This window comes from Martes martes, assembly GCF_963455335.1.
Source record: "Martes martes genome assembly, chromosome: 3".
NCBI classification, from domain to species: domain Eukaryota; kingdom Metazoa; phylum Chordata; class Mammalia; order Carnivora; family Mustelidae; genus Martes; species Martes martes.
In genome coordinates this window covers 98845888-98990066 of record NC_137890.1, presented here as the reverse complement: position 1 = coordinate 98990066, position 144179 = coordinate 98845888, and the positions used below count along the sequence as shown (strand labels likewise).

Sequence of the window (144179 nt, the reverse complement as noted above, 5' to 3'; positions counted from 1 at the left end):
ATGCTAGATGTATTATTTTATTTTAATATATGTTTAAGGAAAATATGTTTTTTTTCTAGTTTAATTATGACCTGATTTCCCTAAACTGGTTTTCCTCACAAAGCCTTAAGCTCCTTAACAATGAATTCTCTACAAAGAGGTTTTTTTTTTTTTTTTTTTAAGATTTTATTTATTTATTTGACAGACAGAGATCACAAGTAGGCAGAGAGGCAGGCAGAGAGAGAGGAGGAAGCAGGCTCCCTGCTGAGCAGAGAGCCCGATGCGGGGCTCGATCCCAGGACCCTGGGATCATGACCCGAGCCGAAGGCAGAGGCTTTAACCCACTGAGCCACCCAGGCGCCCCCAAAGAGGTTTTTAGAAACGAAATTAGGATATAGAAGAGATACTACTTTGCATTAAAAAAAAAAGGAAATGAAACTGTAGAATTTGAAAATTTTATATGCAAGAAAAAGAGGCTGTGAAATATAAAGTGCAAGACTGACTTCTTTAATAATGCTGAAATAATAACTAAGATATATTTCACAAAAATTGGGAAACTTAGCAGAGGTATAAGGAGGCTATATCTATTTAGGAACAAATAATAATATTGAATATGCATTAATCACATGAGGGCATAGGATTTTTTGTTTGTTTGTTTGTTTCCTTCCCTAAGGGCTTCTCAGACGCTACCACAACTTGTAGCCTATGTTTAGTGCTCAGGAAATATGTGTTAAATAAATGGATAAACAATTCAAACTCCAGACACAGAGTGCTCTATGAACTCTCTCTCTAAATGATACATGCATTTGAGCAAGTCATTTAGCATCTTTGGGTGCAATACTTATTTGTTTACTTACTTATTTACTTACTTATTCATGTGATTTTGGGGGGCTTCTTTATTATTTTAAAAGATATTGTAAGAGGATAAGATTTTTTTTCTACTGAATTTCAAAATTAACAGCATGCTACTGGTTTAAGAAAAGGCAGGAAATCAATGGAATGGGCTAGAAAATTTAGAGACAGACCTGTTGTGTGTGTGTATCTCAATTTGGTCTCTGTAAGCCTTTAGAATTCCACAAAGGGGGCATACAAATTCAGTATATAAAGTGAAATGAATTGGTTTGGGATACCTGATTATTGTTCAGGACAGAGATTATGTTCATTTCTTCTCATATCATATGCTTAAGTCCAGATAGCTTAAGGGCTTGCACTTTTTTAATTAAAAAATTATAAAACTACTAAAAACAAAATTCACGGAAATGTTTTTATAACCTTAAGGTAGTAAAATCATTTTTTGGAGTAACATTAAACATGTAACTACGAAGAAAACCAGGTAAAATGAGAACAATGATATATTTTATAATTTGTATTTAAAAGCACTATAAACAAAATTGGGAAGCAAATGGCAATCTAGGAAATCACAGTTATAACACAAAAATAAAGAATCCTTATCCATGATAGATATCAAATGCTATAAATCAATAGGAATTATAAATAATGTATAACACGGTAGAAGAACAGGAAAAGGGAATAAGGAGGACATTCAGAGAAGAAATTATATAAATGGCTAACATACATCAGAAAATCTACTGACAGTAAATATATACATGGCCAATAAACATGAAAATTCACTAATCATTAGCATAAGTTGGTATAACCTTTGGAGGCTGTCTTGACAATATGTCTCAAAATTGACCTAGCTAAACATGAAGGTGTAGCGCAAGAGAGTGTTGGTTTTGAAGTGAGACAGAACCGGGTCTGACACTTACCTCTGCAATTTACCAGCTGTATGACCTTGAGCAAGTTGCTTAAGTGATCTGAGTCACAGAGTCTGCATTGAAAACGAGAGGGTAGGGGCACCTGTGTGGCCTAGTCAGTTAAGCATCCGCCTTTGGCTCAGGTCATGATCCCAGGGCCCAGGGATTGAGTCCCACATTGGGCTCTTTGCTCAGCAGGAAGCCTGCTGCTCTGCTTGCTTGTTCTCTCTCTCTCTCTCTCTCTCTCTCTCTGACAAATAAATAAATAAAATCTTTAAAAAATAATAAAGAAAGAGAAAAGGAGAGGGTAACAGTGCTTCTCCAGCTTGAGGGAGTATTGAGAAAATGCAGGTACAGAACCTGGCAGTTGGAAGGGGCTCAGTAAATACATTTCTCCTCCTCTTATTGTCCTTCCCCCCTTCTCCAGATTGCCTGCCAGCTTTGATTGGACTGAGGAATGATTCAAGGCAGGAAAGTCTAGGTCCTCCTACCCAAAGTCACCATTTGGTTAAAGCATCTGTATGTATTTCAGGGAGGGCGCTCAAGGAAAGCAGCAAAGCAAAGTGGTATAGTGAGTGAAGAAAACAGAGCAGAAAAAGCAAATTACAAGTAAAGATTTGGCAGCATCGAGGTGACAGAAAGAAAAAGAAATAGTCAAACAAGAATAAGAGTAACACCAAATCCCAAGCTATAAAGAAAATAGGTTAAAATTCAAATATATTTGAATACATAAGAAGGCATTGGAAAATAAAAAGTGTCATGGAGTTGGGAGGAAAAGTTAGATACATGGAGATGATACTACACACTGATGTTAGTGATGTTACTTTAAAATTTATCCAGAATTATAAAGGTGATATCACATTACTAAAGCTTAAGGGAAGTGAAAGAAAAAATTCTCCCTGAATATTACATGACTATCATTTTAGTTTATTCCCTGGTAGTATTTTTTCATAGGCATATTTTTTGAGATATATTTCACATACCAAAAAATTAACTCCTATAACATGTGCAGTTCAGTCCTTTAAGTATATTTGCAAAGATGTGCAGCCATCATCACTCTCTAAGTCTGAAATATTTTCATCACCGCACTCTCCTCCAAAGCTCATTAGCAGTTACTCTCTTATCCCCATGCCTCCAGCTCAGAGCTCCACTTTCTACCTCTCCCTGTTTGTCATAGGCATGTTTTAAGCAATTTGAATTAGAGGAGACTTCCTTGTTTCACTTAATAGTCCATCAGAAACAAGCTTTCCTTAAGTGGATAAATAGTTTTAAAATTTTTATATAAAGAGACCATTGCTAAAATGTTTGCAGAGGGTACAAATTAAAAGAAAGAAAAGAAACAGAGAAAAACGATCATCCTAGGATACCAATTAACTGGTGAAGATGTAAATAATTTATCAACAAGCGGGCAACATAGCTTAAGAAGTAAATACTAACTTGATCAGATGATTGAAGGGAGGGACATTTTCTTGGGTTCCATTATCTTACCATTGTGCTATCTTTTAAATCAAAGCAGTGTATACGCACATTTGCAAAAAAATTAATGGTGTTGTAGCACTTACTGCAAAAGGTCAGAATGCTTTGTTGCTACATCTCACCCCTACCCCACCCCTTAGCTTTCTACTCAAACCCTAGACCCACACTTGAGAAGCAACCAAGTTTAACTTTGTAACAACGTTCTTAATTTCTCTGCACGATTACTTCCCTATCTCTCAGTAATACAGTCAAATAGCCACTTCTTCATTTATCAGACAGACTTTATCTGTGGGCTTCCTTCCCATTCTGATACATGAGTACTTAGTTCACTTACACCCTCCCCCACAGTATGACTGCCTCACTATTCTTAATTCCTCTGGTGTAATTATAGGTATTGCACTTACTTTACTTCCTCTTTATGCCTTTCTCAACATCTGTACCTTTGTTTCCTGTTCCATTATCTATAACCTACATCGCTCAATTCTCTGTTTTGTATAGGTCCCCTTGTCTTCCAAAATTCTCTTACTGATGTTTTCTGTAACATATCAATAAAGAAGTTTAAATGGCCAGCACCATGGAATAAAAAGTCTTAACAATGACGTCTTTTAAATTGTGAAATATTTCATGCACATAGGCCATAATAGAGACTAATGTGGGAACACACCCATAGATACAGAGAATATAAATCCACTTTCAACTTGATCAGATCTTAACACTGTGAGAGAATTTCTTTAGGCTCAGGTTGTGATCCCGGGTCCTAGGATTGAGCCCCGCATTTGGGCCCCCTGCTGGGCAGGAAGCCTATTTTTCCCTCTCCTACTCCCCCTGCTTGTGTTCCCTCTCTCACTGTGTCTCTCTCTGTCAAATCAAAAATTAATCTTCGGGTGCCTGGATGGCTCAGTGGGTTAAAGCCTCTGCCTTGGGCTCGGGTCACGATCCCAGGGTCCTGGGATCGAGCCCCTCATTGGGCTCTCTGCTCCACAGGGAGCCTGCTTCCTCCTCTCTCTCTCCGCCAGTCTCTCTGCCTACTTGTGATCTCTGTCAAATAAATAAAATAAAAAATCTTAAAAAAAATTAATCTTAAAAGAAAGAAAGAAAGAAAGAAAGAAAACATTACCAGTCTATTGAGGGCCTCTATGCTAATGACCTCCCCAATTTCTCCTCCATATCAGTGTTTATCATTATATCAAAGTGTCTATCATTAACTCAGTGTGTATCATTCTAACACATGACTTTATATTTTTGACACGCACTTTGACATCCTTATATATTATACACACATATAGATTGTATATTAACAGTGACATTTGCAAAAGTGATATGGAAGCTACTGGGAATTGAGAATCACTAGTAATTCCAAATTCTCAGATATGGGGTCAAATCTTATTGCTAAGCAAGCAGAAAGTTCCCAGAGCATGACTCACAAGGGACAAAGTATATCATAAAAGAGTAAAAAGTAGGGGTGCCTGGGTGGCTCAGTGGGTTGAGGCCTCTGCCTTTGGCTTGGGTCGTGGTCCCAGGGTCCTGGGATCAAGCCCCACATCGGGCTCTCTCTCTGCTCAGCAGGGAGCCTGCTTCGCCTTCTCTCTCTGCCTGTCTCTCTGCCTACTTGTGACCTTTGTCTGTCAAATAAATAAATAAAATCTTTTAAAAAAAAGGAGTAAAAAGTAATAGCTTGATGACTCAAGAGGGATTATGGGATATGCCAAAGGAAAGAATTAGGAAAGTTATTTTTAATCTTGCACCAATACAGATTTAAGATTGGGCCACCCATGAAAGAAACAAAGGGCTGGAATTAAAGAGGACATTCCTTAGCAGGGTCTTCTCACTGCGCACACAGGGTGGATAGCAAGAGAGTGTCAGTGAACATGAGGCAAGGCTGATCTTTGTGGTGCTTAACAGTACATGCCACACATCAGAGAAATGAAATTTAAGAAAGGGCCGGAGATCTGTGAACTGACCCCATTTTCAGCTTAGGCAGAAGAAGTCATCCATGAGAGCTAGAATGTGTAACAGAGGAAGCATACCATCTAGCATTTGAACACTTGAGCACATGTCAGAGAAGCAGAAGGAATTGTCACAAAAGAAAGTTCAAACTTAAAAGAAGGGGAGGCAAAGGAAAACTCGGTGCAACAAAGATACAAATGTAAGGGCATTCATTTTTCTTTATTACTAAACAGACTTAAAATTTTTTAAAAAAAGATTTATGTATTTATGTTAAGGGGGAGGGACAGAGGGAGAGGGAGAGAGAAACTTAAGCAGGCTCTGGCTGGCTGGCTGGCTGGCTGTGTGAAAGGGTGGCTGTGTGGCCGGGTGGCTGGCTGGGGAGGAGCCCAACAAGAGGCTCAATGCAGGGCTCCACAGGGGCCTCCCTGGGGGGCGTTATTCCACATGGGGCTCCATCTCAGGACTCTGAGATCATGACCTGAGCCAAAATCAAGAGTCAGATGCTTAACTGACTGAGCCATCCAGGTGTCCTTACAAGGGATTTTTTTTAAAGCCACCCATAATTCCCATATTACTATACAATACTCTTTTGTTCTTTCAGATTCCCTCATAATTTTATCCATCCCCTCTAAACACACACACACACACACACACACACACACACACAGTATGTATATAATATTTACCCGGTTTTAATCATAGTATAATATACAATTTGGCATGCCACTATTAAAATTTCATGTTTACATTAACATAGTTTTTTAGACTTACTCTTGTTTTTTTTTAACATATATTTGATACTTTATTTTATTTTATGTTTTAATTTGTTTTGTAAGTGGGCTGTAGGCCAGTATGGGGCAGGAGCTCACAACCTCAAGATCAAGGGTATGCTCCGGGGACTGAGCCAGCCAAGCACCCCAGTTTAGTCTTCTTAATGTCTGTATCTAGCACCCATCATTTCCAGTTTCCTATTATAAACATGCTCCTATAAGCATATTTTTCCTCACCATAAATAGGGGAGGAGACACTAAGGAAAATTAAGAAAAGAGCAATTTTTAGAAGGAAGAAGATAAATGTGGAAAAGTTAGAAGCCAGTGAATTCAGCAGAATTGGGTTCTTGCTTCTTGAACATTAATTGTGTTATGTTTTCGCACATATGCAGTTCTGCTTGGGGTATTTTTAATTTTTTTTTTTTTTTTTAATTTGAAGGTATTTATAAGTGCAGGGAAAAAACCTCACAGATAATAGGAAAACAATATTAATGTTCATCATTTTTTAAAAATAAAGAAACACTCCTGAAAAGTTGTGGTCTTCTTTGGGCCCTCTGCGGTCACAGGGGCAGCCTCGCAATGAACCCAGGGAACAAGGCCACTTAGTTCCAAAGCACTTCACGTAAACGGTGATAAAGGAATGCGGGGCGGATGTGAGCTCCGAAGAAAGCCTTCAGTCTTGAATGGGCTGCTGTTTCTAACAGAACGGCACTCATACTCTATGTCTGTGCAATGCATTAGCGTTTGCAAAGTGCTTTTGCGGCCTAAAGAATCGGGAGATGGAGGTAAGCTTCAGCCCAGGCTGCCCCACTCTCGGGGTGGGTGTGGAGGGAGGTAGTGGCGGCTGCGGAGGCCGCTTGCGGAACTGCACACAAAGCCGTCTCCGCGCCAGTTAAGGACTATTTATCAGGTTACGCCCCTTCAAGCTCCCTTCCTATTGAAAGGTGAACGGGACAAATGCCTTCTCCTGGGATCAGCGGGACTCAGAGAGAGCTCAAGGAGGAACGGCTTTCCACAGGTCAAAGCTGAGAGCTCCAGCAACTCTTCCGTTGACAGGAAACGCTCCTGAGAGCGATCAAGAGAGCAATGTGGGCCACAGGGCGTCTCCGCGCAACAAAGACAGCCGCAGCGCTCTCCAAAGTGCACACCTACTTGGAAATGGCAGCGTCTGTGGGAGGCGTGAAAGCCCGGACGGAGAATGCGTGCGAAGACCACAATCCTGAGCCTCTCCAAATGTTTCTGTTGAGGAATCCTGAGGCATGTTGCTGAGTTACAGGCTGTATGATGCTGACAAGAAACACGGGGAAGAAAACACAGAGCAGGGGTACCTGGGTGGCTCAGTGGGCTAAACCTCTGCCTTTAGCTCAGGTCATGATCCCAGGGTCCTGGGATCGAGCCCCGCATTGGGACTCTCCTCAGTGGGGAGCCTGCTTTCCCCTCTCTCTCTGCCTGCCTCTCTGCCTACTTGTGATCTGTCTGTCAAATAAATAAAAATTAAAAAAAAAAGAAAAGAAAGAAAACACAAGAACAGACAACAAAGATGCCAAGTTTTAGAAAGAAAGAGGATTTTTTTGAGGGGGGATTAGTGTTAATAGGGGTACATGTATGTATATGCATACCAACTCCAATTTCAACTTATTTGGAAGAAATTACTATTAATATCTACCATGGAGAAACATAGCTTCAAGCATATTTAAACCCTTTTAACACAGGCTGGAGAAACAGAAGCGAGTCATAAAAGAAAGCACAGTATTTCTAACATATATCTATGTACAAACACATATATACATATTCATACAACCACACACATGTATGCAATGCACACACATACACATACATGTATTTGTAAAATATAAAACTATGTATTTGTAAAATATCCACTTTATGGAAAAAGTGAAAAGATCATTAAGAAAAGGTATAAGAATTAGGACAGACCAGAAATGTCAATAAACTGTAATTCTTTTTCATTTTCACAAAAATAACAGTTGGCTAGAACCAATATGGTGATCCTAATTAATATCAGTATTACCCTTTGTATGAGGTGTCCTGCTCTCCCCTCTCCCCATCACAGTTGACTGCTCCCCTCTATGACCCAGAATACTTTCACTTTGAGTCTTTCCTAGCATCAGTTGCAATCATGATGTCTGGTACTCTGTGCTTCAGTTGTCCCACTAGGCTTTGAAGTCCTTAGGACAAAGACCATGTTCTATTTATCTTCACACCTCTGGCAGCTAGTGCAGTATTTGGCCAATATACGTACACTGTGTCCTCATGGAAACCAAGGCACTGTCTGCCCCAGAGATCAGTTGTGATGTTGAAACAACTTCTTCCTACCTTCCAGTCCAGTTCTGCCAGCTTTGTTCTCTTCTCTATGCAGAGAATCAACATCTGTCCTATTATGTTCACAGGGGCTTTCTTTTACTTTCTCATCCAGGGGAAGAAAGGCCAAGTCTTCTCCACAAAGGCTGACACTAATTTTTCTTATGTGCTGTTTGAAAAAAAAACATAAATAATAAGACTATTAGAGATCTAAGATTAAGTGCTGAAGTGGAGAAGCAGGGAACATGTACCAGACAGAGACAGAAATCTAGGAGTTCTCACAGATGAGATTTAGGGAAAGAGAAAGCAGGTAGGTCTTTTTTTTTTTTTTTTTTAAAGATATTATTTATTCGAGAGAGACAGAATGGGAGAGAGAGCATGAGCGGGGTCCGGGGCAGAGGGAGAAGCAGACTCCTCGCTGAGCAGGGAGCCTGATGCAGGACTTGATCCCCGGACTCCTGACTGAGCCACCCAGGTGCCCCAGGCGGTAGTCTTTTAAAGCCCAAACACTTAAACCTTGTCTGCCCCACATTAACAAATTAAAAGTTCTGAGTGACATTGTTTGGCTGGGGATATCTGCATTTGTTGTTGTGTAATTATGGGGCTAATTAGGGTGGTCTTCTTTGAAATTACAGTATGCATTTGGGCTATTTGGGGATTATGGGCTGCAGGGGCCTCATGACCTGCCCCAGGGAGATTATGTCATCCACTTGGGTGTCAGCTGATGCCCTGGTTTTCAGCAGGCTTGGTGGGCTGGTCAGAGTTCAGCAGCGCGCACAATTACCCTGGGGTTTGAGGGTAGAGTTTCCACCTCTATTTCTGTCAGGAAGATCTAACCCCAGCCCTTGTCACGTAACCTGTGAGTGACTCAGCACTTCAACAGTCTGCTATGGGTAAGGGAGAGGAATGAATATTCATTCAGTGCCTATTACATGGCAGGAACTGTAGTGCCCTTAGAAACTTTATAAATGGTATCAAGTGGATATCCCTGCTTCACGTAGGATGCCACATAGCTGAGTGACAAATCCAGTCAGGTCTAGCCTGGCTTTAAATCTTTGGTTGATAGCCCCTGATGCCCTTTGACTACCTCAAAAGGCCACAGTGGCTCCCACAGTACCAATGTAGGGCCTGGCAGCAGTTGACTACAGTATTAGGGGGCCAAATATTTACCCCATTGTGAACTTTTTCTCGGTCTTCCAGGTTTTGTGTTACTTTGCCAAGTGAAAGACTAGAGATTTAGAACGTCAACAGAACTGACCAGGGGCATAAAAAGCTCTCTAGTCAGAAGGAAAGAAAAAGGCAAAACTGAGGGAAAACAGAGAAAGGTTGAGAGTAATTATGGTATAAGAAACTAATGAATTAACCACGTCTAATATTTTATTGGTTTTGATAGTGGAAAAGCAGTATGTGAAAACACATGATGTAGAAAATGCCCTTTATGATAGAATTTACCAAAATGCCAATGAAGTAAGTCATCTGAAACTGCTCTGAGAGTGTAAAGTGCCCCACAACTGTGAGAGATCCTTTGTGCAAGGAGAAACCTTTATTTATTTATTTATTTTTAAAAGATTTTATTTATTTATTTGAGAGAGAGAGTGAGCATGAGTGGGGTAAGAGGCAGAGAGAGAAGCTGAGTCCCTGCTGACCAGGGAGCCTGATGTGGGACTCGATCCCAGGACTCCAGGATCATGACCCAAACAAACCAAAGGCCACTTCACCAAGCCACCCAGGTGTCCTTTATAAGAGAAACCTTTATAAGAGAAACTTGAAACATCCTTACGTTTGCCTCTCCTTCAAGAACTAGAGCAGGTTTAACGATTGCTCCTTGGTGAAGAAATAACTCGTGCTTCTTTCCTGTTTGGCAGGTAGAGAACAAAATTAGCCTTCAGGAGAAGAAACTATCTGGGATTGTATGAGGCTCCATAACTGTATTCTGAACTGTGGCCAAGAAGGTTGGGGAGCACTTTTCAAACTATTTTTAGAAAAATACATAGTAAGCACGATAAAGTTGTATAATCTAAATTAAACATTAATGGCTGGCCTAGGGACTTTGTACCTTGAAAATATTTTTACTTCAAAAAAATCAATTTTTATTTTTTTCTTATAAACATTCACTCTTCTTCCATTAAATTTGTTAGTGTCAAAACCCTCCCCCACCACCTCTCATTCTTTTCCTCTCCAACCTTGTATCTCTTACTGTACTTAGGAGAAATTTTTTTTTTGCTGTTCCTTCTCTGATTCTTAGAGGTGTCTAATCAAATACTTTTCTGAGTCTGAGCACACATTGTGCCTTTTCCCTTTTATTCTACCCTTCTCCTTGTTCCTTTATTCTTATTCCCATCTCCTTAGAACTTTAAGTTCCCACTATAATTTCAAATATAGTATATTTTGCTGTTCCTTCTACAAGAGCATTCAAATGCCTCTAATTACACTGTTTTCCCCATCCTTCCTCACTTTTACAATTTAGATGCAGCATAGCAGAACCATTTGCTTGACTCTCCTCTCTGATTTGTCAAGTCATGTTGATAGATTTCTTTTCATGTGAGTCTTGCCTAAATAGTGGCCCAGCACCCCATCTGTGTCTAAAAGAACTGCTTCACAAGCAAAGCAAAAGGGCCACAGAGCTGCAGACACAATGGGCTTTCCTATTCAATCAGTGCCAGGTTGCTATTCAACTCTTGGTTGGAAATCAAGTTTCAGTTTCATTTTGCTAAAAAGATCCCTTCTATTTAGTAAGATTGGCAACTTCTTGTTTTAATCTAGACATGGTCACAAATGAAAATCACTGTAACCATATTTCCATGGGTCTAGACCTGTATTCTTCAAATAAAGCAGGGTCTGTGCAACTTCTTGTTCATCTTTATTTATTTATTTATATATTTAGAGAGCGAGCTGGGGAGAGGGGCCGAGGGTGAGGGAGAGAGAGAATCTTAAGCAGGCTCTATGGCCAGCACAGAGCCCAATGCAGGGCTCTGTCTCAGGACCCTGAGATCAGGACCTGAGCCGGAATCAAGAGTTGAATGCTTAACTGACTGAGCCACCCAGGCACCCCTTCTCCTTCTACATGACGACTACCTGAGAAGTCATGTTGAGAGAAGAATAGCACACACATGTGGCAGGGCAGTATTTTGAACATTAACTTATGTTTTCCTCTTTTCCCATCCATTCTTTCCTTCTTTCCTGTTACCCCTATACCTTCCCGGACACTCATCTTTCAGGCTACTAATTCTTTTGCCTTTATTGCCTTAAGAAAAGAATGAAAGCAAACATAGATTCTTGTGTTTTGTTTTTTGTTTTTTTGTTAGAAAAATAGGCTTTGAAACTCTAAGCAGGAAAGAGTTTAAGAGAAGAGTCTATGAAGGTAGAAGATTCAGCTTTGGAAATTTCAAAACCAATGCCTTAAAGGACTCAAGCCTTGGATTGTGGACAATATGTCAAAGCCCAACTTTTCTGCCTTTTGAAACTAGTTTAAGGGTCTGCATCCAGGAGACCCAGTGAGGAAGCCAGTGGTGGTTTCAGAGAAAGTAGTCTGTGATGTATACTTCCTCCCTGAGAGTGGAGGGGACATGTGGCACTCCCCCAAAGGCTAAGGAAAAGGGAGTGGGATCCCAGAGTTCCCTTCCCCTGCCAAAAAGGAGCAGAAAGCAGAAGGAATGACTGGGAGACCCCAGGGCCCCTGAGCCTGAGGCACCTCTGTAGCACTTCTAGGGGTGAGTGTGAAGTGGTAAGAGGAGACAATCCTGACTTAACGGATGTCACATCTCTACCACTTGGTGGCATTTAAGGTCACATACAGGAAAAGAAAAAAAGTTCTTGTACATTTATTTTCATGGCCTGAAATTCACACACACGACTCTGGGAACAGATCTCAGTTCAGGTCAGGGGTCTTTTGAAGCTGTGTGTGCTGCTGGGCAGTTACTCAGCTTTTGGGAACCTTGGGTTCCTCATCATTGAAATGAGGATGTTAACATTAGGTTAAATATAAGCAGCAGACATTTTTGTAGGTCAAAATCGTTAAAAATCAGCAATTTCGTGTGATTCAACCTAATAAGTACTTCACAGGCCTAAGAAAAAATTAAATAGAATAAATAATGTCTAGTACTGTCCCTGGTGTTCAGTAAGTCCTTAATAAATATGTGACTTATAAAAAGATATGTAAAAAAAGAAAACCCTGTGACCTGATGGTCATAATGTAATCTGAGCTCAAAATATCTGCTCCCGGCTACACAGAATACGAAATGCCCACTAGGAATTCTCTCTCTTCCCCTTTGCTCCTCCCGCCCTTCTTCTGTCCCCTTTCCCCTCCCCCTCCTCCCTCTGCTTCTCCTCCTCTTCTTCCCCCTCCTCTTTCTTCTTCTCCTTTTCCTCCTCTTCCTGCTCTTCTTCTTCCTTTCCCCTTCCTTCTTCTTAAAGTCTAATTCTTATTCTCTTCCTTCTTTATACGGTTTAATTTTTTAAATAGTTAATATGTTTTCATTGTTCAAACACCAAAAGAAATACAGTGAAACATCTCCCATCGCATCACTGTCCTCCATCTATCTAGGGTATTATTTCTTATATGTTTTCCTGATGGTAAACACATTTAAAAGTGAGCATTGTTGTGTGTGTTAGAATTCTAAGATAGGGACGCCTGGGTGGCTCAGTGGGTTAAAGCCTCTGCCTTCAGCTCGGGTCATGATCTCAGGGTCCTGGGATCGAGCCCCGCATGGGGCTCTCTGCTCAGTGAGGGGCCTGCTTCCTCCTCTCTCTCTCTCTGCCTGCCTCTCTGCCTACTTGTGGTCTCTGTCTGTCAAATAAATAAATAAAATCTTTAAGAATAATAATAATAAATAATATATAATAATAATAAATAATAAATAATAAATAAAATCTTTTAAAAAAGAATTCTAAGATAGATTGAAAAGTATCTGTATATATGTATCTGAATGTTTTATATATATATACACATGTTTTACCTGTAGTCCAAGCCTTATAATGAATAAGAAGCTGAGGCCCACAGAGATCTCGCCTTTTTGCCCAAGGTCACTCAGATAATCAGTAGAAGGACTTGAACATTGTACTTATCCACCACTCTACAAGGTCTCAGGTTACAAATATGAACTTTAAATGTAAATAACTGATTTTGTGAGACAAATAGAGTCTTTTTTTTTCTTTCAACTTATGGGTCATGGAAGCCAGATTAAAGTATCTCACTATTCATGGCTTCCATGTTTGAGAATTCTCCTACTCAATAAAAATTTTATTTGTAACCCCAAAATCAATACCCATGACATTTCATGGTCATTCCCAGATATGCACAGAATGGCAATATTTGAGTTGCTGACTGTGCATGTTCCCAGCTAAGGTCCAACAAGGGGATTCTTTGCCTTCTTGATTTGGCTCTGATACTGTAAACAAATATTCCTCTTGTGGTCTATCTAGTGCTAATTTTTCACATTTTTGTGTTTTTCGCGGTTGATTTTGCTATTTAAAATGGCCCCCAAGCAGAGTCCTGACACGCTGTTTAATGTTCCTAAGTGCAAGAAGACGGTAATGTGCCTGAAGGGGAAAACAGTTAGACAAGCTTCATTCAGGCATGAGTTACGATGTTGCTGGCCACGGGTTCACTATTCATGAATCAGCAACGTGTATTAAGGAATGTGCCTTTAAAATGAAGCACATACAAAATAAGATTATGCATTTGGTTGACAAAAAAGTTGTGACCAGAGCCTCACACCCTGTCCTTCCCATAGGAATGATGGCCTAGTATTTGCTAATTCTATGTTGGCAGAGACTCTAGAATATCGATCCTGTGAATATTAAGATCAGTTGTATTTTAGAGCATGAAGTTGTTCTATCTTACCTTTGAGTTCTTAGTGTCACTTTCTTTTAAGTTTTTCTCAAATGTGATATTGGTGCCATCATATCCCACATTTTTTAGCTTAAAAAAGATAAATCTTTCATTGGGTGCAAACATGGCTTTTAAATGCTATGGGTAGGGGCGCCTGGATGGCTCGGTGGGTTAAATGCTATGGGTAGAGGCATTATAGGAGGGCATGGACTTAAAAAAAAGCCATTGCTCCTTTGAGTGGTTCAAATATCTTGTCAAATTTTTTGCACCACTTATGAAATAAATAATGTTTCAGTAGCTACTACCAAGTTTACAGTTCCTTCAGCAGTGTTTATGTTTTTAGCTAGTGTTAAAGAAGTTTACAGTAATCTTCAGTACGAAATTATGAGTGCAAACCATTGTATCAACAACATGGAATCTAAACTTATTCTGCCATTAATAGAAAATGCAGTTTTTATGTTAATTATAATGAAAACCAAGGGCTTCTTAGCAACTTTTTGTAAGTAAAAAGTGTTGCTACCATTCACATTACAGTGAGGAATGGGTATATTCTTGTGATTTGATAAAAGGTACATATTTCCAGAAGGGACAGTATATTAAACTTTATTGTTTTCTTATTGCTGCTTCATATCCTTTTGGACTGTTATACTTTATAAATAGACAAAGACAATTCTAGGGAATTACGCTTCATTGTGAATGAGTTTACCAAATGGGCTCCTGACCTAGGTTCTGCCAGAAGGCTGTGGTGGAAAGAAATGGGTAGGTGGGTGTGGGAAGAAAAGTTCAGCAAGAAACAATGAGCTAATCTGTATAAATGGCCAGTTGGAGGTTGAATGGTGTTCCTCTCAATAAGATTTGCTGAAGTCTTAACACTTAGGACCTCAGAATGTGACTTTATTTATAGATAGGGTCTGTGCAGAGGTGATCAAGTTAAACTGAGGTCATCAGGGTAAGCACTAATCCAAAATGATTGCTGTCCCGACGAGAGGGAAACAGGGGTAGACAATGCACACGCGTGAGACAGACATGCACACACAAGGAGAATGCTAGGACGAGATCAGAATGATGCTTCTGGAAGCCAAGGAACACAGAAGATTGCCAGCAAACCACCAGAAGTGAGGAGAGAGGCCTGGAACACATTTTCCCCTACAACCCTCACAAGGGAGCCCCCTGCCCACAGCTTGGTCTTGGACTTTCAGCCCCCAGAGCTGTGAGACAGTACATTTCTGTTGCTTAAGTGCCCCCCACCTAGTTTGTGTACTTTGCTACAGCAGTCCCAGGAAACCAACACATGGCCCATCACTCCTTGGAGAATAAAACTGGTCCCTTATGGGGCTTCCAGTGTGGCTTCAACAAAATCAGAAATGGATTTGCTTGGGAGCTAGACATGATGAACCAAACCCTGCCCAAGATCACGAAACCACAGCGTCCACTTTGCGTAGAGCACCAAATCTGATTCCAAAACCTATCTCAAAGGATGGCTCATCCCCAGGCCCTTTAGGTTACTGACAACTGTCTTAGACTCTCCCATCCAATGAAGCTTGACTGCTTTTGTATATTGGGAAGGTCAGATTAATGCAGAGAAAGAAATAGTGTCTGGGGAGTGAGCTACGGGGGACTTCAGGGAGGTCTTCATTGTTATTTAACAGTAACCATGTAAATGCATCTTGTTTCCTACCCTGAGTGCTGATTACATCCCTCTTTCTTTTGTACAGGCAATTCTACTTGGAACTATTTCGGGCTCAGCGTGGGCATGATTCTTTGTTCGCTTTGCTCCATTCCCCACAGTTTCCCTATTGATGGGAGATTACTAATGAATGAAGATAAGAACTAAGTGAAAGTGGCTTTAAAAAATTAAATAACTGTTTCCATTGTATTATATATTTTCAACAACACGTTCATTAGTTATTTTATATCTCACATTTTTGGATGTGAGCCTTGCAGTACCTACATAAATTCTTCTGTGATGATAATCATTTTGTTCTTTGCCTAACCACTTTCCGGGTATTGTGACTTCAGTGTATGAGATGAGAGTCCAACCAGAAATCAGAGCCCAAGTGAGGTAGTTCAGTTGAGGGAATTTAACACCAGGAACTAGGTACAAATGTGTTGGAAGGACCGAAAAGCCAAACTGGGGAAGGATGGGCACCCCAGCCAGTAGCCATAGCAGGAAGCCTCTCCTCTCCATCCCTACGGTCAACAGAGTCCTAGAACCATTGATCCTGGCTGGGCCTGGAATAGGAATCACAGAGAAGCAGCCATTGTGGGGGAGGCTACCTGAGTCAGAGAGGAGGAGAAATACCTTGGTTTCTCCTCTTCTTCTGCCAGTGTTCCTACTTTGTCTTTTTATCTTTCATTGTGCTAATTTCTTTGTGGCATAGGCAAAGGAGCCTAGAAAATGGAGTTGGCAAGACCCAACTTCCTTCAATATAGACAGAGCAAGAGAAGGGCAATGAACTAGCACATACATATTGTAAATTATAAGTTGAGAAGCATAAAACAACCTCCTGGAGATCAGGGGAAACAGGAAGTTACAAATTTTCACAGTAATTAGGCTATATCAAATACATTTACACACACTGGAAAATAACAAAGAGTTAAAGAGGGATAGAGAGGTATAATTTGGTATCCATATGTAAAAATTAAGTACAAATAATCAGTTTGAAATGCAGGCATCAGAATCCAAAAATTACTTTTTTTTTTTTTTTAAGATTTTATTTATTCATTCGAGAGAGAAGGAGAGAACATGAGCAGGGGGGAGATACAGAGGGAGAGGGAGAAATAGACTCCCCGCTGAGCTGGGTGTCCAACCTGGGGCTTGATCTCAGGACCTGGACATCATAAACTGAGCAGAAGGCAGATGCTTAACCATGTGAGCCACTCAGGTACCCCCCAAAATACTTCTCTTAATTTTTGCTGATATCTTTGCTATTTTACATTTTTTTGGTTCTCTGGTGTTAATTCCCACATCTGTTTGGAAATTGTACTTTGTAATTGCTGATATTAACTTGCTTACTTGTCATTGCTTTTTCTCATGAGGGTAGATTATAAAGGGAAGTTGTAAGTATTTGAGTTTTCTGTTGATTTGAAACCCTGTAAATAAGATGTTCCGGTTCAGTACTCAGTGGGCACTCATCTGCAATAAGGAAGGCAAAAATAATAGGGAATTAAAAAAAAAAAAAAAAAGGAATGATCTAATCAATGAAGAAAGTGAAAACATATCCTTTCAGTTAGCCTTACATTTTCTGTCCTATTATTTATTTTGCATGGTAGTGACTCCTTGGGGGCTTTAGCCTCTCTTATTTATTCCATGTACTACCAATGAGAAAAAGATTGATACCCTGAAGTGATCAGACCACTCTACTCAAAAATAATCTCTGTAGATCCATATGCACTTATTTGGATAATTTAATTGAAAATTACTCCTTGTCTTTAATTAATTAGCTTAAAAGTTTTAGAAAGTAATTTTTTATTAATCAAGCTCTTTTTGGTAGAATTTAAATATCTGTGGCAGATGCCTGGTTCATTAATTACACATGCATCTTGCAATAATTAGTGTTTGGAAGAAAGCCCTGTATCTTATTCTTCATAAAAATGTGCATTTTGGAAAGTAATAAAGGAAGCATGTACAATTATAGAAATATAAGTTTATATAACCCCCCCCACACACACACATGCACACACGAGGCCCTAGCCTGTACAGATATAATGAGGCTGTAGCTGTATCTAGGTAATTAATAAAATTCATTTACCTAGAAACATAAGCATCAAGTATGTGCAGGCACTAGGGTAGGCTCTGAGAACACAGAGTCACATAATTCCTGGCTTCAGTTTATAAGCGAGAGAAAAAGCCTAAGTAGCTACTATAGGGACTGTGAGAGGGGACTACTGGCAGGGACCCCACGTGGCACAAAGAAGGGAGGTATCCCCAGGTGAAGATCGTCAGCAAGTTTTCAAGCTCAGAACCGAGCCTCTGGATCTTGCATAGCCCAGTCCCAAGCCTTGGCTTCCTGCCCCTGGCAAGCGCCAGCTTGGTCTCCCACCTTGAGCTAACATCCCTATGCGGTACACACAGCCACACCTCCTGCTTGCCTCTTACTTCCGGTTCTCAAGGGCACCCTTCGCTAAGTAGATTCCCCCCTCCACCCCCGCCCCCTCCACCTCCGCCCCCCCCCCCCCCCCCCGCCCACACACACCACTTCCCACATCAAACAGATCATTTAGTCCCGTGGGTTACATTTCTCAGAAATGTATCTGAGCGTTCACCTCCTCTGCACCCGCACTGCCTCGGCTGCCATGTGGGTGCTAGCCATTTCTCAATTCGTTCTATCACAACGGTCTCCTATCAGGTCTCTCCATCTCCTGTTTTGACCTGCTCCACTGCAACTTTCCACTGGCAAGGAGCTATCTTTCCAAAACACGTTATTCGCTTTCCCAGTACCCTCTGAAGGATCCCCGTTGTCTCTACACAGTGGTTCTCTAAACTTGCATATGTTCCCGAATCACACGGGGAAATTTCTTAAAACACAGAGTCTTCCTTAACCCAAATTTCCGGAAGTGATGCCTGAGCAATCTGTCTTTTTAACAAGCTCTCCAGATGGCTCTTTGCTGTCAGCTGGGTCCCCGTTTGGGAACCAGGGTTTGGGAACTGCAAGATCAAGTCCAAACTTAGCACCAGGAGTCATTCACATTGACTCTGACCCTGTACACAGCTTATGCCACAGCCACAATTATATCCCATTTCTGAAACTCCCACGGTTCCTTTTAAACTTTTGTGTTGCTGCACATGTCATTCTCTCCAGAATTGCCTGTCACCTGCTTTGCCCTGGAAAGAATGCCCTACACCTTCTTTTTTGAAGCCTTGCCTGGTCTCTCTGCTGTGTAAGGTATGGGTCCTCCTCTGCTTCTAAAGACCTGTGCAAATCCCTTGCCATAGTGTTCTTTAACTTTTATTTGTGTGTTTCCATCATTGCACTTTGACTTCTTCAAGGGGTGAGGCTGCAGATTACTCATCTCTCTAATCTTATGTCCAGCCTTGTTCCTGGTTGGTAACTGGCCCATGAGTAAATGAACAAATGGATAAATGAATGAGCAGAGCTCTAGTTACACTGTGATAAAAATTAGCTATGTATGAGGCCATTACTCTTTATGAACTGAATAATTATATGCTTTCCAATGGAATACGATTAAGTGAAGTTAGCACAAGCTCATCAGCATTAGAGATGAAATGGAAACCAAAATAAACAAATGCTACTGCAACAACATAATGATTGCTTTCCCAGTACAGGATTGAGGGAATAATTAAGCATTTAAATTAATGAAATGTTTGGCAGATGTCCAACATCTTAATTTTTCTTTTGCCTTTGTGTTCATTTATGGACTGTTGATATACACATACACATACCATGCATCTTTTTTTTCCCCCAAACTCAACAATATTTTTCAGCGTGTTTCAGTTTTTCCTGGTATTACAGTATCCTCTTCTAGAGGGTTGGTAGTATTTTTTTTTTTTTAATGAAAATACCAGGAGCCCCCAACAACTAAGCAAGAAATTAGCACTTAATTGTATATCAGTTTATGATTCAATGTAAATTTAATAGACTTTGTTTTTGCTTGCCTTATATTCATTACTTCTATTTGGGTAATAAGCACTTTTTCCCCTGTGTGACTATGCCTCCTCTACTTCCTATACAGGTACTTCTTTTTGATGGAATTTGTAGGGAAGAGGTAGAGTATATGACTCAGGCTTAGCCAACTAGCTCCACTGAAGTGGCCAGGAAGGACACCCAATCCATACCAGCCAATGAGAGCTGCTCCCAGTTCCTTTGTTCGGGCCATTGAGAAAGATGTGCTCTCTGCCCCGCTGTTGGGGAACTGTTAGAACATAGACCGTTTTTGCCACTGTGTGAGTAAAGCTGCCTGAGAATGACCACAGTGGCAGGCAAAGCCAAAAAGAGAGAGGCAGATTCTGGTATCTTTGAGCTTTGCATCCAGTGACGCTTGAACCCAGTTGCCTCTCGGAATTTACACTTATTTGAAATCACTCATTCTAAAGAAAACATTTTTTTATTTTTGAGCTGATTTGAGCTTGGCTTCTCTTATTTACCACCGTAAGTGTCTCAACCTACTAGAAATTATGCCAAGATTTTATAACATCATTGAATTTGTTATCGTTCACAAAAATTTTTTTGGATTTTCTTTCTTTTAAAAAAATATTTTATGTATTTATTTGAGAGAAAGAGAACAAGCAGGGGAGAGGCAGGCAAAGGAAGAGGGAGAATCAGGCTCACCACTGAGCTGGATCTCAGAACCCTGGCCGAAGGCAGATGCTTAACCTACTGAGCCACCCAGGCACCCCAATGGTTTGGATTTTCAGTATAGCTTGTATCATCTACAAATCTCTAGAGACATATTTAAGTAGAGATACACTGTACTAGTTTGTTTTGAGATCTTAAATAAGTCACTTAGTTCTGTGCTCCAGTTTACTCATTTGTTAAACTGGGGAGGTATACCAAGACTCTCATGTACAATCATTATTCTATGAGAAAAATACTGACTCAATGTTAGAGCAGTTGACTACTATTTAAGGATCACAATTCCCTAGGCATATATGCTGTTGTGGTACATGGTGCATGTCGGGGTGGGTTGGGGTTGGGGGGAACAAGCACATGGAGAAAGTTCAATGACTTCATTTTGGATAATTCCAAACAGTTAAGTAATTTCTTATTTATCATATTGTTATTATTAGTTTCTTCTATAATTAGTGGACTTGTTCCAGAAATGTGAGAACTGTTACAGGTTGTCAAATCTACCAAAGGATGAAAATAAATGTGTCTGAACAAATGTATTCACAATTTAGTTTCTTCTCCTCAAACTGGAACCAAATGCAGTTTTAAAATGGAATGAGAAGCCAGGACATTTTGAAATATGTGTTTTCAAGAGCATTGCGATGCCTTAGAGGCAAGCAGGAAAAAAAAAAAAAAGCAATAAATATTTAAAAATCTGAGTTACTCCAAAACTAGAACCGGTTTTAATAAAATAGCATAATGTGTTAAACTAAATGCAACACACACATTGAGCCACAATGTAATTTTGGAGAACTAAAAACGTACTTCTTTTTATCTTTCATTGAAAAAATAATGAGGGTACCATTTCCTGGAGCATTTTTTTCTGTAATTGACAGACATATATATGTGACCTCCAGTTCATTTACACCTAACAAAAGTCACTGTAACCTATAATATGTGTATGCTTTCCCACTCAAATCTGTATTTTCTAGTTTTAGGTATTAATAATTAAATTAATGACTTGCTCCTAAACAAATTGAACTTCCTCTGACTGGGTTATCCTAAAAGCTTTCTATGGTTATGTTGTGGCATTTGCGTTGGAGTTTCAGTCTGGCTAACTTCAGCAATTTTCCTCTTATCTTACTAGACTTTTTAAATTACAAAATTAATGTGTATTCATTGTAACAAGACAGGAAATTCAGAGTTAAAGGAAAAAGTCAATAACCTCCCCCTTCAATCTCATCTCCTTTTAGATTTCCATTGTTTTCTGTGCAATCAATCTTCCATAATGTCTCTATGTTTATACCACATATAAGTAGGTACCGTGGTCCCCCTTGATCCTTGGATAATATATTCCAAGACTCCCAGTGGATTCCTGAAACCGTGGGCAATACTGATCCCTATATATGTTTGTCCTGTATGTACATGCCTATAATCAAGTTTAATTTATAAATTAGGCACAGTCAGAGGTTAACAATAACTACCAGTAAAACAGAACAATTATAACAACATACTGTAATGAAGGTTATATGATTGTGGTCTCTTTCACTCTCTCTCAAGATGTCTTATTGCCATTGTTGTGATGATGTGAGATGATAAAATGTCTATGTGATGTGATGAAGTAGGCGAATGACACAAGTGTTGTGACATAGTGTTAGGCTACCATTGACCTTTGAAGCTACTTCAGGAGTGTCATCTGCTTGCAGACCGTGGCTGTCCCTAGGTGACTGAAACCACAGAAAGCAAGACTGTGGAAAGGGGAGGGTAAGGTAATATATAGTGATGAGAAAAAACCTCTTTAAAGGCCTGATATACAAAGGAAGCCATTGTAGCTTTCATTCTAAATCAACATGACTGTACATAAACTTTGTTCAAACCCAGAGCCTGATTTATGGCCCGCCATGCACGCATTGTACATCTGCTTTGTGAATGAGTAGCCTAATGGGAAACTGTCTTATCCTTGAGATATCCATCAGTGCTCCCACTGCCTGCAATCCTTTACAATAAAATTTATGATTCCTCTCTATATGTGAATCTATAAGTTGTTGAGCTTTGATAAGATATAGAAAGTACTTAACTCTGTTAAAGACTGTTCATTCTCTGGAGCGCTTTCTTCCCTGTAAAGAACATGTTCCCCAGGCAGCGGTCTTCACTTGGGCTCGAATTAAACTCTCCTTCTTACTTTTAGAGATTCTAAAAGGTTTGTTCATTTTGTGTCAACCAGAGGGCCTTCCTTCCTTTCTCCCTTTCTTACTCCCCACTTTTGTGCATCTTTCCAAATATTAGATCACACTACAAATCCAAGGTCACAAATGGGTGGCCTCTGGTCTAGATACAGCAAAGAAAACGTTTTGTTCGCAAAATATTGGGGAAAACTTAATATGAAAAACTGGAAGATCTGGCTCCACATGCCTATATGGTCATAATATTACTGATGCTGCAAGGGCTTTCCAATTTAACATGGTGTCTCCAGTCCCTATCGATCACCCACTTATCACCTGAAAGCATTTGAGTTTGTATCCTTCTGATACAAAGCAATACTGGTTGCTCAGTAGCAACTTGCTTTTTGTATTTAGCGTAGTATCACGGCATTATCAATCAGGATGAGACCCAGCTGCATATAACTAAAAACACCCAATTATGGTGGCATAACCACTAAGGGTTTATTTTTCTCTTATGTAAAATAAGCCTGAAGGTGGGCGGTCAAGGGCTAATATGGCACTTAAGGGCCATATGGAACCCGAGTTTCTTCCATTTTTCTGCCCCATCTTCCTTAGGACATGGCTCCTAGTCTCAAGGTCAGTTAACCATTCATAGCGGCTAAAGAGCTCCAGGTACTTTATCCATGGTGTAGGCAGAAGAAAAGTGAAGGGGAAAAAATTGGTATTCTGAGTAAACCTTTTTTAAAGTTATTTTCTAGAAACTCCACTTAACTACTTCTACTTGTATCTCACTGGCCATAACTTAATTGCACTGCCACAATCAGCTGCAAATGCAATTGAGAAATGTTTCCTTTTGGTGGGGCACATAGGCTCATAATATATATATATATATATATATATATATATAAAAGGAGATATATATATATATAGGAGATATATATATATATAGAAGATATATATATATATATATATATATATATGGAGAAGACATAAATATCAGTCTCTGCTACATTGCCCTGCAGGTTATTACTGACAAATGGAAGAGATTGTGAATGCCTCTTAAGACCCAAGCTCCCCTTCTTCTATGTTAGAAGAAACCTGAGATTTACCTGGTCAGAGAGGCACTTGAAGAATGTATTTCTAGGGCACCTGGGTGGTTCAGTCCTTTAAGTGTCTGCCTTCGGCTCAGGTCATGATCCCAGGGTCCTGGGATCAAGTCCCACATTGGGCTCCTTGTTCAGCAGGGAGTCTGCTTCTCCCTCTGCCTACTGCTCTGCTTGCTTGTGCTCTCTCTCTGTGTCAAATAGATAAATAAAATCTTAAAAAAAAAAGAATGTATTTCTAAAACTCCAAATTTTAAAAATAATTCTTCATGATCATAATCTTCTCTCCCTCCTATTATAGTACTTTTATTTTTTTAGGATTCACCAAAATGGGATTCCTAAGACTAATATGTACTAATACACATAAATAAAAAAATTGAGATCAATGGCTAACTTCGTAGGAAGTGGGGCAATTCACGTTCTCAGAACAGTGTACAGTGCAAGTGCATGTACACTTATCGGCTTTGCATATTTTTCTCATTTTATCATTTTTTTTAAAGATTGTATTTATTTATTTGAGAGAGGATGAGTGAGAGGGAGCTTGCATAAGCAGGGGGAGGGACAAAGAGAGAGGGAGAAACAGACCCCCTGCTGAAAAGGGAGCCCAGCTTCATCATCCCAGGACCCTGGGATCATGACCTGAGCCCAAGGCACCCACTTAACCAACTGAACCACCCAGGTGCCCCTTTTTTCTCATTTTAAATGTTGTGAAGTGTGGGTTAAAAATGTTATCATTGTTTAATTTGTATTTCCCTTACTATCAGCAATGAAAAGCCTCTTTTTCTATGACAGTTGTCTATTTTAATTGTCTTACTCCTCTGTAGGGAGTTTATGTTAATAGCCTTTGCCAATGTTTCTGTTGGATTATTTGCACTTTAATTATTGTTTTTAACTCTCAGAATATTAACCTTTGTTATATGTAATATAAATATTTTTTAATCTATAATTTCTAGAAAAAGCTTTAGCCAATGAAAATCCAATTGTTTATATAACTAAGTCTTTCCGTTAATAGCTATGGGTCTCTACTTAAGAAAGTCTCTCCCACTTTGAGATTATACAAATATTTTCCTAAATTTTATTCTAATATATTTAGAGTTTTATTTTTGCTATTCAACTCATTCATTCAATTGATATTTGTTGTGCACTTGTTATCAGCTGATTCCTTTTCAGATTTTAGAGGGCATGTTTTTCTGGTTGAGAGAGATAGATAATAAGCGAATAAACCAGTATATAAAAAAGGCATTTCATTAGAAAATTAAAACATGGTGACATGGGGGAGTGAGAAAGTCTCCTTGAGAATAGGTGGTCAGGAAAGTCTGTCCTGAGCAAATGAGATTTAAGTGGATTCTGGAATAACTAATGATAGGACAGAAGTCCAGGGAAAAGACACAAGTAGAAACAGCCTCAGTGTGTGTGAGGAAGAGCAAGAAAGCTTATGTGGCTAACTCATGAGGGACAGGAGAAGTTGGAAAGGGAGGCAGGCACCCAAATACAATGGGCTTAGCAGACCACAATGAGGAATATGGATTTTACTATATATTGAAGATTTACGTAGTCTATCTGCAACTTGTGTTTATATGTAATATGATGTGTGTGGGAGGGGGCGAGGGAGTCTAACCTGTATTTTCTTTCCAACTGATTTATATATTAAATAAATTATTCATTTTTTGCAGTGGTGAGGGAAACCAGATAGTGATAGATCCCACAGATTCTCACCTCCTTTCAAACACTGTACAGATATTATTACTATATGAAATATATTTTCAATTGAAATGAAGCATATAATGAGTATAAGATTTTTTTATCCCAGGGATGTGGCCATGGAGTAAAATCATTCCAGAACTTCATTTTAGAAGTTTGTGGGCAGCAGCAGTTGAGAAAGTCACTTATGAAAACCAGTTTTATTACTTTATAGTCACACAAAGATGTTCATCAAAAAACATAGCTCTAGTTGATCAGCCATTTTATTCACTGAACTTGAGCTCTGACACAAATGACTTTTTACCAATTCCAAAATCAAATCTAACCACAAAAGGCCAAGACCAGCCACTAAGGGAGACATTTAAGAGAATGTGCCATGGGCTCTGAAGGCAAGTCTGTAGGAGATCTTCTAAAAATATTCTGCACAATGGTAGCATGAAAAGAGTAAGCACGTGGGTCACAAGATAACCTCTGTGATGAGGAGGACACATTTTTGGATGTTTAAGTCTATATGTCTAGGTAATAAGTAAAAGAGTCATTACTTTATAGTTACACCACAGTCCTCTTGATTTGTCCATATAAGATCATTCTATAATTTATAATATCCTTTCTTAAAATTCAAGCTTTACAACAACCCCATAGGTTATTTCTGCAAATTTATAGATGAAAATAGATTAAAGAATTCATTCTCGTCTCTTTCTCTTTTTTTAAGATTTTATTTATTTATTTATTTGAGAGACAGAGCTTGAGTGCATGAGCCAGAAGGGCAGAAAGAAGGGAAGAGAGAATCTTAAGCTGACTCTGTGTTGCACTCTGAGATTGACACAGGGCTCCATTTCACGACCCTGAGATCACGACCTGAGCTGAAACCAACAGTCAGATGCTTAACCAACTGAGCCACCCAGGAACCCCCACCCTCAAGTCTCTTGATTCTAAGTTCGGTGCTGTCTCTACACATTAAGTTAGTTGACTAAGATCACACAACGGAACTAGGGAGAAGCCACTTCCTCTCACCATTAGGCTGTATGGACAGCTTGACCATTTATCTATCTGCCCTTAATCAATATTCTTTGTGGATTTGATTGGTCTGCTAATTTGCAAATAGTCATCCTTGCAGCAAGTACTTATGTTGATTTAAAAATATAACAATAACATTTAGAGCCTGGGTGGCTCAGTGGGTTAAAGCCTCTGTCTTTGGCTCAGGTCATGATCCCAGAGTCCTGGGATCGAGTCCCGCATCAGACTCTCTGCTCAGCAGGGAGCCTGCTTCCTCCCCTCTCTCTGTCTGCCTCTGCCTACTTTTGATCTGTCAAATAAATAAATAAAATCTTTAAAAAAATAATAATAACATTTCTCATTTTAAAATAATGGAGATTGCGTGATACATGAGTTTCTTGGACATTTAAGATCTGGAGACATTTGCTAAGCTGGCCTTAAAACGCAAATAACCTAGGAAATCTCACAGTAACTGGTAACTAGTTTACAGTCAAAATTAAACAATGCTGTGGCATTACAACTAAAGAGCCCTGAAAAAAGCTGGGCTTTGGTCTGGGTCCTGTTCCCCAGTTTCTCTGAGATACTGGGAAAGTCACTTATATTCTGTTGTCCTCTGCATCACTTAGTATTCTTAAATTTGATGTAAGCAATGAAAGCTGATTACTACCAACTTAAGCAAAAGGGGCTTTCTTGGAAGGATATTACAAGACTCACAAATGCTTGAAATGTTGGGTACCGGGCTTAGAAAGTGACAAGTTGATCTGAACTAAAAGGAAATTGGGTTGCTATTAGGGATGAATGGATATGGGGCAAACAAACCCCACCCATCCACCACTGCTTTCCTTTTCTTGTCTAAAGATGATCTCTGTGAGCCCTTCTAGCTCCGACATCCTCTGCTTCTCTGTATTTGGAGGAGGAAGGGTGCATATGCAAACAGGGTGGTCAGATGCACTCTTGATAGATGTGCATCTGAAGGCTGTGTGCTGCTGAGGAAGGCTGAACCACAGCAGCACTCCAGAGGCTCACCAATTCTGGCACTAGGAAGTAGGAAGAAGGAGGGGTCTTAAGCAAGCAAAGTGTTTGGGTAGACAAATTATGAGGAACAAGCATAAATAATGCCACCAGTGAGTGTTAGAAGCTTCCAAAGGTTTCTAACAGTTGCATCTTTTACAAATGGCAGACTTGACTCCATGAAAGAGACTATCCTAGAAGGTTCCCTCATGCTGATGAGATACAGTATCTAGCACTGACCTGAGCTGCATATCTGAATGCAATCTCTATGTAAATGTTGAAGAGCTTCCCAAATCAAAAGTTGAAAACTTTTCAAACAGTTGAAAACTGGTAGCCTGCAGGTCAGATATAGCCTGCAGAGAATTAGTTACCAACAGATAAAAAATATAGATTCCCCCCCCCCCAAAGGGAAGTTTGGGCAACACTGGGTCTACATCTCTGTGGAGCAACAGTTTTCTATTGCCTATGGTGGGGATGTGGACTCTCCATATCGCCAAACCTCTTCAGGGTCCTCTTTACACATAATGCACCTGCTTCGACCCTGGGAGCATTCCAGTTCCTGACCCTTGATGTAACTATTTCTGTGACAACCCACACAAGGCCTGTATGTGAGCAGCCATCTTGAGGATCCACCAGCGTGGGTTTCCCTGATGGACCTGTTCGAGTTCCTAACCTCTGTTCTCAGGACCCATTTGGTAAGATCCTTTCGCTCCTGACTTACTACTGGTATTGCTGGAAACAAGTGTTTACCCCAACCAACCCACATGTCCCTTTTCTGTCACAGCTGATCTTCAGGCATCTTTTCTCAAAGATGAAATGACCTTAAATGACCTTAAATATCTGATGTTGTAAAAGGCAGCAAAGAATCCTTACTTCTAAAATGTAGGGAGAAAAGCAACTATGCATCTGAACAGAGAACCACTTCTGCATGACTTTTTGGAAGACAATCACTGAGGAAAGCCTCCCTGGAGGATTATTTATCTGTTTTCTGTGAGTAGCTGTGGATGTGCTGGGCACTAGTTGGTGATGACGATTCCTCTAAGTTGTCTCTCTTCATGTTTGGTCCCATCTGGATGTTACTGCTCACATAATTTCTATCCCTGGTTTATAGCACACAATGTATTATAAGACCATTCACTTCAATCTTTAATTTGTGGGGTCCATTCCTACCAAGCAGCCACATTTCCTTGCTTAAATCTCTTTGATGGCTTCCAGGCTGCTTTTAGGCTAAACTTTAAGATTCGTGGAGAAGTCTACAAATCCTTGCATTTTGATTCTTCTTATCTCCCTGGCTCCATCTCCCATTGCAACTTCCCTAACACACTTCACTTTGACCATTTGGGTCTTCTTTGAATTTGTGAAAGGAGCCAAGCTCTTTCCCACCTCAGGTCCTTGACTTTTGCCATATCCTGTTCTGAAGGGCTCCTCCTCCTTCTCACCCTTTTCCCTATCTCCTGCCTCATCTTTAAAATGTCACTTTGTCAGAGAAGCCTTCCCTATATTCCACTTCCCTCCCATTCTCCCACCATTATTTTTCATTTCTCATAGCCCCCTGCTCTCTGGTATTGCTTTTAACACAATTTATGTTTTCCCACTAAACTGTGAACTCTTGAGAGCAAGGACCTTATCTATTTTGTGTCCAATGACTACTCAGGGGCGGTAGGGTCCCTGCCATAATTGAGTAGGTGAGCAATACTTAACTGTCAGATGAGTGAAAAGCCCACTTTCCATCCCGCAACCCAGTCTAACAACTTACTCTTATCTTTTGTTGTGAATAAGACATCCTTTCTTAGGGAAAATATTTTTTATTTCCGCCACGTAAGCAAATTGATGATTTATCGGAAGATAAGCCGGGTGGAAAGCTGTTAAACTTCTAGGTTCCCCAGGTGGGGTCCCACGCCATCACTCGAGAACTTGTTGGAAATGCACATTACCAGGCCCTTCTCCGGACCGCCTAAACAGAAAACTCCGGGGATGTGGCCCAGCAATCCGTCTCAGCAAGCCTTCCAGGTAACTCTGATGCACATTTAAGTTTGAAAACCATTGTTCTAGGCTCTCCAGTTTTTAACCTTTTTTTCCTAAATTTTTTTTGGGTCCTTTACCTTTGGTATAATCCTGCTGGTAAAACAGTGAAATCCTAAACTACCGCAGGGGGAATCTTTGCAGTCATCCAAAAGTCTTGAATAACGGACCGTTCGTTCATAGAGTACATTATGTAGAACGCACTCCCAGGTTTGTCTTCCTCGTGGGTACAGGCCTGCCCCTGGGGTGGCCTACAATCTAGACAATGTTGTAACACTTGTCATGTGCAATGTAACATTGCACAGGTGTAAATGACTAAACCCCGCACGAAGGCAGAAGGGCTACGGAGCAAGCCTTTGTTTACCCATCCCTCCCGAGTGCTCACCCTCGGTTTGATATTGCTCATTTCCACCCAGAAAAGCGGACTCTCCAAGTTACAAGAAGGTTGTGTGTAGAACGTTTTCTATTAAGCCAGTTTTCCCCGGGGAAATGGAGAAGATATTCGCGGCTGCGGGATGCAGTTCCTCCATCCTAGCACAGAAGTAATTGAAACTAAAGAACCCTTCCAGCTTCAGGAGAATCAGAGGCTCCGGCCGACTTCCCCGCCCCTACCCTCTGGGAAAACCCGAAGTGGACTTCATTAACGTCGGGACGCGAGCGGCAGCTGGCGGCAGCACGTCATTGCGCATGCTCTCTCGCCCCTCCCGCTCGGAGCCGGAAGGGGGAGCGCTCGCGGCCTGGGCCTGGCCTGGCCGGGGCGGCGGCACCGGCGGCCATCTTGGCTTCCCGGGGCAAGGCGGCGTGGGGGGAAGAAGTTGTAGGGTGGGGGCAGGAGGGAGGAGGAGGGGAGAGAGGGGGAGGAGGCCGCGGCGGGGCAGGGCGGGGACTGTCTGCCCGCCTGGGTTGCGGAAGTGGTAGCTGCTGACCGAGCCTGCTGCTTTCTCGCTACTGCTTCGGCTTCCCGGCTCCCCCCCGACGGAGAGGGCGGCCCGGCTGTGGATGGTCAGATAGCTCCGATCTCCTGCCGCCAATCCCTGGCCCCAATCAGCACGGAGCAGACGGCGGCAGCGGCAGTAGCAGGCGAGGAGGAAGATGGCGGGACGGCTGCCGGCCTGTGTGGTGGACTGTGGCACGGGGTAAGGAGGCTGACGGGCGGGGGAGGGGGGTGGGGAAACTGAGGCGGAGGTGGGGAAAATGGCGGGGGAGGGTGGAGGTCGGTAGATGTGTGCTGCGGCAAGGTGCTGCCGCCGGCCGTGTCAGTCTTAGCCGCGCCGTGTTGCCAGGGGTGGGGCCCGGAGCCAGGGCCTCCCTTGTTGCCTGGCTTCACCCACTGGGACCGGGGTGGGGGCGCCGGGCCGAGAAACCCCCTGGGAGCGGCTTGCTCCGCGCGACCCCTCCCAGCCCTTCCCCCATCGCGGTGGGCAGCGCCGCCCAAGGAGACGTGGGGCTCGTCGCCCCTCCGGGGCCCGCGGTGCGGTCGGGGTGGTCGGAGACCCAGTGTACCCGGCTCTCCTTTGCCTGCACGTCCCTTCCTGCCCGTGGATTTCGGGGACCGAGTGGATCGAGCGCGGGGACAGCCTGGCAGAGGAGCGAGAAAAGAGAAGCACTCCGTGTAGGTTTTGCAAGATTGCTGTGACAACACTCTGCCCAGGGGTGTGGGTGGGGAAAGGGAAGAATCAGACTCTGAAAATGGGAACCTAGGTAGGGGCTTTTATTTGACCACCCACCTCCTCTCCTATTCCGACTCCGGTCTTTTCCATCTCCTACTGAGCTTATACCGGTGAACCAAGTCACATTTTAATTTGAGAGAGAAAGATGTCATGTGTTACTTCTCTTGCCTCAAAAAAGTCCCCCAGTGAGCAAGCGCGCAGCAACTTCCTTAGTTTTGTCAAAGCCGCTTCCTGCTTTCAGTCTTTTATACCCTTATAAGGTAGTTTTTCGCTTCCAACCTGAACACATCTTATTAGAACTTTCAAAATTAAGCGTATTCCAAACATTGAATTACTGGTGCCAGTTACCACTTTATGTGAATTTAAAAATATGTATGTATTGATGTTTCGTGGGGCGGGAGGAAGGGAAGCACCAAAGAAAATAATTTAAGTTGTGTGCGTTCGTTTTGTGAAGGTATCTCAAAATCGAGAAGGAAGGTGTAGAGCTATAAAGGGACGTGGTTCCTTTTCATGGAGTTACCAGATCTGTAGGATAGCCTTTTTAACTGTAGACTGGCGTTAAAGTGTATCAACAGGCATTTAGAGTTTTGGTACACTTTGTATTTTCATTAGAAATACTGTCTATATTTTAATGTGGAATGACTTCTTAATGTTGCAGTGTTGGGAGTGTGTGTCCTGTGCCGATATATGGTTATATTTCTAATTCCCAAAATAATCCAATGGGCGGAGGGTTATGAGAGGTAGAGTAAGTATTAGCCTAGTTTCCCTCCTTTCATTATTCAGCAAACTTTTGTTGTTTAAGGGATTGTATACACAAACTCCTCATTCCGTTTGTTCTCTGTAAAACAGCTCTAGCTCTAATCTTCATGCTCTGAACTTTGGTAGTGTGACTTTCTAAAATCCCAGCCGTGCATCTGGAAACACCGATTTATTAACATTTTCCTTTGGGAAACACCAGCCTACTTTAGCCTTGGAACTTCTAAATGTATTGTTTTGATGGACAGCTTATTAAAGTTATTATTTTTTTAATCCCATCTAATGTTCTTGAGCCAGTATATATATATATATATATATATATATATATTTTTTTTTTTTTTTTTTTCCTCCTCTCAGTCAGATTGGTGAGTAGTTTCATGCTTAGGGTCAGTTTTAAAATTAGATTTGGCCCGAGTGAGAAGGAATTTTCAGGTGTGTTTTGTTAAAGTGAAAAATACTGCTACATAATTAATAATTTATGCTTTAGAAATTATTGGGTTGTTAATAAAATTAGTGTAGATAATTGTAGTCCTAACAACTAACATGGTAACAAGTAAGATGTTACTTTTTCTCACTCTCTTTTTTCCCCTTTCGAAATCAGTTCTGGTTATTTTTGAGTTAGTATACTCGGTATTTCATTGAGGTTAACTGTCCTTAAGTGACCTCCTTCTGATAGGGCAACCCTGAATTTGAAACACATGCTGAGTGACCAGGAGATATGGGAGGGGTTTGATTCATACTTAGGGTTATTTTTGTTTTAGTATTTCAGTTATTACTACATTATTACATTTTACTTTATTGCATTAATTTTACCTCACAAGGTGAGGTAGTTAACTGGACACTCATGATTTAAATGGAACTAATTAGGGTTCCCCATTGCCTCTCACCTTTTTTTTTTTTAAACCATCTGTCAGAGCTCCATTTATTTTTGTCTTCAAAAGGTTTTTGGTCTTTTGTGTTGCCTATTAATGCAACTCCTGGAAAGTCACACCTGCAGCTTTATTAGCATGAAGAGGATGTCTCTTTGAGATTGGGACTGCGATAAGCATATTTAAGTAAGGCCTTCATAGGGAGTTTTATGTTCCAGAGCACTGTGGTCCCCAGATGCAAATTGTGTGCCTGTAATTTGTGTTTTAGAGAATGCATTCATCTATTTGGTCTATAATTACAATTACCCACTTAATATAAGTGAAAAGTTAAAAAAAATATAAGTTAAAAGTTATAACCTGAATCTGGTTGCTTGTTTCATTTCATCATATAAGTTAGGAAAAAGATGACTGAAAAAAGTGGCCGTCTATGAAACTTGGTGTTCTCCAATAAGAAAAGCTATTTAAGAGTTAGGAAACATGAAGTTTAAACCGCAGATCAAAGTTAGAGATCCTCCAGCAAAGATCCTTTATCTCAACATAAGATAAAGAATCACCTAAGCTGAGATCATAAAAGAAAATAACTCCTTTGGAAAATTATTTAGAAATAACTGTTTCTTTCATATTGATGTCATATCTGCACACTTTCTTGGCCTGTGTTGGAATAGTGCTGTAGGAAAAATATTTGTGTAGAGATTTTCATTGATAGAACTGGTTGCTTAAGGACTAAATTACAGAACTATCAGTTATGAGGGAAACTTTTTTTTCCAAAAGCATTTTTATGACATTGTAACAATTGCAAAGTTTAAGAGGATCTTAAGTTATTTTTTGTATGTTTTCACTCACTTCTTGAACATTCAAGCCAAATAAAGGAACTCCTTATATACTTTTTTTATGCTATAGCTCAATTATAGAGCTCTGCATTGTCAAATTTCCTTTTCCCCTTTATGTCTCTCTCTTTTTTTTAAGTTTTTATGTATTTATTTATTTATTGTACAGAGAGAGACGCAGTGAGAGAGGGAACACAAGCAGGGGGAGTGAGAGAGGGATATGCTGGCTTCTGGCCAAGCAGGGAGCCTCATGTGGGGCTCAAACCCAGGACCCTGGGATCATGACCTGAGCTGAAGGCAGACACTTAACCAACTGAGCCACCCAGGTGCCCCTATGTCTCTTTTTTTTATCTGATCAGTACTGCTGTGGTAAATTATTTCCATTATGATAGCAGAGGTTAATATGGCCCTGCTGGAGAGCTATATGTTGGTATCTAGATATATTCAGATTTAGAATGAATTCAGAAATTTCCGTAATTGACATAAGCTTCCTAGCATAATTTTAAAATGTAAGCATAAAATATTTTGTTTGGAGTCAGTGGATGAGGAGCTTATATAATTCATACTGTGGCCACATTCTAGCAATTAGTACAGATCTAGTATCTTCTTTGAGAACCGGTGGGGAAGAGCTGAGTGGGTGGGGGAAAAACAAGTGGGAAGTTCATGTTTCCAATGTGAATTCTGTACATAATATTTAATAACAACACTATTTCTCCAGCCATCTCCAAGGGCAGAAACATGTACAGTATCTGTTACAGTGTAACAGGCTCCTGTTGAGAAGTCACTTTTTTTTTTTTTGGAGCATTTTTAAAAAAATTTAAATTTAATTAGCCAAGATATAGTACATCATTAGTTTTTAATATTATTTTCAATTATTCATTAGTTTAATATGATACCCAGTGAGGGTTGCAGAAAGGGAGGTGGGTGGAGGGATGGGAATGAAAGAGAAGTCACTTTCTTACTTAGACTTACCTAAAATCTTTCTCCTTTCCTTCCCCACCAGTCTCTTTCCCTGCATGCACATTCTGTGTTAAAATACAGACTTTGGGTTGTGTATATATATTGTATCTAATGAACTTTCCAGTCTAATTGTAAGACATAGTTCAGAAATTTATTTATTTATTAAAAAAATTTTTTTTTAGGTTTTTTTATGAGAGAGAGAGCGTGCGAGAGAGCGAGCTCACAAGTGGGGGGGGTGGGAAAGCAGCCTCCCTGCTGAGCAGAGAGCCCCATGCGGGGCTCGATCCCAGAATCCCAAACTCATGACCTGAGCGGAAGGCAGAGGCTTAACCCACTGAGCCACCCAGGCGCCCCCAGAAATTTATTTTTAAGCACAGAATGGGAAGCTCCACTAGCGGAGGACATGCTGGCCAGGATTTATATTTATCTTATTATTTTTGTGACGGTCATTTTTACCTCATTGTACAAGTGAGCAAACAGGATTGGAGAAGTGTAAATTACTTTTTTAGTGGTATGTAGTTAGCAGGTGGTAAGAGTTGCTATTTGGACTTAAGCTTTTCTGTATTGAAGCCCTATGTTCTTTCTATTACACTGTGGGGATTCCTGAGCCCTTATCAGAATTATGTACGTTTCTTTGTTTTTATTAGTAAGGCTAATTTTCTTCTTGTTTAAAATATTATTATAAATCTTAGCCTTATGCATTTGATTTAATGAATTAGAGAATTCTTGTGGAAATCTTTCAGATTTATATATATATAAGTATATATGTATTTATATATATCATATATATATAATTATATGTATGTAAAAATATATATAGTATATGTTAATTCCTAGCTTATTTCCATGTCACTCTGCTTACATTGAAATTCTGGAAAAAATTTACTCTGCGTTTCATCAGGAAATACTAACAGCTGATATTTATTAAGAATTACATGTCAGACCCAGTGCTTTATATCATCTCATTTACTTTTCACATCAACCTAAGAATTATCGCTGTTTTAAAGACAGAAAAAATTAGGGTTTAAAGAGGTTAAACTATTTGCCCAAGGTATTGTAGCAAATAAATGTGGTATAGTCATTACTCTATATAATAGTCTCCTTACATAGAGGATGAGCCTTGAACAGTATTGAATCATTTAGATTTTTTTTTGAGGAAATTCATTTATGATGTTGTAAAGGCAGAAAGCAGTGTTAGTAACTTAAGGATTAGTTGCACAGGTAGAAGAAGTGGTATTGCCAAATCAAGGCTAACTATAGACTTGGCAGCAGGCCAGACACTCTTGGAATTGTAATGAAAATGTATAATACAGTCTGATTTCAAGAATCTGAATGAGATAAGAGCTAAAAATTATTTTTAAAAATTAGGATGATAAAAGGTCACACTTTATCAAATGTTAAGATACTTACTTTTGTGATAGTAATAGCTGCTCTATAGGTTGTATGAGAGATTATTGTGGTCAGGAAGAGTCCAGGAAGTTGCAGTGAAGGTAGGATATATGCTCTCTTTTTAAGGATTTGGACAGATACAGGAGAAGGAAGTGCATATGCAGCAGAGTAGCTGCTTTTTGTATTTAGCCCTGTTAGCATACATCGTACCACCCCCTTCCGTTGGAATTGAGGACCACGTAATAATGCAAATCTAGATTACGTAATGTGAAGGGTAACTAACATTTATTGAGCACTTACTGTGCCAGGTATTCATTGTGTCAGCAGAACTTTGATTCAATATATTTTTACTTGATGGGAAATAAAAATCCTTTACAAGAGGAGTTAAATGTTGTAAATAGATTGTAAATAAATGATTTTAGACTATTTGCAGAATGGAATGCAGTTGAATCGGATGTAGAGGAGGTATTTGGGATGAAGTTATGGGACTTGACACATAATATGAACTCACATCTTTATTGAATGAACAAGCAAATGAATGAAGGAACAAGAATTAGGGTATGATTTAGAAAAACTGCCTGGGAAACACCCCATACCCAGTGACTCAGAATCTCAAGGGTTGGACCTAGGAATATAAATTTAGATGATCTTCCTAGATAATTTTTAAGCAGTCCTCTCAGAACCAGCTTTGCAGAAATTCTGAAATAGGATATTGGCAGTAGGAATAGAGCAGAAGAGATAAATTTGGGAAACATTGCTTTTTTTGTTTGTTTGTACTTCTGCAGTTATATTGTTTTGTATTATGGTTAGCAAGGGCTTTGTAGTCATAGCTGTTTTTGAGTTCAAGCTTTTCTAGCTATATGACTTTGTACACTTCAAACTCTGCATGTTGCATGTTTCCCATGTGTAATTTGGAGATCATAGTATCTACCTTATGAGTGGGGTTTTTTCATTTGTTTCTTTTTTTTCTTTTAAGATTTTACTTATTTATTTGACAGAGACAGACAACATGGAGAGAAAGCACAAGCAGGGGGAGAGGCTGAGGGAGGAAAGAAGTAGGCTTCTTGCTGAGCTGGGAGCCCGCTGGGGGCTCCATCCCAGGACCCTGGGATCATGACCTGAGGAGAAGCCGGATGCTTAAGGACTGAGCCACCCAGGCACCTCTGTTTCTTGTTTTTTGAGATAATGCGTGAAAATGGTTAGTCACAGTGCTTGACACACAGTAAAAACTTGGTACGTCATAATTATTATAGTTATCAATTAGCTCTCTTTTTTATTGAGTTGTTACTTTTTAAGGAAAGCAACACAGTGTCTTGTGGATATTTATTTTTCTTCTGCAGTGCTTGGCTTAACAGTTCTTTGCACAGTCAAAATGTTTTTGCTGATTTGAGAGATGAAAGTATAGCTAGGGCTTGGCAGTTGATTTTGGTGGATTGTAGTCATCAATGAAGATGTCAGGATTTTGAGTTTGAGTGGGTCAGTTAAGGGAGTTGGTTTTAAGAAGCTGAGTGAAATTGTTATTTGTTACTGAATTTGGATGATGATCATAATTGGAAATACTCTAAAGGAAGTTAAAAATATAGGAACTTCAGGAATGAAGATAGAGATGTGGCAGTCATCATTGAGATTTATAGACTGAAGCTAATAAAATAATAGATAACAAGAAGATTGAATATTAATGTTCCTTCTTTTGAAAATCTTCGATATGTAATCTGGCTTCTTGAGCATCACAATGAGAAGAATGAGTGAGCACACATGGCTTGAAATGATGAGTGATCAGCTGTGCTGACAGCTGGTCTTTTGCTTCATTCTTGTGCTTTACATCTTTAAAGCAGAATCTTTTTAGGAGATTTTAGCTCAGTATAGGGCTAAATTTCCCTCCACAGTGTTCCTCCTTATCCAGTGTGCTTTTCCACCTCCAGCAGGTGAAAACAGCTGAATGATTGGAGTAGGGGCAGGAGTTTGGAATGGTTAAAATGTAGCTTCAAGCAGCATGTTTTCTGAAACAAAATTCCTGTATAATAAAGGCATTTGAATGCTTGTCTGTAATTCTCTTGGAACTTGCAGGCTCTTTTATGACATTACTGATCTGTAATAGCCACTGGCATAGAGGCAAGAGCAAAGCAGTTAAGTAATAATAACACTACATTAACATGCTTTATAGTTTACCAAGCACTTATAAATTCATGTATTATTAAGTAACAGCACAAGATAAGGTGGTATTATTGGATTAATGTTTAAATTTGGTTCTCCAGAATACGATAGTGACTAATATTACTTTGAGTGCTGGTGGTTTTATTATCTTTATATGGACCTTTATATTATACAATAAATAATGAAAGATACATCCATAATGGATTAATACCAGAACAAAAAAGACAAATAGTATTTTAATTTTTCCAAAGGACCATTCGTGTAATTTTATTTTCTTTCAAGATTTTTTTCAAAACTTTTCAAAACTGTTGCCTTAAACTCATGTCATTCTTACATACTCCTTATAACCAGTAAAGGGACAGCCTTGAATTTGTGTGGTCTGATATATTTTCCTTTCTAACTCCTCTCTACCTCTAACACATCCTCACAAAAATATTTTATCTGGTCTGATGCTGAACATTAACATCTTTAAATATTCTCTCCTTAAGTCATCTTGCCCATTGTGAAAATGCAATTCCCTTGATAAGGGTGTCTTTAAGACTTTTTCAGTTACAGTACTTAGTGTGAATGAGGGATTACTATAAGGAAATTGAAAGTCTTAAGATGGGGAATTAGGGTGCAAAATGCCTTACAGTTTAGGGTTGGTTTTGGAACTATGTAAAATTACTATGTTTTTAGTATTGGTCTGTGATAAAACTCTATTTTTTGCTTACTTAAAGTCTTAGAGCTTAGTGTAAGTTTGATGCGTTTTTCTTGAAGCATTTTTTTTTAAAGATTTTATTTATTTATTTGACAGAGAGAGAGAGATCATAAGTAGGCAGAGAGGCAGGCAGAGAGAGTGAGAGAGGGAAGCAGGCTCCCCGCCAAGCAGAGAGCCCGATGCGAGACTCGATCCCAGGACCCTGAGATCATGACCCGAGCCGAAGGCAGCGGCTTAAACCACTGAGCCACCCAGGCGCCCCATTCTTGAAGCATTTTTAACTTCAGTTATTTCGGGGCTACAAAAGTAGCATTTAATGTGTATTTGTGAAACTTACTTTAGTGAATTAAGGGAAGTGCCTAAATGACTTACATAGAATTATGGAGATGGAAAAGACTTTGAGAAATAATTTAACTTGCTCTTTATTTATAAATGAGACAAAGGTCCAGAGTTGAGAAATGTTTTTCAGGATTACTCCTAGTTATCATTTGATAGCGTTGTTGAATTCTCTTCAGTTTTCTTAGGAGTTCATATTTTTGAGTTACAGTAGTTGAAGTTTCTTCTTGCTAGTTGAAATAACAATATATGTTTTTTTAATGGTTAAAGTAGTTTGGTTGAGGCCTGGTTCAGTACATTCTTCAGAAATCTTTAAGTGTTTTTATTGTAATACAAATGTATAGTAGATGGCACAGATGCAAAACTAATTTTGTTTCCCATCATAACATTTTAACACAAATTCAGAAATTATTCAGAAAATGAATGCCTTTTTTTAAGGAAATATGCTTTTTTATTGTTTCAGGCATTTAAATTTTAGAAGTACTTAATTTAGTTTTTGGTTATCAGTTATTTTAAAGACATTACGTGGGATGTGTACAGATCAGCCTTTCAAAGTCTTTTAGGAATTACGTTTTTGAGATAATTCTGCATAACCTTTTCAGAAACTCTATGATGTGTAGGTGATATAATAACTATTTTTTTTTAAGATTTTATTTATTTATTTGACAGAGAGAGAGATCACAAGTAGGCAGAGAGGCAGGCAGAGAGAGAGGGAGAAGCAGGCTCCCTGCTGAGCAGAGAGCCCGATGTGGGGCTCGATCCCAGGACCCTGAGACCATGACCCGAGCCGAAGGCAGAGGCTTTAAGCCACTGAGCCACCCAGGCGCCCCTATAATAACTATTTTAAAGATGAGGAAACTGAGGTATAGAGAATTTAAGTAACTTGCTCAATTAAATAGTAGCTACAGTTAAGTATTAGATCTAGCATTGAGGCTTCAGGTAGTCTGGTTCCAGAACCCACATTAATACTGCGTTCAGTTGGGACATAGTCAGTATCAGTGGTTAAATTGTTAACCAAGTCTTTGAAGAGTATTAAAATTTAAACATACTTTTTTTAAACAAAATATATTTTTAGAACTGTTAATTTTTAGTACAAATTTGAGATATATAGGAAAGTCTTAATGACTAATTCATTGATTTGATTAATCCAAAACACAAGCAAGTTAATTGACATAGAATTGTTTATTAACTGTTTGAATATTGTAAGGACAGTCATTGTATGAAACATGATAAAGCTGACGGTTGCTGGTTAATTCAAGATAGCTCACTTAAGAAAATGATGTTTAATTACATATAACTTCAGAATAAATGTATACATATTTCTGAAGCTGCAGTTTGAATAATTGATCCATTACAAAGTTATTTCTCTCATTAATGCCTGTGTTAAAAAAACCCAAAAAATGAAATAGTTAAATTTAAGAATAAGGACTTAAGACTGTAGGATTACAAAAAAGAAACTTCTCTTATTAGACTCAGGATACTTAATATTAGGTATTTGATCTGAAAGTAGTGAATGTATAGATTAAGAGAAACACATGGGTTACCAGAAAGTAGCTCCCCCCCACCCCCAGATAGAATTAAAGAGATTGTTACCTCTGGAGTTTAGGATGAATTTTGATACATTTCATTTAAAAAGTACACAGTTGTAGTAGAAGTTTATGTTTCCTTTTTGAAAGTATTTATTTTAAAATTTTGCTTTGTATTAATCAAAAGGGTAGAGGTAACAAAGCAAAGGAAAGAGACCTATTTGGGCTTGGCTTTTTTTCTTTTCTTGATTAATTTGTTATTCAGATAATAGATTAGTTGAGAATTTTATTGCTTCCAAAATACATTTTGAAGGGACCTGCTTTACTTGTTTCAAGTTGCCTTGTCAGGATTTGAAAGTAAAAGAAAACTTTTTAATTTATTTTTTATTTTTTATTTTATTTTTTAACTTTTTTTTAAACTTTTTTATTTTTAACTTTTTTTTAAACTATTTTTAGTAGTGAAGCAGGATTTAAATTGATAGGAAGATTCTGCGAAGTAGAAACGAAGGAAATGTAATGTGATTATATGAGTGAGAAATCATGGTTGCAAACAACAAAATAACTAGCTAATATAAGCCAAAAAAGTAATTATTGAAAGGATATGGTTTAGATCACAAAATTGATGGGAAGGCTGGAGAACCAGGCTCAGAAAAGCAGAGAAAACAGAGACCAGGAAGCGAGAGTCCGCTATTGAAGTCATGTTGCAGGAAGTTGGCAGGATGCTGCAACTAGATACTAGCAATATAAATTCTAAAACATTGCTTCATCTTGTACTTATTCAGTCAAGATTCAAAGTTCTGACCTGAGCTAGATGGGTTTGATATCGATCATGTTATGTGAAGTAGGTGGCAGAAATGAATGTATCAGTATCAGGTCCCTCCTTCTATAAAGGGATGTGAGGTTTCGTGTCCTGCAAAGACTTAATCTTTGGTGGATTGATCAAAATAGTAGTGGGACTTTGATGCTGGCAGAAAAAGTGAGTGTCCACTGCCATTAGAAAGATGAGGATGGGCAAGTTTTTTGTCCATTTGTCTTTATGTTGCCTTAAGTTCCTTCATTTTGATAACTGCTTGATCCTTTTTAATAACTAGCAGTTTGAATTAACACTTTTTTTCCAAAAGTGCAAAAACCCTGTGTTTCACACAGCGTTCGTTCTAAATGTGTGAATCAAGGACAGTTTTTTAAAGGAATAATTAATGATGTTGTGAATAATATGGGATTTTTCATTAGAACAGTGGTATAACAGTAATTTTGTAATTTTGGTATTATGGAATATTTTGGAAAGTAGGACCAACTTGATAAATTCAGTGATATGATAGACCATTTCTTTAAACTTTTTTTAAAAATAGTAAACCTGAATTATAACTACGAGAATTTGAGCTGTGCCATTCAGAGATAATGGGCCGTATTATATATTTATTCATATACGACAAAATCCTAGAAAGTAGGCAATAGCTTTTGCATCTTTTTTGTTGATAGTTGGAAAAACTGCTTTTCAGTAACTCTAGTGAGCATCTGAGCAAATGCATACTTTTGCAGTACTTCTGTTGTAGGGAATATAATGATGATTAGGAAATGGTGCCTGCCCCATAGGAAGCTCACATCACATTATAATACCAGTGCGGGAAATGCTCTGGCAGGTGTAAATGAAACTTCTTGGAATCATAGGTGAAGGAAAATGTACTTTTTCCAGGGAGGATGAAAAAAGACTTCCTGGTAGAGATAATAACTGAAGTAGGCCTTTAAGTTTGAATAAAGTATTGATAGGCAGAAACAAGACTAGCGTACGAGGTGAGAGAACAGTGGTAGGAAACAAAGCGAGGTGGAAGAGTATAGGTTGAAATTTGGGTATGTTAGGTTTGGTATGGTACAAGGAAATAGTGATATACAATATGGTACAGAAAAGTAGTGAAATACTTGAGATAGTACAGGAAAGTAGTGAAAGAGTCTGATGTATGATAGTAAGTGCTTCTTGAGTTGAATTCAAAAGATATGTTGGGACTGGATTATGGAGATCTGCAGTCAAATACTGTACCACTGAGCTATACCCCCAGGATTATGGAGATCTGAAAGGCCTTGAATTCTGCACTGCTTTGGTATTTACGCCATAGGTAGTATGAAGCCATAATCTATCATAAACCAAGTTTATGAGAATAGGAAATATACTTGGTGACTTCATTATGGTGATTTATGGTGATGAAAATAAAAATAATAACCAGCAGTTATACAGTGCATACTCTGTGCCAGGCACTGTTATCTGTTAATTCATTTGATACCTAATCCTGTAACATAGATAGTGTTACTCCCTTAAAGATGAAACTGATGCAGAAAGTATAAGTGGGGAAGATCCCCTTAGCTAACATGACAAACTATACTGTTAGTCCTTTCTCTGGTTTTATTTTGGAAGTAACCCCCTCATATTTAAAGGAGAGAGTATAAAAGTCATTGATTTTGATAGATATCTTGAGTTCATATCTAGCTTTAATATTTCTTTGCAGTGGTTTCTTCTTCTGTGAGGTGCAGTTTCCCCAATATGGAAATAGATCCATTTTGCATGGTTTTGGTAACAGGGATAATATAAAGCATATAGCAAAATAATTGATATACAGTAACAACGGCAATTATTGTTAAAATTGCTATAAAAAGGTATTGCAGATCAGTGAGATCGTATGATAATTATCTTTCTCTGATTGATTTATTTCACTTAGCATAATACCCTCTAGTTCCATCCACGTTGTTGCAAATAGCAAGATTTCATTTTTTTTTTTTTTGATGGCTGGGCAATATTCCATTGTATGTATATACACCACACTGATATGTGGAATTTAAGAAACAAGGCAGAGGATCATAGGGGAAGAGAGGAAAACATGAAACGAGGAAACTAGAGAGGGAGACAAACTGTAAGAGACTCTTAATCTTAGGAAACAAACTGTGGGTTGCTGGAGGGGAGGAGGTTGGGGAGATGGAGTGGCTGGGTGATGGACATTGGGAGGGTATGTGTTGTGGTGAGTGCTGGGTGTTGTGTAAGACTGATGAATCACAGACCTTACCCCTGAAACAAATAACAACATTATATGTTAATTAAAAAAAAAAATCCCCAAGTAAAGCCATTAAAAGGTTAAAACAACAACAACAACAACAACAAAAACAACCAAAAAACCAAAAAAAAACACAACCCAAACTAGAAAAACTAGAAACAACCCACATGTCCTTTAATTTGGGATGGTTAAACAAACTGGTACGTACCGTGGAATAATACTCGGCAATAAAAAGGAATGAACTATTGATATATGTTAAAAAAAAAAAAGGTATTGCAGGTAATCAACTTCTTATTTCATCACTGGAATTCTCAGTTCTATGCTGAATATTTTGGTACATACACAAAGTTATGACATGATTTTATTCTTTAAGCTTACGTTTAGTTCCAGAGATGAAACTAATGTATGTGAAATAACTGAAGATGGTATATAATTATTTAATTGGAGATTAATAAAGGCTGTAGTATTTGGGAGGATGGTTTATGAAGGAGCTGGACTTGCTCAAATTCTTGGAAAAGCATAAATAGGTTATGATAGATGGAAGGGAGGGAAAGCTTTGTTAATGGAAGCTAAATTGGAAGCTTATGATGGTAGGATATCTTTTTTGTTCACTCTCTCCAAGTTATGGCCTTGTGCATAGTATTTAATAATGCTCAGTAAATATTTTATTGATGAGGTTAAGTCAGGCAGGAATTTCAAAATATTTGAAGGAGGGATCAGTTAGGAGATTGGCCTGCTTGGAATTGACCCTGTTTGGAGCTGTGGGACAGTAGGTAGTTAATTTTACTTACCTTGCCTTGTTTGGGAAGGATTTTAAATGGGAAACAATGGTTTAGAATTGATTTGATTGGCAGTAGATTGTGTTGATCATTAAGCAGAAGATTGATAAAAGTTAAACTTAGGCAGTATCAGTCTGAATCTTGTACTTTATTCTATTTTAAGCAGCTCTATTGAGATACGATTAACATACCTAAAATTTACCCTTTTAAAGTGTATAGTTGAGTTATTCACAAGTTTGTGCAACCATCTCCACAGTCAACTTTAGAATATTTCATCGCCCCCAAAAGAACATCATACACATTTAACAGTCAAACTCTATTCTCCCTGCCTTCAACCCTCGGGAGTTACTAATTTATTTCCTGTCTTTATGGATTTGCCTATTGTGGTCATTTCATATAAGTGGAATAATACCTCTTTAAGTGGTGGATAGTTGGACTGGTGTACTAGCAAAGAGGTTGGGAAAACATTGCTAAGTCTTTGAAAGAAAAATTATAGGGATAGGTAGAGAAATAAAAGAAGGCTCGTGGGTAAAGGAAAATGATCTGGGGGTGGGTCGAGTTTACTGAATATTTAGTGCCATCTACTGTTATCTTTTTTAATCCTCATGACAGTGAATTCAGTTTTATTCCTTATGAATTAGGAATAGTCTATGATCATGGGGTAGTTAGTAAATGGTGGAACAGACATTTCACTCATGACTTTTTGATTCTAAGGTCCATATTCTTTCTTCCTCACTAGTGAAAAGGAGTTAGATTTTATGTTTTAGACCTAAAAGGACTGGGAGAATATAATTTCTTTTTACACAGAGGTGTCCACTCCTTTCTTACACTTAAGAGTTCTATCAGTTTTTTTGTGTGTGTCACGTTAAATATTTACTTTAATATTGTGAGAAAAACATTGGAGGGCATTGGAAATTCTTTTCAAATAATTGCTAATTATATTTATAGCCAATATTCCCTGTGAATTGGCCACTCTTTTCTTTTTCTAAAAGTTCCTAACACTAGTAGTACAAAGAAAACTATAGCTAAGCGGAGAATTGAGGTATTACAGAAGTTTAGCAGTGGGATTCATTTGTAGACCTCCATTTTCATTTAAAATTTGATATTTATATATAATACATACTTTGTGTTTTTATGATAAGGTAAAGGTGGAAGCTGGTCATGTTGAGATAGAATTCTTTCAGCTTTAAATTAGTGGTTGTTCATACCCAGAAGTTTCGGAAAACTGGGTTGCACTAGATCATTAAGGTTCTTTCTATCCTAAAGTTTGAGTCTCACATTCATTTTGTTATATGGTTTAAGACTGTGGAAACATGGAAGGTTAAAATTCTAGTGCTGTTTCTCCCTTACATAGACTGTAGGTTATTAACTGAATTTACTTTGATAACCTTAATACATGTTTGTTCTTTTCTGTAATGATTTTTATTCTAGTTCATTTCGAACTATTTTTTTTTTAAGATTTTGTTCCCATTTAGTGGTTCAATATTAGTAACATACTAGAATCTTCAAATAGCTTTTTGCTTTGAGATAGTTTTCAAAGCAAAAACAAATGTGAACCATTGTATTAAGTAAAAGTACTCTTTGTCAACTACATGCTTTTAATAAGGAAGATTTGAATTTGTAGAATCAAAACTAATATCCAACATAAGGGATGCTAATGTTTTTAACAAGCATAACTGGTTTTACTACTTGAAAATATTCTTTCCTTAAATGAATTATTTTCTTTTAGAGAAGTACGATGAATAATAGGACAGATACTCCTATTTATCGGAATTATTGCCTGCTAGCATTTTATCATATTTGTTTCATTTTTTTTAAGAGCGAGAGTGAGTTATTGATAACTATTCTCATTCCCAGATCTACTTTTCCCTACCTCAGAGGCAGTTAGGACCATGATAGACCAACCATTTCTTACATAAAACTTGTTTGTGTTTTGCCATTCATTACTCCCAGTGCAGGTCATCCCTCTTATAATTTCATTATATTTCCACTACCATTCTTCTAGTCACCAAGTCTTTGATAACTTCAGAAGTGTTTTTTGAATTCTCTGTTCCCTTCTCTAAGCCATTTCCAATTCCTTTTCCCTCCTTGCTGGCCCAGATCAACATCGGAGATTTTTTTCATTGCTGTATATAGTTCAGGGAGTTTTTGTAAATTTAGCTTGCTGCCTTGGGTCACAAAGGGAAATTTTGGTTTAGTTTTCCAAAATACTGTATTGTGCTTATGCATTTCATAAACCTTAGGTAGGATAGCTTTGCCTTTTTCATTTTATGGTCTCTTTTTAAAAACCATTTGGGAAATTACACTTTCTTTTTAAATACAGGAGAGTGTAAAGAAAGTGTACTCAGACTTTGCCCAGTAACATGTTTTAAATCAAAGTAATACATATGCAAGTTCATGTATGAATGATCTTTGGGATATGTAAGAGATTTACTCTTGGGATGGCGCCTGGGTGGCTAGGGGATATAGGCATGGTTGGAAAACTTAACATTTTTTTCAGTATTATTAAAATTTTAATGATGGGCAAATGTAGTCAGTTCAGAGTGCTTTTACTTAAAAAAAAAGTAACGTGTATTGTTAGATCATTTAAGACAGAAGAGTGTAAATTTAGAAAACAATATTCTCCCTTCTCTCCATCGTGCTGCCTGGAGACAATGACAATTTACTGTTTCTTTTATAGAGTTCCTGAAGAAAAAATGTATGCATATTCTAGCATTCTGTAATAGAATTGTTGATGTGTAATTTTATTTCTACTCTGTATGTAAATGTAAATCTCTGTTTACAGTTGACATCAAAAAAAGATACCACTTTTGAAAGTATCTTTGAGATTTCAGGGTATTCAAAAAATGTAATTTTCCTGTTTAGAATTGACATTAAAAAAGGACTAGGTTTGAAAGTATTCTTAAGGTAGTGCAGAGTAACAAGTGCAAGGTAATAAACAATAATAAAAGTACACACACGAACACACAAAAGTACACACCATTTATTTAAAAATGGTAAGTTGGAAGGCATTAGGACTCTACTAATTTTGCTTAGAATCATGCTATGAAAATTCAATGTGTCCAAAAGGAATGATGAATATGAGAGATTTGAAAAGGGCCTGTGAGGATACGAAGGATTGGGGTGAAATAAAACAAAAACAAAAAGAAGAATGAGCATTTATGTCATGTAAGTGCTAGGATTTATGTGTGCTATTCCTAACCAGTTATCAAGACTTTTTAATAAGAGTATAACTGTGTGTTTCAGATATAACAGGGGTTGAGGGTTATGAAAGTGAAGTGGGTATTTAGAAGAGCCTGGGGAGGTAAGTAGGCATCAGACCATAGCATGTTGAGGAGTGGTCTTCAAACTAGTGAAATTAATTGAGATGTTCTAAAAAAGCAGAGGCTTGATTTTTCAACTATTAAATCAAGTTTGGATTCTTGGGCTAAATAAGTCTTCCATAGTTATAGTATATGTATATCTTTTTTGCATATTGTTGTATTTGTTTTGTTAAGAAGTTTTGCGGCTGTATTCATGATGGATATTGTCCTGTCATTTTCTCTATTTGAAACGTCTGTCTCTGATTTTGGTATTAGAATTAGGCTGTCCTCATGAAAGGGTTTGGGATGAGCTTTTTCCTTTTTCCTGAAAGAACTTATGTAAAATGATTGTTATTTCTTCCTTAAATGAGTGATATAGTTTACCAGTGAAACCTGGGCCTGCAGTTTGCTTTTTGGAAAGGTTACTGATAATTTCTTTAATAACTGTGGGCTAATTCAAATAGGTTTTTTGTTTCATCTTGTGTTGATTTCGGTAAATCGTATCTTTGAAGTAATTTTGTCCATTACATCTTGAGTTTAATATGATGGCATGGTTCTATATATATATATATATATATGTGTGTGTGTGTGTGTGTGTGTATATATATATATATTTTTACCATTTTCATGTGTATTATTTGTAGTGTTAACCAGCTTTCCACTCTTTTTGCTGGCAATTTCCATACTGTTTTTTCTTGGTCACCCTTTTTCCTGGTACCATGTTTTTCTTGTTAATTTTCTCTATTTCTTTCCTATGAACTTGATTTTCCCTTCTTATTTATTGTTTATTTCTATTTTTTTTGGGTTTACTTTGCTTTCTTTCCTTTCTCTAACTTTTTAAGGTGGAATTTTAGGTCTCTGATTTTAGACCTTTCAGTTTTTTCCAGCTTAAGCACTGAAAATTGGAATTTTCCTTTTAAGCACTGTTTTAGCTGCATCCCACACATTTTGATGTTAAAATTTTTATTTTCATTGCTAATCAACTTAAAATAATTTCCCTTGTGATTTTTTCCTTGAATCATGGATTATAGTCAGAAGTGTTTAATTTCCAAATGTTTGGGGTTTATTTAGGTACCTTATTGCTATTGGTTTCTGACTTAATTCCTTTTTAGTCAGAGAACGTTGTATTTATGATTTTAATCTTTTACATTTATTGAGATTTGTTTTATGGCTTAGCATATGGCCGAGGTCAGAGATTGGCAGACTTCTCTGTAAAAGACCAAATAGTAAACATTTTCGGCTTTGTGGGCCACATATCATCTTTGTTTTAAGCCAGTGGACCAGGCATGGTTTATGCTGCTGCTTTCCTCTCCTACTTTTTCACTTCTCTTCCTTCTCCCAAAATGCAAAAAAAAAAAAAAAACCAAAACAAACCCCCCCCCCCCAAAACCCAAAAAAACTATTTTAAATTCACTAGTGATACTAAGACAGAGCACACTTAGAATTTTATTTTTGGGCCGTAGTTTACTCATCCATGGTCCAGATGAATACCATATGTACTTAGTAAGAATTCATAATCTGTATTTCTTGAGTATATTCTGTAAAGATTAGTTAGATCAAAATGGTTATTAATGTTGATCCTCTATGCTTGTACTGATTCTGGGGGTGTGTGTGTATCATTTTATCCATTAACTAAGAGATAGGTGACAAAAGTTCCTACTGTGAGGGTTGAATTATCTCAGCATTCAATTATGATAACATTTGAAGTATGTTGAAACATGTTAATAGGCACATAGACATTTAAGACTGTTATGTCTTGATGAATTTATCCTTTTATTATTATAAAATTACTCTATCTCTGGTATTTACTCTTTTTCTTAAAGAGCAGTTTTATTTGATATCCATATAGCCACTCCAGCTTTTCGTAGGCTTGCTTTTTGCTTTCCATCCATTTTCATTCTCCATCTTTGTATTTAAAGTGCGTATCATGCAGACAGCATAGTTGGGGCTTACTTTATTATTTTTAAATCAACTCTTTTTGGAGAGTTTTGTCTCTTTTAATGTAATAATGGTTATGGTTGGACTTAGGTGTACTGTTTTGTGTATTTATTTTAAAGAATTTATTGTCCCTGTTTGATGTTCTTTTCCTCTTTCCTTCCTTTTTTTGAATTATTTGAATATTTTTCGGAATGCCTTTTTAATTTACCTATGGTTTTTTAATTATACCTCTTGGCATTTTTTAGTGATTGCTCGAGGGACTACAATATACATCTTTTTTTTTTTTAAATTTTATTTATTCATTTGTCAGAGAGAGTGAGCGCAGGCAGACAGAGAGGCAGGCAGAGGCAGAGGGAGAAGCAGGCTCCCCGCTGAGCAAGGAGTCTGATGTGGGACTCGATCCCAAGACCCTGGGATCATGACCTGAGCCGAAGGCAGCTGCTTAACCAACTGAGCCACCCAGGCGTCCCTACAATATACATCTTTAAGAAAAGTTGCTACTCACTGTTTCTTTAGAGTTAATTTAAAACTTCATGCAAAGATTAGAGACCCGGCATCTCAGGAAGTCTGTTAATTCCCCTGCCTGCTGCTTCCCATGCCAGAGCTTCCCTCTGTTCTTTTATGCTGTGTTTGTCATAGATATTACTTCTACATACAGTATAATTCTCTGTAAGGTAATATAGTTTTTGCTTTAGTTATACGTATGTTTAAAAAACTAAATGTAAAAAATATCTTTTACATTTACCTGTTTACTGTTTCTGATGTTCTTTATTAATGCCTCAGTGTCCCACTGGTATCATTTTCCCTCAGTGTGGAAAAACTTTTAGTCCAGGTTTCAGGGTAGTGAGTTTCTTTTGTTTGAAAGTGTCTTTATTTCACTTTCATTTTTGAAGGATATTTTGTTCCTGTAGATTTTGGAAAACTGTTTCCTATCTTCTTCAGACTTCAAAAATGTTTTTCCACTGTCTTCTGGGGCTTCGTAGTTTCTCAGAAGGAGGTAGTAATTTGAATTTTGTTTCTTGTTCATGGGCCTTTTCCTCTGGCTGCTTTCAGTACTTTTTCTTTATCTTTGATTTTTAGTTTGTCTGTGATGTGCCTAGGTATGGTTTCTTTGTATTTATTCTGCTCCGTTTTGTTGTTGTTTGAGCCTTCTAGATTATAAATTGATGTCTTTCACTAAATTGGTAAAGTTTTCTGTCATTTATTCCTTCAGAAAGTGTTTAGTACCCTGTGTCTTCTCTGTCTGGGACTTCAGTATATCACCTTTTTCATACTGTCTCCCAAATTTCAGAGACTCTGTTCTTTTTTTCCTTCATGTTTCTTCTTTCAATTTTTTCCCATCTCCTTTTTCAGATTAGATAATTTCTACTGATCTGCTTTCAGGTTCACTGATTATTTCCTCTTTTACCCTCTTTAACCTGTGTTCTGTTTAGCTCATTCGGTGATTTTTGTATATCTGGTATTGCATTGTTCAGTTCTAGAATTCCATTTGTACTTTATGTAGTTTTAGAGTTTCTGGTGATGTTTACTATGTTATTAATCATTATAAGTGCACTTCCCTTAAAAAAAAGTGTACTTTTCTTTATTTCATTGTCATAACTTCTTTCCAGTCTTTATCTGATAATTCCAACATTTGGGTCATTTTGTCTTATGTTGAATACTTTCCCCTGGAGAATGGGTTACATTTTTAAATTCTTCATGTGTAGAGTAATTTTGGTTTATATTAAGATATCACCCTTGTTTATCTATTTTCTTGTTGATGAACTTATGTTTTGCTTACAGTTTTGGGCCATATGAATAATGCTGTTTTGAACAAGCGTGTTCACATCTTTGTGTGGACATGTGTTTTTATTTTGGGGGGTATGTACTAGAGGTAGAATTGCTGGGTCATATGGTAAGTGAATGTTCAGATGTTTTCCAAAGTAACCGTATTATCTTGCATTCCATCTATAAATGTATGAATGTTATCTCAGTGTACTTTTAATCTGCATTGTTTTAAACCCAAAGAGTTGAGCCCCTTTTCATTTATAGCTATTTCTATTTCTTTTTCCTCAAGTGGCCACTGTCTTGCCTTTCCTTCTTCCTTTCTTCCCTCCTTTCCTCTTTATTTCCCTTTCTCCCTTATCACATTCTGGGTTTCCTATATATATATTAAGGAGATTAATTCTTTGTCTTTGAGTACAGTTTTTCTCTGTTGGTCATTTTTCTTTTGGCTACTTTTGGTATGTTTTGTGAAGACGTATTTAATTCTTATGTAGTTGAAATACCTGTTCTAGTGTCTGGATTTTAAATTTTAGTTAGAAAGTCTACATTTTATCCTATATCTTAGGACTTACGGTTTAATTTTTCTTCCCTTTTAATCTTTGATGCATTTAGATTTATATTACTTAAGCATGTATGGTATGGCATGTACTCAATTTAATTATTTTTCAGGTAGCTACAAAGTTTAGGTTTTCTTTAAAATTATGGTAAAATACACACATCAGAACATTGTTAAGTGTGCAGTTTAGTGGCATTGAGTATATTCACATTATTGTGCAACTATCACCTCCATCTTAGGAACTTTTTCATCTTCTCAAACTGGAACTTCCAAACTGACTGGTATGTCCTACTTTCTGTCTATAAATTTGACTACTCTTGGTACTTCATATAAGTAGAATCATAAAATATTTGACCTTTTGTGATTGGCTTATTTCACTTAGCATGATGTTCTCAAGGTTCACCCATGTTGTAACATATGTCAGGATTTCCTTCCTTTTTAAGGCTAATATTCTACTGTATGATGTATTTACCACATTTTGTTTATCCTTTCACATGACAGGGGACACTAAAGTTGCTTCCACCTTTTGGCTTATATACATAATATTGCTATGGACATTGGTCTTCACGCCCCTGCTTTTTCTTTTGGGTATATACCCAGAAATGGCATTACTGGATCCTATAGTAATTATGAGAAGAATTGTCACATTGTTTTCTACAGCAGCTGTACCATTTACCTTACTATCAGGAATGTGCAATGGTTCCAGTATCTCTACAGTCTCACCAACATTTGTCCTTTTCCTTTCTTTTTCCTCCTTCACTCCCTCCCTCCATTCCTTCCTTTCTGTTATAGCCAATCTAATGGGTATGAACTGACATTTAATTTGGTTTTGATTTATATTTCCTTAGTTTTTAATGATGTTGAGCATCTTTCCTGTGTGTATTGGCTTTTTGTATATCTTTTTTGGAGAAATGTCTATCAAGTGCTTTGCTCATTTTTTAATTGTATTGTTTATTTTGTGGTTGAGTTGTAGGAGTACTTTATATATTCTGGATATTAACTCTTTATCAAGTAAAGATCTTCCTTCACTTAACAATGAGCTCACATCTGGATAAACCTATTGTAAGCTGGAAATACCCTACATTGAAATGTATTTAGTACATATAAAGTAGCAAACACCGTAACTTAGCCTAGCCTACTTTAAATATGTTCAAAAGCTTAAATTAGTCTACATTTGGGTAAAATAATCTAATAGAAAGTCTGTTTTTTTTTTTTTTAAGATTTCTTTTATTTATTTGACAGACAGAGATCACAAGTAGGCAGAGAGGCAGGCAGAGAGAGAGGAGGAAGCAGGCTCCCCGCTGAGCAGAGAGCCCGATGCGGGGCTCGATCCCAGGACGCTGGGATCATGACCTGAGCCGAAGGCAGAGGCTTTAACCCACTGAGCCACCCAGGTGCCCCTAGAAAGTCTGTTTTATAATAAGGTAATATGTAATTTGTTGACTGCTTTCCTCAAGTAAAAAACAGAATAGTTGTATGGGTACAGAGTGATTGTAAGTGTATTCATTATTTATTATGATCACGTGGCTGACTGGGAGCTGAGGCTCACTGCTGTTGTCCAGCATCACCAGATGTATCATACTGCATATTGCTAGTCCAGGAAAAGATCAAAATTAAAAAATCACAGTACAGTTTCTGAGTGCATATCACTTTTGCACCATTGTAAAGTAAAAAAAATTTTGAAGGCAAATCATTCTAAGTTGGGAACTGTGTGTGTATGATTTGTAGGTGGGTTTTTTTTGTTTTGTTTTGTTTTTTGTTTTTTGTTTTTTTACATTCCATGGGTGTCTTTGCACTCTGTTGATGGTGTCCTGTGGTGCAGAAAAGTTACAAATTTTGATCATGTCTAGTTTATTTTTTTGTTATTGCCTGTGCTTTTAGTATCAGATTCAAGAAATCATTGCTAAATCCAGTGTCATGAAGTTATTTGGCTATGGTATTAAAAATGTAGTAGAAATGATTAAATGTTGTGGTATATCCATATGGTTGATATATTATAGGTAGCTAATTTTGTCTTTTGGGGAAGAGCACATTTATTTTGGTGATGTATTGACTCTTCTATATTACCTTCATTAGATTCTTCTTTTGGTGTTTGTTCTGAAAGTAATTTATTGCTGAATATGCTCAGCCTAGGGGATTTGATTTTAACCAGGGATGGAATATTGATTAATCTGGTGAACTTGATAAATGGAGGTTTCCTTAAGGAAATTTCTACTATAATATGGTTTCTACTTCAAATATCTTACTGCCGTATTTGGGAGATGGTATTTACGCACATGAAAATAACAATATAGGCCTGTATAGTGAGTGGTTGTTGAAATAGAGTTTATTGAATTACTGATAGTTAAAATGATCAGGAAGGACTTCATGAAGGAGTCCTAAGTTGTGGTGGGAGCATTTTGAGAGGGTGCAATGTAGGCACAGATCACATGTGATGGGGAAATTGCAAGTCATGTAGGAGAAAATGAGTAACAAGTCTAGTGTATTTTGAGCTGAATTCATGGAAGCAAATGATGGGAGACACTTAAAAAGTTTAATTGTGGCTTATTATGAAGTACTATAATATTCAGCTGAAGGAATCAGAATCATGTAACTTTTTTTTTTTATCTGAAAGGGACATTCGGAATTACTTGCAGTGAATCATTTTATAGAAATGGGAACAAGTTTTGGAGGCAGTACAGCTTCATTTGAGGATTTTTGAGTTAGGCAGTGATTTTTAGGGAGATTAGTCTTTGTAGGGGTCATCGAATTGGAAGTAAGGTATTCTGTAAGGGTTTTGTGTATAATGACTTGAATTGCTTAGTGACTAATGGCACAAAAAAAGTGGAGGGATTAGATGAAGGAATAATTAGGTGTTTAGAGAGTAGACTTTTAGGGTGTTGTGGCTCAGACAGTTTTAGACTATCTTGTTTTGTAAGTCTTTATTATAATAAGACATAAGTCAGTTCCATTTGTCTATTGTAGGGGCAAAGCATACTGTTGGAAGATTAGGGAAATTTTCATATAGAGGCAGTGATACTTAACTTGAATTTTGTAGGATGGGTAAGAGTTTAGCTGCATTCAGCATTGAAAGGGGAGCATCTCTTGTAGTTAGAACAGTGTTGGTAATGGCTTTGTGCCATGCACATGAGTTGGTTTGTCCAGAGATTGTTAGCTGTTTTATGGCTAGGGAGACTGGTGTAGTGTGTCAGGGCTGCTGGAAAAGGTGATAAAGAGCCAGGTATTAAGGGAGCTCTTCTGTATGTCTTGCAAAGAAGTTTTGCTTGTTGATTTTTCAAACGCGGACAGTGGGGAATCTTGGAAGAGGTTTAGTCAGAGCATATCCCATTTGGATCAGTTTATGTTGTCTGCTTTTATTTAGTGATTTAGCATATTTGGCACTCTTAGTTCTTGAACTTAGTTTTGGGACTAAAATATCCCCCAAAGAGAGCTTTTTTTTTTCCTCCTTCTTATATTAGGGGGGAAAAATTGTGCAGATATTATTAGAATTCAAGAATTTCACAGCAGTTTACCTGTCTGCTCTTTAGCAGTGAATTTGAATATGGAATAATGTAAAATGCTGTCACTTTCTATTTAAAGCCTAGTCATCATTAGTAGGTTTTCATGCATGGCCACAGAAGTCCAGCTATCTCCTGTGTAGCCCACAACATGCAGCTTATCAAAGCTCAGCTTTTATAGTTCCTAATCATCATTGTTATTATTTTCCTGTTGTAAGATTAGAGGCTGACTCCACTGTGGCAAAACATTTAAAATTTACAGTTATTTTGAATAGTAATGAATTCAAATGGTATGAAAAATATTAAAAAAAAAAACTCATCACTCCTGTCTGTCACCTACCCAGTTTCTTCCCTAGAGACAAGCGAAATTAATGATTGCTTTATATTCTTCCAGAGATATTCTATGCCCGTACAATCAAATATATTTTATATGCTCTTACTCCTCTCCCTTACTTTTGTACAACTATAGCATACTTAAAACATTGTTCATTCCCTTGCTTTGTTCAGTTAACAATACATTTTGGAGATTGTTCCCTATTAGTCCATAAAAAGCTTCTTCAATCTTTTTAAATAGCTGCATAACGTAACAGTATCAATTCAGCATGTTTAACTAGTTTCTCACTTCATGTTTAAGTTATTTGCTGTCTTTTGCTGTTATAAGCAAGATTATAGCAAATGGTCTTGTTGCATATTATTTCACGTATGTATGAATATCCCTGTAGGATCTGTTTCTAGAAGTAGAATTTCTTAAAAGCTGTGGCTATAATTTTGGTATAGCTTTGGAAAGTAGGGATGCTTAAATACATTGAAGCTATAGAATTTTGTATATTTACCCACAGTGGAATCACACTTAATAACAAATGGAAATCTAAGAAATAAATTTGTAATTGCTAAGATATTAGTGAAATCCTTATAATTTCCCTTTTTGTTTTGCAGGTATACAAAGCTAGGATATGCTGGAAATACAGAACCACAGTTTATCATCCCTTCCTGTAAGTATTCTTTTAAGTCACAAATAAGCTGATTTAAAGATCTTTTTCTGTAGTAGTTAAAGTAAAAGATAATTGTTTCTGACACTGTATAAGATTTAGTTCTTTAAAAACATGGTTTGCGTGAAGTGTGTAAACCTGGCGATTCACAGACCTGTACCCCTGGGGCTAATAATACATTATATGTTTATAAAAAAAATAAAATTATGAAAAAGAAAAAACAAAAAAAAATGGTTTGCTGAGTGTGACCTTGTTTCCAAACCTCTCACCATTCATTTTAGCTGTTTAGTTCTTTGTTTACCAAATCTACCAAATGTCTCCTTTTAAAGACAAAAATAAATATTTTTTGCTTTGAGGATATTGCTGTTAACAGTGTGTTCACATGTATATGAAGACTGTTCTTTGGTGTGTGGACATGATTACCGTTTGCCAGGCCTGGGCTTATTGACATCCCTGATGACATCCCTGAGTCCGTGTTTCAAAAGAAGGATGACATCTCATTTTTAGAGATGTTGATTGACTTAAGCTATTTTCCATTGTTTTTGTTCTGTCCTGTTGTTAACTTCACACTGGGCTGGCCGTCAGCTTTTAGTAGTTTGTTAGTAGTTTTAAGAAAAATACTCTCATACTTGGTCTGTTAGTGTTCTTATTTGTTAGTATGGATTATGTACCTGGTTCTTGATAGACATACTTTTGTACTTTTGACTTTCAAATAGTTTACCTTTTGTACATTATATATATAGGAATACCTCTGATCTACTTGTCCTACTGCCATATGAAGACTTGAATGTATCAGATGAAAAACCTCTGGAGCCATTGCTTGGTGATGCTGGCTTCTAGAGTGTCACCAGTTTTACACAGGAGTTTATATGAATAAATATTTTTGTGTATTTTATTCTTAATTTATGAAAATAAGGAAATAGGAAAATAAACCTGTAGGATAGTAGAGAAAGAAACTTAGGTTTCAATCAGTGAGGTTGAGAGCAAGGTAGAAATTATTGGGCTTATCAAAAACTGCCAATCTTTAGTTTCAAATGGGCACTCATTGGACATGAATAGGTCAGTGGTTTTGTAATTAATATAGCAAGGACAAAATTAATGCATTTCTCATATTTCACATTTATCAAAATTTTTTATATATATATATACGCACACACATATATACATTCATATATATAGACACACACACATATAACACACACATATAAATAATATACATATGCATATGTAATATACACACATATTATGTATGTTATATATATATATAAAATATATATATATTAAGACCACCATAACACAGTACCAAAAACTGGGTGGCTTAAAACATTAGGAACTTATGGTCTGAAGGCTAGAAGTCCAAATCAGGGTGTTGTCAGCAGGGCCATAATCTTGCTGACAGCTCTAGGGGAGAAACCCTCCTTGCCTCTTCTAACTTCCCATGTTTGCTGACAATGCTTGGTATTACCTTGCTTCTGTTTGTACCACTCCAGTCACATGGCTGTCTTCTCCTTGTCTTCACATTGTCTGTCTTCTCTGTGTGGCTGAGTCCAAATTCCCTTTTCTATAAGGACAGTAGTCATAATGGATTAGGGTCTACCCTAATAATCTCATTTTAACTCACACAACTCTATTTCCAAATAAGGTCACATTCTCAGGTACTGGGGGTTTGGACTTGAGCATAACTTTTGGGAAGACAGTTCAACCCATAAAATGCCAAATTTGTTATTTCATAATTTATAATCTTTCATAAGGTTTATGTTGTGGTTACACATTTATTTCATGAGATTACTGATGTTTTATGTTCTTAAGTGGTTGTGTTGTCTTTGTTGGAGACCCATATATTGATCTTTTGAACCTTAGGATCTTATCACCATTGTATCCAGTCTCTGTTTTCATCTCTTTGCCAAAATATGCAATTTTAGTTTTCATTGTGTTTCTTATGAGAAGTTGCAGCATGTTAAAAATCCATTTTCCTATTGAAAGAAGGTTTTTGATTTGGGGTTTTTTTTTTTTTTTCCACCGATTTTAATGGTGCAAATCCAGTGTTTATAACCAGTTTAGATACAGTTGATTGCCACTGATGAGCATGGATGTTTGATCTGGAAAGCCTGTTTATATAGTTCTAGGTTATTTGCATATATCTGCTTTTCAGGGAACTTAAAGTGAGCTGTCTTTATGTCTGTGTACATTATAAATACTAGAAAAGCTTTCTAAAATTTTGAAGGAGTAAACTGGATTTAGAATGTCATTCATTCAGTATTTTCTATCCATCTTATTAGGGATATAATTGTTATTAAATAAAAGTTTAGTATTTAAGTGCATGCAGGTTACTATTTTTAATGAATGACTGCTTAACTTGACAGATTCAGAAATTTATGACTTAATTTAAAATATGTCACAACTCTTAGGTCAAAAACGGTGTGCTGGATTTCTGAAATTATTTGAGGGGATTATTTTGATTTTTACCTAAATGATTTGGAATTTCCCTTTGTATATGTGATTAGAGTTTAACAGAACCCAATGCCAGTGTTATTTTTAAATTGCAAGTCTGTAATAGTGCAAATAGGAAGACAGCTTTTTTTTTTTTTAATTCCCCTTGCAATTTTCCTATTTTCATTTGTTAGTATTCTTTAGTTTTTTCTTTGTGATTTCCATCAAGTATATATTGATTGACTTTGTAGGATTATAATTTTACTTAAATAGAAATAGAGCTTACATAGTTTTTAAAAATACAGCTGAAACATTCCCACAACGGTACTTTTTTTTGGGCTTTTTACACTTGAAGCCTTGGCTGGAAGTTGAGATTTCATTGTGTTAAATGAATTTTGTTATCAATTTCTTAAATGACCTCTGTGCTTTAACTTTAACAGATTAAGTATGTTAGATCATGTTTTGTTTAATAATACTTTATAATGAAAGAACTATAAGTTAAAATTTTGTCTCATTTGAAAACAAACTTTGACATGTATAAATAACTTTTATTATTAAGGTATTGCTATTAAGGAGTCTGCAAAAGTGGGTGATCAAGCTCAAAGGAGGGTGATGAAAGGTGTTGATGACCTAGACTTCTTTATTGGTGATGAAGCAATAGAAAAACCTACGTATGCAACAAAGGTATATTTTTATGATTTATAAAAATAATATTTTCTTCTAAAAATTAATTTGGGATACATGCGTGGCTAAGTCAGTTAAGCGTCTGCCTTTGGCTCAGGTTATGGGATCGAGTACCGCATTGGACTCCTTACTTGGCTGGGAACGTGCTTCTCCCTCTGCCTGCTTCTCCCCCTGCTTGTGCTCACTCTCTCTCACAAATGAATAAATAAAATCTTCAAAAATAATTAGTTCAGTGATTGTGCAGTCTGGAATTTTACTCAGTTACAGGCCTAATATCCTCAACTTCTTCACCATAGAAATTTCTTTTTCCCTGTGGCTTTTCCCAATCTTGCTTTAACATTTTTTTTTTAATCCTGGGAGGAAAATTTTCACCCAAATGAGCAGTATTTACTTTTCCATACTCATTAGATCTCAAAGCTGTCGATGTGAATGGCTTTCTTTTGCCTCCATATTGCCACATCTAGATACATGTTTAGTTTTGAATGTTGTGTTTGAGGTACGTGAGAGACATCTTACACATTGTTAGGGTGTTAAATAATGTGGCTCTTGGAGCTCTGAAATAAGACAGCTGGAGACAAATATTTGGAAGGTATCAGTTAACCTCTAGAAAGGATGAGATTGTTTAGGGGGGTGTACTTGGGAAGAGGCCCAAGATGGAGCCTGTTCAATGTACCATTTAGGTTTGGGTAGAAGACGAAAAGCCTACGAAGGAGACTGAGAAGCCGTGGTTAGAGAGACTGCGCTAGACGGGAAGGAATGTAAACAGTGTGGAATGCTGCTACCCTATCAAGTAAGCTAGAGCCCATACATTATTTATGTCTTTAGCTACAAGGATGTCATTTGTAACCTTAATAAGAATAGTTTTAGAAGAGTGAGAACCCAGTGAGGCTGGGTTCAGGTAGGTCAGATTGTGAATGTTAGGCCAGGAAAAAATGACAGTAATATTCAGTGAGGTTTGGGTGTGATTGGGAGGCAGAGATAGTTGCATAGACAAGTTGTGGAGTTAAGATGGAAGAGATGTTTAAATGATAACGTGAAAGAGCCATTAGATTTAAGTAACAGGAAAGATGGAGTTCAATCCCCAGGTCTCTGAGAAAGCTGGAGGAATGGGATCCACAGCACAGATGATCTAATTGAAATGTGGAGGGTCTCTTGTATTATAAAAAAGTGAAATGGATAAGTACAGAATCAGTTTTATAGATTTGGTGAAGGGACATTGACTCCTGACTTTTGGCCTCTGCTTTCCCTGTGAAATACATGGTGACATCATCTCTGCTGCCCAAGGAGTCGGGGGAGAAGGTGAAATAATGAGTGATAGGGAGAACATTTAAAATTATCATTGTGAAGAGTGAAGATGAACAGAGTAGGGAAACAAAGACTTGCCATGCAAAGTTAGGTTCATTTGAGAATAGCAACTACGAAATCTTAATTTTATCCACCTAGTTAGTTATCAGCATTGTGGGTATAGGCAAGTTTATTGAAGGATCATGCTAGGTTGGGTTTTGATAGGTGGAATGACAGAAGGAAATAAGAATACTCAAAGTGATGGAGCATAAAATCTAAACTCTATGTATGTGTTTGTGTTTGTTTGGGCAGGTTTGATGGCTAGGGAATAATTACAAGAGCCAGTGGACTGAAAGTGTAATTGTGATCAGAAGTATAGCGGGCTGCTAGAGTGTGGTAGGGGGAGAATGGGTTGTGGTCAGAGAGGGATGTATTTGGATTTTAGGAATTTAGAGATGTGATAGTGATACAAAGATCAAAACAGCGAAAAGAAATCTTTGAAGGTGATGAAGTCAGTGAGCTAAGAGGCCAGAGTTTTCTGCACTGATTCTGTTCTCTTAAATACATTTTTAAGTCTTCCATATGCTACAAACAAACCAAAACAATAAAACTTTCCTCAGTCTTTTTTCCTGTTCTTTTTCCTCAGGAGCCTTTTAGCTGTTGCTTTCCTCTTTTAAAACCAAATTTCTTGGGGTGCCTGGGTGGCTTAGTCAGTTAAGCGTCTGCTCTTGGTTTATGTTCACTTCATGATCTCAGGGTCCTGAGGTCGGGTTCAGTGGGGAGTCTGCTTGAAAATCTCTTCTCCCTCTCCTGCTCCCCCTGCTCACTTGCGTGCTCTCTCTCCCTCTCTCTCAAATAAATAAAAATCTTAAAAAAAAAACCAAACGCACCAAACTTACTTAGTTTTAGATTCTTTGTGCTCAGATTATTATTAAGCTCTTTGTTAAATCCCATTGTATATAATAATCTTTATCCTTCTTCGTTTGTTTATCACAGAATTGCTCTGATGATTCTCTTCCTAATATTTACATTATGTATTTTAATTGAACCATCTTAAAATATGTTGGGGGAATAATGCCATTGCTCTCTAAATAGTAAAGTATGTGTCTCCTAAGGGTGATCTACAGTATCATTAAATCACACCTGAAAAATGCTGTCCTGATTTAATAATCTCCGTTTTTGGTAGTTTTATTTACTTTTGACATTAAAGGATTTCATTTATGTTTTGTGTTTTAATAGTGGCCAATTCGCCATGGTATAGTTGAAGATTGGGACTTGATGGAAAGGTTTATGGAACAAGTGATCTTTAAATATTTAAGGGCAGAACCAGAAGACCATTATTTTCTTTTGGTAAGTACAAATTACAATTTCACCAAGGACATTTTCGAAGAAACTCATTGAGAGTGTTTTTATCACATCTGTACTCACTAGGGCATACTTTATTGTTTATTAAATTGTCCTATGTCTAAAAGACTTTGTTATAATGCTGTACTGTCTTTAAGATCGTCCAGTTCTGGGTTTCAGTAGGGTTGTAATATGTTGAAGTACTGAGGCTTAGGCACTTAGAAAAAGTTCTTTTCATAATTAATATGTAATCTTTATGATAGGAACAGTAAGGTTCAAAAAAAGTTGGAAATACGGCACTTTGCCTTTTTTTATAACTGGTCTGATTATTATTTCTTTAGTAATTCTTGGCAGCAAAAATACAATGTAATTTTTAAACTTATTTTTATCAAAGCAGTGCATGTTTATTGCTTACAAAAATCAAATGCTCTAAGATTTAAAACAAAAAAAGTAGCACTCTCCTTCCTCACCTTTCCCAGCCTTTGATTCATATTATCTAGAGACAAACTGTTTAAATTTTTAAAGAGCTTTTTAATAGTTATCTCATAAATTTAAACATGTTTTCTGTTTATTGTTTATTTAAATACTTGACACTACCTACTGACTTCCTAAGTGGGAAAGATGAGGGTTTTATTTTACCCGCCTTCTCTTAACACAAAATCCCTGTCTTCTCCCCCTCTTTACAATATAGTTATATGAAATCAATGTTCTATATTTTATTATAATTTGTGAATACTGTTTATGGGTAGACCATAAACATAAAGTTGAAAGAACTTTAAATACTTGTGTGTACACAACCTAGACCCAAGTATTTTATTATAATTGCTTTATGATATCTATCAGGTTATCTATCACTCCATCTTATATTTTTAATTACTTCAAAATGAGTTGCAGGTGGAGTAGTTTCACCCCTAAATACATTAGCATGCATATCATCACCTAGAGTTCATTATTTGGTTATGGTTCTTTTGTATATATAAAATTCATATGCTATAAAATGTATAAATCTTAACTCTGCAATTCTGTGGGTATTGATCATGCATTGGCAGATTTTCTCTGAAGGTCCAGATAGTAAATATTTTTGGCTTTGAGTGCCATCTGGTCTCTGTAGCTCTGCTGTTGTATCAGGAAAGCAGCCTTAGATGATACCTAAATCTGTTTCAGTAAAATTGTGTTTACAAAAACAAGTGGTGAGATGGATTTGTCTTATAGAATGCATGATACAGTTTGCCCAGCTCCTGTTTTTAACAGATGCATACATCTGTGTAACCTAAACTGTTATCAAGATATAGAACATTACTATCAGCCTGGAAAGTTTTCCACTGCCCTTTCCTGGTTAATTCCTGCCCCTGTGTCCTAGAGGCAACCACTGTTCTCATTTTCCAGCACGGATTGGTTTGGTCTATGTTTGAGGCTTATATAAATAGAATTATACAAGTTATGCTCTTTTGAGACTCATTCACATTGTTGCATATATTGGTAATTTGTTGCTGGATCATATTCTGTTGTATGAATATGCCTCACTATCCGTTTGTTTTTTGATGATTACCTGGGCTTTTTCTAGTTTTTGACTGTTAATAACAATTTGGTTATTGTGAACATTCTTATGCGAGTCTTTTTGTGGACATGTTTTCATTTGTCTTACATAAATACCTACATACCAAATTGCTGTGTTGTAGGGTAGGTCCACGATTGGTTTTATAGGAAATTCTCAGAGCTCTTTCCAAGGGGTTGTACCTTTGTGCACACCCACCAGCAGTGTGTTAGCAATCTGGTTGCTCTATCCAGCAATTGGTGTGTCAGTCTTTTTAAATTTAGCCATTCTGGTGGGTGTGTAAAATTTCTCATTTTGGTTTTAATTTGCATTTTCCTGATGACTAATGATGTTTAGCACTTTTTTATGTGCTTATTAGCTATTAGTATATTTTCCTTGGGAGGAGTTCTGATTATGTTTTATTTTATATAGACCTTACGTTTTTCTTAGAGTTTATAATTTAACTTGATTTTTTCAGTTTGCTTAGTATGTATCTGTCACTAAATTATCTCCAAAGCCTTGAAAAATAGTTCCAAAACTCCTTTCAATAAGTTTAAACACATCAGGTAGTTTTAGCTATTAAAGGTTTTATGTAGGCACAAAGTCTACTCCTAGTTGACCATTTTTTAAAAGCCTTACAGTGTTTTCTTAAATTAACAAAAAGATTTAATTTGCAATGAATTCAAGTTTTATTCATGTTTCTCTGTAATTTGTGTTCTTGACATTTAAGGAGTCATTCTTACCTCAAGGTAAAAACATCATTTCTCTGCATTTCTGAAGTTTAAAAGTTTTGCCTTTCATTTTAGATATTTGAGAAAACAAGGATTGTCAGATCAGATTCATAAGAATCAGGTCTTACCCAGTTTCAAGCTTTAATAATTTAAATGATTTAAGTAATCACGAGACATTATGGGAAACATGAAGTCCAGGATTGCAAGTACTGTTTCCTCAGTCCTCTCTTGTCTCATTAGAATGTGTTCTGGCCCAGACTTAAATCTGCAGGTTTCTAAGTGATGTATATGGTCATATAAACTGAAGAGAACTGTGTAAATATCTCCTTTTTTTTTTCTTTTAAAGATTTTATTTATTTATTTGACAGACAGATCGCAAGTAGGCAGAGAGGCAGGCAGAGAGAGAAAGGAGGAAGCAGGAAGCAGGCTCCCTGCTGAGCAGGGAGCCGGGTGCGGGATGCGGGGCTCGATCCCAGGACGCTGGGACCGAGCTGAAGGCAGCGGCTTTAACCCACTGAGCCACCCAGGCGCCCATAAATATCTCCATTTTAATACTCTTAACAGTTACATCACTTAAATAACAGTTTCCAAGAAGCATGGCATAAATTTGTAGAATCTTGGCTTATTTACTGTAGTTATAAACAGACCTGGTACATCCTGCTGAAAACATTACATAGGTGAGAATTCTGCCACTAGAAACACCGTTGTTATGTCTCCCTGGAGGTCTGTCATTACCCTTTTATAAGATGATTTGACTAGGTCTCCTTTCTCCCTCTCATTCCTTTTATAAGTATTTAATGGTGTAATGTTGAAATTTGGTTTCTTTTTTTTGTGTGAATATATTCTTTTCATATGTGTGTAGATCTGTTTGAATTCTTTATAAAATTTTTCTTTTTTTGGTCTGTCTTTGTATCTCTGAATTTAAGATTTTTAAATAAAAATTCTAACATAAATTATTTTTTATTTAAAAATTGCCTAAAAGTTGCCAAAATAATCTGGTTTTGTCTGCTTAAAATGTTATTCAATTTAATAGACTGAACCTCCACTGAATACTCCAGAAAACAGGGAATATACTGCTGAAATAATGTTTGAATCCTTCAATGTTCCAGGCTTGTACATTGCTGTGCAGGTAAGAAAGTTCACAAGTCAAGATCAGCTTGACTCTTGAATTTTTATCTGGTTAATTCACTCTTAAATATATATTTTTTATGACCTCAGAGCATATCATTTTTCTCTCCTGAATCAATAATTTAGAAATCATAGGAAATAGGAGTTTGTAAAAGAGAAATGTTGAAGGAAGTAAGTTATTGATCTGTAGATAATTTAAGGCTTTTCATGGGACGGAAATAAGGGTATTAATATTTACCGAGTGTTTATTTCAGGTCAAGAACTTTATATACATATTCGTTTATCCTTGAAACATTTGTTATGTCCTTTTTTCATTTTTTTGATTCACTTACTGCTAGATATATTTGACCACTTTCTCTTTTGTGCCCCTCTGTATTCTGTGTGTCATAAATTCCTGTAATAATTTATTAATATAAATTCCAATAATATTGAGCTTACTTTGTAAATGTATCTTCATGGAATGGCTTCTCTCCCACCTCTCAGGATCACAGCTCACCTCTTACCCTGTAGCGAATGTGATGCCTAGCGTATCACAACTGCTTAATAGGTATATAAACTATTGTATAGTTCTCTTAGGTAACAGTGATTATGATGTGTGATTCTGTTAAAATAGGAGGATGTCCTGGATAACTTTCTAGGTCCCTTTCAGCTATTATATTGCAAGTAGGTAAAAGTTTAGCTCTGTTTTTAATTATTGGACATTTGTTGGAGGCTTGGATTGTATGAAATTCGGTTTTTAAAAAATGAATTAGCTGTGTTAATTTCTTAATTTGTAAACTTAAAAAAAAAGAATTGTACTTTATTGCCCATGCCAGTCTTTTTCATAGAAAAATATAATTTCATCAACTTTGTTTCCTAATTAACTCATGATATTTAGAAGTATATAATGGCTTTTCCTGTGGTTAATTAACTTGTTATATATTCCTAAATGCATGTTGCAGTTAAAAATTTGGAGCTTATCTTGATAGAGATACTTGTTTATAGCCGTCTATGTATGGAATAACTAGTAATTGGGTGTTTGTGTATTTCTTTACCTTACTTACACTTTGTGGTTTGTATACAGGCTAGCCCATATAAACATCATTTTAAGTCCTAGCAGTCTTAGTGCTGTGATACTTGATGTTAGGCTTCCCCATTTTGACCTGCATAAAAACATGGGAAATTTACAAATATGCCTCTAGAAGTAAATACAAGCTTGTTACGTTTTTCTTAAATTGTAGTATGTGAATAATTTTATTGCATAATGTAAATTAATTTTATGTATTTTCTTGTCAGAGATGACTGTAGTTGACCCTTGAACAGTACAGGTTTGAACTGCATAGGTCCACTTACATGCAGATTTTTTTCAGTAGATAGAGTACTATAAATGTTTGTCTCCCTTATGATTTTCTTAACATTTTTTTCTCTTATTTTATTATAAGAATACAGTATATGATACAACATACAAAATCTGTGTTAATCTACTGTTTATGTGTTCTAGTCAACAGTAGACACTTGGTAGTTCAGTTTTTGGAGAGTCAGAAGTTATACTTGGATTTTCGACTGCTTGTGTTGGAGGGATCAGCGCACCTAACCCTGGTGTTGTTCCAGAGTCAACTGCACATTTAAAATTGAAGTACTCCATGAAATACTTTTTTCTATTAACTCTTTGTGCTTGTTTTTATTTTCTTGCCTGTCATATTTTTTGGTCTAAGGCTGTTCTTGCCTTAGCTGCCTCTTGGACCTCAAGACAAGTAGGAGAACGGACATTGACTGGTACAGTAATAGACAGTGGAGATGGTGTCACCCATGTCATTCCAGTGGTAAGGATATTTTAAAATTACCAAATAGTCCTATCAGATAACGTATCTGGCAGAGTTAAATGATACGAATTAATACTACTTTTAAAAAATTTTAAACATTTGAAAAATTTGCACTGATTTGGCCATTTGTTCATCTAGGGCTGTGTTTTGCTCAAGTTAATATTAAAATTCTATAAAGAAATTCCAAAATCTTTCTTCTGCTCTGTAGGTTTGTACTATAATTAGAATATGATTTAAAAATAGTAGAAATTGTTTCTAATTCATAATTAGAAAATGTTGGAGTAACAGGAATGGTAAAAGATATTATGCCTTTTTTTTTTTTTTAAGATTATATTTATTTGAGTGCGAGTGAGAGCATGAATGGTGGTGGGGAGGAAGAGGCAGAGGCAGAGGTAGGAGCAGACTCCCTGCTCAGCAGGGAGCCCGATGCGGGGCAAGATCCCAGGACCCTGGGATTAGGACCTGAGCCGAAGGCAGATGCTTAACCCACTGCACCACCCAGGTGCCACTATGCCTTTCTTTTCTTAAACATGGAATTCTGTCTTATAGTTTGGATGTATCTGTGTTACATGGATTAGCCAGTTGGTAGTCTCTCTTATCCTTAAATAACAGATTTCAGTTTGGTGCATAGGTTAACTAACAATTTGTTATAAGCACGTGGCCATTAATGACTTTTGGGAATTATTTTTATTTATTTATTGTAATTAAGCTCTATGCTCTGTGTGGGGCTTGAACTCAAGACCCCAAGATCAAGAGTCACATGTTCTACTGACTCAGCCAGCCAGGTGCCCCTGGAAATTTTTTTTTTTTTTTTTAATAAAAAAGTCAAGTTACAATTGTGCTTTTTATGGTTTGTATTTAGTAAAGTATATTAAAAAAAATGCATCAGATTGGATTATTTGTCAGAGAGGCATTTTTTCTGCCAAGGCCTTTGTGCTTCCAATTCTTAATGACAAATTAGGTTTTTTTTTTTTTTTTTTAAAGATTTTATTTATTTATTTGACAGACAGAGATTACAAGTAGGCAGAGAGGCAGGCAGAGAGAGAGGAGGAAGCAGGCTCTCCGCGGAGCGGAGTGCCCGATGCGGGGCTCAATCCCAGGACCCTGAGATCATGACCTGAGCCAAAGGCATAGGCTTTAACCCACTGAGCCACCCAGGTGCCCCGACAAAATAGGGTTTTTAATTGTGCCTAATACATTAAAAATGACTACTTGAAATCATACTGATAGATGTATAGAAAGGTATATTTTTAAAATTTATTATATTATTATATTGACTGTCCTGTAAGAAATGAAATTATTTTGAACTTTTCTTCATTACTAGTCATTCCTATTTTTAATGCATCAGGCAACTTCTGTTGAGGATTACATTCTCAGGGTGACTACTTTTAGATTAGATGTCATAATCTACGCTCCCAGTGTCATGATAGTTTTAGTAATGATTGTTCCTTTTTTAGTAACAGCTTTCTTGAGATACAATTTACACACCATACAGTTCACCTATTAAGAGTGTATACTTGTGGATTTGTTTTTGTTTTTGTTTTTCACCAAGTACATCCATTACCACAGTCAATTTTAGAACACTTTTATTGCTCTAAAAAGAAACCCTATATCTGTTAGCAGTCAGTCCCCCCATGATAACCTTGGCCCCAGGCAACCACTTATACATGTGGTTGAATACAAATAGATTTGCCCTTTCTGGACATTTCATGTAAATGGAATCATACACTTATGGCCTTTTATGACTGGCTTCTTTCATGAAGCCTAAGGTTTTCAAGATTTATCTAAGATATAGCATGTATAGCACTTCATTTCTTATTATTCCCAAATAATGTTTCATTCTTTGGTTATACCAGATTTTATTTTGCCATTGGGGATACTTTAATATCTTGGAAATTGGGATGTGTCCAATATTTCATGGTGTTTTTTTTTTTTATAGTTCAGTTGGCAACATATTTTTCTTTATTAGTTGTAGAGATTCTTTTTTATTTTTTAATAAAATAAAAAATTACACATACACACACAGAGATCACAAGCAGGCAGAGAGGCAGGCAGAGAGAGAGGAAGCAGGCTCCCTGCTGAGCAGAGAACCCGATGCAGGCCTCAGTCCTAGGACCGTAGGATCATGACCTGAGCTGAAGGCAGAGGCTTAACTCACTTAAGATTTTCCTTTAAACCTCAGAATCTATAACGTAAGTTACATTGAAGACCTCAGTTTACTCATTAAAAATGCAAATAAATGAATTGCCTTAGATCACCAAATAATACATTGGGGAGCTAGGATTCAAACTGGTTTCGTCTCACCCCAGTCTTAACATCTGCACAGCTAATCAGTAATATCAATATCTTGATAATGTTCAAATAAGGTAATTTTCAGATATATGCTATCAAATGAATAAGAATGAGTTTTCATAAGGGTATTAAGAATTGGATATTCCTGTGTTTTGTTCTCTTTTCCTTCTTTCTTGCTTTCTTTTGAATTAATGGAGTACTTTTTTATAATTCCATTTTATCTTTATTGACTTATTAGCTATGTTCTACTTCTTTGCTATTGTCACTTGCTTATTTTTTGGTGGTTGCTCTAGGGCTTATAATAAACATTTTTTATGTTTATAATAAACATTAGGGCTTATAATAAACATTTAGTTTATAATCTAATTACAAATAATATTCTGTTTTATAAATAGAAGTGTACAACAGTGTACTTCCCTTCTACACTATAATAGTCACTCATTTTACTTCTTCATGTTATAAACTTATAGTACATTATTAATTTGTTTCACTGTAAGTAGTATATTGGTTTTGTTAGGGCTGCTGTAACAAAGTACCACAGACTGAGTGGCTCAAACAATAGAAAATTAATTTTTTCCACAGATGGAGGCAACAAAGAGATCAAGATATTGGCAGGGTCGATTTCTTCTGAGGCTTCTCTGGTCTTCTCTTTAGGTGGCCCAATTTTCTCCATTTGTTTGCACATGGTCTTCTTGTGTGTCTGTGTCCTGATTTCTTCTTTTAAGAATATTAATCGTATCAGATTAGGATCCACTCTAATCACCTCATTTTAACTTAATTATCTCTTTAAAGTTCCCATCTCTAAATACAGTCACATTGTTGAGGTATCCGAAGATAGCACTTCAACATACGAGTTTTGGAAGGGGTAAACCATATCAGCTGAGAACAAATCACCATCTTTATTATTATTATAATTTATTTTTTATTTTTTTAAAAGATTTTATTTATTTATTTGACAGAGATCACAAGTAGGCAGAGAGGCAGGCAGGGAGAGGGGGAAGCAGGCTCCCTGTCGAGCATGGAGCCCGATGTGGGGCTCGATCCCAGGACACTGAGATCATGACATAACCCGAAGGCAGAGACTTAACCCACTGAGCCACCCAGGTGCCCCCAAATTGCCATCTTTAAAAGAGAATTTGAAAAAGATAAATTTCTTTTGTATTTACGGACTTAGCATTTCCAGTGCTTGTTTCCTTTGTGAAGGTCCAGATTTCCATCTAACATCATTTTCTTTCTTCCAGAATGATGACCTTTAGCATTGATTTTTTTTTTTTTAAGATTTTATTTATTTATTTTAGAGAGCATGTATGCATGTAGGGGGTAGGGAGGAGGAAGGGGCAAAGGAGGGGGAGAGGAAGAGAAGAGGGACAAGCAGACTCACACTGAGGTGAGAATCCCTACAGGACCAACCCCACAATGCTGAGACCATGACTTGAATTGGAATAGAGTAGAATGCTCAACCAACTGAGCCATCCAGGCACCCCTGGCCTTTAGTATATTTTACTGTGCTGGTCTGCTGATTAGGAACTCTTTCATTACGTATATCCTTTGAAAAAGTATTTTGCCTGCATTTTTTGAAAGATTTTTACTTGGTGTAGAATTTTAGGCTGATAGATTTTTCCTTTCAGTATTTTATAGTAGTTCTTATTGTAGTTCTAATTGTAGGTCTATTGTAGTTCTAATGTCTTTTGGCTTAAATTGTTTATGAAAATAAGTCTGCTGTTATTCCTTTGCTTGTTTCTTTGTGATATTACTTGTCTGGCTGCCTTCAAGATTGTGATGTACCTAAATGTGTCATCCCCTCCCCCCCACTTCTTCTCCTTGGGGTTTGGGTTTGTTGAGCTTCTTGAATCTAGATTTGTAGGTTTTTTTTTTTTTTTTTTTTAAATAATTCCTGAGAAGTTCTTTATTTCTCAACATATTTTTTTGTATCCCTTCTTTTCCTCCGTATCTTTGGGTATTCCAGGTTTGTGTCTCTTAGGCTACTTAAAGTTGTCTTACAGGTTACTGGCACTCCATTCATTTTTTTCCTGATCTTTTTTTATCTCTGTCATTTTGAGTAGTTCGTTCTTGTCTTCAAGTTCACATTTTTCTTTATTGTTTAGTTTGCTATAATCACATTTAGGGTATTTTTTAATTTTAGATTTTTTATTTTTCTCCATAGCAGTTCTCTTTGGATCTTTTTATATCTTTCCTTTCTCTCATTCATGTTTCCATTCATGATTCCATTCTTGATTACGAGGAATATATAGTAGTTGTTTTAATGTCTTTTTCTATGAATACTATTATCTTTGATATTTCTTTCTTTGTTTCTTTCTTTCTTTCGTTGTTTCTTTCTCTTGATTTTTTTCCCCAGTCAGGGGTTGTATTTTCCAGCTTTCTTGCTTGGGTATAATTTTTCATTGGGTACTGTATGTTCACGTTGTTATGTCCTGGATTTGGGGACTTTTAAAGATACTTTGAGGTATTTTTCCTGGGATACAGTTAAATTATTAGGAATCAGTTTGATTCTTTCAGGGTTTCCTTTTAAACATTATTGAGCAAGTCCAGAACAATCTTTTGTCTGGTCCTACTTTGTCCCCACTCTTGAGGCACTCTTCTGAGGATTCTACTCAGTGTCCTGTGTTTGAGGTCTTGTTACACTGGCTAATGGGAATGTAAACTATTCCCAGCTACAATAAGCTTTGAGGATTGTTTGTTCCCGCTTTCCAGAGGTTCTTTCTCTGGCCTTGATGGTTTCCTAACATGAATGTGATGATTACTAGTCAGCTAAGGTGTTACTTTTCACATCTCAGAGCTCTGTGTCATTGTAGCTATTTCAGCTTTAGTAGTTTGACATGTAAGCTGTAGCAGTAGACTTCCCTGAAATCTAAATTTTGTATCCTCAACTTAATGAGACTTTCTGACTCTGCTTGGATTCTTTCTCCCATTATTGCTGCCTAGAAACTCTTCCTAGGCAATGAGATGAGATGTTTATAGCACTCATCTTGTTTGCTTTCTCTTCTCATTGGGAACACTGCCCTATTCTGCCTGTTAGTGTCGGAAAATGTTTTATTTCATTTAATATATCCTTTTTTTCCCCTTTAAGGTGAGAGGTTAAATCCAATCCCTAATACTCTGTCATGGCCAGATGATATTCTTTGTTAATGAAATTTAATTTTGTTAAATTATTTTTTGTACTTCTGACTCATATCTGTAAATTTATGAATTGTGTAGCATTTAATTATTTGGCATTATAATAATGCATAGAATGCCTCTGCCTTGTGAAATTGGTACCTGCTTCATTAGGAAAAATGAGTTTGTGGGTTAATGATCAGATTTCCTACAATCCTATCTAAATTGTTTACTGAAATTATAAAAGATTTTAAAATAATTTCCTATCTGATCTGCTGTCAAAACATTTAAAACTTCTGAAATTTGTCATTTCTGTGTTGTTAAGTCATTTCAGTCTTAGTTATAAACTCTTACCAGTAAAAGAACAATCCTAAGTTGCCGGCCATTCTTGTTCCTAATATCTGTACAGTATTATAAATTATACAGTATTGTGAGGAATACGGTTGAAGAATAAAGACTAGAAGAACTCTCCTGGGATAAAGAAGTACTTAGGAATATAAACACACTAACTTGAGAAATTAATCTTTGATGATTATTTGTTATTTTAATTTTGAAATCACTGAAAGTAAATTTGCCACTTTTTTTCCCCCATATAGGCTGAAGGGTATGTGATTGGCAGCTGTATTAAGCACATTCCAATCGCAGGACGAGATATAACATATTTTATTCAGCAGTTGTTGAGAGACCGAGAAGTAGGAATCCCACCAGAGCAATCCTTGGAAACTGCTAAGGCAGTAAAGGTAAAAAGTAATGAGAGTGTAATTCAGCTAGAAATTAAAATCAGATTTACAGTATTAACATGAAAACTCTCAGGTGAAGAATGGTACTTAAAAAAAAAAACAAACCTTTTTACTTAGCCAGTTATAAATTATTACCCTTAATTATATATATGTTTTCTCTTTATTTCTTGTAAGGAGATTTTGTGGGACTATCAACTCCGTGCCTTGTTGTCTCCACATTTCACATTTGAATCAAGAACATTTGTACCAGCTGACTTCAGCATACATTTTTGTGATCATTCCCCATAGTAAAAATAATTAGTTCATTTCATAGTTCTTGTATCTCAATTTTTTCACTGAATTCTTTATTTTTTATTTTTTTTTTAAGATTTTATTTATATATTTGACAGACAAAGATCACAAGTAAGCAGAGAGGCAGGCAGAGAGAGGAGGGAGCAGGCTCCCTGCGGAGCAGAGAGCCCGATGTAGGGCTCGATCCCAGGACCCTGGGATCATGACCCGAGCCGAAAGCAGAGGCCTTAACCCACTGGGCCACCCAAGCGCGCCCCTGAATTCTTTATTTTAATCCTAACAATTTTCTCTTGAAAAATTTTTTTTTGATGTAATTGTTTCATTTCACTAGAATAGAGGTGGTTTTTGGCTCACGTGATACGGCAAATAAAAGAAAAATGTGAAGACTCTTTAAGGTGTTTTAATGATTTGTATGTTATATAAGTCTTTGTTAGATCAGTGCTTTTATGTAAACTGTCAAAATACTGAGCATCGCTTTTTAAATTTATCATTTGCCAACATACCTACAAAAATTTTAGTGGGTTTCTCATATGTTTTCAGTATGTGAAAGCAAAAATCCCCCTGCAAAAATAACTTCAAGGAATTTACTGCTTCCTAGTAGTAAAGGAATTATGAAATGGCTGCCAAAACTAACCCAAAGGATGGCATCAAAATTAAATATGTAAAAAATTAACATGAATACTGCTTCTGCATCTTTGGGAAGCCTGTGGGGTTTAAAAAAAAATAACAAAAGCACCAAGGATTAAAATCTATTTTAGAGAATACTGATGCTCAGACTGAATGTATTTTAAGAATTATCATTTTCATGTAATTCCTACTTCTGATGTTGGAAAAAGAAGACCTACAATAACAGTAAATTGTTCTTTGTTTTCCATATTCTTTCCTTATATGTCTTTATATTATTAGTAATAGTATTTGCATCTGTTTTGGATTAGAATTCTTCATGTACAAAAATATGTGAAATGTGTGTTTTTCTTTAAAAAAAAATGAAACGTGGATTCAGGTGTCCATAAATTGCAAATAGAATGTTATAACCCGTAACATTTTTGAATTGCATTTTTGATGAAAACTTCTACTTAGGACTTATAACCAGATACGCAACAATTTGGCATTGTAGGTGATACAGTAAAAAAGAATAGTTTTTATTTTTAGCCTTTTTTCTTTTGCTCATTTACTTAGATCATATTTAGTTTTGTTCCAGGAAGGTATTAAGGATTAAGGGTCTATATTAATTTGTGGGTTATATCAGCTATTACTTATTCTCTAGTTCTGTATTTATGTTTTCTCCTCTTCATAATGCAGACTCCATTAATTGTTGGAACTGCATAAAATGTTGAATGACAATAATGAATGTTTTCATAAAATAACCTTGAAATAGTAGAGGTTGTCTCTTCAGTTGATCAAGTCTTATTCAGTACGTATGAAGCTAGGAATTATGTGTAGGAAATGAGAGATGAGTTATTTATTTGTACTAAACATAAACTAATGTCCTAACATGAAATTATCTTCAGCTTAATTTCTTAATTTTATTTTCCAGAGATACTTGTTCATTTGATTCCGGTTTGCCAAAAATATGTCATCCTTTTCTACTGTTCCTAAAATGAGGAAATAATTAACTCATTTCTTTGTTTTCCTAGGAGCGCTATAGTTATGTCTGCCCAGATTTAGTAAAAGAATTTAATAAGTATGACACAGATGGATCAAAGTGGATTAAGCAATATACTGGAATCAATGCTATCTCAAAGAAAGAATTTTCTATTGATGTTGGTTATGAGAGATTCTTGGGACCTGAAATCTTTTTTCATCCAGAGGTAAGTTTTTTTTTTTTTTTTTTTTTCTCTTCTTAGAAGGGATTGTTTTGAGAAATTCAGGGAGGAGTTAATCTCAGAACTTTTCTTTTGTATACTAAAATGCTATTGTGAGTTATTTTCAAGAGGAATAGTTTCATATGTTGAAATAGGCTAAATAAGTTACTATTTTTTGTATATTTAGAAAACTAAAACTTGTCTTTTAATATTTGTGGCTTATGAGCCCTTAAAATTTATGACCATTTAAATAAAGTATTTTGGAAAAGTTCTAGAACTACTAATGCCCCATATAAAATAACCATTAAACCAAGAACCATTAGTTGACTATCATAACAAAATATTTATTAGCAAAATAGTTTTCTGTCTCTATGAAATGTTAGCCACATGGAGGTTTTATTAAGTAAATAAAAGGTGTGTTTTTAATATGAAAAATTCTTCCAGTAACTTAATAGAAGAAATTTATTAATAGAATTACATTAAATGCCTACTATGCTTACTTGGCATTAAGAAGTTATTTTTAAATATTGTTTATTCACTTAGCAAATAGTGAATATAATTTTAATGGTCTCAGTTCAAGTATGGAATATTTTAAGATGAAAAAGTATTTTATGTTGCTCTTACTGAGCTCAGAGTAAGGGAGATGAATATCTAAACAGGCATAGTTGTTTCAATAAATGCATGGATTTGGGGAGGGCATAGGAACAAAGAACATCTAAGTCTGCTTGGGAGAACTAAGGAAGCTTCTTATGAACTAAGACTTCAAGGGCGAATACATATTTGTCAGGCAGGTATGTTAGGGAAGTATCTTTCTGGCAGAAGAGATAGGTTGGGTAGAAGTTTGGGATAGGAGATCGCTAGGTAATAAAATTATAAAGGAAGGGATTGGTAGGAGATGAGCCCAGATGGGTGTTTATGAGGGACTAATATGCTATAGAAAGGAGTTCTGGATTCTGTGCAGAGATCTTTAGTGCAAATGACACAGATTAGAAAGATCACTCTGGCAGCACTGGTTTGGATGGATTTGAAACAGGGGTGTGAATTGTGTTGGAAACAGGTAAGTTTATTGCAGTTTTCCAGATGAAGGATAAGTAATGTCAGGCCAGTAAGATTGAGAAAGAGGTAAGAAAAAGCAATAGAATCAGCGTGACTTACTGATTACTTAGATGTGAGGGGAGTAAATATGAAAAATCTGTGATTCCCGTATGTGTAACTTGAACAGCTGGATGCGAAGGAGATATGGGTAGGAATGGGAGATCATGATGAATTGGCATATAGCCGTAAATTGGAAGCAAAGTAGTGAGCGAGCACCTGGGATAAGGCATTGTGGTCAGACAAGTATATGGGTGTTTTAAGGCTTTAGACAGCACGTTTTCTTTGCAGTCTTTAAAATGAAAATTCATAAAAGGACATATGTACATAGTTTTAAAAGTTTTAAAAGAACACTGACAGGCTTAAATAATAATAGCAGCTCCTCATCCTCCACCCCTACTCTCACTCTTTTTGTGTTCCGCAGAGCATTCACTAGCTCTCACTGAGCCCACACTCTTGGCAATTACCTGAACATCTCCAAATATTTGTCCTCTTATTTCTTGACATAGCAACATAAGTAATTTATCTACCAGCTTCCTTTTAGGTTAGTTGATATTTCCTTAGACCCTCTTCCTTCAGCCTGTATGTTATGTTATAGTTATTAGCTAAATCAGTAGTTTTACAGTATATAAATATTATTATACCTGTTAATATTTTTTGCGTTCGAGGCAAAATTGTAATGTAAATTTTTTCTCTTAAAATTGAGCTTCTCCTAAATTTTTACCTCATTTCTTCATTTGTGTCATTTTTCTCTCTGTTCATTTATTTCATTTATTCATTGAGGTTGTGTCATTAACTGTAATCTGAAGGGATTTTGGGGGTATTTCTATATAGAGAAATTTAACAGTTTTTTTTAAAACCTTGTTTTACTTTTTTCTTTGTGGTTTCTTATCCTTTGAATTTTGGGGACTTCCAGGGTTCTGCAGGGTGAATGGATTGACTTTTTTAGCAGTATGCCCTCTGGAGGCACTTAGGATGTAACATTCCTTTTTTGTCTTCCAAACAGGATTGAAGTATTTTATTCATGTTTACTTACCTTCTCTTTTCATCCTTGGGCATTTATCCATTCTTGTAATTTTGTTCTGTCCTGTTAGTAGTGATTTAAGAAGATCAAAAGATAACCACGTAGCTGGCAGTCAGGTCACATTTTCTTTTGGGGTCATGTATATGTGAACTGCTGAAGTTGAACGTATTAAAGGTCACAAGTTAAGGAACATCAGTTGAAGTTGGTATACTGGAGAGACATACTAAACCGCCATGTGGAGGACAGGAATTAGAGAATCGCAGAAGATCCAGAACCAAAGTCCTAGATGAATAGGATCGTTACAAGATAAATAATAGCGTGGGAGGTAAGAGATATCTTGGATTTTAAAGGAGGAAGCATTTGAGTGGAATACTTACACCCTCAGCAAGGTCCTGACAGTCTTAATCTTTGACATATTAGATACATAAATAAACTGTTGTATTGGTTGTGTTGTGTTGCTTAGGAAAGGGATGGTTGTCAGGATGTCAGTTTACCTTGCCGCTAATGTTTTATATGTAATATTTTTCCTTTAATTTTTATCATTTGATAAGCTGAGTTTTCTTTATTAAGTTTTTTAAAACTTTGAGATGTCTTTTACTCTCTATAGCATTTTTTCTTTGTAAATAATTTCTTCTGTAGAAATCCATATTTTTCTCTTCTTTTGAGTTCTTTTTTAAAACCAGTTATGAATATGCACATTGTTTAAAAGTCCTGATTATTTAACTTCTAACAAAAACCAGGAGTGTCCTGCATACTTCTTTATTTTTTTTCCTAGAGGTAAGCACTTCAACCTTTTTTAGTTGATTGTTTTGGTGATTGCCTCCATTGCTACAAATTGCTTTGGTTGCATTTTTCAGTTTTAGGCATTTTCTATCAGTTTCCAGCTATGGAGGAAAAGGATTGCCTTTTCTCCCTTTCTTTTGTTGCCATGGCAAGCAGTACCTTTCCATACCTTTTGTCCCAGTAATTACATTATGATTTTAGCTAGGTAAAAATTCAGTGCTTACATTTTTGTGAACACAAATTTTAGTCAGATCTTGTGAACATAAATTCTGATCAAATCTGAGTTATACAGTTTACCATGAAATATTTTTCTGTCCTATATTTTGTTTTCCATGGGAAATAGTAACTTGTTTGCTTAGTTTTAAAATAATGATCCTTAATTCACCTCTGAATTCTACCTACTAGTTTTAAAACTGTCTTCTCAGGATATTCAGATGCATAGGGTTTTATAATCAATTTAATTTTCCAGAGCATGCATTACGTCCCAATCAGAACCTGTTTCCTTCTGCACCTGGTAAAGAGTTGTCATCTTCCTTCACCATCATTGTGGAGATTCCTTTTGCCTCTCACTTAAATCCCTCTTCCCTCTATCCCATATCTTTATCTATCTTTATTTTGGTGGAAATCATTTCCATTTGGGATTCCTGATATAAAGGGCACATGAAGGATGAAAATTTCAAGATCTTGCATGTTTGAAAATGTACTCATTTTATCTTTATGATTGTCTGATAATTTGGGTATAGAATTCTAGATTGTAAATCATTTTTCCTCAGCATTTTGAAGCCTCAGCTCAGTTGCTTCCTGTTATAACTTGAAATAAAAAGTTGTTCTGATTCCTAAATCTTTTATAGGGCCTGCTTTTTTTCTTTCCAGATACTTGTATATTGTCCCTTTGTTCCCCTAACATTCTGATGTACTCTCTTTTTCTCTTCTAGTTGTACTTTTTGTTCCACTCTCTAGGTTATTTCTTTAGTTTTATCTTCTGAACATTCAGCTGAATTTATTTCTGGTAACATACCTAATTTTCAAGGGCTCCCCTACGTCTGCTCTTGAATATTCCTTTTTTATGCTGCTCTGTTCTTGTTTCATATTTGCATATCTTCTGGCTCTCTGAGGATATTAGTCTAGGTTTTTTGAAGTTTTCTTCTTTCTGCCTAGTCTCTTTCTCCAGGTTGCTTTTTCTCTTTGTTTTCTTTGTTTTGATTCCTGTATTTTTCATGCTAGGGGTTTTTGAGGGCCACTCATTTAAGAAGGGAACACTAAAAATCTGATTGGAAATCTGAGCTTTGTGGATGGGGCTTGTAGACTATGTCCTTTTCTTTGGGGGAATGCCCTATGTATGTTTCCTTAGATCATTTCAGATAGTCCCAGGAAGATTGCTGCCTGGAGGGTAGAGGTTGGCAGCTAAATGGGAAGAGGGTCAGCCATTGTGTGTCAGCAGTAGGCTGCATACATTCACTTAAAAGCCCCCAGCTTTCATTCTTTTCAGCCATTTATAAGAGTACCGGGGCTCTAATTTATTCCCTTTAGAGAATAAGTCAATCACCTTTCTCCTTGGATGAGGAGGCATTTCATAGACTTATTTGGTTGGGGTTTGTGACTTAATTGCTTTTCCACAGAGACTTTCAGCCAGTGTTCCTTCCTGTCCTTCTACCTCACTTTCACTGTTGACAGGTACAGCCAGTTCTGGGGGGGGGGGGGGGTTGGTGGTGGTAATAGAAAACAGCCTTATTCTTGGCTTTCCCAACTGATGACTTACTAAGTGTTTTGGTGGGAGTACATGTCTTGTCCATCTGCTTTCCAGATTCCAGTTTGCCAGATTTTGTTGCTGTTTCTTCTTGTTCTGTTCTCTCCATACATTTGGGATTATTCCTTTTTTAAAAAAATTCTTCTTTGGTGCTTTTAGTAGGGAAAACAAGTTGAGATATGTGTGCTTAGTTCACCATGTTTTTCCAGAATAGACTTTTTTTTTTGTATCCTATGAACTGTGTCACTTCCCAAGCAAATTTTAAGTTCTGTCTTTTGTAGTTCTAGATATTTCTGTGTCAGAGTTCCTCTGTCATTTGAAATATTCACTCTGTTTTTGTTTTGTCTAGATGAAAGTGTAGGTATCTAAACTTGGACACTGAACATAAACTGTATGAAAGAGTAAGGGTATTTATTTTTTGAATAGCTAAATTCATCACACATGCTTGAAAGAACTGTTTTTAGAAGGAGCAGGCTTGGCTTGGCACTCTGATTTTTTTTTTTTTTTTTTTTTTTTTTTTTTCCTCTGAAGGAAATTTAAGTTTTTTTTGACAAAGCTATTTGAACTGTTTTGTTTGCTTGGGTGTATTCTCTATAAATTTTTCAGAAGAGAGAAGAGATACTCCTCCTTTGATAGCCACTTATATTAGTATTAAGACCTGATCAGAGAGCATTTAGAGGTAAGGCTAACCCTTTTGCTGAAAATGAAAACAAAAGGCCTAAAAATAGTCTTAGTGGAGACCCTAGGTTGAGCATAGTCAAGTACTAAGTAACCTACAACAATTTATTGTTAATTCTTACTCTTTTCCTTTGTTTATTTACTAAGTATCCATGTTTGCTGCTGTATTGCATATTATTCTTCCTATTCTTATCCGGGATTCTGTATAGCATAATAGTCTATGAGCTTTTTGTGAAGATGTATTCAAATCAGACTTCATGTCTTTCTAAATCAAAATATCTGTGGATAGATCCAGAATATTTAAAGAATGTATAAATTCTTTTTGTATGTTCTTGATTAAAAATTGCTATGAGAAGGGCCTAGCACAGGAATGAATTACTCTATTCCTGTCTTACTTGCTTATGTTACAGCATATAACTGTCTTAAAGGTTAAGGAAAGAATTACGGGAGGGTTAATCTCTTGAGCACATGTGCTCCTCTGTGAGGGGTGTGTGTGTGTGTGTGTGTGTGGGTGTATGTATGTATGTATGTGTGTGTGTTGTTTAGGTAGATATTGAAGGAATACAGCTAATAAAGATAATGTAGAGAATTTGTAAGTTCTGTATTAATAAGTTGATATTAAGATATTCTGGAACATATTTTCTATCAAATTGGTCTCTGTCCACATTTTGGGGATTAAATCTCATATCAAGGTCTCAGGTTGAGGTATCTTTATGGGATCATAAAAGCATGTTTTGAGAACTTAGTTTCCTTAGAAATTTTGTTGTCAGAACCTAGAGAATTTCTACAGATGACAAAATAAAATTTTTAGGATTCCAGTTCTTTTGCTCATTCTAGTTAGTTATGGACTGAGCCATTTGCTGCCAGTAAACTAAGCTTGTCTATACATGGCATACAGAGCCAGCTGAGTTGAATTATTTTCCCACAGAATACAGTATGGACTACTTCTGACAGAACAAATAGTCTATAGGTTGGGTTCTCAAGGTTCAGATTAAGCCACATTTCTCTATCTATATGATTTTGGAGGGTCATAAGCATGCATATAAAAATAAATAACGTGGGAGAAAGGAAGACCTCCTTAATTTTATTTCTCCTTTTATAAGGCCTGTTTGTTGTATATAAAAGAAGTTTTTTTTCTGTTGCTAAGCTTTATTTATTTATTTATTTATTTATTATTAACATATAATGTATTATTTGCTTCAGGGGTACAGATCTGTGAATCATCAGTCTTACCCAATTAACAGCACTCACCATAGCGCATACCTTCCCCAGTGTCCATAACGTAGCCACCCTATCCCTACCCCAGCTCCCCAGGAACCCTCAGTTTGTTTTGTGAGATTAAGATTCTCTTATGGTTTGTCCCCCTCCCCGGTCCCATCTTGATTCATTTTTTCCCTCTCTACCCGCTACGACCCCTCACCCTGCCTCTCAAATTCCTCATGTCAGAGAGAGCATATGATAATTGTCTTTCTCTGGTTGACTTACTTTGCTTAGCACACCTTCTAGTTTCATCCACATCATTGAAAATGGCAAGATTTCATTTTTGATGGCTGCATAGTATTCCATTGTATATGTATATACCACATCTTCTTTATCCATTCATCTGTTGATGAACATCTAGGTTCTTTCCATAGTTTGGTTATCGTGGACATTGCTGCTATAAACACTGGGGTGCACATGCCCCTTCGGATCACTACATTTGTATCTTTAGGGTAAATACCCAGTAGTGTGATTGCTGGGTTGTAGGGTAGCTCTATTTTCAGCTTTTTGAGGAACCTCCATACTGTTTTCCAGAGTGGCTGCACCAGCATGCATTTCCACCAACAGTGTAAGTTCCCCTTTCTCTGCATCCTCGCCAACATCTGTCGTTTCCCAACTTGTTCATTTCAGCCATTCTGACTGGTGTGAGGTGATATCTCACTGTGGTTTTGATTTGTCTTTCCCTGATGCCGAGTGATGTTGAGCACTTTTTCATGTGTCTGTTGGCCATTTGGATGTCTTCTTTGCAGAAATGTCTGTTCATGTCTTCTGTCCATTTCTTGATTGGATTATTTGTTCTTTGGGTGTTGAGTTTGATAAGTTCTTTATGGAATTTGGGTACTAGCCCTTTATCTGATAAGACCTGTTTGTTATATATAAACATTTTTTAAAAAGTTATTATTTTTAACCTCATTCTATTTCCATCATAACTGAAGTTGTCAAATTGCTTTCTATCTCACACCTTATCCAGCCTGTTAAAGAATTCTGAAAAGTTTTGTGTAATACCTGTACCTTCCATTCCAAATAAATACATATTAATACTTTAATATTTACCATATTGAGATCTTATTTTAAGAAGTAAAATATTACAAAAAGAGTATCTTACCTTCCTCAGACCTTTTTCTGTATTTGGTTGCCATCCTTTCTTTTTCCTCCGGAGGGCAATTGCTGTTAAAAATTTAGTGTATATCCAGTTCATGTGTTTAACTGTGCATGTAGTCAGAAAAACGTATTTTTAAAAGATATACATATATGGAATCACTGAAGTTTTTTTGAAGTCAGCTTTTAAAAAAATGAGTTTTGCTTTTGAGTGTCAGCTGTTGGAAATAGTTTAACTGTGTTATATCATCATGTGAGTATACAGTTTATTCTCATTATTCCCAGTAGATACTCCAAAAAGTTGCTGTGAACACTGAATTCGTGAATACTGAATCATTGCTCATAGAGGGAAACAGGGTTAGGTTCTTGGAGCTTTAGGTTACAACACTTTTGTCAGCTGAACATAGAGCTATTATTTGTGTTTCTGTTTAAAGATGCACTATTTAGTATATATCATTGATTTGTTAGCCTTGATCCCATGGCTAACAGCAAAACTGTGACTCATGCCTGAATGAACCTTATCCAGAACTGTATTTTCTCCATGACATATATCATAGCCTTAAGCTTAGGAATGGTAGATAGCACTTTGGCACTACTATGGTTGGGGAACCTTTTGTTTATTTATCTTAGATTTTTTATTTATTTGAGAGAGAGAGAGTAAGTGAGAGCACAAGAGCAGGGTGTAGGAGAAAGCAGACTCCCTGTGGAGCAGGGAGCTCGACTCAGGGCTCAATTCCAGGACCCTCGGATCATGACCTGAGCCAGAGGCAGACCCCCAACCGACTGAGCCACCCACGTGCCCCAGAGACCCTTTTAAATAGCAAAATCACCCACAAAAATGTGGAAACGGGCACTAAATAGATCATGAAAAGGACACTTAGAGTATGAAAGCTGAAATGAGAAGACTGGGCATTTCCTTTTTTGACCTCAACTACGAATGTGCTGGTCAGCTCAGATTTTCAGAGTGCTATTCATGTGCATGCCTGTGGATTTTTACCAGCTCATGGTATATGTGTTTTACATTTTTGCTATTCTGATGATTATGAAAAGGTATATATCATCATTACTATAAGTTGATTGCTTCTGAAATCTCTGTTTTCAGAGTCTTTAATTTTAAGTTAGAGACCAGAATTTATGTTTGTAAAAAGTCCTTTTTTTTTTTTTAAACTGAAAACTTTCTTAATTTTTTATTGTGATATTTAAGTAGGGATCTAATCTCTATCATATATCCACCTTTACTTTTCAGTTTGCTAATCCAGACTTTACTCAACCTATCTCAGAAGTTGTAGATGAAGTAATTCAGAATTGCCCTATCGATGTCAGACGTCCACTCTACAAGGTCAGTATTTACAGCAAAATTGTTCAAGGTCTTCTTTTAAAAAAACTTCTTTATTTTTCTGTCCATTGTTGAATATTAAATTTAAAAATCCTCTCTTCAAAAGCCTATGATAGGATTTTAGTACTGTTTCATATGTCTTAAAATTTTTTCTTTTTCTTTCTAAATAAAAATCATACTTATTTATTTTTCTCCAATGATATAGAATATTGTCCTCTCTGGAGGTTCAACCATGTTCAGGGACTTTGGACGTCGCTTGCAAAGAGATTTGAAAAGAACTGTAGATGCCAGGCTGAAATTAAGTGAGGAATTGAGTGGTGGCAGATTGAAGGTTGGTTTTTTCAGATATTGGTGGGGGGTTTGAGGGTGCCTTGATAATTGTAATGGGGATGGGAAATGTCTGCCAACTTCTGCTTTTATTTAGGGAAATAAAGAGGATTTCTGTCAGGTTTTCTAATGGAAAGTGGTTAATCATATTGAGATCTTATTTTAAGAAATAAAATATTACAAAAAGAGTATCTTACCTTCCTTAGACCTTTTCCTTTCTCTGTTTGGTTTCCATCCTTTCTTTTTCCTCCTGAGGGTAGTTGCTATCATGAGTTTAGGTTACCCAGGTCATGTTTTTAACTGCATGTATTCAGAAAAACATATAGTTTTAAAGGATTTACATACATGGAATCATTCAAGAGTATCATGTCCTTGATTGGCCATTTGATTCCTCTAGGATAGTATCAACATTTCTGGAAAATATTCTTAGCCTGTGTGAGTGACAATATTTCATACGTATCTCATGGATAACTTACATAGAGAAGAATTCCTTGCATATTTTAGGGATAATACTCCGTAAGGACCCACACAATTTTAAAGAGTACTATAGCAGTACAACAAAGCCTAGTTGATAGAGAAGCTGATGTTGTGAGGTTTATCCTGCTTGCACAGACTCATTCTAGCTTCCCCACAGCAGCCTCATAGTGTGAAATCCAGTTGGTGGTTTAGCAGAAATAACTTCTTTTACATGTCCTGGACTTTGGGTTTGCTGTCAAAATCAAAATGAATTTAGATTCTCAGATGCTTGCTTTCTATATTTATGAGACAGTTTTTTAGTAAATGTTATGTTTCATCCTTGTTCAGTGTAGAATATTGAAGCAAAATATTAACTTAGAGGATACATGGCTAAATAAAAACAAGCTTTATTCAACTTGGAAAATTATCAAGAATTAGGGCTTCATCTGAGACTACTAGTCATTCAAAATTATTTAAAAGTAAAACATAATCCTCTAGGGTTTGCTGCTTGTTTAGAAATTGCATGACAGCTGACTGTTTTCAGTCCCTAAATTTTGATTATCTTAAACTTACCCTTGGAGCACAGTAAAAAAAGTTTGTTTCAAAGTAGTTGTTTAGTTTGTAATGGGCTCATTATAGATAAATGAAACAAATGCCGTTTATTAGTATAGTATTTTAGTAAAGTAAAAATTTAACATTTTTAGGCTTTTTGTACATTTCAAAATAAGAAATGAGGACTTTTTTTTCCCCCTCAGTGATATTGGCACTGTACTGACATTAATGATAAAGGAGAAATCCAGTTTACTGGAGGACTCTGCCTTCTTTTTCATTTTACTTTATATTTTTATGGATTTTCATCACATTTTTATATATCTGTATCTAAATATGACTGTATTGCCTTTCAATTTGTAATTTTTTATGACAACTAATTAGCTTTTCTTAACTCCCCCAAAATGCCATTTTTTATGACATGTAAATATTTTTAAAGTTTTTATTTTGAAATAATTTCATACTTACAGAAAATATACAAAACCTAATAGGAATTTCTGTATATCGTTCACCTAGATTCTCCAAATGTTAGCATTTTATATTTGCTTTATTCTATATCTACAAAGATACCTACATACGCAAATATATACACGTACTACCTATATGTGCAAATATTTTTTCTGAACTATTTGAGAATGAATTGAAAGTGTAATGTCCCATCACTCCTAAATACTTGTGTGTATGTCCCAAAACAGGACATTGCAATTGTCACAAAACTAACCTGATAAAAAAAAAATCTAGTTATAGACCTGATTCACATTTCACCACTTCTTCCATTATTGTCCTTTATAGCAAAAGGGAGAAAAAATACATACCTTTTTTTGGTCTAGAATCCAATCTTAGGATTGCATGTTTCAATTCATTAATTTGTTGTCATGTCCCTTCAGTCTGGAGTAAGTACTCAGTCTTCTTTTATATTCATTCATCCTTCCTTCCTTCCTTTCTTTCTTTCATGTATTCATTCATTTTAGAGAGCAAGCCAGAGAGTGTGCGTAAGTGCTCTTGGTGGAGAGGGTTTAAGGGAGAGGGAGAGGGAGAAAGAATCTGAAGCAGACTCCACACTGACTGAGCCACCCACAAACCCCTTTTTTGTCTTTCTTATTTAACCGTAACTTTTTTTTTTTTAAGAATACAGGCCATTTATTTTACAGAATGTTTCTCAATTTGGGATTGTCTGGTATTTCCTCATGATTAGTTAGGTTCAGATTATGTACTTTTGGCAGTAATACCACAGAAATGATGTTGTATCCTTTTTTAGTTTGTTGTATCACTAGACACATGGTATAATTTGTCCCAGATGTTAATTTTGTCAGTTGGTTAAAGTTGTGTCTGCTGGGTTTCTCTATACAAGTTGTTATTTTTTCTTTATGTGTAATAAGAATACTAAGGGAAGATACTTTCAGACTATGTAGCTTTCATGTTTCTTACCAAACTTTGAACCACTGGTTTTAACATCCATTTCTCTTTTCTAAAATAGTTACCACTATGTGGTAGTTGCCAACTGGTATTTTGCAAATTCTGTTATTCCTTCTGTGGTTTTTAGTCTCATTTTACTGTAAGGAAGAGTTTTCCCCTTCTCATTCATTCGTTCAGTAATACCTCTATAAAAACCTGATTTCTCATATTTTTCTTTAGGCTATATCACTAATATCATTGCAATAAAATATTAACATATCAATACTATTAATATCTTTAATTTTGATGCTCAATTGATGCTCAAATTTTCTCAGATTTGGCCAGTGGGAGCCATTAAAGGTGGCTTTTTGTCCTTTTGATGTGTGATGTGGCCCTAGTATTCTTTAGGATCTTTGCTACTCCTTGACACAGCAGAATAATTCAGATTCATCTTGTACTTTGTGTTCTCCAATATCAGAATCAGCCTTTTTTTTTTTTTTTCCTTTCTGGAGACACCCTTGTTCCTTTTAGTGGAGAATGCTATTTAGGAAACACATTTTGGGGATGCCTGGGTGGCTCAGTCGGTTGTGTCTGCCTTCAGCTCAGGTCATGATCTCAGTGTCCTGGGATCAAGCCCTGCATTGGGCTGCTTGCTCACCAGGGAGCCTGCTCCTCCCTCTTCCTGCCACTCCTCCTGCTTGTGCTCTCTCTCTTTTTCTTTCTCTCTGACAAGTAAATAAATAAAATCTTAAAAAAAAAAAAAAAGGAACCAAATACTCATTGTTACTGAGGGTCACTGCCTTAGGCCTTCTTGGGTCAGAACTGGGAGGTGTTTGTGCACATGCATATACACATTCATCTGTATCCAGTTTTATATTTATATAAATTAAAAACTTAATTCGTAGTGATACTGCTAGCTCCAGAATACCAGAAGTTCATTGTAGCCTTCCACTTTTCCGTATTTGTAATGCTATTCTCTGACAGAAGCTTGGCTTCCATTATCTACAATATATTTATGTTTTTGCTTGAACTGTAATACATATTATAGTGCTTTCAGAATTATTAATCAGTGATAAATATACTAACAGTGTATTACACATCAATGTATTTATCACATTTACAGTGATAAATATACTAACTAGAGTTCAAGATTTACCTCATTTTTATCTTTTTAAACAAAAAGGAAGAGGGAGGGAGAGTCCTAAGCAGCCTGAGCACGCGGGCCAAGGCGGGGCTAGGTCTCTTGACCCTGAGATCATGACCTTAGTTAGCTAAAACCCAAGAGTCAGAGGCTTAACCCACAGCGCCACCCAGTCACCCTACTTCGTTTTTATCTTAAGACAGAGGGCTAGTCATAATCCTGTGTTCATAAATTACTTGAGTTAGTCTCTTTCCCACTTCAGTGTGGCTATTATTACTTTTTAAAAATACAATTAGCTTAATTTGTTTCTGTTGTATTCTATTTTGCTTTGTATGCATCCTGCCTCTTCTGAAGTTTTATTTACTTTTGAGTACACAGTTTTGTGTTACATACATTTACAGTTAAATGATACAGAAATTGTTACTTGAATTTACTATTGAACTGCTCTTGCTATGTCATTTTTAGCCAAAACCTATTGATGTACAAGTCATTACACACCACATGCAGCGATATGCAGTTTGGTTTGGAGGATCCATGCTGGCTTCCACGGTGAGATAAAGCTTATATTTCAAATTTGATTTTTTTTTTTCTGGAGAGAAGAAATTGCCAGTATTTATGCAGTGTAGAATAACAAGGGAAATTTCTTTAAATTTATCTGCATATAGCTGTAGATTGCATGAGAAAGTTTTAAAATTAGAAACGTCTGTATGTACATAGTATTTTAAAGTGTAGTTATTTGGATTTTATTTTTTGCTTGCTTAGACAGTTTTTTAGAGTGAACACTTAAGAGTTTTAAAATTAATCTGTAGGTAAAGTTCTTTTAATCTTGTGATGATACAGATATGAGAAGGTCATTGCTTTTTCTGTGCAAATATTTTAAAACATCAAGATCACTGCATAGGAAGTATGATGTTCAAAAGTTAGTAAAGGGAATTATTCTAAGGGCCATTTCCCCAAAACAAAACATCTTAAAACCTCTTTAAAAGATAATTTTAACATCATTTGCCTATTAAATATCAGTGCTTTATCCTATAGTACACAGAGTATTAAATAAGATAAAGAAATTTTATCTGAATTATTGAAAATTACATAAACTTGGATTTTTAAAACCATTGAAAAATAAGAGGTAAAGTTACTTACTTATTTTGATTATCTTCCATTTGTCCCATATAAGCTGATGAGTTTGTAAGTTTGCCCTTTGAAGAAGTATATCAGACCTTTATTGAGGAAACAATCTAGAAGTTTTTGTGTATGACTAAGAGGAGTTTATATTTTATTTTACTTTAAAAATTGTATCTATTTTAGAGATGAGAAAGAGAGTGACGGTGCGAGTGGGGAAGCAGAGGGAGAGTGAGAGAGAATCTGAAGCGGACTCCTCAGTGCTCAGCATGGAGCCCAATGCGAGCTTGATCCCATGGCCCTGAGATCATTGACCTGAGCCTAAAGAGTCAGACACTTAACCAACTGCACCTCTTAGGTGCCCCTTATTTATATTTTAAATTAATGCTGCTTTTTAGAATATTGATTTATTATACAGTGTAGGGAAATCTCATCAGAATAGTTTGAGCTTTTGAGAATCAGTCTTCCAGTCCTCAGAATGTCAGAATTGTGTTGAGGTAGGAGGATGTGTGTTAGGACATGTGTTAAATCCTACTTTTCATTTCTGATAACTGTTTGTAGCTGATTTTTAAGTAACGGTTTCTAGAATTTTTAAGCTTCATTTAAATACCCAGATGGACTAATAATAAACATTTTGTTCTATTTTAAAGCATTTTGAGAGGTGGTACACTTTTGACCTTTGTGTAAATACATGTTTTTATTTTCAGCCCGAGTTCTACCAAGTATGCCACACCAAAAAGGATTATGAAGAAATTGGACCTAGCATTTGTCGTCACAATCCAGTGTTTGGAGTCATGTCGTAAAATTGATTTCATAATTATTGGGGTTAGGGAGGTGGGGAAGAAATAATCTTTCTGATTACCTGTTTTGTCTGGATGGCTAGTTTTGAGGTTTTAAACCTGACTTGAAGTAAGAAGACCAAACATAATTATACAGGAATATTTTATAAGTGTATCAACATGCGAATGTAGAGGAGAGCCAAAATGATTAAGTGTTTTTCTTTAGACTGAATATTTGAATCTTATGTGTAACAAAAAGAAGTGGGTTTTAGTTCTTTCTGTGCCCTGATATTTTGTATATTATTGAATTATCCAAGATTTGATGGGATTTATCGGTATGTAGATAGCTCTATAATGCTTGAGTTGTACACTTCTAAGTGTGCAATGCAAGAGCTTGTTTATATTTCATACTTTTTATACTTTGAGGAAAAAAGTCAAAGAAAAACTAGTATTTGAGGAGAAACAAGTGACCAAGTAAAGGATAAATTAAAAAAAAAAAAAAAGCCTCCTGAGACTTGGCGTACACACACACTCATGGGATTCCAGTTATTACAAATGGCTTCCACCCCCTTGTACCCCCAGTGGTTTTCTTTGCAAGTGCTTTTGGAACTAAGAAGCTAGTATCTTGGATTAACTGATGCCCGCTAGTGCTTTCTGACTACTCGAATCCTGTTTCTTGCTTTAAAGGAAAAGTAAAGAGAAGACTGTTGGACCAGTACTGCAGTTCTGTAGTGTCATTTCTTATTAAAAGTAAATTTGATTACCAAAATTGGTATATTTAAAGCCTAACACCATTCTAATAAAGGCACAAATTTCTTTTTAATACTTGTTTCAAGCTCTTTAATCTCTTTATAAGTTAACTAATCTATTTTCTTCAGACCTCTGCTATGATTCTTTAAAATCACAACAATTGGTTAGCAAGCTGACTTTTTTATGTGCTCTAAACAAATAATTGTGAACTTTTAATATGTTGAGTGCTTTCATTTTGATAACTGGATCTCCATTTGATATTTTCATTTGTATAACTCATTTGCAGTCTGAAAATTTTTTTAGTGCCGGTCCCTGACATATCATGGAAAGTTAATTTTCTTTGCATTTTAAAATATCTGGATCATGAAGAAAAAGTGATGAAAATAAATTAAAACTGAATTACCTTTTCTAAAGTTTTTTTTTTTTTTTTTTTTTTTAGAAGCAGTGTCATTCTATTTTGTGTTTATGTATCTTATAGGATTTCTGTTTCTGTTGGAATAGTGGGATTCATTGAAATCTCTATAATATGTATGGTAGAAAATACTTTGTGAACTTGAAATTTCACCAGTTATGTTTATAGAAGAATAAAAATGGAAGATTTTTTTAGGCTTTTTAAAACTTCAGCATTAATGCCAGTGCACATTTGAACTTCATTATCCGTGAAAACGCACAGAGAATTAGTATACGTCTATCTAAAAGTTAAAGAACAAGTAAAGGGTCTTTGTTGTTTGTGTTTAATATAAAGATAGAATTGAGGAGTAAACTTTAGATTTTATTTAAAATGAAGCAGGGTACTTAAAATTATATTAATCATTTCTGTGAAACTTTGAGTATGGGAGTAAAGAACGGGAGTGTATGTCCTCTGGTAGTGGTAGTATCAGAATCAAAGATCTTATTTTTCCCCCCTCACTTAAAAAAAGTAGTTCATGAACATGTAAAGAAAAAAACTATTCAAACAGTACCAAAGAGTAGATAGTGAAAGTAGTTTTCTTTTTCACCCTAGCTTGTTTTATTTTCTCATTTCAATTAGAAATGTCTTTGTTTTTTTGTAATTTTCTGTGCATATACAAAGAAGTATAGCTCCCTTATTTTAGCACGAATTGGAGTTTGCTACATATACTGTTCTTCATTCTGCTTTTCAAATCTTTTTTGATACAGAACTAAATGGATAAACATTAAAGATTTCATCCTCCTGGTCCAATAAAGTGTTATTAGCATTGCCTTAAATATGTCTTTTCCACCTAGTGTTATTGAATAGTAAGTAAGTAAGCTCAAAAGACATGTTTACAGAGCTACAGATTACAATCTCATGCATACTTACATAAAAATGTTAACTGATTAAAAAAATCTGAATCAAAAAATTTCCTTTAAACTTACATATATTTTAGGGAAACAAGAAGATTCAAACCTTTACTGTATTTCTTGTTGGCCCTTTTGCTCTGCTTTTCTGGGACTGAGCTGTAGTATGAGAGAAACAGTGCTCTTACTTCTTTACATCTTCCCTATTACTGTATATCATTTTTCCATTTACAGCACCTTTGGTTATATATGTGTAGATTCTGGCCAAGATGAATTCAGATCTGTAACACTGATTTGATACCAGGCTGCTTGAGTGTGGTACATTGGAAATGAGACCAGTAACTGAAATTTTTATTCTGGTTCTACAAATTGATGATAGAATTCCTTCAACTTTTATTTTTTGTTGTTATTATTAAAACATGGAAGCTATATTTGTATAATCCTTGACAAATTCTTTGAATTTTCTGGACCTTAATTCACTTTTCATAGAAGGTGATATATGGATTAACAATGCAGTTTTTATGATTTGTTAGAATTGATTCATTTGTGATAGTAAAGGTGTTTTCTGATGTCTCCATTTTAATAGGCAGAGCTTTGATCAATTGGGAAATATTAATGGACAGAAATAAAGTAGATAATGGTTCTCTAGTTTGTCTACTCTTCAGTAAGCCGGTTTTCACAACTTACTCTTTACCCATTAGTAAGTGGTATATACTGCAATTGATAACCTTCCTGTCTGCTTTCTTTTTTGATAAAAAAGAACAATGCAATATTGTTAAGGTCCACCAGTATAATTTTTTGGTTTGTTTTCAAAGCCACTTGAACAAGTTGAAATAACTGTTCTTGCAGTTATTTGTAGAAATAGCTTCAGAAATAATACGAAGTATAGAGATAATAGGCTATTATATTGTTTATTTATTTACTTTCTACAGAGAAGTCCTAGAGAATATATCTACAAAATAGAAACTTTCTTCATTCAGATAACCATAAAGGTGGTACCAGGTAACATTGTTGATGAAATTATTTTTAGTGTCATATGGTATTTGTGCTATTGTAAAGAGTTGGTGTTCCTCTCAATACTGGACTAATCAGTCCATGATAAAGTCCAGTGTATTTCTGCTTTTGTTACCAGCTCAGCTTTGACTCCTGTGACCCTCTGTTCCCTTACCTCGTTCATATCACTGTGCCTGGGTACCTCCAGTAGCCTGGTGCAGTCTCTGAAGCTGTTAGCACATAGATTCCCAACTGGGGTTAATGTCACTAAATATATTACCTAAAGTACACAGAAACCAACATACTTAACAAACTCTCAGAGTGAAACCTCTACTTCTCTATGCCCTAGAGCATATTTCAGTGTCATAGCATGTAGCCTATACATTTGGCCATGGGCAGTTTTTTTTGCCCTTTTTTTTTTTTCCCCCCAGATATAGTCTATTTTTTTTTTACAGCGAGCAGGGGGAGGGGCAGAAGGAGAATCAGCTTCCCTGCTGAGCAGGACTCTGGGATCATGACCTGAGCCGAAGCAGATGCCTAATGGACTGAACCACCCAGGCGCCCCAGCCATGGGCAGATTTGTCAGCAAGAAGTTATGTGAAACTCTTCATAGCAAAACCTAAAAATAAGTACTTTGTTTTTGTAATTAGGCTCATATCACATTTAAGCTGACCTTAAGAATTTTTAGATCTGTAGGAAGGTCTGGAGACTTGAATGAAAAAGGATTTCTGCAATTTTTTGTTGATGACTCCTCAATATTGTTCATTCCTCTTCCATAGTATTTATTTATCAGCATACCAGCACTTTATTGTAATGTGCTTGGTCTTAATAGAATCTTAACAGAAATAAATTAGTCTGTGGTTGTCTGTGGTACTCTCCATGCCATAACCCAGTTTAACTGATGCACTTGGAACTTGGAGCTGAATTAAATGAATTAAATTATACCTGTTCAGTTTCAGAATTGTGTTAATCTTGCTCTAATGAATGCCGCAGCAGTTAAAAAAAAAGGGTACAAAAATACAAATGAGTGATTTAGCAAAAATGGCAACTGAAGAAAAAAACTGAGAAAATTAAAAATTAGAAAAAAATTACTCTTACTTTGATTTAACAAATGATCCTTACTGTTTTTCAGCATTCCATCACTTTTGGTGACTTTTATACATTACATTAAAATTAAGGTGCTGAATTGAAATGGTTTCACATTTGCTCAAACACTACAACTCATTTATACCACCCATGTACTGCATCAGGGTTTGGGCCTCCCAATCCTGAGAGACATTTCTGGACTGCATACTGTGTTTCAGGCACTGTGTCTCATGATGAATAAAACTTTCTGCCCTGAGCTCAGAAGTTAGTGTAGTGATAAATACACAGAGGAGATTTCAGAGATGTCTTAATAAGCCTAGGATTTTTCTTCATAAAGATGATGGTGGTTGTGGTGGTTGTTTTGAGGGGAAAAAACTACGGTAAAAGTTAAATGTGTGGCTACAGTTTAAAATTAGTCTTTTATGTGTTCTTGGCATTCTTAAAACAATCAGAAATATTAAATCCAACAACAGTTGAAGAAAGTAATTATACAGTAGAGATCATTCTTAATTCATTTGGTATTTCTAGTGCCTTACATATTACCTGGCACATAGTAATGGTTCAGTAAATGTGTTTCATAAATGAATGGATGAGTGAATAAAATCCATCCTTCATTTTGAAATTAAAACTTTGAATTGTGTATATGATATTTGGCCCTTTAAAAGATAACCCATATTTATCAAGAAAGTAAAAATTACTATATTTTTCTGTTTCTCTAGATTTTATCTTAAAACAGTGATATTCTTTATAAAACAGTGGAGGATTATTAAGTGATCATAAATTTTCTGAAGTGAGTCTTCAGTAATTCTTCATCTAGTTTATGGTCATTTTTAAATCTTTGTAATGTGCACTCTAAATCTGAGCATTGTACAGTGCTAACTGAAATGCTTTGAAATGTTTGGTACCATTCACTATCAACAATAGGAACTCTGCTAATTTCTAGTTTTGCTTTTGTTGACCAGTTTTGATTCTCTCTTATCCAGATCCCATTTTGAGATATATTAGAGATGATGACTTAAAACTTTCTCCATTTTCTTTTCTTTTTTCTTTATTTGAGAGAGCATGAGAATGGAGAGGGGTAAAGGGTGAGGGAGAACAGCTCCCCACTGAGCAGGGAAGAGATGGGGGCTCAATCCCCAGGATCCCAAAATCATGACCTTAACTGAAGGCATACGCTTAACCAACTGAGCCACCCAGGTGCCCCCAAATTTCCTCCCATTTTCAATGAATGAGAATCATTGGTACGGTGGATTGTTCCTCTTTCTTGGAGGTCTTATTAGAAAGTTGGTATTGGAGGGGCGCCTGGGTGGCTCAGTGGGTTGGGCCTCTGCTTTCAGCTCAGGTCATGATCCCAGACTCCTGGGATCGAGCCCCGCATCGGGATCTCTGCTCGGCGGGGAGCCTGCTTCCCCCTCGCTCTCTCTCTGTGTGCTGCCCTGCCTACTTGTGATCCCTCTCTCTGTCAAATAAATAAAATATATATATAAAAAAAAAAAAGAAAGTTGGTATTGGAATTGAGAGTACATCCTTTCTCTTACTAGGAGTACATAGTATCTTTTACAAATGAATTAAAAATGTTCAGAGGGTTGTGCAATAAGAAAATATGAGACTCCTGTTTTGGTGCAATAATGCTTAATTGGGATCTCTTGTACATTTTTGGGATGACCAAAGTACTTTACAGAGCAGTTCTATTTGAACAGACTTTCCCAAGGCGTTGAACAGTGAGTAAGAATTTGGTAGATGGAAAGTAGGTAGGGAAGATATTTTAGTATGGGAGCAGCAGCCTGAATAACAGTTAGTGATTGTGGTCTGGGTGAGTGTGTTGTGACTTCAGTATGCAAGTTGGAAATAGTGGTGGGTTGCAATGGGGATGTCTCCATGTGTGAGGACACATGGACTGAAAAAAGTGGATGCGGTTAAGATTGAGACCACTCATGCTAACAACTGACATCAGTAATGTGGAATTTTCAGAGTTTGGTCTAGTCCTAATCACATTTTACAGATGAGGGAAGACAACTGATATTGTAAGTGACTTGGCAAAGGCCATATTAGTAGTTAGGGGCAGAATAGGACTTGTTAGTAATGATTCTTTTTATGTTTTATTTATACAGAATAGCATATGATTTATTAAATAGTTTTCTCAAAATTTGGCAGTGAGCCATTTAGTTGGGAGAGCTGATGCGAGGGAGGTATCAAATGACCTTAAATGTGTCTACCTAATCATGCATGATGTCCACAGTTAGCAGACTAAAATGCTGCGCTAATAGGAGGAGGCAAAAACTCAGTAAATCTGTTGGAGACTGAATTGGATGTTATGAGGAAATGATCTCTTTGAAAAAAGAGACCCCTCTTCATACAGAACAACCTCTGAAACATTGAACTGTCGTGATCTAGGCCAAGTAGTGTATTCGAGCTCTTGCACATTTTGGCCGTGTCTCTCCAAATTAGCTAGATTAATGTACCTAGTAGCAGATCTGCTGAAAATTAAACTTGCCAGTGACATAACTGGATTTTTATTAATTAGAAAGTACCTGACTTGGTTTTAAAGACTGGGAAAGCATCTTTAGGCTACAGATAAAAGTGAACTTTGTGATAATGTTATGAAATACAATTCTTGGCATGTGGCAAGTGCTCAAATGTTTGTTGAAAAAAGTTTTGGATTAAAAAAACACTTGTGAAAATCGTGTTTTTGATCCTCTTACTGTTTTGACAGTAATTAAGAATACTTACGATATAGGCAGGGTGATAATCTATTTTTAAAATAGATCACATGTTTGGGGTACCTGGGTGGCTTAGTTGGTTGAGCGTCTGACTCTTGATTTCAGCTTTGGTTATGATCTCAAGGTTGAGGGGTTGAGCCCCGTGTTAGGCTCCACACTGAGCAGAGGAACCTGCTTGGGATTCTCTTTCCCTCTCTTAAAATCAAATTTGGCACAAATTAAAATTCTGTTTACATATCCATTTATAGCTATCTTTTAAAAATTCATCCCTTTCAAGATGGTGCATTGAAAAAATGGTTCAATCCTTATATGAATGTATGTTTTAATAAACTCAAGATCCGTAATCTGCTAATGAACTCATATGTGGATTACATTTGAATTGTATGTCTGTAGAGTCACCTGCCTCTAATATTTCTCCCAAAAGAAATTGGGTTATTTGATCTGAACAGCACTAAATTTTTCTACCTATTTTTTTCCTTCACCATTATAAAAGTTGCAACTTTATGAACATGATTTTTTAGGGCACTTGGAGCATGAACGGAAATGGTTTTAAGTCCCCCCCACGCCTCCCCCCAGTAGAACAAAGTGACTTCTTAAACTCCCAGGTAGAAGAATTTTCATTCAGGCATTAGCATTCTAGTAGTAGTCTTGAAATTTTCACAAAGAAGACAATTATTTTTTTCAGAGACATTTAGCAAGAGAAGAATGGAAAGGCCGATGTGGCTTTTGAGTTTTGAATCTTTCAGTCCATCCACTAGATGTCTCTCTTTCCTCCCCTCATCTGTAAATGAATATATTCCAATTAAATTTGCTCCTGTCAAAAGCAAGTTGGATCTGAGTTATGGAAATAACACATTTCATGTTCCCATTTAAAGTATGCCATTTTCAGCAACATACCCATGATTTCAATAAAAACAAAGATGTTCCTTAGGTTGTGACAGTAAGTCAGTGTAATTTATTTATTCAGCAGTATCAATTTGGAACCTTTAATATGCTAAATACTTTTCAAGGTGTGTGGGGATATAATAGGCAAAACAGACATGTTTTTGCCTCCTGGAACTTTAAAAGAATGTTCAGGCCACAGCAAAATATATTAAAACTGCAATATGACAACCATCATCACTTATATTTTTGTGTTAAGGAAAGACAGAAAAGGTAAGGGGTTGGGTAACATTTTAAGCCTTTTTTATGCTTTAAGTTTAGTTTTTAATTAGTACTTCCTAGGGGTACCTGGGTAGCTCAGTCATTGTCTACCTTTGCCTCAGGTCATGATCCCAGGGTCCTGGGATTGAGCCCTGTGTTGGGCTCCCTGCACAAGACACCTGCTTCTCCCTCTCCCACTCCCCCTGCTTGTGTTCCCTCTCTCCCTATCTCTTTGTCAAATAAATAAAATCTTAAAAAAAAAAAAAGTCCTTACTAGTATTCTCCATGTTTCTCTAAGGTTAGACTTTGTACAGTTTCTCTTTAGTGATACGGATCATTGAAAATATTCAGAGTTTGATTGCAGAGTCAACAAAGAAATGGAAGGTGGATTTCCTTCCCTTACTATGAAGGTACATGGACATGATAATTGCCTTTAATTTATCATGCAGATATCAGGCAACCATCGGCTTAATGTCCCACATTTTCCTATTAATATATTCAGTATAAATGAAGGTTCTTTTCTGGAAACAAAGTTCAAAAACTATTACTCTTCTGCAACATGTGATGTAGAACTCCAGGATTTGTTTTACATGTATTGAACTGAACCTTGGGTGACAGTATGAATTGGTTTAGTCAGTTGCTCTTACTGTTTTAGCAGAGAACTAACCATAGGCAGTCTGGTCCTGAGAAACTTGAACTTTGGGATGGGAGAGGATTGTGGTTTTGGTTCCAGAATATATTAATTCAGGATTCTCTCCTCCTCTGTTATATATTCTAATAATTTATTGTTTAGTGATTTCCCAAAGAAAATCTCAACTTTTTTTTTGTCCTAACTGATGAACGTCTTAACAATTGAAACAAAAACTGAGAATTTATGGTGTTCTGAGACCTAATAGTTGTGTCCTCTGGGGTGCTAGTGTTCTTGGCTAGATAATGGCCCATTCCCAAGAAGCTTTCCTGCTTGGGCCCATTATGGTCTCAAAAGTGAGTGACATAACAATAGCAGAAGGAAGTGATTAAAGGTTATACTTTATCAAACAAGCATTTTTCTCTTTTCTATGTGCTATTATGTTCTTCCAGAGCATCCTCATAAACCTCAAAATGAACTGAACACAAGCCAAAGCTGACTCTTAACGCCCCTCCCTCCGCCATGTTCCTTGGCTGTTCTGAGTTTGGGGGATGGTGATTCAGATTGAGATCAAAAAGCTCCCTGAAGCTAAATACAAATGTTTTGAAAAATGGAATAAATGTCCCATGTATTGTTTTGTGCATAAGTATTTTAGGTGACCTTGATTTGCTTTACAGTGGGAGAACTTGCAGATTACACCAGGCTGGAGACCCCTGACTCTAAAATACAGCTATAGTAATACACGTGTCATGTTGCTCCTTACCTCAAAAGGGGGCTCCACATGTTGAATGAAAACAAAGCGGTCTTTTTTAGGGAGAGGCATTGCTGACATTTGTCATCATTGCTGCCTCTGAACCCGTGTCTTACGCACCCTGAGATGAATGCCCGTCCTCCCAGCTGTGGCTGATCATCAGGACATGGAAGAACTCTTGGTAAGGAATGTTCTTTATAATGGTTTTCATTTAGTAATCTCAATGTTGACGTGGACTCTTGCTTATAATTTGGTGCAAAGCAGAACTGCATTATGAGATGGGAATTGTGGCATTCACCAAATCCTCATAAGTTTACCCTAGAATTATTAAATGCATAGGAAGATTCTAGTGTCATTTCTTTAGGTCTTGTGAACAACAGCTTTTTGTACTGATTGCTCTCTGGTTTCCACCCACTAGGCCAATTTACAAACAAGTTGAACTGTGTTAACATTTCATGATGAGAGGAAGTGGAAAGTGTTCCTATGACACAAAAGCCCTTTACTTAAGGGGTACTTCGGGGTTAAGAACAGTTTTCCACTCCAAATAGTTTTCATTGTGTTCTCTATAATGGGTGTGATTGTTTAATGATGACATATTTGAACTGAGATGATTGAATAGACATTACTTGAACAAATAAAAACTTGACAGGCTATGCCTTTTTAAGCAATTATGTATGCCTAAGGCAGGATAAGATAGAAAAAGCTGATTACTGTCACCATTCATAAGAGCAAAATCTGAATGATGCAGATTTGAAAGTACACTGTTCATGTAGCAGAAGGCTAACCCGTGTGCCTAGCTGCTTATTTCTTTTGCAGGTTCTTTTTGTAGGTGCATCTTTGCTAAATGGATTCCTGTTGAAATCCTGTTAAATGTTTCTTCCAGCTGAGGAGGAATGGCCTGCCGTGTTTTGCAAGTGGGAGGTTTTTCTGTTGCTAGAAGAAATTCCTAACCTGCTGCTTGATGTCCCCTGATCTTAGTTTTGCTTGGGCCTGATGTACCCTCATTGATGAAGTTGAAATATTGGTATTTCTTGGTAATCAAATCCAGAAAATATTTTTGGGCACCCACCGACCACATCAGAGACAACTGCTAGCCCTTGGTGGGCACACAACACTTTGTATTTGTAGTCTAGCTTGGAGACAGCTCTGAATGTTACTAACCAAAATGTGAGGCAATGTGTGTTTTGAGGTGTCATGGAGGTGAAAAAGTAAAAATTAGCTCAGACTAAGAAAATATAAATCTGCCTTGCCCTGCCATCAGACACAGATAAAGCCAACTACACTTAACAGGAAAACATAATTTTCCCAAGGACATGCTGCAGCTGTACCCTGTCATAACAACTCCCTTCCAGTGTCTACTGCTTTTTCACTCAGAGCGACTTTGTTCTTTAAAATCAGACTGTCAGAAATTTTGCTGTTTGAAATGACACCGTTAAGAATGAAACATCCCATTTTTAATATAATTTACTTTGATCCAAAGAAGTTGCCTCATTTTCCAAACAAGGTACAGAGCTACAGTTGAGGGGTTTGGGGAATAGCACTTCACATCTAAACTTTAGTTTCCAAGGTTATGTTCCCCTTGGTCCACTTTGCAGTACAGATCTGATGTCTAGCCCTCTAGTTTCGGCCGTGCTTTACTCTGAGTCTATCGCAGAGCTAATTTATTTCATTTTTTTGTTTGACTACCCCACCCCAGATCTTATAATTTCCACCTTTCCTCAATGTGCTGCATCCTTCATAGTAATGGGTCAATAAACTTGACTTTGTCAGAGGAAAAGTGTTGATTTTTCCCTGAAGTCTCAGGCTGATGGCCTAGGACAGAGGTGCATTAAAGTGCAAAGCACAGTAAGATCCAGAAACTGATTTTAAAAGATTTTCTTTATTTATTTGACAGAGTTCACAAGTAGGCAGAGAGGCAGGCAGAGAGAGGGAGGAAGCAGGCTTCCTGCTGAGCAGAGAGCCCGATGCGGGGCTTGATCCCAGGACTCTGGGATCATGACCTGAGCCAAAGGCAGAGGCTTTAACCCACTGAGTCACCCAGGCACCCGCGGAAACTGATTTTAACTGAGTGTTCAGAAACACGTCAAGAAGGCAGTTGCATTAATGATTTATTAGGTGTCACTCTTTAACAGTTTATTTGGTATTACAGATTTGAGACCACGTAAACTTTCTTCTTTTTGACAATTCCATTTTTTGGATTTTTTTTTCCATTTTGACATTTCTCAATCTAGCATTAAATATATGTGTATATGAAATGTATTTACGTAAGATGTACATTACATATAGTCCAGTGTCGTGTTTTTTTTTCACTTTTATGATTTTATATGTAGATACTTTACTTCCACAAAAGTAGCATCTCTTTTTGGAGGGTAGTCTGGCTGCTTAAAATTTCACCTGAATTTTTTTCAGTGTTGGCTAGTGTTGTACATACAGTAGAAGCTCAATAAATACTTCCCACATTGAGTCAAGGAAGCTTTGTGTCTTAGCTGTTTCTTTGATACTTTCGCTAAGTTTGAAAGAAGCAGATATCTTCTTCACAATTCCACCTCTACCTTACAACGTACAAATTATCCTTAGGCAATGAGGCGCTGAGCAATTGAACCTTTTTATGGCTCCATTTGTCTGCAGTCACCTAAATGTCAATGGATAGATGTGTTTGTCATAATGTGTGGTAAGTGGAAATAAGCCCCCTGTTAGCAGTATCATTAGAGATAAATAGATGTGCAGGAACTCAAAGAGGTGATCAGCTGTCAGATTCCACTCTGAGGAAATAACAATGTCATTTGCATTTGAAAATGTGCAGAAGTAAATGCACAATTCTTCACCTCAACCTGATTTGTTTTTCAGACCTCTGCGTATTTACTTCTGTTCATCCACAACTTCAGTTGAAGAGTGAACTAAACCATCAATTAAAAATAGCTCAGGAAAACCACTGAAGACATTAATAGATTTGAATGTAGCAGCATTGAAAGCACAGTCTCAATTACTCCAGTTCCTTCCCCCTGGGCCTTGCCCTTTATGTAGGGGACTGGTGGGGAACCGGAAATCTCTGCCTCTCAGAGCCTGGGAAGGGGTATGTGTCATTGATCTGCCAATACCAATCCCTGTACCCCTAGCATTTCTCCCCATCTTTCTGCCGTGCCCTTCTCAGTGGAGAGCCTCTGTCCTCAGGGTGTCTCCTCCTGTGGTTGACAGACGTTGCTGTTTCAGGCTTCACATCCAGACATAATCAAATCCAGCATCAAAAGAGCCCTCTCTTCCTGGGTGGTTGTTTAATTTTAAGAGAGGAAAATTTCCTGCAAGCTTCTCAGAAGAGCTCTTCTTATGTCTCAATGATCAGAGTTGCCACGTATGTCTGTCCTAAGTGGGGTGGATTTCAGTGGCTGGCTTAGTGGGAGTCAAGCGGAGGAATGTGACTTACTGAAGCAAATCTGGCAGTTTGGAAGGGGTGTGTGTGCCTGCGTGCTTCTGGTTAGGTACACGTGTCTGCTGCTCAGCAGAGCAGGGATTCGAACCCAGTCTGTCTCATCCCAAAGCCCTGGTGTGTCTCACTCCCCAAGCTCACGTGTGGGTGAGGGTTTCCTGCGTGTGGCTCTTAAGAAAAACATGACTGGGGGGCGCCTGGATGGCTCAGTGGGTTAAGCCTCTGCTTTCGGCTCAGGTCGTGATCTCAGGGTCCTGGGATTGAGACCCGCATTGGGCTCTCTGCTCAGCAGGGAGCCTGCTTCCCTCTTTATCTCTGCCTGTCTCTCTGCCTACTTGTGATCGATCAATCTCTGTCAAATAAATAAATAAAATCTTAAGAAAAAAACATGACTGGAACAAATCCCAATTTTTGAGAAGTTTGCACTTGTAATTATATTTGGGTTATGTAAGTATTAAAGTATTAAAGTGTTCACTTTCTCTCAACATTAGCCCAGTGGTGTGTGGAACAACTGTGGTCTTGAATGTGACCCCCCACCCCCACTCCCCCAGCAACAGGGCAGCAGCATTTAAAACAATTCCTCTGACTGGTGTTAGTGTTTTATAGTGTCTCTCTTGCTCTGTCCTTACTGAGAAGTGCTGGCTACTGAGTTTGGGAAGGTAGACAGATTAAGGAGGCCCTTGAATTTCAGGCTAAAGGACATAGACTTTTTTTTTTTTTTCCCCTGCTCCAAGGAATATAGAGTCATTGAAGATTTTAGCCACAGGAAGACATGACCCTGACTGCAATTTAGGGAGACATTCTGTCAAAGTAGGTAAGAATTGAGAGAAATATAAGAGGTTTTTACATTTGTAGGAGTCTGACTTTCAGCCCAGTAAGTCTGATGTGCCAGAAATGCCTATTTCTTCATTTTCTTCATGTTTAATTTTCAGTTTCATTCTGCTGGGCTGGTAGGAAATTCAGTGTCAGCCATTCTTTGGCACTTCTTTTTTTTTTTTAAAGATTTTATTTATTTATTTGTCAGAGAGAGTGAGCACAGGCAGACAGAGACAGAGGGAGAAGCAGGCTCCCTGCTGAGCAAGGAGCCCGACGTGGGACTCGATCCCAGGACCCCGGGATCATGACCCGAGCCGAAGGCAGCCGCTTAACCAACTGAGCCACCCAGGTGTCCCTCTTTGGCACTTCTGCCTTCTCAAGCATGCTCTGGAATCTGGAAACATTACTACACACTCGGCCTGGAAAGGATCCCTGACCTTTATTCCATCATGGTCGCACCAACATCCACGAAGGCTGGTGGCCTCCTGCGGCTTAGAATGTGTGAAGCTTTATGAATTCTGAGACCCTTGTAGCCCAAGGTCCAGGTTCTCTACAGACATCAGGTGGTGTTTCCTTCTCAAGAGTCCTGCCATCACTACTGTTCCCATCACTGTGCCCCAATCTCTGACCTCTTTTTAAGCTTTGAATTAAGTGAAATTTATAGACCTCTGTGTAGAGTTAGAAGGGTTTGGATAAGTCAAATATCCATATAACCACATCCCACTGAAGGTACAGGATATTTCTATCACTCCAGAAAGTTCCTTCATGCCCTCTTCCAAGCAATCCTCTCCTTACCCCAAGGTAGCTACTCCTGTCACTTCTTTCCCCATAGATGAGTGGGCCTGTTCTAGAATTTCATATAAGTAAAATCCTACTCCAGCTTCTTTTCCCCTCAACATTTTATCTGTGAGACTCATCATATTGTGTTTGACAACAGTCATTCCTTTTTTGTTGCCTAGTAATTTTTTGTTGTGGAATAGTATTTTCCTTCCTTCCTTCCTTCCTTCCTTCCTTCCTTCGTCTTTATTCTTTTTGACTTTCCCTTCTTTCTTTCTCTTTCCATAAAAGCATTTCCTTCTCCTTGTTGATTTCAGAGGCATTAAATATGTTTTCTCCAATAAAAGCCATAAAGGACTTTACTAGAGGCAAGGATGCACAAAGTATTCAGTGTCTCCAAGGGATAGAGGAGGGAAGGTAACGTGAAAACAAATTGATAACTCAACAAATAAGCCTGCCCTACGGTCCCCCTGGGAAGAGGTGATGAGGGCCTGAGTTAGAGTGGAACATGGAAACGAGGTAGAGAAAGCTGGTGCAGGGGCAGCACCCATGAAAGTTGGTACCTCATCAGTCCCAGAAGGATAAGGCTGAGCAGTTTAGCCTGCATGGTGACCGACATGATCAGGTTGGGAAGTAAGGATGACTGTTGGTGCCAATGGCAGAACTAGGAGTAGACCAGGCCTAAGATGGAAAAGGATGAGTGAGTTTGGTTCCTGTTGATTTTGAGGGGGGTATGGAAGGTAACACTGGAAATGTCCACTGGGTCGGTAAAAGAGATCTCCAGTTCAATACCATCTTCAGAACTGAGAGTGAGGTCAAGAGTTATACACAAGGAGGTGAATGTTGAAATCATGAGAAAAGAAAGTTAAAGGAGATAAATAGGCAGGGATGGAGCTTTGAAGAAGGCCATGCAAAGGGCTCCAGGAAGAAGAGAAGTCAAAGGGGGAAGGATGGGTGGTGAAAGCATTAGGATGAGAATAGCAGGGCATGGAGTATCTTGAGAACTGGGAGAGCAAAGGATAGGGAAGTAGTTCGCAGAAATGCCAAAGCTTCAGAGAGCTGACCAAGGTGAAACAATGACAGGTCATTAAATGTGCCAACTGGAAGCTTACTGCTGGCTTTTGAAGGATCAATTACAGAAGAGAAATGGGAGTTGAAGCAGGTTGCAAGGAGCTGTGGAGTAAGAGAGGGTACTGAGATAGAGCCAATAACTAAACAGCTTTTTTTCAAGAAATGTGCACTTAAAGAAATGAAAGAAGAGCTCTGGGGTAGCAGGAGGATGGGAGGAAAGGCTGGAGGACAGGTTGTGAGGTTTGTTTCCTTGGGAAGCACTGAGCATGCCCCTGGCCTGGGCAGAGGAGGCAGAGAGTGTTTCTGACTCAGCTTCCCAGAAGAGTTGTAAGAGACAGTGGGATGGAAAGTGCCGGGGGTGGGAGTGGGTGAGTGAATTGTAGAGAAGAGTCAGTCTTCTCTGAAAGCAGTAGAGAAGGAGACAATGGGTGAGCCCTTCGTGGGTGTGGATGGAGCATGCTGGTTGTAATCACTTGTTCTTGGCATGACGTGCTCCTTAAGAGATTTTCGGTTTTATCTACTCTAAATATGTGAAGTTTATAAAATGGCCTCCTTTAGGGTTCAGGAAATTGGATTTCAAAGCAGTGCGTATAGAGGAAGCCTCTTCTAACTGCTCAGGCTAGATGGTAGAGATTCCTCTCCCAGATCCCTCCTCCCAGGAGTCAGTCTGTAATGTCTATCACATTGTGGCAGATGGCAGCAAACCCTAGGTTAGGAACCCAACTATGATGTGTTAACAAGAGACACTGGCCACATGTCCTTTGATCAAATTAATCAGGGATGGAACTACTGCACAAACAGGTGAGATTAACATCGACTGGAAGGCTGGCAAAGCAAACCTGGGACACACTGGACTTTGAATTCAGAAACACTGCTTATTTGCATTCATTTTCAAAATTATATCTGCAGCACAAAAGGGGCTCCCAGAAGATTAGATGGGCTTCACAATGGATGTGATGCTTGGGAGTGTGTGTTGCGCAGTCTAAGATGATTCTGTAGCTCCTTGAATGCACGCCAGTGGACAGCAAGACAGAAATGCTGTGGCTTTTTACTTGGAATCCCATTTGTGTTCTGGATCGTTGAAATTGCTACAGATCTGGCTACCTCTTTTTTGTTTTTGGATTAACATACAATGTATTATTTGCTTCAGGGGTACAGGTCTGTAAATCATCAGTCTTACATAATTAACAGCACTCACCATAGCACATACCCTCCCCAATGTCCATAACCCAGCCACCCTATCTCCCCCAACTCCCTAGGAACTCTCAATTTGTTTCCTGAGATTAAGAGTCTCTTATGATTTGTCTCCCTCTCCGGCCCCATCTTGTTTCATTTTTTCCTTCCCATCCCACCCATCCCCCCGCCCTCCCACCCTGGCTTTCAAGTTCCTCATAGAGAGATCATATAATTGTCTTTCTCTCATTGACTTATTTCGCTTAGCATAATACCCTCTAGCTTCATCAACGTCATTGCAAATGGCAAGATTTTTTTGATGACTGCATAGTATTCCATTGTATATATATATACTACATCTTCTTTATCCATTCATCTGCTGATGGACATCTAGTTTCTTTCCATAGTTTGGCTACTGTGGACATTGCTGCTATAAATATTCGGTTGCACGTGCCCCTTCAGCTCACTACATTTGTATTTTTAGAGTAAATACCCAGTAGTGCAACTGCAGGGTCATAAGGTAGTTCTATTTTCAACTTTTTGAGGAACCTCCACGCTGTTTTCCAGAGTGGTTGCACCAGCTTGCATTCCCACCAACAGTGTAGGAGGGTTCCCCTTTCTCCGCATCCTCACCCGCATCTGTCATTTCCTGACTTGTTAATTTTAGCCATTCTGACTGTTGTGAGGTGTATCTTACTGTGGTTTTGATTTGTATTTCCCTGATGCCAAGTGATGTTGAGCACGTTTTCATGTGTCTGTTGGCCATTTGGATGTCTTCTTTGCAGAAATATCTGTTCATGTCTTCTGTCCATTTCTTGATTGGATTATTTGTTCTTTGGGTGTTGAGTCTGATAAGGTGTTTAGAGATTTTGGATACTACTGGCTACCTCTTAAAAAGGATATATTTTTTGAAACCTCTAGCAAGTGTTCTCGGTGTGGCTGCCGTAAAAGGCCCAAATATACACAGGCTGAAACATACGCGAATATATTTGTTGACCTTCTAGGCAGAAGACACTTGTGCAAGGCTGCTGCACTCATTCACATTGTGGTGGCTTCTTCATCTGATATCACACATTTATCACTGATTCCTTGAGAAATAAAGGGCACCTTCCATTTCCCTTCTCACACCTGTGGATCTTGAGACTTTTTGTCAGTTCCTTCTCTTGTTGTGGCCTAACCTCAACCTACTTATGGTTGGTGCTATAAGTGGCAACATACAAAAGAATAAATGGTGCGTTGGAGGTTATCTTTCTGGAAGATTCCTGTATTCAAGGACACTGGTTTTTCTAAATATTTAGATATCAATTTCTAAATTGCATCAGTGCGCCCTGAGTGAGCGTAGTTCAGGAAGTGGAGGCCATAACTGCGTGTTGCTTTCTAGCTTCCACCTTCCTTCTCCCCTCCCACCACCATAATGGGCTTCTTGCATGTAAACTCGCTCTGCGTGGTTGGACTCGGCACAGCACTGAGCCCCTGGAAGATGTGCTCCAGGCCTCTGGGAACACATACTCTATGACAGATGGCGGCAAATTAAACTGGCAATTGAAAAAGCCAGAGCATTTCCTGAACCTCTGTTAGAGGAGCCGTTCCAGAGGGGGAGAGGCAGGGAAGACAAATCGCTGGAACGTGACCAGAACCATTTGGTGCTTGACATCAATTTGATCAATAAACACTTCCTGAACACCCAGATAGAAGAAGCTATTCCAGAGTCCATAGGCACACACACAGATCAGAGAGACCAACATTCTGTCCTATGTTTAGGAAGACGGACAGCACAAGGAGAGGTGCATGGACAATTCTAGGCTGGCAGAAGTCTGAACAGAAGCTTATGTAAGGGTAAGCCAAAAATTATAGCCACCACACAATAATATAATGCATGTTGATGGCTAGGTCCTAGATGATAATGCAGAGGGTGGGAGAAACAAAATTCTGGGGCTGGAAGGAACACTGGAAATCCCCTCAATTTTAAGATGAGGGAACTGAAGTCCCTTCTCCACAAGATGAAGTGATTTGTTCAACGTCAAGGTCATTCGGTTTTGGGAACCCCGTGATTAATAGTACTACAACTGGTAGTACTAATAGTAGTACTAATGATGGTGCTAACAGTGCTATTAATAGCTAAGACTACAGAGTATTTATGTGTGCCAGCCACTATCCTAAGTGCTTTAAGCGTATCAACTAATCTAATACAGGTTTGTGTTCTTTTCACCTCTGAAATGGTATTTTCACACATGGAGAAACTGAGGCAGAAGAGTACTGGTACCTTGCCCAAAGTCCAGCCAGTAAGTGGTAGAACTGAGACTCCAATGCCACAGTTGGGATCCAGAGCTTGTGCTCTTAATTTCTCAGTTCCTCACGGCCCCTCAGACCTCTGACTCCTGGTCCAGTGCTCTTGTCCTTGGACTGGGCATGTCAGTGAGGTGAGGTTACACTGAATGAAGGAGTGACATGACAAAACTGAAAATTTAAGGTTGCTGGTATGGCTTCAGTAGTCAAGGTAGACTAGAGAAGAAGTAGAGAAGGGAGAGCAGGTAGAGGAGCGTCTAAATACACTTGTGTTGAATGTTTGGTCCACAGCAGGAATAGAGAAGATTACATTGGACAGGAATGGTTGGTTAGCAGTCATTCATTCCATAGTATAAATCAGTCTATCCTGTTGCTTATCCTTCCAGAAATCAGAACTCTTGACTGTAGAAGGAAGGAATGGAGAGAGGGTACAGCAAAAGGAAAGGGCAAAGGAACAAGAATAGAAATGGAACGGATATTGATGACTTCCCAGTATTCCTCACAGAGGTCCCTATCTTTTGGAAATGGTTTGATCTACCTTAGGTAAATGTTCATTGCTCATGGAGTGAGGTAAAGAAGGAAAAGAACAAAAACAAATGAAACAAAGCAAAAAAAAAAAAAAGAGAGAACAAGAAAGATGCCATCTCTTAGTGGGAAGGAGACCTTAGCAAGTGGGTAAAGATTACAATAAGAGCCCAGTGTGTTTTCACAGATTTGGGTCTCCCTCAGGGAAAGACTTGTCTCACCATTCCTTGTGGTCAACAGACAGCTTTCAGCTGAAGACAGCCTCCTTGTCCAAGGTCCTGGCCTTTCCCACATGACCCACATCTGGTGACTGGCTGATGCAAGGGTATAAAGGCCAGGCCAGACAGAGTCTCGGCAGAAGGGGCCGTGGGAAGCCCCCCGACAAAAGGTCGCTGACTGTGTGAGTGTGTTCATGGAATGAGGTGTAACTAGATTTCTCAAGATAAAATGCTCATCAATAAATGTGATAAAGAGAATCAAGAACTCTACTTTGAGAGGAAGAGAACAGACAACGAGTCGCTGTTTGAATTCATGGTACACTGGACAGCGGAGGCCAGAACATGGAGAAGACTCTTGTGGAGTCTTCAGATTGGTTCTAAGAATAACCGTCTGCACGTGGAGTCCAGCATTTAAGGGGCTCAGCCCCTATTCGGATGCAGGGCTATCGTCCTGTCTCCGAGTAACATTTCCATTGGCATGCGGCTGCACAGACTGCCCTCAGACACTCGTTTTCAAATGCAGGACGTGAGCAGTTTCCCAACTATCCACCAGATGGTACCTTCCTACCAGAAATTAGGTTTCAGGCTGTGGAACTCCACATCGTTTTTTCCACCCCGCAGACTGAATCAGCCGCTACAGAATCAGCCGCCTGCCCCGGTTACTGTTAAAAGGGAAGGAAGCTGATGAGAACACCTCTCTGGGTGGGAGCCCTGGAGGGCCTGGTGGAGGCGGCTACAGTGTGTTCACTTTCAGGAATATGGGACTGAAGCCGAAGGGTCCTTTCTGTAATGAGGAGCCGCGTGCAGATGAGTGGAATCAAGTCATAGAGAAGTCTCCCAGGGAGGGCAGGACTTTGAGGTTAGCCCCCAGGAGGCCTGGTCATAGAAGTCCTTGGTGCTGCCTCGGTGCTATTCCCCGGGGTCTGCCCAACGCTGCTGAGTGCTCTGAAATGTAGCTAGATGTCCCACAAAAGAAAGCCTCTGTCGGAGAGACTTGCTCATTGTTGAACGGTTTGGGTTGAGCAGCAGTCTCCCCGGGTTGCTTGGTGTCCTTGGAATAGGAGGATAACTGGTCTTTACTGCAGGGGGCCCACAATCTGGTACTTCCTGCTTCTGGCCCAGGGTGGTTGGTTATCCTGGTTGCCTGGGATGTACACACCAGGGATGAGGCTAGACCTTCATATACACGAAGTGAGCTGGGGGATTTGGGGCAGCGCAATACTATTTTGAAATTATGAATCATTTTGTTGCTGTTGTTTTCCTACCAGATTCCCAGGTTCCCTTTCGCCAGTGAGACTTATGTCAGGGAAAGCAATGTTCTGGAGGAAAGGGGTCTTCTCTTGGCTTCTGAGTTTCAGAAGTTTAGGCCTTAGCTGATAGATTTGGGAGAAGAGGTGGTAAATAAATAGTTTCTCAGGTTGGGGAGAGAGGAGAGAGCGGCTGCGGTGATGAGACGCGGGCCTCTGAGCAGGGAAGCATGTTGGCTCTCATCTGCCTTCTGCCAGCTCGCCGGCAAGGATGAGAAGTGTGTGCTCTCAGGGCGAGGACCCTAGCCCCCTTGGCTTGGTGAGGAGCACAGGAGGGGCGTGCAGACCTCAGAGAGGAGAGGGTTGTATTCTTACCCCAGAGCAGAGGGCCAGAGAGCTTTGGGTGCCTCAGAGAGGCGCTGAGCCAGCAGCAAGCCATCCGTGGGCTTGCAGGCACTTCTCGGAGAGGGGACCGCGGCACAGTGCCTCTCCAGACTCGTGTCCACCTAGGGCTTCACCACGCGGCGGTATTTGGAAACGGGCTTTGCAGATACCATCAAGTTAAGACGAGGTGGTACTGGATCAGGGTGGGTCCTAATCCAATGCTTTAGTGTCCTTGTAAGAAAAGGGAACCGTGGACCCAGAGGGGCATACACAGAGGGAAGGTGCCCTGTGAAGATGATGGCACAGCCAAGGAACGCCCAGAACTACCAGCTGACCCCACCAGGAGTGACAAAGAGGCAAGGAAGGATCCTGTCCCAGAGCCTTTGGAAGGAACCCGGCCCTGGTGACACCTCAATTTCAGACTTCCAGCCTCCGCAACTGTGGGAGGATACGTGTCTGCTATTTTAAGCCACCCTGGTTGTAGTGCTTTGTTCTTGCAGCCCCCGCAATGACCCTGACCTGAACAAGGGTGGAGGAGAGGCATTTAGCATGGTCCCAGCTGGCGAGCCTGGAGGTGGAGAGGCCGGCACTGAGACCAGCACTGAGTACAGGATGGGCCTGCTGTGGCAGGGAACACCTACAGTGGGAGCCTGGACTGTGGGCAGTGACATCTCCGACATAAGGAAGAATGAGGCCTTACACAGAAAGTGCATAAGAAATGGAGTGATTACTACTAAACTTGTCTTATTGCTTGGGTTTGTGGGCTAAGATTTGCTGCTCCAGGAGCTGCGGTTTAGGGCGTTGACCAGCAAGTCAACCATGGCCACCGAGTGGTCTGCTCTGGCAGGGGGATTCAGGCCCGCTTCTGCCGGCTTGCCAAGCCGTCCTGTCCTTCATTATTATTTCTAGTTTTCCCTGCTGCATGCCTGACACTATGCCAAATGGCACTGGGCCCTGTGCTCCAAGTACAACCGTGTACTCCCTACTCCAGCCCTTTGATCAGGCTGTATCTTTGCTGTTTCCTGTCATAATCCTACCTTTGATGCCAGGCCTGGCACAGGAGGGCGTTCCAAGTCTTCCAAACACATTGTCATCTCCTTTTCAACTCTGGCAATTGTTTTGGAGTATTTTTGATGGCAGCCTCTGCTGTGTCTCATACTCCTTTGTATCCCCCATAACACTAGCAAGGGGTATAATCATAGTCTAGACCATATGTCTTGGTTTGTGACCAAAGCAGCCCCTTTATGAGCTGGGGCATGGCCTCTTGCCTGGGCTTGCCTGGGCTCATGGAAATGAGAGATCCAGGCCTTGTTCTCAAGGAGCTTTCCTATAACACTGATGTACCAAACGAAAGTTGGCAACATGTTTGGCTTTGGGGGTTGAAATGTTGGCTCCCCACCACCATCCCCTCTGACTGCCAGAGGCTGCATCATGGAAGGCAGTCAGTCTCTCAGCGTCAGATCAGGCCTGTGGCTTGGGTCCAGGTGGCCACCTAGAGCTTTTTCTCCAGCCCTGCCCCGAAGCCAGGGCCCACGTGCAATGTCCAATGGACAGAAGGCTCTGTCGTCTGGATCGAAATATAAGCACTTATGGGTGTGACTTATGATTTTCTAAAAAGGTGAGGGAAGAATAAACATTTGGAGCCACTCTGTCTGAGGAACTGGTCCACGTGCATTGGCGGTGGCTCTCGTAGCCTCCCTAATAAAGCAGAGTAGGATCTGCAAGTCCTTTGGGTGGCCTGATTTTATCACTTTGCGGACTGCCTTTCACTGTTATATTGTCCTCTGCAGATGCTTGAAGTCCCTTGAACTGGCCACACATACCTGTGTTCAGGAGTCAGAGAGAAGAAATGGGAGGCAAGGTTTATGGGAGGGAAAGGGAGCAACTTACATTCTCATGGAGGTCCGAGCTGCTGATAGCTGCTTCTTTCCCGAGAACAGGTTTCAGCTTGGGTGAGGAGGTTGGGTAGAGAGAGAGCAGGAGGACACTGAGCTGGCTCGCTGGCCACGGCAGGGATGAGCAGAAAGGAAGGAGCAATGGTGGCAGGAAAGAGGGCCTGGGGGACCCAAAGGTAAAGTTCATCTACATCTTCTTTTTTTTTTTTTTTATTATGGGCCTTGTGTGATTCTGACATTCAACACTAAGGCATCTCCCGACTGTTGATTTCACAAACCTTAAAAGTCATCTACTGAAAACATTCTGGAACATCAGAAGGTTGCCATTACTTATTTGGTTAAATAAGGATGTAAAAAGCAAACAAAACAAAAACTCTACCACATAAAAGAAAGGATGTTTTAATGGTAAAAAAAAAAATTAAGAAAAATCTCAGAAAAAAGGACAGTTCTTTTAAAGTGGGTGAATGTAGCTTTATAGGAAAAGAAAAAATGACTGTCTATCTCCTTTTCAGTGGTTCCAGGAAAATGTTGGCAGAGACCGGCCTCCCAATAGGAATCACGAGCACCCTGATTCTGAAGGCCCCACCAGTTTATAGTTCATGACACTATGCTGCCGCCTGCTGGCCAAAAGGAGGTGCTAAGGGGGTCTCAAAATAAACTCCCGGGCCTCCTCCCAGCAATTACTCCTATGTTTATTTAATACCCACCGCCTGCCAAAAGAGGGCCACGTGGGGTGAGGACACATGGAAATGAGAGATCCAGGCCTTGCTCTCAAGGAGCTTTCCTATAACACTGATGTACCAAAGAAAAGTTGGCAACATGTTTGGCTTTGGGGGTTGACATATTGGCTCCCCACCAGCATCCCCCCTGCCTGCCAGAGGCTGCATCATGGAATGCAGTCAGTCTCTCAGTGTCAGATCAGGCCTGTGGCTTGGGTCCAGGTGGCCACCTAGAGCTTTATCTCCGGCCCTGCCCCGAAGCCAGGGCCCACGTGCACTGATGAAGCTGAAGGTGGCCAGTCCCCCACGGGGCATTTCTTCTCTCAGCTAGCTCTTCAGTAGTCTCTTTCCTACTTATGCGGCCATCCCTGGGGCAGGCAAGCCTGTGCTTTCCATGGAGTCCTTCCGTGCTTACTCCAAACCCACGATGACCTCTATGACCTCAAGGCTCCTCTCTACCATCATTTCCTCTTACTTGATTTTTCAAGTAGACAAGAAAGTCCCTGATGGTTGAGGCTCTGTTTTAACAGTTTTCTCTCCATCTCCTCTTCTCCAAGGATGCACTGGGAGTTCTCAGTTTTTCACTTTATTATGCAGAGAAGCTTCCTATCTCCTTTTACATATTAGGGCTACACTTAGACCTCATCAAAATATTGTTGTATCAAAAATGGGAAATTGTTAAGTCAGTTTAGGCTAAGTTATTTGGCTGTGACAGACAATCCCCAAGTCTCTACAGCTTAAAATAACAAAGGTTTATTTCTTAATGCTATATGGACCGTGTGGATCACTTGGGGATAGGGTTACCAGAATTAGCAAGGGAAAATACAGGATACCCTCAAATAATTGGTAATTTTTTTTCCAGTGAGTATGTCCCCCAAAATGCATACTAACAATTATTATAATATTTTGAACTTCAAATTTAACTGGAAATTGTGTAATTTATCTGGCAGTGCTATTTGGGGGCTCCATTTCACATCCCCTTTCTGGACCCAGGCTAATGGTACCTCTACTATCTAAACATCACAGAAAGAAAAGGGATATGGCCATTTGCACCCTGGCTCTTGAAGTTTTCTTCTGGAATATATAGCATTTCCAATCACTTTTTTTTTGGTCAAAGTGGGTCATTTGGTCATTCCTAAACTCAAAGGGGTGAGGAACCCCTTTGTACATTTGTCATGTATTCAGAAGGAGAGAACACAGGCTATTTGTGAAAAGCCCAAATCTCAGCCCTAGTTACATATTCTGGTAATGGCTGCTAAGAAAATACTACTTTCTTCATCTTATTACAATAAATTATATCAAGTGTAATCTTTATCCTTGTGATTTCTATCTAATGGCTTACTATTGGTTTCTAGTACACAGAGAAAGCTTTTCTTAACCATTTAAATACATGGAGACAACTCAACACTCCCTTTCAGCTTTTCTTCTCTGCATTAAACACCTCCCCATGCCTCCTGTACTTTCTTCCTGTGATGTAGTTTCCAACCCTTTGCCATCTGGTCACTGTCTACTTGGTTGAATCTGACTGTGAAGTGAATTTGATAGGGGAGAAAATGAAACAAAACAAGAAAACTTGGTTCCTTGTAGGGCTAAGCCAAAGATGATGTTTTGTGTAACCGTTTGTTTTGGTTCCCTATATGGCCTACAGAAGATCCACAGGTTTTCAGCACTCAGCAGCAACAGAATCATCCAGAGAAACAAATTGGTGAGGTACAGGCTTCTCTACCAAGGATTCTGGTTCAGCTGGCCTGGCCTGGGCCTGGGTGTCTGTACTTTGTAGCTGTTTTGTTCTGCTTATCCACAGCTACATAACAGACCAATCCCAAATGGAGGAACTTAAGACAGAAGTAGTCATTTTAATATTATCTTTCTTGGTCCTTGGGGCTGACTAGAATGAAACATATAAGAAACCAACTAACATTTTAAGAGAATTGTATTGGCAAAAACATCACCAGCTTGGAGTAAAAGAGACTGCACCCATTTGATACTTAAAACAAACTTTGCCCCTTCCCCCAACATTTTATAGGTCAGAAGTAGGGTGAGAGCTCTGATTAACCCCCAAAGAGATCATATTCCTTTTTAGATATAGCAAAGGAGAATAGTGAGAAAGGAAGGACCTGTCAGTGGGTAGAGCCACAGACTATGGAGAATAGTGAACTTGGGAGTTTCTCTGGGGGGTGGGGAAGAATCAGTGGGAGCTAACCAAAGAATGTGTCCTACCCTTAGGACAAGGGGCTGCTTGTAATGTCTGCTTGGAGGGACTGGAATGACTGTTAATGACTCTCATGCTTCCACTTCCATATGGGAGTATTTATTGTGTCCCTGCCCTAACTGCATATTGAATTTCTCTGTTGGAGCAAGTGACATGCTTAATTTCTGAAGTGTCCCCACCTAACGGAGGCACAGCCAAACTTGCTGGAGAGGTGATTGCACCATATGCATGCATCCTGGACTTTGAGCTCAGAACGGCCGGTGGAGAGGCATTGGAGACTGTCTCCCTTGGGAAGGGTAAGTGTCCACTTACGAGCACAGGAAAAGGAACGGCATATATGGTGTACAGTGTACAGACAGTGGTGGATTATGTTCTTATTCAACAAATATTGTGGCACCCTTCTCTGTAGGACCCCTCTCTGCGGTGGGAGGGTCCCATACCCTGATCCTTTGATATTCAGTGTGACCATTTGATTTGCTTTGACTAATGACACGTGTGTGTCTGAGGTGACAGGAGTCACTTCTGAGCAGAAGGATAAAAAACCCGGAGTCCACCTTTCCCTCTGCTGTGACAACTGACAGTGTTCTAGATAGAGGCTACTTTCTCAGCCTTGGTCCTGGAGTAAAGATGATGCAGAACAAAGCCACAGTCAACCCACAATGAATGCAGCACATGAAAAATCAAACTTCCATTGTTAGACCCTGGATGCTAATACTATTGAAGAGGGCTTGAGCACCCTGACAACTCTGAGCAGACTTGGGTCCCTCTTGCACGATGGCTACCAACTGCAGAAGGACACAGCCTATTGGCTTCCCAATTTTCCTGTCCTCTCTGTGGAAGATTGATTCCCTTCACATTTCAGCCTGCCTGCCATCAGCAGTAGGTGATAGAGAGCATCCTGGGAAGTGTCAGCCTCTAGAGAACCTCTTGTTGACAGTGTTCATCTCCATGAAGTAGAGACTTTGGGAAGATCTTTGGTATTCTAGGTTCTTGGCTAATGAAAGCTGGCTGGACACAGCCAGATATTTCAAGAGGGTGGCAAGCAGAGGGTCCTTCAGTCCTTGCCTGCTGGGGTTTTCTGTTACCCTGGTGATGTCTCATTCTTAGCATTCTCATTACATGATGAAGACATTGGTGGTGACAATGGGAAGGATGAGAAGATGAAAGAGGTTATACGCATAGCTGGTTCTATGCACAGAACTGAGGCTTGGGTACTGAGCTAAATTAAAGATACTTGTCCCCTGAAATCTGGATCAACCTCAGTCATTCAGTAGAACCAGTGGACCAATAAAATGTGGCTGAAGCAACAGTGCATGCCTTCCAAAGACAGGTCAGAAAAAGCCTTTCAGCTCCTGCCTTGGTCTCATAGAATGCTACCTCAAGACTCCCAACTTAATGGGTGGGACATTTGGCTCCCCTGAGACTGCCATGTTGGTGTAGTTGCATTCAGCTGCTCCAGCTGACAGTCCAGCTGAGGAAAGACCTCCAGGTAGTCTTGCCAGGGCTTTCAAAATGTGAGTGAAACTGTCTTGGACCCTTGAGTCCAGTCAACTCACCACTGAAATACCACAGACTGACCTCAGTTACTTCCATGTGGAACTGAAATGTCCTCCAGCTAAACTTGGCCTGAATTCCAAACCTACAAATCATGAGATATAATAAAATGGTGTGTTCTTAAGACAAGAAAATAGTGACAGAGATATGTACTTACTACTCACGCCTAGGTTCCTGGTTTTCCTTTTCTCTCAACATGGATCCTTCATGTTGCAGGGGTGGATGCTCTAACCAAATGTGATGAGTTGGGAGGTATAATTAGCCTGGGATATCTACCTTCAACAGAGGTGATCCAGATAAACTCTTCATTCAAACAGGGTTTGGGTTACCTTGAGGGTCCAATTTTGTTCTCAGCTTAAGTCCAACAAGTAATCAATCTAGCATTTAGTGAGCACCTCCATGGGGAGGGTACTGTGCTGGATGGTAATGTACGAAAGTGAAACAGCTCACTGTGGTTTAACACTCAAATGCTTAACTAATTTTATTTCTTACAATTACCTTGTGAGGTAGGCATTATTTTATTACATGAACAAGTAAGTTGAGGTCAGGCTGCTGAAACAGTAAGTGCCGGAGATGAGTTTTGAACACCTAGCAGGCTTATCCAACAAACAGGCTACCATGGATGTTAAGGCCTTAGAAGAAAGATGCAAAGCTTCATTTTATAAATGAGAAGATTGAGGATTAGGAAGAGGGCGTAGTATTGCTGCCGTGTTCTATCACCAACCATGAATTCTCTGGCCAGTACAACTCCATCCTGGCCCTAAAGGGTTTCTAGAGTGCAGGCCAAAACCATGTTGAGTGAATGTCTTTCGAACTGTTGCTTTAGGGAGGGAAATAGAGGAGATGATGTCGGCACTGTCCTTTCCTGTTATGTTTCCAGAGAATGTAAGCGTTTGTTTATCCTCCTGTTTAGCTCCTGGCTGAGAAGTGGGGTCTACCTTGGCCAATGAACCGTTTGTGGACCAAAAGCACTGAGCTGGTTGTAAGGACTTTTCTTTGGAGAAAGCATCCATCCCTGTGATCTGGAATAAGTCACAGAGATAGTTCCATTTTTTGCTTCAGAGCATGGAAAAACTGAGAAATAGTACATCGGTGAGGCTGTTTGTGAATCAGAAGTTACTCAAGAGACCACTCTTGACTTCTCCTGGATCTCTTGGTCTGCTGGAATGGCAAGATGAAAGCCAGTACCCATCAGCCACAGTGAGAACTGTGAAGAGACTCATGCAGAACATGAAATATTTACAAAAGGAACAGGGACCCTGTCTGACCCTGGAGAAGTCCAGATGGAGTGAGTAACTCTAAGTTGAAGTTTCTCTGGAGGTTAAGTATTTAGGAAGCACTTTGTACCCATAAAGTGAATTTCAATCATTTATCATCCAAACTCACATGTAAGTATCTGTATTATGGCTGGTGACCCAAACTTGAACTACTCCTTGTAAGATGGGATATTTTCATGCACTTGGGACCTGTTTTTAATGCCGTTGTGAAGCAAGACCAGGAATTTTTGAACTAAGTACCTGAGTCTTGATCCAGACCCATCATTACCATGCAAGCCTATAATTCTCTCCTGTGGCGCTCTGTGCTGGCTCTCCTGTTGTCAGGCAGCAGCGAAAGGTGAGTTCTTCCATATGAATCCCTGACAACTCTTTCCTCTTTATTCTACAGCATTGTGATTTGCCTTTGTGCAGCTGTTTGTGTTCTGAGATGACCAGATGACATATTGGGATGTTGATTTTGAGTATGCGGATGGCTGAGAAGATCACACCAATTAATTTTCAACCAGATTTCAAGGAGAAAACTGCTTTGGATTGTGGCAGTTTGAAGCTGTTTGAAAAACTAGGGACTGATTATGTTTTTTTTCTGAAACCTCCAAGAAGCCTCCAGGAAGGCATAGCTGTATCTTAGTTCTCATCTGACTGTTCATATGACCCCAGTCATGGAAGGACTTCTCTACTTAATCTACCCTATCTCTCCAATTATTTAAAACCCTATTATACTTTTTAGCTAGAATTGTTGGTCATGGGATCTAAAAGGACTTTTACAGATCATTTGGTCCACCCTCTCATTTTACTGATGAGAAAACCAAGATTCTAAGAGGAAGACTAGAATCCAAGCATTCCATATCTTCCTTCCATACTGTGTTTCAGAATCCCGTGGTGTTTGATGTTGTTAAATGTGTTCCCATAGCTATACAGAATGCTTTTTCACCTTAGACTTCTCCGCATCCCCCAGCATGCCTTGCATGGGGCTCCTCCATAGCTAATCAGCAGCTGACTGTTAATGGCCACCTGCAGTGCTGTGCTTAGGAGGATTCAGTCAGATCTGCTCACTGCTGGCCATCTCTCCCTGGTCAAGTTTCTTCCCCAAAGTGACCTCTACAGAGAGGACTTTAACCACCCATTCCTCCCCCATCCTCTCAGCCATACTCTATCAGGTTTCCTTGCTTAGCTATATTTCTAACACCTCTCATTATCTGAAATGATCAATCTTCCTTGTGCATTGCCTCTTCTCTTCCTCGAATGTGAGCTCCAAGAGGGCAAGGACTCTGTTTCTCTCATCCCCTACAATGTCTCTGTGCATTTTAGGGTGCAGACGGGTAGGGAAAACTCAGTAAATATTTGTGGAATTTCTGCTCAAACACTGTAATTGATTAGTGGTGTCTGTCATTGTCCATGGATAGACAAGTCGTGATGTTAGGGCCAAGCTTTTGTCATCATAGGGTTGGGTCATTGGACAAACCAATCCTGGAGGAAAAACTGGTTTCCTCCTGACATGCATCTTGATTCAGTTTGACTAGTCATTGGGTACTCTGGGAATAGGAATTTCCTTTAACCACCAATTAAGAATTTAAAAGGAGAAAAGTATATTTTCTGCTATTATCTCCTTTCCTCAAAAGTTCTGTAGTGTCTTATTCATCACAGAACTTCTATGATATTATGCAATTCTTCCCACAGCAAATATTTGTTCATTGACCACTTGTGTTTTCTCAGTGTCATTTTAAAGGGATGTTTGACTTTCCTATTAATCTAGAATAGCTGCACCATAGTACACAGTACACAGAGCACATTCGTGTGACCAATTAAGACTCCAGTGTACAACGCCATGAGCAAGTTCAGGTAAATATCCAAATTAAACTGTTTTAAAGTAAGGCGAGCAGTATCCATTACCTTAGCCCTGAATATTGGCTGTTCTCATCCATCCTTTCTTGGAAGTCAATATTTGAAATAGGCTAGTGTAAGGCAGGAGAGGCTTGAGAAAAATAAAAAAAACCAAAGAGGGATTTAGTGATTAAATATAAAGTTACAAATTCATCTTGATTTCTTTTTATCTCTTTTTAAAGAATTGTGGTGTATATGGAAACATTTGTAGCAGGTAGAGGTTTTTAGGTTTTTGAAAATTGGCTCATTTTTAACCCAATCGATACTGTTAGTTCATGTCAAAAGCAAGATATGTTTCAGTGCCCTGGTAAATCTGATCTGATTTAATATTCCCTAGGACTCTCGAGCTGTATACCATCTCTACTCTCCTAAATTTGATGGTGTCAATATGACCTGACATTTAATTATTTGCATAGCCTATTTAAAATTAAAATAGCAACAGGCACTGAGTTCTTTTCAAGTTTTAATACACTCTCCCTTTAAAAATATATTTTTCATAAATTACTCTGCTGTCTGGCAGGCCATCACATTCTTCAGTTCCTGTAATAAAAAGGGAATGGTGCTATGTGGGTGTGAAATGTGAAACGTGGAGGAGAACACCGTGGTTAAACAAGAGCGGACACTGATCAAGTCCATTAATCAAAGTGCCTTTTAAATCTCTGCAAGTTGAGAACTGTAGCACCCAGGGATTTGATTAAAGAGGAAATATAAAATGGCAGAAGAGGTCCAGTAGCTGCCTGGGCAGGTCACATCTCAGAGACCCTGATTAAAAGGATGTTGCTTCCAGTGGGATTTGTTTTCCCAGGGTCATTTTTTGGCTAAGGAAGGTTGGGTTTATTTGCTAAGGAAATGTGGGTTTATTTTCTAGGAAATGCTCCAGTGTTTCCTTCTATTGGGTATTGGAAAATCACCAAATCTACATTACAGAAGCTTGCAAATCTCTTCAGGCCAGTTTCCTATGTCTTTCCATCTTTGGATTACCCTGAATTTCCTGATTTCTGTGTATCACAGAGAAGCCCCCTACCCTTTTTCCAATTCCAATGTCCCATATTCATGACCACAAGGATTCCCAAGCACTTTTGAAGCATATTTTAACCCTAGAGGTAATGTCTATTGTCATTGGTGCCACCTGGTTATTCTTTGATTTGTTCTTCATCTTGTTAATCAACTTATTCCAAAATATCGAACATTTATATCTAAGCTCAAAAATGTAAGTGTGAAGAAAGGTAAGAAGGACTTCAGAGCTCTTCTGTAAATGCATATATCATGGAGGAGTTAGAGGTCCACAAAATATAGCGAGGTCTGGCTACCTCAAAGGCTATACAAGGTACAACAGGGGCAAGTAGAAAGGAACTCTGAAATCTCTGGGGGTGGTGTTGGGGAGGGCTCCCAGGGAAGTTCTCCTGTGGGAGATGAGCTGGGAGGCTGCGAACGGGAGACCCAGTGAGAGTGGATACGTATGCAAGGACTGGAGGCAACAGAGGAACCGTGGCTTGCTGGGGAATAGCAAATTTGTCAAGAATGAGTGAGAATGAGGTGTGGAGGTATGGGCAGGCAAGCAGGAGCCAGGTTATAAAGGATCCCTGTTCTAGGGGATAATGGGAAGCCATCTCAGGGGTTTCAGGGGTGAAATGTGTTAGATTGACATGTTGAAAGACCGTTCCTGGGACAACATGGACAGTAGTTGGGAGTCAGAAGAGATTTGAGTGAAGGAGGAAACTAGGAGCTCAGCTTTAAACTGGATGTGAAATGGCTGGAGCAAGAGGGAAGAGGAATGGGAAAAAGAAATTTGGGACATGTTCTAGAAACCTCCAGGACCCGTGTGAGTTAGAACAGATTTGGTGAGAAGGAAGACTTCAACTCAGTCCAAGGCTGATTTTATTTTGCTTACAAAACCTCAAGTAAACAGATGATATGCCATTTGTGACATACTATTGCCTCTCTTGCTCCTGGATGGGTCCTGTATTTTGGAGGTTTTGACAGTCCACTTCCATGAGATGTCCACCAGCTCAGGAAGGCCAAGGGTTCTGGGTTTCGTGGCCTGGCCACAGCAGTGTCAGTATCTGATAGTTCCACACAAGGCAAGTCACACCTGTCACGCTAAGCTCTGAATTCTGAGTCCTGAGATTCTGGATTGAGCAATTTCCCCTTTTCTCGGCCAGTGTTTCATGGCCTGAATACCTCTTACATACTTTGTGTCTTTCTGCGGGCAGGAGTGGCCAAGGCTTCAGATACAAAATGAGTGCCTAGCCATTATGGATGAGAGGAAGAGTCTAGGCCATCTGCTGCTAGTGAGTCTTCCAGCACAGGTAAATGAGTGGATGGTCATGCCATGTATCTCCCACAGTGGTGAGTATGGGGAAGAAGGAGGTTTGGAAGAGGATGAACACTTCAGGGCATGTTGAGTTTGAACTCTTTGTGGGACTCAGGGGACATTAGGTCTGGGATTGGAGTTTGAATCTTTTGGGACATATTTGGGATTTAAAAAAATGGGATGGAAACCATTAATGTGTGATTAATGTGTGTGAATGATGAAGAATGTGTAAGGCATCAGGACAGATCCCTGGAAAACATTCGTGTGTAATTAGGAAAAGAGGAGTGTCAGGGATTGAGTATTGTACCACACTCCTCCCCCATTCACATGTTGAAGGCCTAACACCCAAAGTGACGATATTTGAAGATGGAGCCGTTGGGAGGTAATTTTGTTATATAAAGTCATGTGGGTGGGGCCGTCGAGATGGTATTAGTGGCCTTACAAGTAGAGGAAGAGAAAGATTATTTTCCCTGCTTGCATGCACAGGGGAAAGACCGTGTGAAGAGAGGGGTAGGTGCCATCTGCAAGAAGACAGAGAGCTTTCACCAGAAACTGAATCAGCCAGCACCCTGAGTTTGAACTTTCAGCCTCCAGAACCATGAGGAATAAAGGTCGGCTGTTTAAGCCATCCAATCTCTGGTATTTTGTAATGGCAGCCCAGGGTGACTGAGAGAGGAGCTCCTGGGGAAGAAAGCGAAGACTGATGGGATGCTAGAGGGAAAGCATGGAAAGGGCTTCATGGGGTGAGCATCAGACAGGGAGAAGAAAGTGCTGGGAAACGTCTGAACAGGAGGTGTCTGTTGGACTCTGTCAGGCTATTTTGGACTTAATGGTTGGTATTGTCCGTGTGTGTGGTATATGGCACTTTTGGATAGAATAAACCTATTAAGAAATACTATGAAGAACGTTTCTTAACTGATTATGTCCATTCTGATCATCAACAAAATTTCTATTTTAATTTTACAGCCTTTTTTTAAAAGGTTTATTTATTTATTTGACAGAGAGAGATCACAAGTAGGCAGAGAGGCAGTAAGAGAGAGAGAGGAGGAAGCAGGCTTCCTGCCGAGCAGAGAACCCAATGTGGGACTTGATCCCAGGACCCTGAGATCATGACCTGAGCCGAAGGCAGAGGCTTAACCCACTGAGCCACCCAGGCGTGCTACAGCTATTTTTTTTTTTCCATATTGCAGTGGTAACAACTATTTATTATAAGAAAAAAATTTAGATTAGGATAAAAAAACACAAAAAAACTTGTATAAAATTACTATCTAGAGAAAATTCTTTAAAATCTCAGTTTAGTCTATGCCCTTCCTTTCCCCCTTACTCTGTCTTTCTTAAATTTATATTATATAAAATTGTATGAATACAATGGGATCATATTGCTTTGTAACCTGCCTTTTCCAAACTAACGAACTCATTCTCTGCCAATAAATATTTATCCATGGAATAATTTTGTAAATGGATATAATCAATCTCCTATTGTTGGATATTTATTTATTTATTTATTTATTTTTAATTTTTTAAATAGGGTCCATGCCCAACATGGGGCTTGAACTAACAACCTCAAAATTGAGAGTCACATGTGCTACCCACTGAGCCATCCAGGTTGGACATTTAGATTGTTATTATAAATGATAGTATACTGAGTATTCTTTTTTGTGTGTGTGTGCTTATTTTGATTTTTTTTTAATTTTTAATTTTTCTAATAAACATATAATGTATTTTTATCCCCAGGGGTACAGGTCTGTGAATCGCCAGATTTACACACTTCACAGCATTCACCATAGCACATACCCTCCCCAATGTCCATAACCTCACCCTCCCTCTCCCTCCTCCCCTCCCCCCAGCAACCCTCAGTTTGTTTTGTGAGATTAAGAGTCACTTATGGTTTGTCTCCCTCCCGATCCCATCTTGTTTCATTTATTCTTCTCCTACCCCCCAACCCCCCATGTTGCATCTCCACTTCCTCATATCAGGGAGATCATATAATAGTTGTCTTTCTCCGACTGACTTATTTCACTAAACATGATACGCTCTAGTTCCATCCATGTCGTCGCAAATGGCAAGATTTCATTTCTTTTGATGGCTGCTTAGTATTCCATTGTGTATATATACCACATCTTCTTTATCCAGTCATCTGTTGATGGACATCTAGGTTCTTTCCATGAACATGATGGACTGTTTCAACCTCCTTACTGGTTATGGGTCTGTTCAGGCTTTCTATTTCTTCCTGGTTCAGTTGTGGTAGTTTATATGTCTCTAGGAGTGCATCCATTTCTTCCAGATTGTCAAATTTGTTGGCGTAGAGTTGCTCATAGTATGTTCTTATAATTGTTTGTATTTCTTTGGTGTTAGTTGTGATCTCTCCTCTTTCATTCATGATTTTATTTATTTGGGTCCTCTTTTCTTTTTGATAAGTCTGGCCAGGGGTTTATCAATCTTATTAATTCTTTCAGAGAACCAGCTCCTAGTTTCGTTGATTTGTTCTATTGATTTTTTGGTTTCTATTTCATTGATTTCTGCTCTGATCTTTATTATTTCTCTTCTCCTGTTGGGTTTAGGCTTTCTTTCTTGTTCTTTCTCCAGCTCCTTTAGGTGTAGGGTTAGGTTGTGTCCTTGAGACCTTTGTTTCTTGAGAAAGGCTTGTACCGCTGTATATTTTCCTCTCAGGACTGCCTTTGTTGTGTCCCACAGATTTTGAACTGTTGTTCATTATCATTTGTTTCCATGAATTTTTTTCAATTCTTCTTTAATTTCCTGGTTGACCCATTCATTCTTTAATAGGATGCTCTTTAGCTTCCATGTATTTGGGTTCTTTTCAACTTTCCTCTTGTGATTGAGTTCTAGCTTCAGAAAATTGTGGTCTGAAAATATGCAGGGAATGATCCCAATCTTTTGGTACCAGTTGAGACCTGATTTATGACCCAGGTTGTGATCTATTCTGGAGAATGTTCCATGTGCACTAGAGAAGAATGTGTATTCTGTTGCTTTGGGATGAAATGTTCTGAATATATCTGTGATGTCCATCTGGTCCAGTGTGTCATTTAAGGCCTTTATTTCCTTGTTGATCTTTTGCTTGGATGATCTGTCCATTTCAGTGAGGGTGGTGTTAAAGTCCCCTACTATTATTGTATTATTGTTGATGTGTTTCTTTGATTTTGTTATTAATTGGTTTATATAGTTGGCTGCTCCCACATTAGGGGCATAGATATTTAAAATTGTTAGATCTTCTTGTTGGACAGACCCTTTGAGTATGATATAGTGTCCTTCTTCATCTCTTATTATAGTCTTTGGCTTAAAATCTAATTGATCTGATATAAGGATTGCCACCCCAGCTTTCTTCTGATGTCCATTAGCATGGTACATTGTTTTCCACCCCCTCACTTTAAATCTGGTGGTGTCTTTGGGTCTAAAATGAGTTTCTTGGAGGCAGCATATTGATGGGTTTTGTTTTTTAATCCATTCTGATACTCTGTGTCTTTTGATTGGGGCATTTAGCCCATTAACATTCAGGGTAACTATTGAGAGATAGGAATTTAGTGCCATTGTATTGCCTGTAAGGTGACTGCTACCGTATATTGTCTCTGTTCCTTTCTGATCTACTACTTTTAGGCTCTCTCTTTGCTTAGAGGACCCCTTTCAATATTTCCTGTAGAGCTGGTTTGGTGTTTGCAAATTCTTTCAGTTTTTCTTTGTCCTGGAAGTTTTTTAAATCTCTCCTTCTATTTTCAATGATAGCCTAGCTGGATATAGTATTCTTGGCTGCATGTTTTTCTCGTTTAGTGCTCTGAATATATCATGTCAGTTCTTTCTGGCCTGCCAGGTCTCTGTGGATAAGTCTGCTGCCAATCTAATATTTTTACTATTGTATGTTACAGACTTCTTTTCCCGGGCTGCTTTCAGGATTTTCTCTTTGTCGCTAAGACTTGTAAATTTTACTATTAGGTGATAGGGTGTGGACCTATTCTTGTTGATTTTGAGGGGGGCTCTCTGCACCTCCTGGATTTTGATGCTTGTTCCCTTTGCCATATTAGGGAAATTCTCTACAATAATTCTCTCCAATATACCTTCTGCTCCTCTCTCTCTTTCTTCTTCTTCTGGAATCCCAATTATTCTAATGTTGTTTTGTCTTATGGTGTCACTTATCTCTCGAATTCTCCCCTCGTGGTCCAGTAGCTGTTTGTCCCTCTTTTGCTCAGCTTCTTTATTCTCTGTCATTTGGTCTTCTATATCACTAATTCTTTCTTCTGCCTCATTTATCCTAGCAGTAAGAGCCTCCATTTTTGATTGCACCTCATTAATAGCTTTTTTTATTTCAACTTGGTTAGATTTTAGTTCTTTTATTTCCCCAGAAAGGGCTTTTATCTCTCCAGAGAGGGTTTCTCTAATATCTTCCATGCCTTTTTTGAGCCTGGCTAGAACCTGGAGAATCATCACTCTGAACTCTAGATCTGACATATTACCAATGTCTGTATTGATTAGGTCCCTAGCTTTTGGTACTGCCTCTTGTTCTTTTTTTTTTTTTTTTTGTGGTGAGTTTTCCCGCCTTGTCATTTTGTCCACATAAGAGTATATGATGGAGCAAATAAAATACTGAAAGGGTGGCAAAGACCCCAGGAAAATGCACTTTAACCAAATCAGAAGAGACCCCAAATCGTGGGGGGGGGGAGAAAGGGGATAAAAAGAAGTTCAGAAAAAGAAAAAAAAAGTAAATAAAAAAACAAATAAAGAAAAAATATAAAAAAGAAAAAATATATATATATATATTAGATAAACTTTTAATGAAAAGGGTAAAAGTTTAAAAAAAATTTAGCAGAAGAAAAATAAAATAAAAAAAATTAGATTAACCACAAGATTAAAGAATCATGGGGAGAAAGCCATGAGTTCCGTGCTTTGCTTTTTCTTCCTCTGGAATTCTGCTGTTCTCCTTGGTAGGTGAACTTGGTCTTGGCTGGATTTCTTGTTGATCTTCTGGGGGAGGGGCCTGTTGTAGTGATTCTCAAGTGTCTTTGCCCGAGGCGGAATTGCACCGCCCTTACCAGGAGCCGGGCTAAGTAATCTGCTCAGATTCACTTTCGGGAGCTTTTGTTCCATGAATGCTTTCCGTAGAGTTCTGGAGGACGGGAATGAAAATGGCGGCCTCCCAATCTCCGGCCTGGAGGAGCCGAGAGCTCAGGGCCCCACTCCTCAGTGCACCCTCAGAGAAAAGAGCCCAATCACTCCCGTCTCCCTGGCCTCTGGCCACACTCCGAGTCCACCCAGCCTGCGACTGGCTCAAGGTAACCCCGAGCTGAGGGCTCACTCCTCGGCTCTGTCTCTGTAGCCAGCTTCCCCTGTCTAATACCTGTGAGCTCTCTGACACTCAGACACCCCTGATCCTTCTGTGACCCTGCGGGACCTGGGGCCACGCTGACCCCGCATGGGCTTCACCCCGGTTTAGCCTCTGGAGCGATGTCCCTCAGTGGAGCAGACTTTTAAAAGTCCTGATTTAGTGCTCCGTTGCTCCACTGCTTGCCGGGATCCGGCCCCTCCCCCCATAGTCTATCTTCCCGTCGCTTTGGGTTCACTTCTCCGCCGGTCCTACCTTTCAGAAGGTGGTCGATTTTCTGTTTCTAGAATTGCTGTTCTTCTTCTCTTCGATCTCCTGTTGGATTTGTAGGTGTTTGCAATGGTTTGATAAGCTATCTAGCTGATCTCCTGCTACCTGATGTAGTCTCAGCCTGCTACTTCTCTGCCATCTTGACTCCTCTCTCCTGTACTGAGTATTCTTACAGCTGAAAATTAATTCACATTCTTTATTATTTCCTTTGGTTAACTTCCTTAAAGTAGAATTCTAAGGCCAAAAATTGGTCAAATTTTTAAGAAATCACGGCACAGTCCATCTGTTTGGGTACTATATGTAAGAAATATTGAGAGAAATTCTTTAAGTCAGAATTCATTGACAGTGACTAATCCAGCACCATTTTATTATATACTTTACTTTGCATATTTATATAACTTGAAAACTAAAAGACTTACAGCAAATTTTGGTGGCAACATTTAATTCTTTTACGTTGAGAAAGTGGCGAGAACCTCTGACCAGTGGGACCAAGAGAACAGTCCTTCTTTTAGACTATTTTGGATGCTCTCCTGCTAATTGTATATTGCACTTATCTGTGTGAGACTCTTAATATTTACTTGTGTACTTGTCCAAAGTTCTGTTTTAAGGTGCTGACTTCATTGTGACTAATTTTTTCAAAAGATGTTCCTGCTTGCTGGTTGCCTGTTTTTCTACTGAGGAGAAATGTTTGTATGAGGTATGTCCCCTGACTTTCTAGTTAAAAGTTCTGTGTTCTCTGAGGTGATAAGTAGTTCTAGGAACTATGGTGGTTGAGGAGAATTTAAGTCTGTTCTGTTGGGAAGAGCTACTTCTAGGTAGTAGTCTGAGATGAAAATAGGTCACTCACTGAGCTGTACTGCAGTGATTTCTCATGGAGGCCTTGGCTCTTGACTGTAGAGTCATGTCACTCCCTCATGCAGCGAACACTTATCAAGGACCTGATGCATGCAAAGGCACAATTTGATGACACTTGTGAGCAAATCAGACAACACCTCATTCTTGTGGAGAATTCAGGCAGACAGTAAATTATCTCACATAATTATTTAAATGTCATGGTGGCAGCAGAAGAGATTGTTACAGTAAGGGTAGCTGGGGTAATGGTGGTAGGAATACATAGTTGAATTGGGTGAGGAGGAGACGTTTGAGCTGAGAATTGAATAATGAAAAGGAGCCAGCCTCGGGAAGATCTGAGGGAAGAGTGCTTAGTGGAGAGCATAAGTGAAACACCCCCCCACACACACTCCGGGGACCGAGTCCATATTTTGGAGCCACAGAAAGAAGGCAAGTGTGTCTGGGGCAGAGTGAGTGCACAGTGGGTGGTTAGAGATGAGGTGAGGGGCAGACAAGGAGAGGTGATGTGGAGCCTTGCGGGTTATGATGAAGAAGCCAGATGCTTTCAAAGTGTGTGGGGAAGCTTTCAAATATTTTAAGCATGAGAGTGGCATGTCTATATTATATTTACAAAGATTGTGGGAAATGGATTGCAAGGGAGCAAAGAGATCTCTTGTCCTAGAATAAATAAGGAGTTTCTGGAAAGAAGGGACACTAAACTGTGTTCAATTCTTCCATGAGGCTGAAATGAGGACAGGAAAACATCCTTGGGATTCAGCAAGATGGAGGCCATGAAGGACTTAGATAAGAGACTCCTCATTGCAGAGGTCTGGAAAACCGATCAGAATGAGCTGAAGAGAGAAACTGGGAGGGAAAAGCTCTGGGCTTGAGAGTGGCCACAAGGAAGTAAGGCAAGGGGATGGAAAGGGGATCAAGGGAAATTCCACATACCGGGTGGGGTAACCTCTGCCTTGTTGCCTTTCTCAGCAACCAGAAAGCTGGCAGCTGAAAGTGTGAAGGCCAGGAGGTGGGAGGACTTCTGCCTGGAGAAACTGTCTAGTGTGAGATAGAATAAGGCCACATACTGACATTTAGGAACCACAGTAAAGGAGTCAGATATTCGCTCCCTCACCGCTCAGTGAGCTCACCAGTTAGCATACTGCACTCAAACACAGATTCCAGTCATGTTTTAGTGTCTCGCTTTTAGACATGAACAGAAAGCCAATGACGAACATATACTCAGAAGAATCCTTTATGATGAAACACAGAGCATAAAACAAACAGGAAAAAGAAAAGAAAAAGAACCTGGAGAAGTCAGACAATGCAGAGATCAGACAAAAACTTCCAATACCTTCAGCAACATAAGAGAAGATTTTACATTCGTGAAAAACAATAGGATGCCATAATGAAGGTATATTCAGAGAAAAAGAAGGTTGGAGATGTAAAATGTGCTAAAAGAACTGGTGTAATAAAGTTAAAGAAGTCTTTTAGAATATAAAACATAACGCAAATATGGGGAACAGCTAAAAAATTCATACTACTATGAAAAAGTAAAACTGAAAGAAAAGGAAAATTTAGCTATTTGACAAACTCAAGATTTTAAACTGTAATAAAACAGAAAGTTTTTAGTGCTGCATAGCAAATGAAATGAAAAAGAGACATGTAGTGACATAAATAGTTATAATTAAGTGGAAGAATGCATTTTAAAGAATATTGATTTGATTTAAAACTATATTCCTGCAAAACAAAGTCCAGAGGATATATATCAAAATAAGTATATCACTGGATTGTGAGATTATGGGTTATACTGGTTAGGATAGTCTGAGCCATTGTAGCAAATAGACACCAATGGTTAATGGCTCAAACTTTTAAAAACAGCTTTATTGAGATATAATTCATACACTCTCCAATTATCTTATTTAAAATGTGCAATTCAAGGTTTTTTAGTATATTTACAGATACATACAGCTACCACCATGGTGAATTTTAGAGCATTTCATCACCTCATATAGAAGCCCCATCCCCCTTAGCTAACTATCACCCCTTTATTCCTACATTGCTAACCTCCCAACCATAAGTAACCACTGATCTACTTGCTGTCTCTGTAGATGTCCCTATTCTTGACATTCAGTGTGAATTGAATCATAGAATATGTGGGCTTTTGTTATGAACTTCTTTCACTCAGCATAGTGTTCAAGGTTGGTCCATGTTGTGGCATGGATCAGTACTTCATTCCTTTTGATGGAATTTACAGCATTTTATTTATCCATTCCTCAGCCAATGGACGTTTGTGTTGTTTCCATCCTTGCTTGTTACAGTGCTGCTATAAACATTCAAGTACACTTTTTTGTGTGGAATATATTATAACCTACTTTGGGTGTATATACTTAGAAGTAGAATTGGTTGGTCATATTGGTCACTCTGCATTTAGTTGTTCAAGGAATTGCCAGATTGTTTTCTCAAGTGGCTGCATCATTTTAAATTCCCACCAGTTGTGTATGAACATTTCAAGTTTCCTTGTCCTCACCAATTTGTTCATTTTTTTTTCTCATGTTGCTTATCTTTATGGTCATATCTATGGCTTCTTTGCCAAATACCAGGTAGTGAATAAAGATTTACCTCTTTGTTCCCTCCTGAGAGTTTTATAGTTTTAGTTCTTACATTAAGGTCTTTGATTCGTTTTGTATATGGTGTATATGGTCTTTGTATATGGTGTAAAGAAAAGTTTCAGTTCCATTCTTTAGCATGTGGCTATCCAGTTTTTCCAGTGCCGTTTGTTGAAAAGACTATTCTTTCTCTTTTGAATGGTCTCAGCACTCTTGTGGAAAACAGTTGACCATTGATGTATGGGTTTATATCTGGAATCCCAATTCTATTCCATTGATTTGCATCATTTATATTAATCTTGTGCTGACACCAATCTATCTTGATTACCATTGCTTTGTGGTAAGTTTCGAAATTGGGAAGTATAATCCCCCTATTTTTCCTTTTTCTGAATTTTATTAGCTATTCTGTGTTCCTTGCAATTCTGTATGAATTTAGAAAAGGCTTGTCAATTTCTACAATGAAGTCCACTAGGATTCTGATGGATCCTGCTTTGAATCTGTAAGTTGGTTTGGGGATGATTGCCATCTTTTGAAACTTAACTTAGTTTTATTATTTTTAAAAACTTAACTTAGTTTTATTATTTTTATTATTTCTTGAAGTATAGTTGACACACAATGTTACATGGGATGATTGCCATCTTAAAATAATGTTGAGCCTTTGATCCATAAACATAGCATGTTTATTTATTTACTTAATTCTTCAAATTCTTTCAATAATGTATGGTAGTTTTCAGCATATAAATTTTGCACTTTTTTGGTCAAACTTATTCCTAAGTATTTTATGTTTTTAATACTATTGTGAGTGCAATTGTTTCATAATTTCACCTTTGGATAATTTATTACAAGTGTATTAAAATACAATTGATTTTTATCTATTGATGTACCTTACAACTTTGCCAAGCTCATTTATTAGTTCTAATGGTTTTTTTTTAAACTGATTCATTAAGATTTTCTATGTACAAGATCATGTCATCTGTGAATAGAGATAGTTTTACTTCTTCCTTCCCAATATGATTTCCTTTATTTATTTTTCTTCATTAAGTGCTATTATTGACTAAATATTTGTATCTCTCCCAAATTTATGTTTAAATCCTAACTTCTCATGTGGTGACATTAGGAGGTAGGGTGTTTGGTAAGGTGATCAAGTGTTGATGCAGAGCCTTATAAAAGAGACTCTATTGAGCTCCCTTGGCCCTTCTGCCATATGAGAATATAGTGAGAAAACTGATCATTGAACCAGGAAACATGTTCTCACAAGACAAGGAATCTGTTGGTGCTTTGCTCTTGGATTCCCAGCTTTCAGAACTGTGAGAAAAAAAATATTTGTTGTTTAAGCTACCCAGTCTGTGGCATTTTTCTTATAGCCGCTCAAGTGGCCTAATTGCCCCAGCTGGAACATTTAGTACAATGTTAAATAGAAGTGGCAACAATGGGCATCTTTGTCTTGTTCCTGATCTTAGGGGAAAAGCTTTCAATTTTTCACCAGTAAGTAAATTATTAGCTCTGGGGTTTTCATAGATGCTCTCTTTATCATGTTGAGGAAATTCCTTCTGCTCTTAGTTTGTTCAGTGTTTTTATCCTGAAAGAATGTTGGATTTTGCCAAATGCTTTTGTTGTGTCTATTGAGATGATCATGTCATTTTTGTTTTTGTGTTATTGATATAATGGCTTACATTTATTTATTTTCCTGTTTTATACCAAACTTGCATCTCTGGGGTAAATCCCACTTTGTCATAATATATAACTTCCTTTATACACTGCTGGATATTGTTTGCTAGCATTTTGTTGAAGGGTTTTACATCCATATTCATAAGAAATCCTGGTCTGTAATTTTCTTTTCTTATGGTATCTTCTTGGTTCTATTATCAATTTTGGCCTCACAAAATGAGTTATAAGGTGATATCTACACTTATATTTTTGGATGAGTTTGTGAAGAATTGGTGTTAATTCTGATTTAACTGACTGGTTGGATTCAGTGGTGAAGACATCAAAACCTGGGCTTTACTTTGTGAGTAGGTTTTTCATCAGTAATTTTATCTCTTCACTTGTTTTAGGTTGATTTAGTCAGTTTATGTAGTTTGCATCTTTCTAGGAATGTGTCCATTTCATCCAGTCTAATCCTTCTTATTTCTGTAGGGTTGGTAATAATGTTCCCTCTTTCATGTCTGATTCTAGCAATTTGAGTCTTATGTCTTTTTAAAATGCATTATACCTTTCATCTCCAGAATTTTCATTTTTTAATAATTTCTATTTTAAAATTGATATTCTATATTCGATGCAAAATTGTTATTAAACCTTCCTTTACTTCATTTTTTAAAAAGATTTATTTATTTATTTGACACAGAGAGATCACAAGTAGGCAGAGAGGCAGGCAAAGAGAGACGGGGAAGCAGCTCCCTGCTGAGCAGAGAGCCCTATGCGGGGCTCAATCCCAGGACCCTGAGATCATGACCTGAGCCAAAGGCAGATGCTTTAACCCACTGAGCCACCCAGGCACCCCTTCCTTTACTTCTTTAATCATGCTTTTCTATAGTTCTGTGAACATATTTATAATGGCTATCTTGAAACCTTTTTTATGTTAAATCTTCTGTCTGTTCACTCTGACAGGCAGTTTCTGTTGCCTGTTATTGGTCATACTTTCCTATTTCTTTGCATTCCTTGTAATTTTTTTTTAAAGGAAACTGACATTTTAGATAACATATTGTAGCAACTCTGGGTATTGGTCTAACTCCTCTCAACACTGCCTAGGCTTGTTAATTGTTATTTGCTTGCTTACTTGTTATTTGCTTGCTTATTTGTTTAGTGACTGTCTGGGTCATTTTAGTGAAGTCTGTTCCCTGCCTTTCCCACAGTATTAATCCTCTGATGTTGTTCCTCACTCTAGGATGACACCACATGTCAGTGATATTGATAAAGCTTTCTTCTCCTTTCACACACAGCTATTAAACTCCAGTAATTGCCACCTGATTGCTCTAGTTAAATTGTAGTTTAACTAATCCAGTTAAATTGTAGTTCTTTGGGAGGAATGATTTTTGTGGTTAGTGTGTGATGTTTGTATGATCTCAAGAAAGTTCCTCCCAGCTGTGTTATTCCTCATTCCTCTCCTGTAGTGGCCAGCCTATAGTCTAGGCTGTATCTTCATTGATCCACGAATTTCCTTCCAATTGCCTTTCACTACAATCCTCATTATTCGTCAGAACATTCTTAGGCTTGAACTTTTACATGCTCTGTTGCAAATGAAGTCAGTTCTTTTGGGAACAGATTAGGAGTTATCTGTTTTATGACCTGTTCTTCCCCTAAGATTTTTGCTTAGGCAGGACTCTGCGGCTGAGAGTAGGGAAAATGTAAACTTCTTTGAAGGACACCCCCACTCTAGGAACTGAACACTGTTAGGGGGCAGCAGCCTAGGTTTCTCTCAGCTAACCTCTTCTGGTGTAGAACCACTGATTTGTGAGTCAAAGTAAGGACCATCAGGGCCCTAGTATACTCAGTGTGCCACAGCCAAGGTAGAGTAGGAATTGGGTGGAAGAAGTAAATCTCTACTTCTTAATGACACTTACCCAAAACTTAGCTTTGGCAGTAAGGTACTGAGGATGGAATAAGAACCAGAGATATCCTGTTCCCAAGTAGGAGCCCTGGGCTCTTGACTGAAGCAGTCTGGGGTGGAGTGTCCAACTACTGAGCTGGAAGGAAGGAGCAGTACTGGCTCAGAAACCATAGACTCTCTTCTTTCTTTCTGAATTTTCATAGATTTTCTTGAATAGGTACTTCTTTATTTGCTTTTTACCTTTAGGACCATTACCAAAGGCTTTGAATAATTATCTTTTAAAAATAATTTCTACCAGTTTCACTGGGAAGTCAGTCAGTCATTTCTTAATGCTGGAAGTCAATTTCTTAATGGCTCAAACTTAATGGAGGTTTATTTTTAGTCTTGGATTATTCTGGGGCTAGACTTCAATATTAGCAGATGGTCTTTCTCCACAAAGTCCTTCTAGGACCAAGACTAATATTGACTCTGCTATTTTAAAAAACCTGGCTTTCTTAGTTGCTGTGGTCCTTGTAATTCATTCTTCCAGGGAGAGGAAAGAGCACAGAAGGCTGTGCAGGGGGGTTTGTGGTGCATGCCAATAAGTAGGACATAGCACTATCACTCACATTTCATTAGTGAGTAGATTAGGAGACTACATTGCACTCACCAGTGGAATGTAAGTATACACTTGAACTGTAGAAGAGGCTGAGAAATGTAATTTTTACCATGTGCTTAGCAGTTTCGCATAAAAGTGCTTTTAATTTTCTCTTAGTTTATCTGTATTTTCTAATTTTCCACAATCATTTTATATTTAGTGTGATATAAATATAAATTTAATTAAAAAAATAAAGAATAGACAGTGAGAAACTACAGATAGGGAGTATATAAACAATCCTTTCTGGGAAGTTTTATAGTTGTCATAAACTAGGGAGGAACTAGGTTAAGAGAAGGTAATTAAATGTGGAGAGTTGAGCATATTCTTGTAAGCTAAGAACTATTCTTGTAAGCTAAGAACTATTAAAGAGAAAGAAGACAATTGATAATGAATACTTGAGTTAACTTTCCTTAAAGACTACATAGAATCTCTTTTTCACTTGAGATAGGAGAGGAAGGAAAAAAGAGAAAAGTTTGAAAATGATTGCCCATGCTAATTCCATTCATTAGAGGGGAAGTTTCAGGGTTTCAAAGCTTTCCCTGGAAGACTTGTAAGCAGAAAGACACAGTGTTTATTGAGCTTGACAAAGTTAACAAATTGTGAAAATTTCCAAAGCTAATTGTTGTTGTTTTTCTAAAGAATTCCTTTGATATGTTGAGAGTTTTAATTAGGGTCATTAAATACAGAAATTCTTAGGTTGCAAAGAACACCAGAACCACCCACTGATGTGCTGATGTGTTGTACCTTAACCATATTATGCAAAATGAGACCATGATGCAACTGGGCTGTTTCATAAACTTTCATGGAACTTAATACAGTATGAGGCAGTCTTTTGAAAAATTTTGTCAGCCATAAAAAAGAAGTACTACAGGAATATATAAAGGGAGAGGTTAACTTTCATTGAGAGAATTTGGATCAGCTTCAGAGAGGAAGTGGTATTTGAGAAAATTCTGGAAGGACAGTAGAATTTTTTGACAAAGTCCTTGGAAAGAAGGCATCGTGGGCTGAAAGTGACTATATGGCTGGAAAGAGCACAGGATAGAGGAGGAGCTAAAAATTGGCTTGACTATAGTCTATGAACCTGGAAAGAGAGTCAGTAGAAGGTAAGTCCAGGGAGGGAGATGACAGCCAGCATGGAAGATCATGAATGCCAGCTCAAGAACTTGTAATTTCTATTCTTGGTTCTGATCAGTGTGGATCTATTAATAGCATAGAGAAAAGTGCGAGAAGGGGAGAAATACTATCGGCAGATTAGAAGGAGGTGACTGGCATGGTGTTTTCAGGAGATGTTGAAGAGAGCCAATGCAGAGAGATGTGGGGGAGATATTGAGATTCCCCTAGAGTGTGAAGAGGAATTTTTACAACTTCCAGAGGGAATAAAATGGTGATCACAGGTGTGCAGGCTCTTTGACCCTTCCCCAGATTGGGAACAGATAAAGTTTAAGGTAGATGCCATTTTAGGAGCCAATATATGGATTCTCTCTGTAAAACATTCTTGCTAACTCTCAAGGGAAACCAATTCTTCAGGTTGTTAAAGTTTCATCATAGATTTATGGGGAAGGCCTTGACAAAGTTGTGGCATAAATTGTTCTTCAAGTGCCAAATGTTCCCATCAACAAATCACTAAGGATTCTCTGAGATTTGCAGTTGTGCATTATTGATTTTGTACCTAGCCTTGGATGCATGAGCTGAGTCTCCTCTGCGGCTGCAACCATGCCCCATCTGATCACCTCACTTGCACCTGGAGAAGTACCATTCTTTAGTGGGATTAAGTCACCAAGGTCCTCTTAGGCAAACACTCTGGGTCTCCCCCAGAGCAGCTGACCCACCTGCTTCAAATGACTGATGCTTGGCATTTTGCTCCAGGTACTTCTCTCTCTGACTCTGTCATTGGCATCCTCACTCTCCCAGTCATGTGGTCCTTCCTTCCTTCATTGGCTCATATTCATTTAGCAAGACTTCACTGGGTGCTTATAGGCTGGCTGCCTCACTTGGGGGGGTCAGTCTAGCAGTGAACCCCACAATGCACTTGGCGGGGAAGACTGGGGATTTTAAAAATCTGTGAAGCATGCTCTGATTGGGGGGGGGGGGCATCCACAGGGTGCTAAGGGAACACATGGGAGATGTGTCTGGAACAGTTCTGTGAGGAACTGGCCAGGCGAGAACTTCAATCATCTTTGATGAGTTCCTCTCCTGCACTCAATGTCCCCATGTACAACACAATATAACATCTCGGCTAGGTCAGTTCTTTCCTTTCCATATCTTCCCATAAAGGAACATTTACAATAGTTTCTCTGGGAGGTAGACTTATAGATGCTAGGTAGACCTGGCACACCAACTCTGTGGCCTGTAGCAAGTTATTAAACCCCTTGTGGTCTCAGTCTCTTCAAGCAAGCAATCGGGACATCAACGCCTTCCCCATAAATCTATGATGAAGAAAAAATAGATAATATTTTAAAAATAGCCCCAGGCCTGGCACTTCAAAGATAATCATTCCAGTCTCTTTCCTGTGCCTGCAATTTCTCCCTTTGTTTAATACACTCTGCTCTCAGCTGCTGAATTCATCTTTCCAAACTTTAATCTTATCTCTCTCTGGCTTGAAAGTTTTCAGATTCCCATGGCCTGTGGAATAAAGTTTGTACCAGTAGGAAAGAGAGGTGTATCCTAAGGGATGAATGAAAAAATGTAAGAAAGAATAGCTCAAGAGCACAGAGCAGGGACCTAGACCATTGAGCATCTGGACTCTTCCTTGAGGAGGTGATCTTGAGCTGAGATATGAAGGATGAATAGGAGTTTACTAGGCATAAGGAGGGATGGAGGGAAGAACATTCCAGATAAGGGCCTTCAAGGAGGAGGAGGAAAAAGATGGGGGGAAGAAGAGAAGGCTGGGGAGGAGGCAGTGGGAACAGCCAGTATGGCTGGCATGCATAGAGCACCAGGGAGGAATGAGAGGGACCAGGGCCATTCAGAACAGAGCCTGGTAGGGCATGCACTTGTACAATAATTTCCATATATGAAGCAATGGGAGCCATGGGAAGATTTTTAAGCTATAACTTGTTTTCATATCAGTTGCTCTTGTTAGGAAGGGCCATCTCTGTATTCTTTATAGTAAACTCCAGAGGCGCTCAAGGAATTTGACTAATGAAGTGAATGCAATTATAATTGTAGAAATAGAGGAAAAGAATCCTGATAGTTCAATTTTCTGGTTATTTGGATGAGAGTGAACTGAGTCTTTACTGTACTTCACCATGCACAGAGTGTCTGGGGACTGCTGCCAAGTTAGAGTTTGAGTTGATTCGGATCTCCAGGAACACACAGATGAGACTGACAAACCTGTATTCCCTCCGAGGAAGAAAACTAGCACTACCCCAGAGACTAGACAAAGGGGGAATTAAGCTCGCTTGAACTTGAGCCTGGGGACCATAGAACTAATGGCGACTTGGCAGATTCTTGGGTCTCCATGGAAACAGGCAGATTCTGGAAAAGTTTTCTTCTTGAAGGGAAGGGCAATATTGGCTGCTTCCTTTCCTCTGGACACCCTCAGCATGCATGATTAATAAAGCATCTGTCTGTAGATTTGCTCCAGATAGGGGGCCATTTTGCACCATTTCTGACCCCTATATTCCTGTCCTATCCTCCTGCAGAGCTCTCAGGCACTCCTGTACCCAGTGTGTCCAGCTGTCCCAGACACAGTGAGGCTCAGTCACAGGAGACATGAGTCACAGAACCCACTACAGTCATGTGTCTGGTTCATCCTCATATCTCAGGGTCTAGGATGGTATCTTATACATAGCGAAAGTTCAACACATTTTTAGCAAAAAAAAAAAAAAAAGAAAAGAAAAAAAAAGTGTGAAGAGTAGAAAGGAATGATAGCCAAGTTCCCAGGTGGTCCTCTTCCTTAGAGTTGAGAAACAAAAATGCATAGCTCAGGCTTCTCAAATTTTAAGTGCATACAATTAACCAGAGATCTTGTTCTGATTCAGTAGGTTTGGGATGCAACTGGATATTCTGCATTTCTAACAAGCTCCCAGGTGATGCTCATGCTGTGGTCCTTGGCTTACCCAAGGCAATAAACAGAACAGCTGACTAAACAGCCAAATTTCGAGAAAGGGCAATCGTTACTTACGCTTTATAAATTGGTAGCCATCCCAGCTCACCTATGAGATAAATGTACAAGCTCAAGTCTGCATGCATAAGGTTCAGTGTTGTTCTGGAATATTCATTTCATTTACACCTGTGGGCAGAACGGGGCATACATACCAACCGTATGTATTGAAAGTCATCTCTACACCAAAGAGATCAGTGGGCAATTCAATAGCAATTCATAGCATATAATCCCAAGTGATTTTGTAATTATTTTAGAAATACTGAATAGTTGCGTTTGTTTTTGGTCATACCTTCGTTCATTTAACAAGCATTTGTGGAAGGTTAACCTCAGATAAAGCCTCTCTCAGGGCACTGGAAGACACTCTTCATGCCCTCCTTGAGCTCCCAGTCTAGTGGGTGAGACCAAAAGAAAACAAATAATGACAGTATAATATGATGAATTGTCCTTACCAGTGCTATACAACAGAAATATAACATGAGCCACAAAAGTAATTTAAAATTTTCTAGGAGTCACTTAAAAAAAAAAAAACAAACTAGTGTAATTCATTTTAACAGTACCTTTACTGAGCCCAATATATCCCAAATAGTCTCATTTCAATATATAATCCATATAAAGAGATATTCAATATTTTACTATTTTTATACTAAGTCATTAGAATCTTGTCTACATTTTGGCCTTACAGCACATCTCAAGTTGGGCCAGCCACATTTCAGGGCCCCCAAGCCACACTTGACAGTGCAGATCTCTACGGTGGGGAGGAGAGAAACTTCTCTGCCGTAGATCCTGAGGGGTGGGTCAGGAAAGGGGATAATCAACTGTGCTTCAGACTAAGGGTGGCGAGTATTGTCTGGAAGGGCACAGAGGAGGTGTGAGAAGCTGGATCTGCCACCTGCTCCCAAGACACAGGTATGACAGGTGAGCAGCTGCCCCGGAAATGATTGGGAGGGCAGGCATGGTGTTTAGAAAGGGGGTCAGCCAGAAACTCTGGAATCTGTGGGCCTGTGGTTCTCAGCTTCTGCCAGACCAGTGGCTGGGTGTCAGGGTATGAATGGGGGTGTGATGATTTGGGTTTCCTCTTCTATCTGTGTGGATCTTGTTGTGAGTGAGTGCTGAGCCTGGGATGGATCTAAGCCTTGGGGTATCCTTTCACTGAAGGGTCACTATCTTCTGTGCTGGGGAATTTCAACCCGAGGGGCAGGATTGGAGTGGCTATGTCCTGCTGCCATAGCTGAGGGTCCTTAATTCTGAATCTGACTCAGGGACAAGACAGGCTGGGCACTGTGCTGGGCCCTTTACAGACCCATTCTATGAATGTGGACACTGAGGGCTCTGGGAGGTTAAAGGCAACAGTCCAAGGTGTAACAGGTGATAAGTGGTAGAACGAAGATGGAAACTGAGGCACGTGTGACTCACTCTGCTTTCTCCACAGCATGCTGCCCCAAACATGGAATATCCCAGTACAATACACTCCCCTGGGGATTTGCATTTTTGACTTTATAATCAATCAGCAAGCATTTATTTAATACTGACTGACTGATGGGAAAGAATGCTATGGTAAGTGTGTAGAACATGGTTTCTTCCTCAGTTACTTATGCTCTAGGAAGGACGACACACAAAAGCCTGTGACAGGCAAACAAACTGTGAAATAGAAAAAAAAATCAAAATAATATCAGGAGAAATTTGTGAGACTAGACATGTTTCTTTTAGCATTTAAAATCATAAAAGCTTTAACTGTGGATAAAGGAATATTGAGCAGCAACATGGAAGTGGGTGGGACATATTTTGGGCCAGGGACAGGGTAACATTGCCAGACTTTCTGAATCACACTTATAATTTGCCAGAAATTAAAATCTTCCTATCCTTTGTTTCCTATCCTTTTCAGACCACATAATTGGCCAAGGTGGCAGGTAAGGACGCTGATATCCCTCAGCTTCTAGAAGGTATGTTCTCAGCTACTGATGCAAAAATCAGGGCATTGATATGTCCATCAGGGGACACCTGGTACAGTAGGAAAAACAAAGAACTTGGAGACTAAAACTCACAGCCTTCCATCCCAGCTGAAGGTCTGTGGCCACATTACCTGATGTCTCTGAACTTGCCACTCTCTTCCAGGGCTGTCTTGGGAATTTAAAGTAACACATAAAGTGTCTATGAAGATTCTGGACTTCTTTTAACTTCTTCCTCCTTTCCTTACACCTAATACTCTAACCATTTTTGGGATCCTCACTTAATAAAAACAAGCAGAATTAATTTGAGCAATTTTGCTCCAACCATTCACAGGTAGATCCATATGTCACACCCTATTTGTTGACCACTCAAAAGTCATTCCTAACCCCCTTTCTTCCAGTCAGCTCTTGCTCTAGAGGCTGGAGGAGCAAATACTTGTTAGTAGAGGCCATGCAAGACAGTTCTGTCCCATTCATGATTGCATGCCACCACACATTATTCAATAGAAAGTATATGGCCATCTGGTATGTGCCAAACACTGTTCTGGCCACTGGGTGAGACGGGAATAAATATGTATATATGTTAGATAATGCTTTGCAAAAATAGTAAAATAAAACACATAAAGGAATGGTGGAAGGGAAGTGGAATTATGAATAGGGTGGTCAGGGAAGGTCTCACCGCAAAGCTGAAATGTGCACAAAGCCTGAAGGAGGTGAGGAGCCAGCCATATAGTGACAGAGGGGAAAATCATGCCAAGTGGAGGGAACAACAGATGCAAAGGGGAGGCCTGGCCTTCTTAAATAGTGGGAGCCAGTGTGGCTAGAGTGGAATGTATAAGGATTGTGTCATCAAAGAGGGGATCAGAGTGGAAATAAGATAGCCAGATCACATGGGCCTCATAAGCCCTTCTGAGGAGTTTAGAGTTAGCTCTGAGTGTGCTGGGAAGCTATTGGGACTTGGAGCAGAGAAATGCCATTTTTGATTTTTACTTTAATGTGCTCACTCTGCTTGGTATATTGGGAGAGGACAGAATGGGTCAAGGGGAAGGAGGTGGGTGAGAACTGGAAGACGATGGGGTGATATGATGGTGACTTGACCAAGGGTGACAGTGGAAGTATGTGGACGTCAGCTGGAGGCTTCAAAAAACGGTTTTGATTTCCTAATAAAAAGAGACAGATCATACTAAATGGATTCTTCTCCCTTTACTCTTCTTGATGAATGTGATGACCTGACTGGTAGCATCCATCTTTGGTCCAGAAACATGCTAAGACATTGACCAGGAGCATTGTTGATCCCCCAACCAAGAGCAGTGATTGTTCATGTCTAGATTTCTTGTACTGTGAATAAACCAAGCTCTGTTGAGTGTATCTTCAGGAGCACAGTGCCCT

General features: G+C 38.4%; 1 protein-coding gene across 1 annotated transcript; it reads left to right on the top strand.

Moving 5' to 3' along the window:
• Window positions 1-30105: 30105 nt before the first annotated feature.
• ACTR3 (actin related protein 3) lies at window positions 30106-91530 on the top strand. The gene is made up of 12 exons (XM_080798052.1): window positions 30106-30496; window positions 56358-56413; window positions 59400-59524; window positions 62048-62158; window positions 65451-65546; window positions 67240-67347; window positions 73350-73493; window positions 75422-75595; window positions 84518-84610; window positions 84813-84938; window positions 88941-89024; window positions 90302-91530. Exons 1-12 carry the CDS (start codon window positions 30453-30455, stop codon window positions 90395-90397), a joined length of 1257 nt encoding a protein of 418 aa, XP_080654178.1. The 5' UTR covers window positions 30106-30452; the 3' UTR covers window positions 90398-91530.
• The last annotated feature ends 52649 nt before the right edge of the window (window positions 91531-144179 follow it).

Excerpts from the sequence above, each read along its gene's own strand:
- ACTR3 (XM_080798052.1), top strand. The coding sequence starts at position 30,453 with ATGGCGGGACGGCTGCCGGCCTGTGTGGTGGACTGTGGCACGGG. Across the intron at positions 73,494-75,421 it reads AAACTGCTAAGGCAGTAAAG|GAGCGCTATAGTTATGTCTG; the intron begins GTAAAAAGTAAT and ends TTGTTTTCCTAG. Across the intron at positions 89,025-90,301 it reads GATCCATGCTGGCTTCCACG|CCCGAGTTCTACCAAGTATG; the intron begins GTGAGATAAAGC and ends TTTTATTTTCAG.